The following is a 144179-nucleotide window of genomic DNA, read 5'->3' on the forward strand; positions in this document are numbered from 1 at the left end:
TATCTATATGTGTGTTGTAGATGTATAGTATTGCCAAAAATTAATTCGTAAAAGAGCTCTATTGAATTGACTTAAAGGAAATTAAGCATATATATAAATGCTCAGAAACAGAAAATAATCTGGCCAGAATGAATTCCAGGTTCATGTCATCTGGTATTGAAGGTGGCTTAAGCTTGTTGGTTTAATATAGACATGTCTTTAGTGTCATCAACGTTAAGTATAATACTTCCGTTGAACCTCGGTTTACTAGACCTTATATCTATTGCAAATTTGTCAGCAAGAAAAATAACTCAATGTGGAAAAAACAAAAGTTAAGATGCGTGTTTTCAGTAAAAGGTGTGAGGAATGAAAAAAATACTGAAGAGTTATATATGCACGATCAGGGTTTTCTAAGATTGGATTGAATTTAGTTGCGTAAATGGATTTTGTTGGGAGTAAGCTAAGACTTGGATTTGGTTTTTCTTTCTGTTAAGAGAACAAAGTTTTCTTGGAATGTTGTTTTTGGTAACAGATTGTCTTTAAGTGATCTGTATTTGTTTTTGAGATCTCTTGTAACTTTGGTTAAGAAATTAGTATTGTCTCACAGAGACCGATGATCTTACCTGATCAAGTGTTTTAATTAAAACTTTTTGACAAACTTCCCAAGTTCAAATTTTAATCAAAGTTCTTTTGACTTTCAGCTAACTTTGGGATGCTTTAGAGGGCTCCTGAGGCATCGCAGAGAGAAATATTTAACTAGGATTATTTATTTTACTTTCAAAAAAATATTGATTGATTTGGCTGCGTCGGGTCTTAGTTGAGGTACGTGGGATCTTTCGTTGTAGCGCAGGCTTCTTTCTAGTTGTGTTGGGTGGGCTCCAGGGTGCACAGGCTCAGTAGGTGCAATGCGCAGGCTTAGTTGCCCCGCGGCATGTGGGATCTTAGTTCCCGACCAGGGATCGAGCCCATGTCCCTTGCGTTGGAAGGCAGATTCTTAACCGCTGGATTACCAGGGAAGTCCCAAACTAGTATTATTTAGTATGCTGAATTACATAGAAAGCATTATCACACGAGCCATAAAGCTACTTAAAAATATACTGTATGGATGAATGTTATTAATATAGACATTCTAAAAATTGTATAAAGTTTCTAAAATGTTGGTATGTCCTGGTATAAGGCTATAGAGTTCTAGTTGTTACCTTAAAATGTTATGTCACAACAATAACCAAGCCTCTTTATCAATTACACTGTAACCAGATGTTTATGCCTTTTAAGTCTTTTGTTGTTGCTGTTGTTAATATTTATTTATTTATTTGGTTGAGCCGGGTCTTTGTTGTGTCAGGTGGGCTCCTTAGTTGCGGCATGTGTGTGGGATGTAGTTCCCTGACCAGGGATCGAACGTGGGCCCCCTGCACTGGGAGCACGGAGTCTTAACCACTGTGTCACCAGGGAAGTCCCGCCTTTTAAGTCTTTTGTCGTTTACAGACAGTTACTATACCTTGATGCTGTTACAAAAGTGCTTCAGCTTCAAGAAGATTCATAGAAAGGCTGGGGAAGCAGTTACAACAGTTCCACATCAAGATGATGGCTATGCGAGGATTCCAGCCCATACCAACTCAAAGCAAGAAGCTTCCCCCTGTCCCCCCACCCCTGGGACCCCCTAGATCAGGCATCTAGAGATTTTTACTCCCTGACAGGCAGGGTCAATGACCCTACTCAGCCCTGAAGCAGCTACAGAAGGCAGACCATCGCCCATCTGCTTCCCATAAGATTATGGGAGTAAAATCTCTGAGGGGGGAATGAGACAGGAAGGGGGCCAGACACAACCTTTAAAAGAATGACACAGCCCGAGGACACGACATAAACCGATTAGAACCAAACTGGCCCAAGATGGCGGAAGAGTCAATTTCCACTAGACCCTGAGCTTCCGTATACAACTCATTGAAACACATCAGGAAGGTAAATGACACACCTACAGGTGCCATGACAGTTCCATAGAGGTAAAAAAGTGGGCAGTGGCCCAATTCCTGGAAATCCCCACCCCCTCCTAAAATAGCTGGAATACTCCTCCCACTCGTTGACCTGTGAAATCACCCACCACTATAAAAACTGATGGCCCGGTACCCTGGTGCCTCTTTCACCTTTCGAGATGGCCCACACTCTGTCTATGGAGTACTTATCTCCCTGAATAAACCTCTCCTCTCTTTTAAGCAAACAAGCACAGCCAGGAAGGACCTCAGCCCTCACCCGTCCTTCTCCTTCTCCTTGTCCCCTTCGTGCAATTGTTTCACTGTGAATCTCCAGGGAACACTGGCTGTGGGGTCCGACTTTGGGTTTTTCCCCATTCATCCCACCTCACCCAAACTGGGCTGCTCCTGTTTCTGGTACGTGTGGTCTGTGTTAATATCGATACATGCCCAGGTTACTACAGGAGTACACCATTTAGCAAATAAACAAAACTATCAAATTTTCACTGGAGTGAAAAGTCTAGTTTTGTCAATACTTTTGAACCACCAACTGCCCAACACATTAAGTAGCGTTACAATTTCAAAAAAAAATAAAGGTGCTCCATATTCATCCATACTTGAAATCGTCGACTCTGCTTGACAGGGGCCACGTGGGCTGCGCACCAGCAGTCACGGTACCAGTGCCTGTCTCGGAGAGGAGATGCTGTGAGCAGAGGTCGGGGCCAGAGGTCCCGCCTCCTCCTCCTTCCTCGAGAACAGAAAGGAGGGTCCAGATGCTGATGGCGTTCCTCTATTCCCCAGCATCAAAGACATAGGATAACATGCCTTTGCTTTTCCAGTCCCGTTCCAGTGTTTTGGTTCAATTCATTAATGCTGTGATACTGGGAAACTCAACCCAGCAAAAAGGCCCTGCACACCGAGTGAGGTCAAGACAAGAGGATGTCCAGCACAGCCTTTCAGGGTAACAGGAACTCCCACCCTCTACCCACAGGCTAAGTCGGTATGTGACAAGCCATGAGACAAGCCCATGCCAAGCCTCCAGAGCTCAAAGAAGGAGGGGAGAGGACCAGAGACACAAAGAGAAGCCAGGTGGGCTGAGGGTGAGAACACTGAAGACTGGGGGCAGCAGGTGACAGCTGAGCTGGGTGCTGAAGGACAAGCAGAGACTGGCCTGGGGACCCGAGCCAAGGAGGGACCAGCAGAGCAGCCCCCAGGCGGCACAGTGCATTCAGGGAATGGGGTGGTCTGGGGCTGGAGGAGCAGCCCACAGCTCTGGTGTTGGGACACGGCTCTCAGGGGCACCCTCTACCAAAGGACTCCTGCTGCCACGCTAAGGAACACGACCGCATATGCTCCTACCTCCCAGCTTATCTCCACGCAGAACACGCTCGCCTTGAGAAAGGATTCGCACCTCCCCACGCCTGCTGGCAGCTCCCTCCTGAGAGGAAGGGCAAGTCAGTGCAGACGTCGCTCTGGAAAGAGCTGGTGAGCCAGGTGTCCCACACTAGGATGCTTCCTCTCTGGTCCCCGGGACCCGGCTTCCCAGGGCAGCAGGGTCTCATTTGGTCTGGCAGAACTCTCCCCCGAAGCCTGCCACGTCACTGCCTAAGGAAGTGTTGGCCCTAAGTCCCCTTAACAGAACAGAGGTGCATTGTCGGAGACGTGCTTTATTGGGATGGCGACAAGAAAGCCTGTCCAGCGGCACGCCGGGCCCACCGCTGCCCTTACACATGTCCCGAGCAGGAGATGGGATGGGTCCTCCGTGCCTGCCTTTGTACACGCTACGCCCTCCCCTTCCCTGAGCAGACTTGGGGGGCTTCAGGCCATACCTGTCATCTCTACATGCCTCCTCCACCCAGACTGGGCTTCCTGCTTGGCCCCGAGCCCTGGTGTTCCTTCAGGCAGCACTGGCCATACCAGGTTTCAAGGCTGTGTCTGTGTACCTCTTCCTGTGAGAACGTGCTTCTAGGGGACACAGGTTTTGCCTTATTTTTGGATCCCCAGAGCTCAGCACAGGGCCCTCCAGAGTAGCTGTCCCACCTTAAACCCCCCCAAGTATGAATGTCAATGAAGGAATATATGAACATAAAAACAATGATAGAAAGTCTTCACATCTTGTCCTGAAACATCTGAAAAGAACTGGGGCAGTTTAACTTAGAGAAGCAAAATTCAGGGAGGGAATACAGTTTTTATCTTCAAATACTTGAGCCTTGACTAGTTAAAGGCTAGTCAAGGAGAGTAGGAGAGACTCCCAGAGTGGTGCAGGAAGCTGCTGTGCATCCGGAATATGCAGAACCAGCCCGAACTCCTCGCAGCCCTCTGGCACTGGCGGCGCCCAGCAGAAGCCAGAGAAGTTCCCGATGAGCAACTGCAGACTTCCCTTCTGCGTGAGGGACGATTCTGGCTTAAAATAACACTCAGAGATGGCTTAAGTGGGTGGGATGTAGAGGGAGCAGGAACGTGCAAATGGCACAGGGGAAGAGCCGCGGTATGACCGGTCGTCTCTTTTCTTGGTGACACCCCCAGGAAGGCCTCTACTTATCACCATAACTAGAAACCACAAGAATGAATATCCAGGGAGGTGGGAGAGGATGTGAGAACCTCAGAATGTGCAAGCACTCAGCCCCATCACACAAACCACCACAAAAAACAAAATAAATCAGCAAGGCGACCAAACCAACGCCGATGGCACCAGAAGTGCCCGACACCGCCCCCAGTCTCCCCTGCCCCCACACCAAGAGATCCAGGTCGTCTTGGCAAGCGTGGTCTGGCCTCCACCCCAAGGTGACCCTGCTCTGTGGGAGGCTCCTGCTCATGACAAAGCAGTCAGAGCGGGGGCCACTGTTAACACGCAAGCGAATCTGACGGAGCGCCTGACTGAACACAGCTCACGTGCACTGCCGACCCTCAGGTCGCTACTCTTTCAGCAGTCTGAAATCCAAACGCTCCACTGACCGAGCGCGTCTCTGTGGCGTGGGACAGAGTACGGCGCTAAGCCAAGCATTTCAACTTGCAGTCTCACGTCTGATGGCAGATGTCAGGCGATGCAGGGCCTCCTCCTCTACGTCCCCAGGAACGTGCACGGTCTGAGCCCCACTTGAGCTGAATGACACCACACGGGCATCGGTTATCCAGGCATCTGGGTGAGGAGAATACTCCACCGGTCACCTGGACTGTGGGCTCCATCCTCATCCCACCTCTGGGTCTCGTCTGTAAAACAGGAAAGGCTCGGAGAGCTGCTGGACACCAAGTAGGATGGGCCTTGTACAGACCAAACATGGCTTCCCACAGCTGCTGCCCGTTTCAGCCTGGGCCGTGGGGGAGAGGCAGCTACAGGGGAGACTCACGAACAGCCGCCTCGCGCTTTCCAGATCTCTCCTGCGTGCGCTCCATCATCACCCTGATCGTCATGGCTCAATGAATACTTATTTTGTGCTGTGTACCAGGCACTACTCTAGGTACTTGGGTTACATGAAAAAAAGGGCTTACATTCTAATAAGGGCAGGAGATGAGAGACAGAATAAATCTGTAAATGACGCTGAGGGTCAGGGCAGCGGGAGCAGCAGACTGTGAGAAGACAGGGTTGGGCAAGCAGGCCTGGAGAGGCCAGGGCAGGCCTCGGTGGAGGCGGCGCCATCGGCTTCCTGTCTGCACGCTCACACCAGGCCTGCTGCTTCTCCCTGTCCTCTGGGGACACTGGCAAAGGCTTGGGGCCAGGAAGGTGGTGGCACAGGCCTGTCAAGTTTCCTAACAGCGGGTTCTGAGCCCAGAACTCTACACTTTAGACACTGGGGGAATGTTCTTATGAAGTCTATGCTGGCAGGGCAGTGTCCCCTCAGAGCCAGAGTGTGCTGTTCAAGGACTTCTGCGCCTTGGGCAAGCCGGGAAGAAAGAATAGAGGACTGGCTGGTGTTCTTCTTTAAAAAGACTTGTGCTTGTGTGCGCTGCTGTCTTCCAGACACCTGCCAGGCGCCCTGCTCTGTACTGGCAGTCTGGTGGACCCTGCCAACAACCCAGAGTGAGATACTCTTACGACATGCTGACTTTCTGAGGAGGAAACCTGAGGTTCAGAAGCTGGAATCTGGACACCAGGCTGCCCAGGTCAAGGGCGTACATCTCTAGGCCACGCTGCCCAATTCACTTTTAAACAGGGCTCTGAGTCTGTCTGGAGGGAATCCCGAGGTCCTGCTTCGGAATCCGCCATGCCCCGGCCTTCCTGGCCGCGCAGGCCCTGCTGCAGCAACTACCAGGGACAGGCTCAGCGCCCCCGCTGTGGCCAGGGGCTCCCCTACTGGCAGAGGACTTTCTTATTTTGAGTTCACAAAGGCCTCCTCGCAATGCCCACCCTGCTATCTGTTCTGGGCCCTAAAGCCACCCCTGAGAGTCTGGCCCAAACACAAAGAAAGGTCTCAGACTCTCCCACCACAACCCATTTTCCACACACATCTCCTCCTCACCAGGTGAGCTCCCTTCCCTGGGGACATAAGTCTGGCCCAGATGTCCTGCTTGTGTTTTTTGTTTTTTTTTCCCTGCCATTGCCACACAGCTTGGGAGATCTTGGTTCCCCAACCAGGGACTGAACCCGGGTCCTCGGCAGTGAGAGTGTGGAGTCCTAACCACTGGACCGCCGGGGAAGCCCCACTTTCTGACTTCTGAGGGTTGCGATGCTGCTCTGTCACATATCCCCCAATCTCACCAGTGGCCCGGCAGCCACACTGGGATGCCACCGCACCACGCGGCGAGCACTGCCTGTGAGGAAGCGTCACCTCCGGCTGGGTTCTGGTCTCTCCACGTGGCAAACCAAGACCAACTCACGAAGCTGTTGGATTCTGGCCTCCTCGATGACTGGCAAGGACACCCGGGGTCTGCGCTCGGGAACAGTCACACCTGGACTCACCCTGTGCACTGTCAGGACACCTGCAAGGCATGTCACCCTCTTTACATCCCTCCCTTCAAAAGCAACCATTTCCCTCCCCATTCAAAAGTGGCTGCTGAGCCGTCTAAAGGATCCCATGGCAAATTAGTAATAAAAAACAAAAAACAGCCCAACAACAAAAACCAAAAAAAGCAAAGTTTGGACCCTCTGATCCAAGCCCTCCCTCATTTCTGCTGCCGCTCTTGCCTGGGCCAGACCCGAAGACACAGCACTTCACAGACACGCCTCCCACGTCCCTGTGACTCCCTGCTGCTGCTCACGGAAGCCGCAATCGCTCCATGGATCCCACGGTCACCAAGCATCACTCACTGAGCAAGAACTGCCGGGAGAGGGTATTCTAGGGACAGTTTCCATGGCAACGGTAACTCGTTCATACCGCACACGGAGGGAGATTTTTCTTTTAAACATCATCGTTCTCTAGACTTTTGGAGAAACATATGCTGTGGAAGTGATCACAGTTGTGCTTCTGAAAGCTAGTCATGTTTCTTAACAGTTTTCTGCATGGGTCTTCACTTTTAGAAACGGAAGGACAGCCTGAGAACAAGGCACGTCATTAAGAAACATTGTCTTGGTTCCTCTGATCTGCGTGATCTAGATGAAAGTCGAGCTAACTTGAAGATAAGCCTTATTTTCAAGAGTAAGACAACACTCTGATTGTCAGGTAAATAAAACCAGTAGTACTGCCTCGCCAGGTACCTTACCTCACTTCTGAGGGATTCCAGGGAAGTAAATGAGGAAAAAAGTGTGGCTTTGTCTCAAGTAATCAAAGTACTCTAGAATATTCCCTTTCAAAATTCACCATACGGGACTTCCCTGGTGGTCCAGTGGTTAAGAATCTGCCTTCCAATGCAGGGAACGTGGGTTCGATCCCTGGTTGAGGAACTAAGATCCCACATGCCGTGGGGCAACTAAGCCCACGTGCCACAACTACTGAGCCCGTGTGCCTCAAGGAGAGAGCCCACGTGCTCTGGAGCCTGCACGCCACAACTACTGAGCCCGTGAGCTCTGAATCCCGCGGGCCACACTAGAGAGCCCATGCTCTGGAGCACGTGTGCAGCTAGAGAGCCCATGTGCCACAACTACTGAGCCTATGTGGTTTGAAGCCCGTGTGCCACAACTACTGAGCCTGTGTGGTTTGAAGCCCACGTGCCACAAGTGGAGAGAAGCCCACGTGCTGCAAAGAGCCTGTGTGCTGCAACAAAAGATCCCGCGTGCTGCAGCTAAGACCCAACGCAGCCAAATAAATAAAGTAAAAAAAATTCACTGTATGAAGAATAAAAATGCCATATCCTGAGGACGTAGTATCTCAAGGAAGGATGTGGGCCCTCAGTAATGGATGAGATCTCAAGTTTTAACCTCAGTAAAGGTAACGCTACCTATGCTGCCACTAAACTCAAACCTTCATCAATAGTCTTTTACATACAACCAGCTCAGATGACTTCTGCAGGTGAATATTGGTACTACACACACACACAATTTCTCATTGGATCCGTAACATATTAAGATGCAGATGTGGCTTATGACAAATAAGCAATCAAAAATAATATGAACATTTGTGTCTGTATAAAGAGTGGCCATTTCATTAGGGCACGTGGTAAACTAATTTCTCCTAAAGGAGTTTAACTTCTAGTATTCCATTTGTCCTTGAAAACAATTTAAAACATGTCCAAGGCAACAGGATCAGAAGAAACTCGGCTGCAGCCACACCTTTGCCTGGCAGAGCTCCGCTTCACCCCCGCAGCTCCTGCAGGGCCATCTTGCACAGGAAGCCCTGCACACTGTGCTCTCGGAGAAGTGCTGAAAGGGGATGGGTCTGGAGGAGAAAGGAGAATGCCTCAAGTGAAAAAATGAGGGGACTTGTTTTTTTCCCCCATAATCACAAAGGTTTGAAAGTACCAGTACGGTGAAAATGACCAGCTCTATTGTTAGGTCAAAGGGTACTGACCCCTCCAGCCTTCCCTGACCCTGGCTGGGGACCACAGGCCTGGCGCTCCTCCCACCGCAAGGCTCTCCCGCCAGGCCCACCTCTTCTCCCTGGCCTCCCCAGGCACTGTCTCTGGGGCTCAGCACTGGTCCTCTCCTCGGCTCTGATGAGCTTCTCTCACTTGCCGAGGGCTCCTGGGGTCTCTCCCCAGTCTCCACCTGTGTGTAAAGGTACCTCAAACTCGATGTGTCCAAACCTGTTCTCCCACCCCCGAACTTTCCCACAACCCGTCCTGTTTCATGGGCAGAAACCCTCTCCTTTCTGCTGCTCTGGCCAAAAACTAGACAGTCATCCTTGGCTTCTTCTCACTTACCCTTTTCTAATCCAGGAGTAAACGCAGTTGACTCTTATTTCAAAACATACCCAGAATCCAACCAGTCTCACCAGGGCAGCATCACCTCTTACCTAATTACGGCCGACAGCCTCCAAATGGCGTTTCTGGCTTCTCCTCATGCCCTGGGATGAATTCACAACACAGCTGCCAGAACACGGGTTTGAAAGCCTGAGGCCACTCTCCATCTTCTGTTTGAACCCCCCAGCTGCTCCCATCTCAGAGTAAAAACACATCTGCATCACCTCTGTGGCCCAGTTGGCACCCTGACCAAATGCCCTCCACTCTGCTCCAGCTCGCTGCTGCGCTCTGGCCTCGGCCAGATACTCTTCCAGGAGACGTGCGCGGATGCCTCCCTCGCAGCCACGCCGCTGCTCAAGCACCCCATCCCCACCCGAGCCCCAGGACCTCTGGAACGCCTGACCCTGCCCTGTGACGTTTTTCATGCCACTTACCGCTTTGTTCCATACTAGATACTGTACTATTGTTTACTGACTGCTCTCCTATTAGGACATATGCTTTAAGAGGCTAAGGATGTATCCCAAATACCCAAAACGGTGCTCTGCCCGTGGTAGACAGGAAGTATTTGTGACTGAGTGACCAGACTTTCATACTTGGACCACCACCGACAAACCCAGAACCCAAACAGCACACCAATTAATGTGATAATATCCCCGTGAGATTAAAGCATCAAACTGACTGATGAGTTCATTACCCTCTTTATGTAACCATGTAGGTGTTGGGAAACGGCTGTGAGTCTAATTCATGTACTGAATCACAAAGAACAAGAGAGGAAAATTACATACTTCATGGAGAACAAACCCAGAACTGCCAAGGCCTGGCGTTTCTCCACACGGGGGCGCGCCGGGGCTCCCGAGGCTGAGGCTGACGGCCACTCCCAACTCCCATCCTGCTCAGGTCAGCAGGGGGGCCATCTTCTCCCTTTATTGCCTCTGGGGAAAAAAGATGCTAGAAATCACAAAATGTTGGGATTCACGCTAAGGAAAAAGTGGCCCGGCCTTTGCACACTTTCCATTTGCTTTTGTTCAACTTGGTGGTGGAGGCAAAAACACATACTTTTAAGTTACTGCCTTAATCTGAATCTTAAATACAGTATTAGGAGACAATGCAAGATTTTACTCAGAAAAAGTGAATTTTTAATTATCTTGTGAATCTACTTAGAAAAACACACACAAGCAATGTTCACAACTATAAATTTAAACCTTTTGCACTAAAAAAAAACACGAAACAACAAACACAAAACCACAGGCATGAACTGTAAACCTGCATTAATTACCAACTAGTCTTAAAGTTAATTCTTAGTAGTAATTCAGTATTTTCCTCCTTGGCAATTTTAATGTTTTAGCACCAAATAATCTCCCACAGAGGTACTCGTAACAACTCTGGTTGCCAGTGTAAGGAGATGCTTCCGTAGCACTACTTCACACACACACCGTCCACTCTCACACCCGCACAGACAGGAGGCACGTGGAGATGGATGTCACACGCTGACTTTCAGGGCAATGGAAATAAGACAGAGGGCACACGTGTCACACGTCTTTAATGTAGTGCATTCGTAGAAAAAAGGCCAGCTTTCGCTCCCAGGCGTGCTCTCGTCCTTATATTTTAATATCATGATTTAGAAGATGCAGACGTTATTGCCTAAATATTATTCTATACATTTCCATCAGTGTTCAGGAAAACACTTTAAACTGCTACTTAATTTACACCATAATTACTGGGTTACAGCTTTAGCTCATTGGCAATTTTGGAAGCGATATTTTTGAAAGCTATGGACGTCCCTGATATCCGCTTAAACCGGACCCCGTTCAGAGACAGTCTTGGCAGCTTGCACACTTCCATCTCCCACTGCACGAGGCTCTCCGCGTGCCCGTCGCCGTGGACACAGAAGAGTAAGAAGCGCTCTCTCTGCTCGTAGTCACAGTTATTGGCGTCCAGCACTTTGCGGATTTCCCGCATCATGTCATTGGGATCCATGGAACTAGTGGTTTTCATGCTCCAGGTAAAGCGCAGGGAACGAGGTTTTGCTTCTTTGTTTTCCTCCTTTTGCTCAGCAGATACGTTGCGACTGAAAGGCACAGTGCAGGTTTACTCTTAATTGCACAAGAAAACTCACCTTTTCTACTCTACCCAGCTCATGACCAACGTCTTCAATACAGCATAATAAATGACTTCCACGTTTTTCCCGCATAGGCTCATGGTTGGTAGTCTGTTCCTTTGCTAAGAAGTACTCACCTATTTCTCCACAACCCCCTTCCCGTCCCAATCATAAGCCACAGATGTAAAAAATCTACCTGGCCGAAAAATCTCCACCAGTCATCCGGTGAAAATTAAGATAGTAATTTGTTAAACAGAACCCTTGGGAGGAGGCAAAGTGGAGAGCGAACTGAGCACATCTCCAGAGCCCAGCCCTTGCCATCCAGGCTGGCTGCCGGCGGCAAGGTGCCGGCAGGGCCCTTCACAGGCCAGCTCAGGGAGGTGGCGGCAGCAGCCCAGCCACCAGGTCTGCTCGGCCTGGCTGCTTCTCCTACCACAATTGTTAAAGATTCAATTCATCATAACCTCCACTGTAACTGTTACTCAGGATAACCAGTGGCTCAACACAGTTGAAAATCGCTTTCCCGGCAAACGGCCCCAGATGCTAAGCACAGCTAGGTAAGAGAGTGGGCCATTCTCTCAGTCCCCTACCACCACCTTAGCATTTTTCCTTCTACTGTGCTAATTTAAACTTCCGATTTCACAGTTAAAAAGAATTCTTAGATGACACTACCTTACTACTGAAATAGGAAAATGAAATGTTGAGGCTTACTCGCTGCTGAGCACTGAAATGACCAATTTGAATGCAAACTGTACAGACTCACAAGGTGCAGGCTGTGGTCCCAGGCACGGCTCTCTCAGGAACTCCAACAGGCACCTACCATCTCACCGCTCTGCGGTATTTAATCATTACTGCCACAAACCGTTACCGACATTCTCGATTAGGAGGGTGAACACCTAACACGCTTGTGCATCAAAAACTCACAGTGGGGGCTTCCCTGGTGGTGCAGTGGTTGAGAATCTGCCTGCTAATGCAGGGAACACGGGTTCGAGCCCTGGTCGGGGAGTATCCCGCATGCCGCAGAGCAGCTGGGCCCGTGAGCCACAACTACTGAGCCTGCGCATCTGGAGCCTGTGCTCCGCAACAAGACAGGCCACAATAGTGAGAGGCCCGCGCACCGTGATGAAGAGTGGCCCCCACTTGCCACAACTGGCGAAAGCCCTCGCGCAGAAACGAAGACCCAACGCAGCCAAAAATAAATAAATAATTAATTAAAAAAAAAAAAAAAATTAAAAAAAAAAAAAAAAAAAAAACTCACAGTGTATGTATGTTCAATACACTCAATCCTATGGCAAATTCACCAGAGCTGAGAGTGGACCGTAGGGTTTACTGTGTATGTAACTCTCCCTGTCAGCCACCTGCTAACAGAATATTCAGTTTGGTTCACACCTACCAAAACTGTTTGAAAGCTTCCTAAGTATAAAATGCGACTAAATAGGTTACAAAAAAAAGCAAAAGCTCTCTAAGCTGGGGTCAGGGGGGGAAAGACTAAAACACAAGGAAACAGCAATAGCACAGGTAAGTCACGGGCCGTCAGCTAGAGTCCCAGAGAGGTGGAGCCCGCCTGACGGGAGGACCGCAAGAGAAGGGAGGAGTGGAGCAGAGGGAAAGGCTGGGGGGGGGGGGGGGGGGAGGGAGGGGAGGGGGGGCGGCGGACGACGCGGGGCGGGGCTGGCAATGGCATCTGAGAAGAGCTACAAAGGCACCATGGGATTTCAACATGATGGAGGCGGGAGAAAGTCTGTCTAGGGCAGAGGAAATCTCTTAAGTGAAGGCAAGGAGGTATGGAAAGCACAGAATGTGTTGAGGGCAAAATCAAAGGTACCCACGGACTGGAGCTGAGGGCACAGTGTCACCCCCCACAGACAGCCGCTGGCATTTACTGAGCCCTTGATCCTCAGCACACCAAGAGGTGGGTTCTGTTAGTCCCTCCCAACTATGGCTGGGGAGACAAACTCAGGGCAGCTAGACTTGCTCAAGGGCAGGCGGGGGGATGCTGCCTGACTCTCACCCTGAACTTCTGCCTCAACTGAGGGATTTGTGCCTGGGGGAAACTGGGGCTGCTGAGGCCACACAGGGCCTCATATGGACATGGTCGGCCAGGCGATGGGGCCACTGCAGGTTTTCATTCAGGGTAGTCATGATCAGAGCTGTGTTTTAGAAAGACCAGGAAGAGAGGAAATGGGCTAACAAGGACCTGAAACAGCATGGTGGCGACTGGCATAAAAAAGGGCACAAGTGGAAGAAATCTCGAGTCCTGAGCCCATCTGGTGACTCCCCCTGCCGCCAGATCCATGCAATGACAGGTACAGAAAATTTAAAAGCAAAACACTCAACTACATAATCATTCTTTTTTTTTGGCCGCACTGCACGGCTTGTGGGATCTTAGTTTCCCGATCAGGGGCTGAACCTGGGACCTAGTGAAAGTACAGAGTCCTAACCACTTAATTCCCTACATAATCATTCTTAAAAAAAAAAAAAAAAGACATCTAATTTGAAATATGAAAATTCTCCTAGGGAATTTCCTAGAGGTCCAGTGCTTAGGACTCGGAGCTTTCACTGTCAGGGCAGGGGTACAATCCCTGGTCTGGGAACTAAGATCCCACAAGCCACATGGCGTGGCCAAAAAAGAAAAAAAAAATTCTCCTAAATATTCTGCTTTCATTCCTTGAGACTAGAACTATGCCAGGAGTTCTCACCAGGTCGACAATGCTCCAGACTCCCAGACCTCACCTCAGGTCAGGAGAGCTCGGGCAGGAGGAATGCGTTTTTTTTTTTAATTACAAAAGGAAATTTATTTCAAAAGCATAAGGGAACACTTACATTTGAACAAGGGGATATACAGGAGTCTCGCAAAAGAAAACTAATCCATGGCATGAAGTTTTTCGTTCAAATTTTTGAAACAGAAATAACCTAAGTAGTGCACTATTGCCTTAGGAAAGGGAAGGGGAACAATGAGGTGGTAAAGGAAGGAACACAGTCAACTTAATATCAAACCTTAGAAAGTAAAGTCACTTCTGCTCAGCTTTGAGTTTACAAACATTAAAAAGAAAAAGAGGAAAAATTACACTTAATGTTCAAATTTATATAACTGTAGTTCCAAAACAGCATCTATACTTGAAATGGCTTTAGGCCACTGGCTGATCTGCCGCTGAGGTCCAGGCTACCTGGTCACAGTTTTCAAATGGCAATTCCACGTTCCTATGCCTAGGAATGCGTATTTTAACACCCAAACACCAGTGAGAACCCAGGTGGGGCTGGGACCCGAGGCTCCCACCAGCAGGTGGTTGCAGCACTCCAGCGCCCTCACGTGGCTGCCAGGTGCCGGCGGCAGCAGCAATGCTTCCTGACCACATACTGCTGGTGGCACTAAGCAATTCCACTTGGAGCAGGGACAGATGCAGAACGTTCAGAAAAGGGGTGTTGCCTCTGCCGCAGAAATGAGGTAAATACCTATAAAATATTTTAAGTAAAAATCGTTTCCCTCACCTTGAGCCCTCATATCTCCCGTTCCTCTCATATTCAGTTGGAAGCCTCAATGAATAGAATGTAGAAGCACAGAGAAGTGGGAAAGAGAAAAGATATCTTACACACCAGTACACGAGCAACCCAAATATAAACACAGACATTATAAAATGAACAAATCCAAAGCACTTTTTGGTCACCAGCTGAGCTTATTAAAACTCCTACTCTTGTAGGTGTGACTCTGCCAGAGGCCATCCCCATGTGTTCATGAAGGCCGTGCAGGAGGCTGGCTACACACCTGCTTCACATACACAACAGGTATTCCTGCCCAGCTCTGGAATCTGCGCACATTCACGGCCTTCAACTGGAGGTATTCTTTTTAATCACTACCCAAAGTATAGTGGGTTTCCAATTAAATAATCATGGAGTGGAGTTTCCCACAGGAAGAAAGCACTCTTCCCACGGTTTCTGATAAAGAGCTCACGTGAACAAAGACTCTCCATGACCCACTGGTGGCCTCCACATAAAAACCCATAACCTGGCCCGCTGGTGAGCTGAGAGGAGCAGGCACGATGTGGCTGCAGTGGCAGCTTTTCCCTCAAGGGTGTGTGCATCCCGAGACAGTGAGCAACGCTTCTGGTCTTTTGAGTGTCATCATCAAAAAACTATCTACCTAGTTAAGAATAACATTTACTACAGTGCTTTAAGTAAAAATGAGACATACTTTCTTCAGAGGTTGGTGGAAAGTGCCTTTTAGATACAATACTATTCACTCTTCAACTCTTAGAAAATATTAAAATATTTCTGCTATACAGTTGCCCACGTCTTAATTTCTGAAAAACCCCAACAAATGAGGTTGTAGGTGTGAGTTTTACATTTATTTCCAGTATCAGGATATTAGCTGATTTATCTGTCATTTTAAAGCCTTTTGCTAATGCAATCCTTCATGAAATAAAAAACGACAGCTAGCACAATTACCACTTACCGTTTGCACGCTTGGGGCTAATCACGAATGGCACATTGTTACTGAACATCTCACTCTTCAAACAGAAGCATGCTAAGTGTTATTAGTATGAAGACAGAATTATTTGGATGCTAAATAATTCTACCAAAGGAAGAAAATGTACAGAGCATGCGTAGGCCTCTTGTTACATGGGTGCCACAGTCCCTTTAAAAATGCCTGACAGAGTTAATCTCTTTCTTTCCAGCTTCCTTTCAAAGAAGTATTTAGTTCTCAGCAGAAAGTTTAGTGTTTAAGGAAAAAAAACAAGGCTAGAAAGCCAAACCTGATGTTAATTGCAGGAGCCATTTCAGGGTGAGGATTGAAAAAAAAATGTGTATATATAAATCCTACCTTTTGATAAACCTGAATGACATGTTTCTAAAAGAAATTAAGCCAAAAAAAAAAAAAATTAACAAAAATGAGTTGCACAAGTTAAATAGTCAATTACAGCTAGAACAAAAAACAGCAAGTAAAACAGGGCTCCTCTCCTGTCCAATGAACAATGAAACAGCGACATTTGATGAAAAAGTAAAATTATCACAAATAATTGAGTATGTGATCTTTTAAACAGAAATATAAAAAATCTGTACTTGTAAGAAAAAACTTAGCAGTAAACATTGACATTAACTATAACTAAATGTTTTAAGGTTCTTCAGATGGGTATACCTTAAGATAATAAAATTCAACATTTTGTGTTAAAGTCATTTGCAATGTACTAGAAATAAAATAACATTCCTCAACTTTCTTCAGAATATCTGATGAACAAAAATACCACCTTATACAGAAACCTTAAAAATTTCATTATAAAAATATTTATCCATGAAGAGAATCGTTACTTACTTCAGGAAGATGATTTAGACATTAACAGAATGTCTGTTACAGTGGTTTCGTATAAATCACTTTTTAAGGAAAAAAGTCGTTGGAGGTGAGGTTTTTCCCTTCCAGTTCTGATATAACTGACATACAGCACTGTAATAAGTTACTGGGAGTTTAAAATGAAGCAGACCTTTTAGAGCTTTAGATATCAAAATGAACGAAAATTAAATGACAAGACAACAGTGGGGGGTTCATTTTTATGTTTTACGTAATAAACGGAAAGAGCTGTATTTAAAAGAAGTGACTCTGCTCATTAAAAAGAAATTTAAGGAGATGCTTGGGTTGTGCTGAACAGAATTTGACAAAAGAAATTTCAAACTGGCTCAGGCTTGTATGATCATGCAATAAGCATTCCTGGGTGAGTGTGAGCTGGGCTTGTCAAGCTATTTCTAAATCTCAGTTCTGAGACAGAGCACAGGAGGCACTCAAATGTATCTGAGGACTGACTGAATTAATAACTTCCTTCGTTGTTTTTTTTCCTAATTTGGGATGACTTTTGCATTGCTTCAGATACCTACCAATTTTAAAAGTATCTAACTACTGGAGATAACCGCCCACCACTCCATAATCAGATCAAAAGTAGTATACAGCAGGATTACACACAGCAAGGAAAGATCATGCATGTGAAAACTGATTAAAAGGCCTTTAAAACGTATTTTCATTTCCGAATTTTCTACCTGAGAAAAGTCAAGGGGACTGCTCAGGTACCATAGGACTGATTTTCTTAACTTTTCCTCCCTTAAATCCCTTGAGGTATAAAGAGGAGGAAGCTGCAGGACTAAGGCTCTCACACTCCGCCCGGGACCACGTGGATGGCTCCCAGGAGCACAGAGGCACCTGCGCTTGTGCCCGGGCTGTCCTGCCTGCAGAGTATGGGTGACTCTGAGTGCCCTGAGCCCACAGCTCTCTAAAGCACCCACAACATCCAGGGCACAGCCAGGAGCAGAGGGCGAGTTTTCTGATGCCAGTCCCACCACGTCACAGCAGGTCTCCTTGCGGCATCTACATGCCAACACGTGAGCCTTTCCTGCACTAGAACTTTAACCCTCACAATTACTGTTAGGAGAGGGTAAGAAGCTGATGCTGCGGCAGCAAGGACTCTGTTTTTAAGAATGAACTGACTACAACTGAAGTACAGCACCAAGGGAGGCTACAGGTCTCAGTCTGCAAACTAACAGAAGACTTTCTGTAAAAATTTTGGGGTGGAAATTATATAATCAGATGACCCCCTCTAGAATATTTTTAACAAGAAGCCTCAGCCTTCAATTTCAATTCAAATACATGAAATAAATTTAATTCTAAAATGTGGGAAAAGGACTCACGTCTGTAACCGTGCTTTACCGTTTTCTGCCAGGGACACTACATAGTGGGTTCAAGGCTCTTCTGGAGCCACGGATCTGACTCAGCACTCTTCTGCTGTAGGATCTTGAACATGTGCCTTAATCTCTCTGAACCTTGCCTCCAGTTTCTTCTATGAAACTGGGACAATGTCTATTCCATGGGGTAGATTATGGAGATCAAATGAGTATGTGAGAGAGAACGCATGTGTGTGCATACACACATACTTATTTATGTATATAAAACGAGTATTCCTGGGCTTCCCAGGTGGCGCAGTGGTTGAGAGTCCGCCTGCCGATGCAGGGGACACGGGATCGTGCCCCGGTCCAGGAAGATCCCACATGCCGCGGAGTGGCTAGGCCCGTGGGCTATGGCCGCTGAGCCTGCGTGTCCGGAGCCTGTGCTCCGCGGCAGGAGAGGCCACAGCAGTAAGAGGCCCGCGTACCGCAAAAAAAAAAAAGAGTATTCCTATATCTATAAATCTACAGACATCTCTTTAGCTTAGCACGTAGGAAGCATTCAGTATACTGTGGCTGATGTTATTTTTATCAATGATAGTATTAAGATGACCCCAAAAAACCCACGAAGGAGGCAAACAAATAAATTCAAGGATTTTAATGATGTGCAAGGCCTTATTTAAAGAGCCCATTACTGACCAATGTGTAAGGACACAAAGCTGACTGTCCTGTGACTGGAGCTTAGACAGACCTGACTGCCACACATCCCTTCTGTGCTCGGGGACCAGAGGGCAAAGTATCAGTTGACATTAAGCAGCCTAGGCTCCGAGGAAGGAGCTAAGGCACAGACAGGGAGGCTAGGGACAGCACCTGGGATGACCCTGAAAGGAAGCAATGCGTTATTTTGGGGGTCATCAGACTCTTCTTGAGTTGAACTCATTGCCTCTTGCTGGCCACAAATGGGTGCCCCAAATCTGGCAAGGCCCTTCAGACCATTCTGCTCTTCTGCCCAGCCCGGAATGGGATGTCTCAGCAAAGGGGCTCAGAGAATAATAGGGTAGACCAGAAACTCTGGACTCCTCTGACCTCTAGTCAATGCTATCTAGTGGATATCAGAAGTTCTCCCTAATCTGGTACTTGACATCCTGACAATGAACAGATCATCTGGGGAAAGACAGTTTAATGTGACTTGTCTAAGTTTTAGATGACTGATTTAAAATAAAATTACTGGGGGAGACTGAAAAGTGGTATTTAGCTTACAGGTTAAATCAAGAAGACGGCACGGAACAGATCAGTAGGCTAACGGGCCACAGGGAGTCAGAGAAGAGAGGAGGAGGGCGTGTATCATTTTAGACTCTGGGAAGAGCCCACTGTTGTTCTGTGAAGAAGACACAAGAGATGAACCAGAGGGTCTGTAACAGGCAAAACCTGCAGGACACCTCGGACAGACTAATCCACAGAGAGGCTTAGGTTCAAAGAATTTCCTCTGGGTGTCCTGGAACCGCAGGGGCTCTCAGGTTTCCTGGGTGTGGTCCTGGCTAAAGGTGCCTTTGCTTATAATGCAGAGTGGTATCTTTTCTTTTTCCTCTTACAGTGGCCAATGTTTCTAGGCTTTGCAACCTCTAGATGAAGATTCTGGAAATAAAGTTAAAAGTACCTCAAGGGACCTTTAGAGATTTCCCAAGGCCCCAACTGACAGTCTACTGGACATACAAAAGATTTTATACATGACCAGATACTAGCTTCTTCCTAAGAACAAGGCAAGGATTTTATCTCCAAAACTATTCAATAAAGAATGTTACCTTGTTCTCATTATAACTCAGGCCAACAGAGAGAACAATTTCAAGATTGAAGCTCTAAGAAACTTAGTGCTCCTCAACGACACTGGAATGCAACGAGAGAAGAGGAAATGTCTCTCTCCTCCGTGTCTAGGGACGCTTACACCATACACGTCTTCCTCGGTGGCTACTGATGGGGCGCCAGCCCCCGGACTACACTGGATCTGGGCTTTCACTAAACTGAAGTGCACATGCCATGTAGAGGGATGTGAGAGTAAAAGGCAAGTAATTAAACAACACCACCTCCCAAGCGCTAGATAATTTTTGGTGTTGTGAAAGGACTCTGAGCTCTATAACTCCTCTTCTGAAAGGTTTTGAAAGTACAGCGTTAGAAAAATGTGAGCTAAAGACAAACTGAAAAGCATCTGGGCAGTGGCTTCACACGAGGGAGACGGCACTTCTCCCTCTGCCCTTGTGTTTGCTCCAACCAACAGCACCACCTAGGCACTTACCTCCTCGTGAGTTTGGAAGTTAATTTACTAAAAAGATTAGTGGAGCCTCGGCTTCGAGTCTGCGACAATGGTGTGGCTTCATGGGACAGGCTGGGTGAAGCAGGCGGGCCGTTATACGTGGCAGTGCGCCGCTCCCGGGGCTGGCCGTGGAAAGTGCTACGACTGGCAGTGCCTCTTGGGAAGCGGGTTCGATCTGGGGTGGTGGCGCTGCTAATACTGTGTGTTGAAGCAACTGGAGCCCTCTGGTCAGGAATAGTGCTTTGAGATCAGAAAATGACAGATTCTTAGATCTCTGTTCACAAAACCCTGGCTTTGTAGCAAACATGGCACACAAACATTTACGATCACAATATACCTTTGATATAGAGTGGAGGAAACCAGTTATATAAATCCAGATCCAAGGGGTATTTTATAGGACTTAGGAGCAAAAGGTAAGTTAAATGGCAAAGGGTACCACAGGAATAGTACATAATCAAACAAAACCTCATGGAGTTTAAGGGAACAGTACACACATATTTTCAAGGACAAGATTAATGCAGGGAAATTCTAGAACAAAGAACAGCTAACTCAAGCTTTTTTTTCCTTTGCTTCCCTCTCCAATTGCTTACATGCAGAGAAACTTGCCAATACAAAAGAAATAAAGGCTATGCAGGTAAAACTGAAGAATAGGCAACTAAAAAGTTTTGGAAGCACAAAAATGGCATAAGTACTGTAAAATTCCACATGCTGAAAGCAGCTTGGAAGAAGGGGGCGTTTCTTACACCCTCTGTAGTATGCAAAGGCATGAAGACACAAAGATGACCAGGGACACCATGAGACAGGATGTGCTTAACTAAAACCACACACAGGAAGGACACTTTGTAGACAACTGGAACAAAATCTTGGACTATAAAATCCACAGCACAAAATTAAGAAGCAGTGGGTACACATTAGTTTCACAAGGAATGTGCATTTTTCTTACATAGCCTTGAAGTTATCTCCTTCACTGTCTATTGGAGGTAACATCATCTTGGGGCGCCCAGAGCCTGACATGGACATCGACTTGTGATGTCGCAGCCGACAGGTGGAAGATGTCTTACAAACAGAGGCAGGGCTAGCTGCGTAAGCGAACATTTCCATCAGGCTGGGAGGGGGTTTGGGTTCAGGCAGAGGCAGAAACAACAGTATGATGGACTAGTGACAAAAAGAGCAACTCTTGTTCAAAGCATATAACCTTCCTCCCCAAACCATCTCATCTTTGTCAAGGAACAAAAATCTCTTAAACCTGTTTTGGGGATTCTGGAGCAACTGCTAATCTGTATCTGCTTTTTTTAAAACAGCAATTTAAAAAGTTTATTAGCTTTAAAGAAAATAAAATAACACCATACATGTTTGAATATTTACGTGAGAGGGACGATCTCTTCCGAGCTATGTATAAAATTAAGCCTACCCTAAAAGAGATGCCTCCATTCATATCAAAGTGAATCAATAATATGAGCCCACTATGCTCTTGACCTGTTCCCAAAGCACACTGTCATATTTTAAATGGACTAGTAAAATCACAGGTATAGCAGTAACTAGTTCTATTTATCAAAGTATCCTATGTTGTTTAAATATCCTATGTTGTTTGTATTTATCAAAGTATCCTATGTTGGGCTTCCCTAGTGGCGCTAGTGGTTAGGAATCCGCCTGCCAATGCAGAGGACACGGGTTCGAGCCCTGGTCCGGGAAGATCCCACATGCCGCGGAGCAACTAAGCCCGTGCGTCACAACTACTGAGCCTGCGCTCTAGAGCCCGCGAGCCACAACTACTGAGCCCCTGCGCCACAAACTACTGAAGCTCAAGCGCCCAGAGCCCGTGCTCTGCAACAAGAGAAGGCACCACAGTGAGAAGCCCACGCACTGCACAAACAAAGAGTAGCCCCCGCTCGCTGCAACTAGAGAAAGCCCGTGCGCAGCAATGAAGACCCAATGCAGCCAAAAATAAAATAAATAAATTTATTTAAAAAAAGTATCCTGTTAAAACCTTCCTACTCAAAGGACTTTCACTTCTTTATAAACAACACTCAGAATTCCTAAGGGGTCAACAGAGCCCCATTTTTCAAGGTGGGAAAACTAATAAAGCGAATTAACTGTTTATAGACAGAAAAAGAGTAACAGAAGTGGCTACATGTCTGCAGTTTCACCTGGCACAGACAGCTATGGGACAAAACTACCTAAGGGAGTTTCCCCATCCTTAATTCCAGCTCAGTCATCATGTCCTTGGAATTTCAAAGGGGCAGTTTCTTTCCTTCAAAAGATAATCAGGGATTTAGAATTCTGACCATACTCTTTCCGTGACTTTCTACAGAAATCCTTTCAAAGCCTGAAACCTAGAAACATCAGGTTCTTTCCCTCATGCCCCACATCCAGAGCAACTGGGACATCTTGTTGGTGCCAACTTCCTGACAGCACCTCAACGAGCCGGGCCTCCCCACCTCTACTCTGAGGGTCTTCGTGCAGCGCTTCACCTCTCCCTCAGGCCCAATCCTAAGTCATCTGTCTTTACCGGTCTCCAATTTCACACTTTCCAATCTGTCCACCGTACAGCTGTGAACTTTCTAAAGCGCAAGCCTGATGCTGTCACTCATCTGCTTTTAACCATGCAAAAGCACACCGCGTCTTCAGGATGAAGTCCAAACTCCGCTGGCATCCAAGTAGCACCCCCAGGTGCCACAGCTCGGCCCTGCCACCTCGCCAGGCTTGGCCTTTCACTGCTGCCTCCCGGGACTAGACTTCCGGGCCCACCTGATGATGTGCGGTCGCTTGGTCGTGCACCAGGTCAAAGAACTCTTGCAGGAGCTATTCTCCGTGTCTGGAGAGCTGGCATCTTTCTATTTTCATCAAAATTCAACCCAGAGGTCATCCCCTCCGCGAAGGCTCCACCGGTGCCCTCTCCCATCAGGAGTGACTCATTCCGCTCTATGTACTCAGTGCAGGCACCTGCTACCGCACACCACACTGTACCGCAGTGACTCCTGTCTGCTCATGCGCCCTGGAAGCACGGCCTGCAATCTCATCGTGTCCCCGGGGTCTCCTAACTGAAAAGGTACATTAATGAAATGAGCCACTGGAATTCTAACAGTCCCAATATGAAGGAGACAGGTCTTTGTAATAAACTGCTCAAGAAGATCTGCTTGTCCCTGCGTTTCTGTTTGACAATCCTGCCCTCTCACTTGGGGGAGTGGCTTATAAAGATTAAACATAGATTCACTTTTGTGTTTTTCACAGTCCTTTCCTTTGGCAAAAACACCTGAATTCTGTTTTGGTAGAAATAGGTTTTTGGTCTCTCGATGTCGTTGACTCCACCCCAGACTTTCCCAGCTACCCTGGCCGGTGACGGATTAAGAGATGGGCACATGGCCAGAGCCAGACCAACAGGGCCCCAGAAGACAGCCCCAGGGCTTCTGCTTGAGCAGAGCTGAGTGTGGGAAGATGTCAGGGCGGATGCTGCTGAGCCCATCAAGGAAATCCTGCAGAAGAAGCAGAACTATGAGATGAACCCTGACTCTATCCCTGGACTTTTTTAAGTTATAGGAATTCATAGATGCCCTTTTTAATTTAAACTTGTTTGGACTGGGTTTCTGTCACCTGCAACACAGAGAGTCCTAAGTGATTCAACTATCTGAAGAAATGCTTTGTTGTTTCCAATATGCACGTACAGACATACATACACATAGACACATATAATTTTACTTTAGTAAGTTACAGATAAATACAACTGTCTTTTGTGCTCTATTACCTGTTCCGAGCAGGTCAAGAGTCGTCAAACACACTTTATGCCCCTGCCCAGCTGCTGATGTTCTCTTGCCCAAATTAGGAGCTAAGATCAATAGATGCATTAAAAAAAAAAAGCAGGGGAAGAAGAGGAGGCAGGGGTTATTTGGCATCTTCCCTGGAGAATATAAATGGTCCCAAAGACTCTGGATAAGGAAATGGCTTTCCTTATCCAGAGCAGGGAGATGCTCAGTCTATCCCCCGTGAGGCCATTGCTCCCTGGCTGGACAGTGAAGGCAAGACTGCGTGGACAGACACTTTACAACAAAAAACTGACCCTCCTTAGAGTCAGAGACCTTCTTAAAAAGGAAGTGTAAATTGATATATTCATTACAAATTATTAAATTTTTACAAAATCTTAAAGGCAATTAAATGAATTATTTCTTTAGAAATTTAATCATGTCACATTACGAGTTCCACAAAGCAAGCAACAAAACAGATGTGGTTTTTTTGACTTCTAAAGTAGGCCTAGCACCTCAATTTAGGAAACTGTAAACTCAATAAATGTTTGCCGAATGTCAAGTCTGTACAAACTCACAAAAATTCTATTTACAACATACAATCCCAACATCACAATGGGCTGCATCAAACTGGACAAAATTTCTCCCCCAGAAAAGTGGCACAAATGATGGTTATAGTTCATAGACCACCCCACAAGAATCTACATAAACAAAACAGTAACTGCGTTATATTTTTAGTAGTTCTGGGTACAAGGAAAAATCATTTTTTAAACCTTAACTTACAGAAATAGTATGATTTCTTAAAATTCAAATCGTGTGACGTTCCTGTTAATCTTCTGGTTTTATATCTATGCCTGATAATTTTTTAAAATTCTAATCCACTTACTGTTATTAAAGGAAAGGTATTTTCAATTTGTTTGATATGACATCTATCCTATATCAGAACATTCTGATATGAAATTGGTTGCTGACTCAAAGCATACTCAGTGATTGGGCAAAAGCAAAATTAAAAATATAACCCAAAGATACATGTGATAAAACCTTCTTTGCTCATTTAGTTTTCATCAGCCACAATCATTCTCTTGTTGGAATTCTGTAAAAACACTCACATGTATAAGAAAAAAGTCCAACATATTGAAGGCTAAAATGGGAATTAATGTCCTTCTTTCAGAAGTTAACATAGATCCAGGCATCCGGTACCTTACTAGTATTGTAGTCAAGGAATAAGATATATATATGGGAGAGGAAAAAGCAACGATCTGCTAAAGAAGTCATCTGCACACAGAGAAGGCTCAGTGCATAATTTATGACTCAAGCATCTATTTTAAGGGTGAGAAAGTTGTCACATTTAATGCCTTCCTTAACTGGAAGTAAAAAATATGACCACCAGTTTGGCACTCAAACCTCCAATATTTTCCCACAATTTTTCAATTCATTTGTAAGACAGAAAAAGAAAATCCAGATATTATGAAAATCATGGGCCCCAGCTTGTGTGGTTGGAGGCTCTGTCTGACTGAATATAAAGACAACACTTTCAGAAGCAAAGCATTTAAAGAGCTGATGCTAACAGATGCCATATGGCCCAGGTTGGTATAAGGAGGAGGCAGCCTCACTGAGGAAGGCGTCTGCAGGTAGAACACAGACAGGTAATGACTCCAAAGAAATCAGAGTATTCCTAAAACTATTTCCAAAGAGTGAACTGAATAACTGTAGGGAAGGAGAATTAGAGGAGTAGATGCACACACAGAAACACAAATCAAGGGAGCAGCAGACCTAGATCTTGGTCTTAACAGCCTTTTAAATAAAAGTCTGACTCTGTACCTCAGAGAATTGTATATTCTAAAGTTCAAAAGGAATCTGATAGAATAATTCAACAATTTAGAAGAATCTGTAAAAATAAAGGTCATGAAACAGCATTTTTCTAGTTCTATAGACTAATATCCATAACATATTAGAAACTTTTGGGAACTCCCTGGCGGTCCAGTGGTTCGGACTCAGTCAGCACTTTCACTGTGGGGAACCCAGGTTCAATCCCTGGTCAGGGAACTAAGATCCCATGAGTCCAAAAAAAAAAAAGAAGAAAGAAACTTCTAAGTCTTCTACTGATATCTCCTATTCAATCACTTCAAACTAGAAGAAATTCGATAGATTTGACAAAGTAACGGTAAGAAAAGAAAACTTACCAAAGAATAGACCACTGTTAAAAAATAAATATACCAATCACTAATTTATAAGCTATCTAGCCCAGCTGCTCTACTCAAATTATTAATAGTTCTTAATCATAGGAAAAAGACAATGTTAAAACAAGCACACACATAGGAATCAGAATATCAGGATGTAAATATTTCTAAAAATTCACTGAAAAATGAATGTAATCTCACATAGTAAGCTTTGACCTTCATGTCAATTCAAACATAAGTGGTCTGTGGAAGAGGGGAATGATAAAATAGTCTGGTTTTAAGGATTAAAGAGGATAGAATTTTTGCTTAGGTTGTTACAGAAGTTACTGATCAAACATTTCATTTGACTGATGAGATCTAAAGGAAACAGAAATCTTATAATGCAATTTCAGAAAGTAAATGTCAGAAAAAGAGGAAAAACAATTTTGATGCTACACATGAGAATGTGATATGACCAAGCAATGTTCAGAGAGGCCAGGGGACAATGAAAGATGATGTGAATTTATTTTATGGATTTCTACTCCAGAACTTTATCTGCTCACTTTGACCATATCTCACCATTTTGAATTTAGTTTTATACTACTTTTCCAAAAAGAAAGAAGGAAAATCATGCCCATTTGGGAAATTTGTTCTATATACAATATATTTCACTACTCTACCAATCCAACTCCTCCCACCCACTTTTCCCTCTGCCCAAACTTAGCTCTACTCCATGGTTTCTGGATGTACTTAATCCCACTTTTCTGACTCTATTTCTTATTTTGAAACCCCAAGAAAACTGTTTGCATGATCTAACTCCTTACTGATATATTACTTTGTTAGTATTTTAAATCACGCTTATCCAGTGTATGACTGCCTCTCGACCAGATTAAAATCATTCAGAAGATTGCACTCTGCATTCCTCTGGGATACTCAGTGTGTCTCCTTTAAGGGGAAGACTGTGTTACTGCTTGTCCGCCATGCTCCTCTGACACACTGCTGACCTATGACTGAAGGCTCACCCGCCCCATCAGGTGCTGCACATCTTCCTGAGGTGTGGCTCCCCGTCTCAGGTCCTCACCCTTCCCCCTTCCAGCCCTGGTTCAAGTTATTCATGTGCACAAAATAATCTCCATTTCCCTGTTCATAATTCTACAATTAAACCATAGCTTACCATCTATTTCCTCTGGGAGAGCTCCCTGCTTTAACTCAACCCTTCCAATCATCATACACAGCTGGCCAGGAGGATAAGCTCTGGACAATGAGAGGAATTTGGAATTCTAGGATCTCACTAAAACTCTGCGTTCGAATTTAACTTACCATTAGCGAATACTTACCACTAGTATTTGAATTTTGATTATAAAAACTGAGAAGCAAATATCATTCTTCCATTTCTCTTGGGAAAAACAAATTTTCTTGCAAACAGGTAAAATTTCATACCTGTTTTCTTTGCCATTATGAATTACTGAATGTCTATCAGCTGTAGTTCTTTCACTGCAAACATAAGTATTCCGCCGCGTCATTCCACCAGATGCTGTATTACTCTATTAAAAAAAAGGGCATTTTGGTCTTAAACTATTTAGTAAGTATAGTACAATAGGAAAAAACCCCCACCTAATTTAAATAAACGTGAATACTCTTTAAATAAACCTACACTAAAATATCAACAGTACTGGCCACTAGATCAGAGAAGAGGATGAAGGCAGCAGCCTCCACCCTCCTTCCTAGCCTCCAATGTCTCTGCAATAATGAAAAATGGCTATGGTAAAGTGACTCTGAAAAGCTGGCTATAATAATCTACAGAGTAATAACTCATGGATTATTTAAAACAAAGCAGACAGAGAGATCCACTATTTTTAAAAGGTAATACTTTCAAAGTAAAAAATTAAAAAGCAAGGATTATAAATATAAGGTAAATATACAAATAAAATAAAAAATAAAAATTAGGGTTAAAACTGTAAAACTATTAGAAAAAAACGGGTAAATCTACATGACCTTGGATTTGACGAGAGATTCAGATAAGACACACACACAAAAATATGAGTAACAAAAAGAAAAAAATAAACTGGACTTTATCAAAATTAGAAACTTTTGTGCATCAAAGAACACGATCAAGGATGTGAAAAGAGAACCTACAGAATAGGAGAAAATATTTGCAAATCCTGTATTTGGTAAAGGTTTAATATCCAGAATATATAACGAACCCTTACAACTCAACCACAAGATGACAAACAACCCAATTTAAAAATGGGCAAAGGACTTGAATAGACATTTTTCCAAAGAAGGCATACAAATGGCCAATAAACACATGAAAAGATGCTCAACATCACTGGTCATTTAGGAAACGCAAATCAAAACCACAATGAGGAACCACTTCACACACACCAGGATAGCTATAATTAAAAAAAAACAGAAAATAACAAGTATTGGCAAGGATGTGGAGAAACAGAGACTCAAATACGGCAGGTGCGGTACACAAACTTGTACACAAATGCTTACAGCAACATTATTTATAATAACCAAAAGATAGGAGCAATCTAAATGTCCATGAACGAATAAGAAGGTAAACTGTGGCATATAAAAAGGAGTGAGTTCACCCAACAACTTGGATGAACCATGAAAATATTACGGTGAGTGAAACAAGGCAGACACAAGAGGCTTGTATAAGTCCATTTACATGAAATCTCCAGAATAGGCAAACCTACTGGGAGAGAAAGCAGATTACTGGTTGCCGGGGGCTGGGGAAGAGAGCACTGGAGAGAGTGACTGCTTAACGAGCACAGGGTGTTCTGAACTAGAGACAGGCAGAGGCTGCACAACACTGGGAATGTGCCACACGTGCCACTGAACAGTGCGCTTCAAATGGCTAATTACATGTCATGTGAATTTCACATCAATTTGTAAAAAGCTAATACTTTCAAAATTAAAAAGCAAGGAACAGAAGTCACAAGTAAAAACTTTTATCAGGTAACAATTTTAAAACAAAGATAAAAGCAGCCACCTTTAATACAACATGAGCAGATCATGTATAGGGAAGCAGAAGACAAGTGGGAGAAAATTATAACAATACACTTCTTTCCTTTATAAATAATCATATATGAGTGGCTAATAATGCTTGGGATATACTTTCAAAAGGGGGGTGTGCAGATGAATAGAGTGAAGGAATGGAAGTTATGAAGGCAGGGAACAAAGTCTTTTTCTTCTTCTGGTAACTGTCAACAAAAATTAGAGGCTGCATTTAAATCGCAGGGCTATGGAATGACGATCCAATTTTACTGCATTAGGAAGCCAAATAAAAAACCTTTCCACACAGCGTTTACTCTGATAAAGCACAATGTCAAAGGATGGAACACACAAAACCTTCTGGGTTCCTTTACAAGCCCCTCCCCAAGAAATGGCCAAAGGGAGCAGCACAGATTCCATGTGGGATCCTCAGTTTGGGGTTTCTTTAGGGTAGAGGAAAGGCTTTGTCACCGCTAACTTTTAGGGGAAAATGTGGTTACAGAATATCCTTAAAATTGTTCATTCTCTGAAAATTCTCTTTAAAATTACTTTTTGAGTCTTCCAGTTATAAAATAACTAAGTCCTGGGGATGCAATGTGCAGCATGGTGACTCTAGTGAACAATACTGTAGTGCATATTTGGAAGTTGCCAAGAGGGTAAATCTAAGAAGTTCACATCACAAGAAAAAAATTCTGTAACTGTGTATGGTGACGGATGTTAATTAGAGACCATTTCACAATAAATACAAACATCAAATCATTAAAAAAATTACTTTTGGAGTGCTAAGAATAATAATCACTATGTTAGGTCAGAGGGAACACATTTCAATTCACAAAGAAGTTGTTGAAACTGAATAGATTCAATTTAACAAATACTACCTACTTCCTAGGGAGATTTTGTTCAGGGCAGGGATTAAGAGACGGATTCGGTTTAGCAGTATAATTTTAGACAATTACCTAACTTTTCTTCAATTTCTTCACCTTAACATTTAGCTCATGCATGAAAAAGCATTCAGCATGGTCCCTGGCACATGGTAAGGACTCAGTCAACACTCTGTATCAGTAGAGCCCTTTGAGATGCAGGGCAAACACCAAATCCCTGGCAGTCAGAGCTCACAGTGCCCTGTACAGACTCCATCAGGTTGCTGTTCGCCATCACCTGTCTGCACTGGCCCCATTTGGTCTTATTCATTTCCTCTGTTAGATTATGACGTCTTTCCATATCTCAGCACCTGATACAGTCTGAAGTTTAGCAGATGTTTATGGAATAACTAAAAACAGCCCTTGACCTAAAGGATCTGATCACTCATCCAGTGGGATACGGCTCAACAAGAAACACGCGCAACAGAGCAAGTGCTCCTTACAGGCTGAGACTGTGCCCGGCGGCCCAGTGGGTAGGGCTTTGTAGGCAGATGAACACCCAGGAGCAAAGTGTCTTATCATCTCAGTCCTACAACCCTAGCCTGTCCTAGTCCGACAATACTTACACCAGGGACGGTGGAGCTCTTCTTGCGTTCAGGAATATCTGCCTTGTTGGGATTACTTGCACTCCCAAGCATGGGACTGGCTGGAGCAACTCCCTTTCCTCCAGCAGCACTGCCGCCTGGTTTCCGGGAGGGAACTCCATCTTCTCTGAGGTCGCCGTCTGCAGTGCTGGTCTGACTCCTTTTCGGATACGCCACAACTGAAGGAATAGCTGGTCCAGCTAAAATACAGAGTTCACTTTTTAAAAGTCAGAATATAGTTTTATGTTTTATCCCGTGAAAATGAACACTTTATAAGATGACCCAAGATTTCTATTCATCTAAGAGAATACAAGACAGTAAAAATCTTCTAAGATGCTTCCCATTCATGTATAATGTCTTCCCTATGCAATGAATTCAATTTTATTTTATTTTTTTAAATTACCTAACCACTTTTCAAAAAAAAAAAAAAATTTATTTATTTTTGGCTGTGTTGACTCGTCATTGCTGCACGTGGGCTTTCTCTAGTTGTGGCGAGCGGGGGCTGCTCTTCGTTGCGGTGTGTGGGCTTCTCATTGCGGTGGCTTGTCTTGCTGTGCAGTACGGCCTCTAGGTGCACGGACTTCAGTAGTTGTGGCTCACGAGCTCTGGAGCGCAGGCTCAGTACTTGTGCCGCATGGGCTTAGTTGCTCTGTGGCATGTGGGATCTTCCCAAACCCGTGTCCCCTGCATTGGCTGGCAGATTCTTTTTTGTTGTTGTTTTTGATTCCTTTTTGCAGGCAGATTCTTAACTACTGTACCACCAGGGAAGTCCTGAATTCAATATTAAAATTTCACTTATTAGTCCCTAACATTCTACTTTTTTAAAGTTTTTTTTTTTTTTTTAACTAATAAGCTTATATAGTTGTCTTTCTGAAACATGTTTATGGGGTGTTACTGGACAGATAAATAATCAAACTAACTTGATGCCTACACATCATGCAAAATGAACTGGTTCACCTGGTATCTATACATCTGAGTGAATTTCATCCTTTTTGTATAAGAGATGCCGTCACCTTTTGGAAAAGAACAGTACAGATTTACAGGCTCTTTCTTTTGAAGTTTTACCTTGCATCTTTTTTAAAGCACTCATAATCTTCTAGGTAAACAGGAATTTGAGTAGACAAGGAGAGGCAGTATAAGCAAAAGAAAGCATGTTTCAAAAAAAAAAAAAAAGAAAGCATGTTTCTCATGGAAGTGACAGGGAGGACATGGGTGGATGTTCCCGGTCAGACCCCCTCCCAGAAGGAGGATGCCTAGGGACACCCCAGGTGGGCAATTAACTGATGTCCTGCAGTAAATCACCTAGAGACTCTGATGACACAGGACATTCAGAGTTCAAAGAATTATGGAAATGAACGAGATAACTAGTATATTCATTATATATGACGTCCAGTGGTAATCTTAAGGAACAGCACCAAATGCTAATCATTTATGGTAGAAAAGCCTTTATATTTTAGGTCTATTAAAAGATGGATGGGAGGAGGAAGAGGGAAGGGGAGGGAGGGACTGGGAGCTTGGGGTTAGTAGATGCAAACTATTACATATAGAATGGATAAACAACCAGGTCTCACTGTATAGTACAGGGAATTATATTCAATATCCTGAGATAAACCATAATGGAAAAGAATATGAAAAAGAATGTATATATGTGTATAACTGAGTCACTCTGCTGTACAACAGAAATTAAGACAACACTGTAAATCAACTATACTTCAACAGAAAAATAAATTATTAAAAAAAAATGGATGGGGTGGGGTACAGAAAAGCTACTTCTAGGACAAAAATCCAAATGGTAAATCTAGGGAATTCCCTGGTGGTCCAGTCGTTAGGACCCTGTGCTTTCACTGCTGAGGGCCCAGGTTCGATCCCTGGTTGGGGAGCTAAGATCCCACAAGCTGCGTGGTGTGGTAAATAAATAAATAATGGTAATTCTATTTGGAACGGAATTAAAAGTAAACAAAGATTTGATTTATGGGAGAACAATCAAGTTCTCGGTTTGGCAATTTTAACATATAAAACAAAGAATCAACCAAGCATAGCGTGATACTACCCTTAATACTTCTCTTTCCTCTCAATATCATGATACATCTAATGACATTCTGAATCTTTAGGGTTACTACCAATTTGTTCTGAAACATTTATTATTGTTATTTAGAAAATTAAAAGATTTTTTTTCATTTTAGGATTTGAGACTGTGCATGGAACAGCTATTGATACAACCCGCTGACCTCATTCATTCAGACTTCTCCTGTTTTACTTGCACTGTGTGTTATGTGCATGTGTATTCAGCTCTACACACTTTTATCACATGTGCAGATTCATGGGATCACCACCAGTCAAGACGAAGAACAGTTCTATCTCAAGGACCTTGTGGGCGACCCTAACACAGCCACAGCCACCTATCTTCCACCTCAAGTCCCTTCCCTAAATCCTGGCAACCGCCAGTCTGTTCTCATCTCTGTAATTCTGTCATTTCAAGAATGTTATGTAAAAAAAAAAAAAAAAAAAAAAAAAAAAGAATGTTATGTGAATGGAGTCAATGTAACCTTTTGAGATTGTCTCCCCCCACTCAGCATAATTCCCTTGAGATCCATCCAAATTGTTGTATTTATCAATAATTTGTTCCTTTTTTTTTTTTTTTGTGGTACGTGGGCCTCTCACTGCCACGACCTCTCCCGCTGTGGAGCACAGGCTCTGGACGCGCAGGCCCAGCGGCCATGGCCCACGGGCCCAGCCGCTCTGCGGCACACGGCACCCTCCCGGACCGGGGCACGAACCCGCGTCCCCTGCATCGGCAGGCGGACTCTCAACCACTGCGCCACCAGGGAAGCCCAATTTGTTCCTTTTTATTGCTGAGTAGTGCTCCGTAGTGTGGATATATCACGCAAAAATGTGATTCTTCTTCTTCTTTTTTTACTTTTGGGCCATACCGCACAGCTTGCAGGATCTTAGTTCCCTGACCAGGGAGTGAACCCAGGCCACGACAGTGAAAGTGCCTAGAGTCCTAATTAACCACTGGACTGCCGGGGAATTCCCCAAAATATGATTTTTAAAAAAATAATTTTTATTTAATTAATTAATATATTTTGTATTTTATTTTAGGCTGCATTGGGTCTTAGTTGTGGCTCGTGGGATCTTCGTTACAGCATGCAGGATCTTTTGTTGCGGCGTGCGGGCTGCAGAGCACGTTGGCACGCAGGCACAAGCGCACTCTAGTTGAGGCACGTGGGCTCAGTTGTTGTAGCATGCGGGCTTACTTGCCCTGCAGCGTGTGGGATCTTAGTTCCCAGACCAGGGATCAAACCCGAGTCCCCTGCACTGGAAGGCAGATTCTTTACTGCTGGACCACCAGGGAAGTCCCAGTTTCTTTTTTTTATATTTACACCTTTATTCCAATTGGAATCCAACCTTGTATAAGATGTGAGAAATGGATGCAAATTTATTTTTTTTCCTGATCACTACCAACCTCCCCAATACAGAACAGTGATTCTTCACTCTCTTTTCTTTTTCTTTTTTTTTTTTTTTGCAGTATGTGGGCCTCTCACTGCTGTGGCCTCTCCCGCTGCGGAGCACAGGCTCCGGACGCGCAGGCCCAGCGGCCATGGCCCACGGGCCCAGCCGCTCCGCGGCACGTGGGATCCTCCCGGACCGGGGCACGAACCCGCGTCCCCCGCATCGGCAGGCGGACTCTCAACCACTGCGCCACCAGGGAAGCCCCTCTTTTTCTTTTTTTAAATAAAAGAACCCCTTGAAAATCTGATGAAGATCACCCTTCCTAGAAAAAAATGTACATACATACAGGGGGGTTCATACATGGGACCGAAATTAAGAAACACAAATAAAAATTAAGTTATGATTTTACAGAAGCAGGCAGATAAAAATCATTGGCATCCAGAGGTAGGGAACAAGAGGAGAGATGAGATGGGGTGGGAGGGCAAGCTAAAAGTTGGTTTGTCTACAGGCTTGTCTGCCTTCACTTGGTACCAAGTGGATGTGCTTTACTAGATTTCATTATTTGGAACCTATCTCATTTTCAGCACTTAAATGAACAGTGCCAGAGGCATAATCAAATCTTTTTTTTTTTGCTGACCACTATCTTCATCCTCAAAGAATGTGGAATTGGGTCAGTGATTTTCTATATACAGAATTTCTGGAAATATTCTTTTGTGAACTTCTTTTTAGTATCAGAGGCTCCAAGAAAGAAAGATGATTATTATTATAAAAGCACTACTATAAGAGGTAATGGGCGGGTTAGTGGACACAGCCATAGGACCAGGGGCCAGGAATCCTGGGTCTGTCTCAGGCGTTCCCACTTCTATTTAACCTCAGAAGACCTGGTGAGCTCTCTTGCCCTATTTCCTTATTGCTAATATGGGGGTTTGGTGACCTCTTTTTATCTCTAAAATTTTCTGAGCTGGGGAAAGGGACATGAGAAAACTCCACCACCAGGTTTCTTCCAGGATCTAGGAACAATTCCCTTTAAACTGGCTGATTTAGAGCAACACGTAGGCATTTTGCTAATTGCTCTGCAGTACACGGAAACCTCCTTGTAAGCAACTAATATGAACGCGAGAGACAGAGACCCAGATCAACACTTGGTTTACAAATGCCACCTGCACAAATCCTGGCATCAGACAGGTTCTGAGCTCTCAGTTACACCGTAGAAAATAGCAGACATATAGACAGTTTACTGACAGTGTCAGTCCAATGTGCTGCTTTGGCCCAAACTACAGAGAGAGGCAGCAGCAGCAGGGAGAGAAATGGAAACCCAAGTGTCATCACTTTCGGTACAAAACCAAAGCTACAGACACCTGGAATACTCTGCAATTCTAAGTGCCACATCTCAAGGTGAAAGAATGGAGGTGGACAAAGTCCAGAGAAGGGAAATGAACTGAACAAAGAGATGAACGGGTGTTCCATGTGAGGATGTATTTTTAAAAGTTAGGACCAGGCCAACATAAATTCGGTTCCTGCACGCTGGAATTAAAGGAAATAATAATATGTGAATAAGCACACACCTACTAGAGTCTCTGGATTCCAACAAACGGGGCTGGCTTGAAGGTAGAGTAACTGTCAGATGTGGTAAGCATGTCCTTTAGGGTCTTAAGTCTCATGAATACTCACTCTATGGTGAAAGCTTTAAGAGTGAGGGTGGTTAGACACAACAACAGCTAGAGCGTGGCTGAGAAAGACACAGGTCAAAAATTTAAACCAATTAAGGCAAAACTGGGATACTATACGTTTTCCAGAGCTGTGCTGTCCAATGTGGTAGCCACTGGCTGCACAGGGCTTTATAAATTTAACTGAGACAAAACTGAAAATCATTTCCACAGTTCAAGTGCTCAACGGTCACATGTGGCTCAGGCTTCTACCCAGCCAGGCCTTACCCAATAAAAGCCTACTGAGGGGCTTCCCCGGTGGCGCAGTGGTTAAGAGTCCGCCTGCCAATGCAGCGGACATGGTTTCTGGAAAGATCCCACATGCTGCGGAGCAACTAAACCCGTGCGCCGTAAGTACTGAGCCTGTGCCCTACAGCCTGCGAGCCACAACTACAGAAGCTCGTGCTCCTAGAGCCCGTGCTCCGCAACAAAGAGAAGCCCCCACTCGATGCAACTAGACAAAGCCCGCGTGCAACAACAAAGACCCAATGCAGCCATAAATAAATTAATTAATTAAAAAAACGAACAACAACAAAAAAAACACAGCTTACTGAGTGTACCAAGGAGATCAGAGCCTTGGGATAAATATGCCAGAACCTGCAGGACTGCTTTGAAAGAAATGTCAAGAAGGGAAATCAAGCAAATCCAACCCCAGTAGTCCATAAGCAAAAGGATGCTTCCCAGTGTTAGGAGGCCTCTTGGTTAATGGGAGACTCTGAGAGAACACACTGGAATGGTCTCAAACTTACCATGGTCGCTGTACCGCCTCTGCTTCTGGCTTGAAGAAACACTTCTCTGGACTTTGTGGTGAGGAGACTGGCCAGTACTGTTGTTGAGGTCACTGCTTGGCCTAACCTTAGCAAGTGAAAGATTGCTGCTAGAACTGGAATCACTAGCATCCAGCTAAGAGAAAATGAGAAAAACAGAGCAAACCACAACACGAGCCCAAATGGTTTATTATGAAACTAAACTTACAATACACAAACCTCTCATAAGTAGTTCACTGAGAGAGAAGAATCAGTGTACCAAGATGACAACCCTAAACTCAGGCAAAAGTATTTTTCTGACTGCTGGAAAAACTCACACGAGGATAAATATTTATGTTCTTCTTTCCAGGCTTTTTCAAAAAACTTAAAACGGTCTATTTATTTCATCTGATACTTTACATTATTTAAAAACTACTAATGACTATAGGTTAACCTAATGGAAGCCAAATTATTAAAGGTTATCTTAAAGTTAAAATAGCATCTCATAATAGTCATAGGACTTAGATAAGTTATTTGAAGGTAAATTAAAAGATATTATCAAATGTTATACACACTAAAAAAAAACTAAGTTTACATGAGCTAATAATTCACAAAAAGGATATTGTAGGTTTTTATCTGATTATTCTTACCTCTGAAGATTTTCTCCCCAACAACAAGTAGGTAGCTGTGATTTCATCATATTTCATCTTACTAAGAGATTCTTGAATTTCGTCTTGTGAATATCCCATTCCCACCATAATATCTAAAAGAAGGGTATAATATAGTTTATGTGTTTCGTTTGGTTAAGAAATCATTATGTTACAGGGTAAAATAATTTCCTTTATTTGACCCAAAAGATCACACATTTTCTAACATAAACGGGCAGTTGGCTTATTTCTGAGTTACTGAGTGCTATTACAGGAAACTGCAGATAAGTTCTAAATATGACAAAACATATAAGCTGATTCATGTAACTTATACTTAACTTCCCATTATCCCCATTTTAGGCATACACATATGAATCAAAACAGAAATATGTTACTTGTACACACACCAACATGCAGGCACAGAATAATTACCTATTCTTTTCTGGTCTGAGATGTCCAGTTCTGGTTCAACAAATGGTTTTAGTTCATCTTCCTCATGCCCTGCATTGATCCACCTGTCCTTCATGATTTGCTGAAAGGTGAACTGTTCATTAGCAGCATAAAATGAAACATTCTGATAATCACAATACTTAGGAAAGTTTATTTTCAACATTTCATCGATTATGGCTCAAAGGATAACTTTTAAAAAATGTCTCAATGTTACTTAAAAAACCCCAGGATAGTATTCAATACGTCATACAAACCAAGCAAAGTTCTAAAAATACTTTAAAGACGCTCCAAAGTTGTTCCTTATGAGATTACCTCTAGAGTGCCTCGTTTTATTGGATTTAGCACCAGGAAACGTTTGAGAAGGTTTTCACAGTCTGTGGACATGTAGAAAGGGATTCTGTATTTCCCTCTTAATACTCTCTCTCTCAGTTCCTTTGGGGAGGTAGAGAGGAAAGAAAACTAGTGAGTCAACTTTTAGGTTAAAAAAGAACTCAAAGAACCCCACTGAAACAACAGTAACACATTAACTCTTATCATTTTATAAAATCCTTTTAGCTTTCTGAAGAACGTGGATGCAACCACTTCTTATACCTTTAGGTTCTGTCCATCAAAGGGGAGTGACCCGCTGACTAGAGTGTAAAGAATGACGCCGAGGCTCCACACGTCCACTTCCGGCCCATCGTATTTCTTGCCCTGGAAGAGCTCTGGGGCTGCATACGGAGGACTGCCACAAAACGTATCCAGTTTACTGCCAACAGTAAATTCATTGCTAAAACCAAAGTCAGCTATTTTAATGTTCATATCAGCATCTAACAATAGATTTTCAGCCTAGAGGGAAAACACCAAGACAAAAATGAAATTTAACCAAAATAGAATCAGAACTGTGATAGAATCAGGCATTTCACAAAAGCTTTTTGTAATGATGTAAAGTTAATATATCCTAATGAATAAGAGAACATTCTTTCTAGAGAAAAAAAATAGGAGCTAAATCAGAATTCCTCATTTTTCAGCATTAATAACCGGTAACAGATATGAGGTGTAGTCATCCCTCAGTCTTCTTAGGGGACTGGTTCTAGGACCCCCTGTGGATACCATAATCCATCATCATACAAAACAGTATAGTACAGCCAGCCCTCCTTAGCCACAGATGCAGAACCCGGGATATGGAGGCCCGACTGTAAAGACTGATTCTAGCACTAATTATATAGCAAATGTCCACGATCAATAAAATCTTTAAAGAGCTTTTTAAGAATAAGGGGCTTTTAAAAAATAGATACTTGCTTTAGGTGGAGAGCCACATTTCATAAACACTGCTAAGTAAGCTGCATAATGGCTATCATTGAGGAGGGAGCATCCTAAACTTCATTCAAGATAGAGATCACAGTCTTTTCCACTTGTTTCAACAAACATTTACCATGTGGCAATTACACACCAGGTGTTGTATTAGTGTCTGGATATATAGACAGACAGGGTCCTGCCCTCAAAAAGCTGACAATTTAGAAAAATAAGCAGCTACACTCTTGGTCCTAACTGCTGTGACAGAGAAGTGGGGAGTCATGGGCCCAGCACTGAAAGGTATGGTACGGCTTCCTAGAGGGGGTGAAACTAAAACCGCTGCCTGGAAGATTAGTTGATAGTAGTGGGCGTGTTAACCGGAGGTATTTCAAGCAGAATAAACAGTGTGAAAACCCTGCTGAGACAAAACACGTTTTCCTCAAGAAACTGAAAGGCAGTGTGTGGTAGAGAGATGCAGAGAGACACAGCTGGGGATGTGGCCATGTCTGAATTACAAAGGGCCAGCCAAGTGACTTGTAGTCAAGAAGTTTGGGTTTGTAACCTAAGGGCAACAGGAAGCCACTGAAAAAGTCATTCAAGCGGGAAATGACAATCCGCGGGCCTCTCACTGTTGTGGCCTCTCCCATTGTGGAGCACAGCCTCCGGACGCGCAGGCTCAGCGGCCTTGGCTCACAGGCCCAGCCGCTCCGCGGCATGTGGGATCTTCCTGGACCGGGGCACGAACCCGTGTGCCCTGCATCGGCAGGCGTACTCTCAACCACTGAGCCACCAGGGAAGCCCGGGAAACGACAATCTTATTTGTGTTTTTAAAGGACCATTCTGGTTACAATGTAGGAAACAGACATGGAAGAAAGAGGCAAAATTGGAAGCAGGGAAGACCAGGCAAGAGGCTAGTGCAGTAATCAGGTACGAGATATGCTGGTGGTCTGGACTAGGAGAGTGTGAGTGGGGACAGAAAAGAGTGAACTCAAGTGATACTCAGGAAACAGCAGCAAAAAGACCTGGGGTCTGAGTGGACGGCAGAGTAACGGAGAGAGAGGCACCTGAAGGACAGTCACCACAATGAGAAATAAAAATTCAAGTTTAGGAAGGAGGAGTTTAGGTGTTGAACTTGCTGAACCCAAGCTACCTGAGGGATGCTGATGTGAAGGTGTCCTTTTGTCAGCTGGACACTAAATCCTAGAAGAGAGCTCTGGCTGCAGGAATGGATCTGGGGGTCATCAGCATATAGGTGGCCACTGCAGCTACTGGAGTGGATGTGAATGCAGCAAGGGTGGGTGAACAGAGAACAAGCAAACTGATAACAGTTATGTGAGGAGAGAGAATAAGTGAATATCAAGTTAAGAGAGAATCTAAACAATGTTTAGAGAAATACAGCTGTGAAGGTGAAGAGGAAAAAAAGGGTGTACCAGGAAGGGGAATCGGGGTGGGGAGGTTTTTTGGTAAAAGAGGGTATAAACTTGAGCATGTTTTTATACATGCTGCTAGTGACACGCCAGCAGAGAGAGAGGGCAGATGAAGAAGGGAGAGATGGGAGGAAAGAGAGTGAAGCAGCCTCTGGAGGGACACAGGACCCAGAACACAGAGGGAGGGACAGCAGAGGCACCCCACTGTCCTGTAACAAGAGGGAAATCCTGAAGGGTTAAGGGTGGATGCAGGTGCAGCTGGGAAAGGAGTCTCTGCCTGGTGTTTCTATTTTCTCTGTGAAATAGGAAACCTTACCCTATGCCAGGAGTGTGGGCAGAGGTGGAGAACCGTGAAGTAGGTCTCATTTAAATAACGCTGCTGTTAACAGGAGAGAATGCTGACTAGAAAAACAGAAAAGGATGCCAGGCAGCACTGAGGACACTGTGCAGGTGAGAGCGTGCATTTCTGGAGGCCCCCATCTGTTTGGTGGTAGGATGATTCTTCTCCAGAGACCAACTATGAGCTGCCTTAACTGAAATGTAAAATATATCTTAGGATTTTTTTTTAAATTTAATAACACAGTCTAATCTATGCCTCCTTTGTGTCACGAGCACTGGGAGAACTGAGCACACACAAGGAAAGTGTACAATAGTAAGAGCACTATGACTCACCTTGAGGTCTCTGTGGACGATCCGCTTTTGGTGGCAGTACTGGACTGCAGACACTATCTGGACAGGAGAGATGCAAGGTTATTAGTCATCGCTGGTGCAGACTACTCAGTGAGCACTCACTTCAATGTCTGTGTGGATCTCTAAATATAATTTTCTCATGCTTTGAACTTTTCAATTTGGAGAGATTGAGAGTGAGTGCAAGAAGAGCTAAGTGAGGCTGTTCTTCTCTTCTTTCTAATTTTAACTAGGAAGTCTCTTCTTGAGCCCTGCCCCGAATCAGAAGGCTCTGGTGCAACTTCTGCATGCCCACGTTGTCAACTCAAAACCAAGCCGGCAGTTACGGACTATCCGTGCTGGGTGTTTATCCAGGTTGGTTCTCCCCAGCCAGTCCCTACGACACTCTCTTCCTTTTGGCTAATGCAGGTTCAAGAACAGCAAAAATGACTTCACTTCTCTGAGGACCAGTTTCCTCTTCCTTAAAATGGAAGGATGAATGTTGTAGTGTATGTGAACTACAAACTATGGAAACTATTATGTGCTTTATCAGTAAGAATCCCTCCTACTCTCAGCAAATGATATGCTTTCATTTAGTCAACTTTTGACTACTCCTGGGATTAGCGCTGTTATTATTATTATTTTTTTGGCTGTGCTGTGCAGCTTGTGGGATCTTAGTTCCCCAAGCAGGGATTGAATCTGGGCCCTCAGCAGTGAAAGTGCAGAGTCCCAAACACAGGACTGCCAGGGAATTCCCTGATTGGCACTGTTAAATAACTGCTCTACTGAAATTTCACACTTACTAGCAATTTTTAAGTCTCCTTGTCTAATTATAAAACTTTTATATCCTTATTATAAAAACTTTAGGAAATACAGAAAAGTACATACAAGAATATGCTTTTAAAACCAGCAAATAGAGATGACATCTTCTGTTATTCTGGTGCATTTGTCTCTAGTCTCTACTTTGGTATTACATATGTGTATTTAAATATATATGATTACACATCTACAAAACTGGTGTTATAATGAAAATACTGCTTGTTTCTCCAAATCATCATCAACTTTGTTGTAAGCAACATGCATGTAACTGCACTGGACACAAAAACTCAGAGAGGGCTGTTCTATTGGTCGCCATTTTGGTTCAGAATAAGCAGCAAGGATAAGTTGGGCTGGGGTTAGGGTGGGAATGATGCCAAAATCAAGGCTTCACTAAGCAACTTCATACTTTATGAAGTGCATATGCAGAAGACCAGCCCACTCATAATCAACTAAAGGTACACAAATTCCAATGCCAAAGTATCAGTTTTAAGAGCATCTGTTAACAATTACGCCGTTCTATATTGTCAGCATGAAAACTGGGAAAGTGAAATAGCGATAGATTTGTTTCCCTCAAAGTAACAGGTTTATTGCCTAGGAAGGACATAGGTAAATTTTATCTTACTTCTGCCTGATCAAATTTTCCCTGTTCCCCGCAACCCAGCCCCCATATTGAGATTTCTCTCATAGGTTATTTTCAAATTCTGCTTCCGAACCAGATTTGACAATGTCCTACCCTTTCTCAAAGAGAATTTCTCTTCTTTTACCTCCAAACAGCTCAAAGCTAACCTGATGCCACAATAATCTGAAAGTACTCAACTTTCAATTATTGCTTTTTTGCTTTCTGCTTTTAAGGTAAAAGCAGTTATTTCCAAAGAAGGCTGACAACCCAGATGTCTCCCAGGTGAAATAAGAATGCACGCCTAATTCACTTCCAGCAACACATGAAAGAACAGAGGCAGCAAGACCAGTAACCCACCCAGAAAGAGCTGAGGAAAGAAGACGGAGCCAGGAATCGCTTCCCTCTCTTTGAAAAGAATGAGAGCTCAGCCAGCATAAATTAAAACAGCATAAACAGTAACAAGGATGAGAGTGGGGAAGGAAATGGGAAGAGGGAAAGCCATCTGCTGATGAATATGGAAAGAAGGGCCTATTTTTGACAGAAAACAGATCAAGCATAGTGTACACTCTTGTGTGTGGCATACCTTTCTCTCTGTAATAAATAGGAAAACGTTTTATTTCATCAGAGTAATAATGACATAAACTTTTGGAAGGCATGGCAATTAGAAACAGAGAAAAGTGGAAGCACCAGTATGCCTGATCCTTCCAGGCTTAGTAAGTGGACTTACGGAAATACTATGGCAGGAGAAAAGATTACATTAACTGTGAGCACTGTGAATCAAGCCAGCAATTGTACAAGTGCATAAACTCTCTCCTGGACCAACTAACAGGTCCCTCAAATAATGCTTCAGAACTTCTGCAGGAAATTAAGAAGATGTGTGATAAATGTCCAAGTATCCCTGACAAGTCAGACCCCACCTGGGGGATGGGCAGAGATGGAAGAAGAGAGGACAGGTCTAAGCACTGAACTGCTTCCCTGGAGAAAGTCCAGGCTCAAACCTGCTGCTGCCGGCTGGCAAGAGCCTTTTCCTCACAGTCAATAAATCATATTTGCATAAACATTTGCAAGTCAGATAGATTCATCCGAGTGGGAAGGAATTTCAGTTTTATGAGGCAAGAAAATCTTGACTTTTAGGTGGCCAATTTATAAAAATTAAGAGTACAGTTATGGAAAGGGCCAAACAGACTTGTTTTGTAATAAAGAGAAATTTGAGCTTCCTTCTGTAGACCACAGGATAAAATGATATCAGAACTGGAAAGGATTTCAGAATTAATCAAGTATAACTTCCTCTTTTTATAGCTAGAAAAACTGAGGATCAGAGAATTTAAATGATGGCCAAAGTCAATTTCAGCTTTGATATTTAACAGGCTTTAATTCAAAGTACCATTGGTACTTTTAAATCAAATTAAATTTAAGCAACAGCAAAAGTTAAGAAATTAATTTTAAGTGGTTAACTGTAAACACTAGACTAAGCAAGTCAAAAGAGGCAACTGCTAGGAGAAATCTTGAAGATTGGTTAAACTTGCCTTTCTAAATACTGTGAAACCCTTAAAGACTCCTGTCTATACTTCTACTTTAACAACCTTAAATGTAAATAAAACAAACATTTAAAGGTTCTGAGAGAAATGAGGCTATACCGCCATTTAAATACAGAACTTAAAACTATGGGAGGACAGCGTTAATTTAGAATAAAGTACCTGCTCCTTCCTTTATCTAAATCAGGGGTGGGTAAATTATGGTCTGTAGGCTCAATCTGGCCCACCATCTGTTTTTGCAAATAAAGTATCGTTGGGACACAATCATATGAGTGTATTTATTCACATATTGTCTAAGCTGCTTCTGTGCTACTACAGCAGAGTTAAATAGCTGCAACAGACTGTATGGCCTACAAAGCCTAAAATATTTACTATCTGGCACTTTACAGAAAGAGTTTGCTGATTCCTAATCTAAGTAAGACCACATCATAATGATTAAGAATTTTAGACCTGTCTCTGACTCAGTGGTAGGTTTCCTACTTGCCAGTCATCAAATTTTGGGCAAATTATTTAGTCTTCCTGTGCCTCAGTTTCCTTATCTTTAGCAAATGGGCATAATACTCTTTACTCACAAGGCTGCTCCAAGATTTACATTAATGTAGGCAAAACACTTATCCCAATATTTAGCAGGTAATGATCATTCAATAAATAGTAATTGTTATTAGAGTTAAGTCACCTTTATGCTTAAAACCTATTTATTAAAATGAGTGTCTCTTTAAGGCCATGGGGTAAAGCAAGCAAAAAGGTAAGCCATTAATTCACAGGTTAAGTTCTGTTTGTTTTTGGCTTATATAAGACAAAACTAATAATGAATTTTGGGATTGTGCCACTTCTTGCTAAAACTTGGGAATGGTTTTCTTTAATGCAATCTCAAGTGTTTGCAAGGCTCTTGTTTTTTAAGGCTCAACTGTCAAAAAACTAAGGTTAAGAGTGGGACTAAAAAAACCCACAAGAGTGGGACTAAAATTTCAATTACAAAGCTAGAACCAGAACCCATGGTTGCCTCTAGCACAGTGCCTTAGGCATGAGAGCACTTAATATATTTTTGTTGTGTTGAACTGAATGGCCAAACCCTGATCCATTCTATAGGCCTTCTGACATTTATAGAGACAAACACTTGTTTGCTTTAGGGTTTAAGCAAGAAAACATATTAAATCAATAAATTAAAGGTGCAGCAATCCATACCTGTCTAAATTTAGCTCTTGCTTCTTTTTCCTTCATTCTTCCATGTGCAACCAAATAGTCAAACACTTCACCTATAATTGAGAGAAATAAAAGTAAGCAGAAGTCCTACTTCTGAGCATTAACCTTCCCATAAACTGAAAATGTTTCACTTTTAGCAATGCTCTAATTTTAATTTTTAAAATTTTATTTATTTATTTTGCGGTACGCGGGCCTCTCACTGTTGTGGCCTCTCCCGCTGCGGAGCACAGGCTCCGGACGCGCAGGCTCAGCGACCACAGCTCACGGGCCCAGCCGCTCCATGGCATGTGGGATCTTCCCGGACTGGGGCACGAACCCGGTCCCCTGCATCGGCAGGCTGACTCTCAACCACTGAGCCACCAGGGAAGCCCGCTCTAATTTTAATTTTTAAAATATAGGTATGAAAATAAACAGAAATATGTGGAATCTGAACTTAGCCTTAACAATAGGCAAAGTTTATAGATAAAATCTTTTAAGCTAAAGATAAACCTTAACATTAAATTCTCATGTTTAAATTATAAAACTTTTATTTTAAAGGTTATATTTCCAGTATGCTTTAATAAAAACTTGGCAATGAAAAGTGAAAGTTAAAATGGTTAAGTGATTTGTATTAAAAGAAGATGTCTTCACTATAGGACCATGACAAAAAAGCATTTCCTGAATATACTCATTCATTCAACAAATAATTATTGAGTGTCTACTAACTGCTGAGAACCGTTCTAGGCTCTGGGGAAACATAGCAGTGAACAAAGCAAAGTCCTTTTCCTCATGGAGTTTACATTCTAGGAGGGGGTAGACAGATAATAAACAAACAAATGAATATACAGTATATAAGATGATAAAAAGTACTGTGGAGAAAAGTCAGGGGAAAGAAACAGGAAGTGTGTTTGTGTGTGTAAGCATTGTGCTGACTACTGTGAGGGAGTGGACACTAGTTATCTGGGAGAAAGATTCTAGACAGAGACAAGAGCAAGGAGGCCACGAGGCTGGAGAAGCGTGAACAAGGGAAAAGGGAGGTAGTGAACAAGCACAGAGATGGTAGGAGAAGCGAGAACAAGAAGAGTCCTGTGGGTGCTGTTCCAAGTGAGAGGAGAAGCAGAGGAGAATATGAAATGACTGGCTTCTGGCTGCTAGAGGGAGAAGAGGGTTAGGGCTGAGGAAGGGACCGGGAAACCGACTGGGATGAGCGCAATATTCAGGACAAGAGAGAGGGTGGCCGGGCCTAGAGTGGGAAATGGCAGTGGTGCTGACAAGTGGGGAGATTCAGGACACAGTGTAAAGGAAAAGCCAACAGAACTCACTGGTGGACGTCTAGGTGGTAGTTTACACAGTATTAATTCCTCAGGGAAGAGAAGTGACATTTCAAGGAACCTATCAGTACTGCCAATTGCTTATCAATTTGGAGTAAAGAAACACCTCTGAAATCAACAAAGAGTACTAATTTAGCAAACTGGATATAAAATGTGTTTGGGAAAAAAATCACATTTACTTCATACAAATAAAGAATATTTCCATCAGCTTAGTGACAACAGTTAACTAAAATATTTTGATACTTAAAAAACGCTTAGTTTCAGGACTTAAATATTGTTGAGGAAAAGGTTATTCTGAACTGTACATTAATATCTCTGACTTAAACTTTTAGCCCTAACTTTGAATAAATTTTAAAATAATAAATGGGTATAAATATTTTCAAGTTATCACTGACTGCCTAATGATCTTTTAAAAGGAATTACCTATTGTTAATTTACATTACACAATTCATTTAACTATGATGAATTATAAAATTAAATGTCAGCTCAGTAAAATGTCAGTATTTTCTATGAGAATGACCTTTCTATTTGCAGAATAATATACTATGTCAAAACAAGTGGTTAAAAAGTGAAAACAAAGATGCGTGCATAACATATGGAACAGTTTTGACTTTTTAGAAAAATGTAATGGATTAAACCCAGTAGTTGTAGAGTCACACAGATAAAGTCCAAGTCTGTCAATATAATTTTAAGATATTTTAAAATTCAAATGCAATATAAATCTGTTAAGAGATTTTGGAACCATAAACTCACAGTCACTAAGTTATAAACCAGAAATACAACCCAGATTGCTTATTTTTCCCCTTATTAAGAATGCATTAACACTCAGATTAAGCAGCTGAATTGAAAACCTCTCAAGGCTATTATTTATTAGGAGAAAAAATTGCAAACAGTGGCCCTCCCTGCCCAGGTCACGGCCCATGTGGTTGATGAAAGGACACTGGACAGGACAGTTCAGAAAGCCCTTGGTTTTAGTTCAGGTCCTGCCACTATAACCAGTGATGAAACCACCGGCATAGAAAAACCATTCAGAGCTTTAGGTTCATCTGTAAAAATTAGGCAATTGCCCTGGATGACTTCTAAGATTCCTTCCAATTCTAAAATTCCATGATTGTACCAAATTGAAAAATACGAGGCTGGGGAGGAGTAGGTAACCATTTTTTAAAAAAATTTTTATTTATTTATTTAGGCTGCATGGGGTCTTAGTTGCAGCATGCGGGCTTCTTGGTCGTGGCATGCAGACTCTTAGTTGCGGCATGCGAACTCTCAGCTGCGGCATGCATGTGGGATCTAGTTCCCCGACCAGGGATGGAACCTGGGCCCCCTGCATTGGGAGCACGGAGTCTTACCCACTGGACCACCAGGGAAGTCCCTAGGTAGCCAATTTAATGAAACGTTTGTTGTTCAAAATGGCAAACGTATCACCAATAAAACAGCTGCCCTGGAGATGGTGCTTTGCTGAGCTGATTAAAACAAATGGCCCAAGCCAATAAACCATCACCACCACCAATCAGTGCTGTTATAATGCTGAGCAACGGCACTGAGCCCTCAAAGGAGGGCTGTGCTCCCGTGCCCAGTAAGAAGCTCAGAGACATGTAACTTATGAGGTCACACTGCCAATGACAGGCACTGGCTGGATCGACTCCATGTCTGTCTTTTCTGGAGTCCATCCTCCTCCTGGATGGACACTTCTCAGATTCTCAGATGTTTCTGACTCCTCCTACACAGAGCAATCTCTAGTACCTAAAATAGATGGGAACGGAAAGCCATGACTGACTGACCAATCAGTAGAGGCTATATGGTGTTGGAAGGCTGGGCTCCAGGCCTGGCAACATGACCACAGTGAGATTTCCCAGCCTCCAATTCCTCAAGGGTAAAAGCCCATCGCTCACTGCCTGGCCACATCACCGAGGCATTCGAAAGTCAAAGGAGACCAGGTAAGAGGAAAAAGCACTTGTACACTGCAGTGGCTACACAAATGAAAAGATTAAGAACCGTAGATGAGTAGACAGCACTCGAACTCCGTACAGCTTACGGTTCTACAGTTAACCTTCAGCTCTTCCTACTGCCCAACTGCGAAAATCCCAACTAGATTCTCAAAGCACACCTTTAAAAGATGGAGCACACAACTAATTAGGAATTAGGAGCATGAAAAAGTGGTGCCAGGGGTGTGCCTGCTCTGCCCACAACAGGTTTACAATCTTTTATTTAATGGTTAACTCACCACAGTGAGGCTGTGATTCAACTTTCTGTCTCCAGGTTCTGCATCCTGGATCAAAGTGCTAACAAAACAAAACTCTACTATAATCAAAACAATTTAATCTATACTGTAGAGTTAAATAGAGTATGTCTCCAGTAGTTTATAATTTCATTAATTCAGTTCAATTCTTATTTGCTGAGTATCTGCTATGTGCCAGGCACTATGCTAGAGACAGGGAACATACAAAGACAAACAAGAAAGCTTCTGCCTTTCACAAACAATGAAAACTCACACAGTCCAAAAACTACAAGCATAGCCCAACAATAACCCTAAAATAAAAATCTTTGTAAAAGATAACAGCGATATACATTCATTTCATAAAAATGTCTACATGTATACAACCTTATAGGCAAATAATTACCAGCCCTTAATCTTTATTTTAGGGAAGTCTAACCATAAACATGGTGAACACCATTTCTGGCCTTGGGAAATGATGGACACCAATGACATAAAAATCTGATAAAGACATCCATCCAACATGCAGTACACATTTATTTCAAATAGGCTAATGCACTGATAGTTTTGAAAATTCAAGTACTGGAACAAACAAAATGTGCTATATATACACAATGGAATATTATTCAACCTCGATAAAGAAAGAAATTCTGACACAGGCTACTAAATGGATGAACCTTAAGGACATTACGCTAAGTGAAACAGGAAGTCACAAAAGGACAAATACTGTATGATCCCACTCATATGAGGTCCCTAGAGTAGTCAAATTCATACAGAAAGAAAGCAGAATGGTGGTTGCCAGGGGCTGGGTGGAGGGAGGATGGGGAGTTACTGTTTAATGGAGACAGGGTTTCATTTTGGGAAAATGAAAAAGTTCTGAAGATGGATGACGATAATGGTTAACAATGTGAATGTACTTAATGCCACAGAACTATACACTTGAAATGGTTAAAACAGTAAATTTTATGTTATACCATAATAAGAAAAATCCAAGTATTTGCATATTATCAATTAATGATGCTAATAATGAAACACTTAATAGCAACCCACAGAACTGCTAGGAATCAGCCTTCCTGATTCTCATTCTAGTGTATTATGATTCTGAATATTAAGTGAAACTTTAACCATTATCCGTGTGGGCTGTGTGGTTGTGTATTCTTCTAAAAGGGAAGAAAGAAAGAAAAACAATTTATAAGTTTCTTACCTCCACTGGCATACTCCATGATTAGGTAGAGTGTTTTGTCAGTTTCAATGACTTCGAATAACTTCACTAGGGGAGGGGAGAAGATACAGGAGAAAAAGAAACAAATGTCCATATGCACAGTACTATGTACATATAAACTATAACTACAAAAAGTAACTTTTTCCTGTTAAAGATTTTAATAGCTGGCCCTCTAAAAAATTCTTTTAGGAAAATTTATAATATATTACAACAGCAGAAAATATTTTATAAAAACATGGAATTCCATAAAAATAAACATAGTTTCTGGGTGCTCAAACGGTGTAACTTCAGGGTGCACTCAGCAGTCTAGTGAAGTGTATCTGCTCTCATTTCATCCTCCTGTATTACGTCTATATCTGTTCTATTCCTAAAAGTGCAAGTCCATTCACTTGTCATTATGGCTTTAAGGATACATATAATTCCACTTGAGACTTCTGTTGCTTGGGAAACATCACAATTCTCAGAGAACAAGGTCCTTTTGTTTCTTTTCTTTTTCTTAAAGATGTATTTTATTTTATTTATTTATTTATTTTGGCTGTGCCATGCAGGATCTTAAGCTCCCCGACCAGGGATCCAACCTGAGCCCCTGTCAGTGAGAGTGTGGAGTCCTAACCACTGGACTGCCAGGGAATTCCTAAGGAGGTTCTTTTGTTTCTATTCTAAAGCCAGAGTTGGCAAAGTAGAAGGGATTATACTATACATAATTGAAAAGAACTTTTCAAAAAGAATTATTTTCAATGGGTCAGTGTGACTACTATAGCAGTCTCTTGTTACAGATACAAATAATATTTCTATTACTGCTAATTCATAAAACCATAACAAATCAATCAGAAATATAAAAATTTTAAATGAAACTGAAGTTACACTCTCAAGCTATCAAATCACTATCTCCTGTATCTACTTTGGTAATACATACTTTACAATTAAATTTAGCAAAAAAGGGAGCAGGGAGGGAGAATGCTAATCTCTTATATTGTGGGTTATTTTCTGATGCTTTAACACAGAGTATTAGATCAAATAAAGTACCTTACACAGTATTGGATGTGTTTGTCGAACTGGTGAATAAAAGTACCATATCATTTTTAAGATGATATATGTTCAGGCTGTTAAGAAAAATTATTTAAAGAAATTTGAGGCATATATGCTGGTAAACCATCAACATATAAATAACAGCTTTCTAAAATTCCAATGCAAGGGGAATTCCCTGGCAGTCCAGTGGTTAGGACTCCTAGCTTCCACTGCAGGGGGCTGGGGTTCGAGCCCTGGTCAGGGAACTAAGATCCTACAAACCACGTGGCCCGGCCAAAAAATAAATAAATAAATAAAATAAAATAAAATAAAATTCCAATGCAAATACTGGCTCTTCTGTGTAAACTATTTTAATCCAATGGGAATTTAAATTTTTAGAAATTTATATTTTCAAAGATGTCATTTAGTAGTAAGTATAGAGAACTCTAATCAGGGTACAACGTAAGTAATTAAAAAACAAAACAAAAAGGTTTAAGTTAGCTAGTTCTTGGCAGTATTTTTTTGGTGGGAAGTTGGAATTTGAAATCCAGAGTTGGCTAGCTAGTTCCCTATTGCTTTTAAAATATGATTCAATATACCAGTATTTTCTTAGGAACACAGCTAGAGCAGAAGGTTTTACACCTTTGAAAATCGTAACTCTAACTTACTATAATTCCCTCTTCTCTATCTATAAATTAAGTACAATTATGACATTTTCTAATATATTAAAAATTAGAAAATTATAATCTGATTACATATGTTTCTACTGAATTAAAGCTTTACATTAATCTTTTAACCTATCTTTAGTAATTTCAAAAAGTTAACAAAAGTGATCAATATATATATACATATATATTCTAAAAGTGTACCTGGGCTGGGAGAAGGGAAGAAATCTCCTGTCACTCCTGGAATATATGTTTAGCTTTATGACATACTTTCAAGAATGCATTTAGACCCAAAAGTATTTAAGAAAGCAGAAAGTACCTATGTTTGGATGATTTAAAATCTTCATTATTCTTACTTCTCTGAAGAGCTAAAAAACAAACACACACACAATTCCCCCAATACAGGTTATTAAACATTATATTTAATGAAGATATATTTATATTCCATGGTTGCAATATAAATTTTCTCTTAGATAATTGATTCACTGATAATGTTTAGTAGTCCACATCTAAGAAATGGAAATCCAGGGTAATTATCAAGTAGTTTTGTTACCTAATACTAAATACTTTAATTTTATCTTACGAAAAAAGCAGAGGTCCCAGAAGAGGATGATATTTTGCTATTGTGAATTATACTCTGAATTATATTTTGCTATCTTGAACACAGAAATCAGATTTAAACAGGAATAGTTTGTGATTAGACTTAGTGTGATTCAGTAACTACCTAGGGGTTCTAATTCTGCAAATCAAAACTTGTATAGTCACAATGAACTGCATCGTGATAATTCCAAGTAATTCTATAAGAAGATTTTGAATAAAACCACTTCAAGCTGACTACCCATCACACAGAATAAGGGGAAATAGTAAATTGTTGCACAAACACCTGCTGTGAGTTCAGAAGCAGGTCACAGCATTAGGGCCTGGGCTAATATGAGATTTCAGAAAATAACAGAATTTTACAGGTCATCTTATACAACCCTCCTGCAAACAAATGGAAACCAGAAAAAGAGAGGAAAAGATCTTCCAAGGTCCTACTATCTTTCCATGGGGAATATGGCCAGAACTAGTCTCCCAGCACCCAGTATACTATACAGCCTACAGGAGGCAAGGCTGGAACGTGGTTTGGGAAACGAGCAGCAGCTCGCTATGGGAAAAGGAAGTTGGGGCTCTCCCTGCGTTTGTCCTTGTCCACCAGGTCTGATCTAGAACTGAATCAGCAGCTAACAGCTGAAAGGCATGGTATCTGACCCACAGACAGCTCAGAGCTAAAAACATGTAATCAAGATGAAGAGCCTTCCTGTCTAGAATACTGGATCATCCCTAAAGGCAGGAGCACTTTTATCCCCAACATAAATACTTCCTATTGCTGTTGTGGTCATTCCCACATTTTCTGTTCTGAGATGAGAAGATAGCCTCCCTGACAACCTTTCAGGCTTGAGTTCTTTCTTAATTTCCCTCTGTCAAGCTAACACAGGAATCTCGTTTTTCCAATCCATCATAGTTGGACTTGTAGCTATAATTTGAACCCCCCAGTTATTTCTACAAATGCTAAATCAGAAGAGCGCCAAGTTGGATATCATACTAACACAGCTTAGGACACTGCATTTAGAATGAAACCCTGACCACGGCCATGGCAGCCTCTGCCTACCCTCCAACCTCAGCTCCAGCCACCCTGATTTCTCTCAGATATTAGAACATACTAAGCTCTTTCCTTCCTTAGAGTCTTTTTTCCTTTTCATCCTTCAAGACTCAGGCAGATTCTCTAAAAAGCTCATCTAAGTAGGTCTCCTTTGTTTTACATCATCGCAATCTTTACTTCCTTCCTAGACTGTCTTTCAAGTTGTGATAATACATTTCTGTTTACCAGTTCACTGTTGTGTCTGTCCTCATCCACAGTGAGCACGTCTGTCTCCCTTCACTACTGCATCCTTGAAACCAAGCCTGGCCCACAACAGGAACTCATTTGTTTGACAAATGCCTGCAGGAAAGTACTAACTACCAAGAAGTGTGGTCTGAGCCAGGCTCCTCAGCATTCTAATGACCACACTGCTTTGAAATCCTGAGCAGCAGAATGCCTATCACAGGGTTGTCGTAGTTCTGCTGGCAAGAGAGGTCAAATGAAAGCGATTGTTTTTTAAATCCCTACTAGCAGTGCAGCACTAAAACATCAGAGCTAAAGTGATTAGAACCAAAGAGCAGGAAAAAAAAATGTAATACTATCGGGATTCAAGGGAGGGAGAGCTCACTTATGTCTGGGGTAGTGGGCACCATGGAGGTAACTGGATTTATGCAGTTGAAAATGGGCTGGCTATGTGTGCTCCATATATGTGAGCAAAGACAGGGAGGTGCAACCAATTAAGACTATTTAAAGCAGACCAACCCATCACTAGATCTGAAATAGGCCTTGAGAATCTCACCTTTCAGCCACCACCCCAGGTGTGGTGGTTTTCAAACAGGTCCACAAATCCTTTGACAATCCTCCCCTCAAAAGGCAGAACTTAATACCCCTCCCTTTGTGTGTGGGCTGCACTGAGTGACTTGCTTCTAATGAACAGAGTAAGGCAGAGGCAATGGTGAGGGGACTTCAGAGACTGACTAGGTCGTAAAAGGCACTGGGACTCCCTCCTTGCTCTCACAGATCACTTCCTTGCATGTCGTGAGTACACTGAGCACCTCAATGGACAGGCCCAGATGGCAAGGAAATGAGGACTCATACCCACAGCTGGTGAGGAACTGCAGGCCCTAGACAAAAGCCAAGGGAGAGGGCCTTTTGGAAGGGGATACACCAGCCCCAATCAAATCTTTGGATGCTGCATCTGTGGCTCTCACCCAAAATCTCTTGAGAGCACCTAAGCCAGAACCATCCAACTAAGTCACTCCCAAACACATGACTCACAGAAACTGTGAGATGACACATGGTTCTCAGTTGCTAAGTTCTGGAGTAATTTTTAGAGAGTAGTAGTACACTACCGGTAACACACTGAAGTTTGAAACCCCCTGAGTTACATACAGCAGAGGTCACACCAAGGGCTGCGTTGTGAAAACAGAGGAAAGGTGAGTGGCACCAGATAGAAGGATGAATAGTACAAGCTTACGCTGTAGAAAGAATAGCCAAAGGTTCCCTAGCAGGGTAGTGTCAGGGTATTACCAAAATAACTTTACATATCTGCCTCTATCAGAATTATACATCAGGTAGAAATGAGTTCATAAACTCTATACCAAGTTAATCAAAGGGGGTGGGGAGAGGAAGCAAAAAGCTAATAGTGATCAAGTGTCACCTCTGTCTGAAGCTCAGCACTAGATGCTTCACGTCTATGATCCTCTCTGACTTAATTTTCACAACTCTGTCAGGTGACTACGGTCATCTCCAATGTACAGGAGAGGAGGACTAAGAAAGTTAAGAAACTCGATCAGAACGGTTCTCTCAGCTAACACGTGCCAGAGTCCAGAGTCTGAGGTGTCTGACTCCAGAGTCCACACTCATCTCACGAGTCCAAGCAGCCACCTTTGAAATGTACAAGTAAAACAACTGACAGATTACAAGCTGGCAATACAGAGAATCCAGAGCAACAGGTGGGTATTGGCACAGAATTGTTTTAAAAGTTGACAATTTGCATATATGGTTAAAATGCCAGAGATTTCATTTATTTATCAACTGTGAACCTGATGGCTGAAGATAAATTTGGATATAAATAATTTATTGAAAAGAAAACATGAACTTTAAGCAAAGTCCCTACTAGGATTGTACAACATATTTTTAAGTTTTGCTACTATAAAAGGACATTTAAGTAAGACGTTCACCTATTTCTACTATCTTATTTCTCTACATTCCCTTTCAACCTTACGCAGATGCTAGTTGTAAAAAATAAAATGAAATAACACAGAAATGTGTAAAGTGAAAGAGTTCTCTCCTCATCGACTAATCTCCACCCTCTACACATCTTCCCATTTTTATGTCCTTTAGGAACTGGTAGACAGGAGTAGAACAAACATCTCTAAAGGCAAAGACGTGGACCCTGGTGACGAGACACTAAACACACGCACCTACAGTACCACAGAGTAAAGCAGTGTCCCCAAAGCCTGCAATGAGGGTGCACAGGAATTATCCTTGGGAAAAAACAATTTTACCAATTGATATAAAAATAAGATGAGCATATAAGAGACAGCATAGGGTAGGGTGAGATGTTACCATAGTCATCAAACTGTGATCTAAATCATCACGACCAAAGTGTTCAGACTTGCTTCTCCAGATATATAGGTATGAGACAGAATGAACAGGCCGAAGGTTGAGAGCCTGTGCTTTTCATGGCAGCTGAGTGACACGCTGGATGACAACTCGTGTATTAGAAATAATGGACAGGAATATAATCGCCAACCTTTTCTTTACTAGGAAAGAGGTGAACTGTAAATCAAGATTGTGAGTAATTATTAGCTGCCTTGGATGAAGAGAAGGAGATACAGGTAAGAAGCATTCAGGGGGTGAGGGCGAGGGAGGCAGAGTTGAAGCTGACACCCAAGTTTGTGAATCTGGGTGCCACTCTGAGAGAGAGAAGACTCAAGCTGCAGCGAAGAAGGTGAGCCTGGCTTTGGACATGCCACGTAAGGGGCAGTTAAGTGAGGATACTGAAAGCATAGCATGGTAGTTGGTATTTGGGTCTGAAGCTCAGGAAAGAAATCTGGGCTAGAAATAAATTCTGTAGAATTATTAGCATAGGGATAGTAACCTTGGAAGGAAATGACACCGCCTAACTGTAAAATGAAAAAAGCAGAATCATCAACAAGCAAGCGTTTCAGAGAGAAGAGAGCTGAGGCCCACAGCGGAGACTCGGAAGAGGCAGCCAGAGTGACAGAATGAAATCCAGACACTAGACTCTAACGCCTACCACAGACAAACCTCTGTTTGTAACCAGCTCCCCAGACCCTGGAACGTCTCTGGGGCACTTCATGAAGGAAAGAGAGAAGGATGGTGTACCTGCTTTTTCCTCATTATGTCTCACCTACCACACTGATCACAGCGCCTCTGCTGAACAAAACAAAGACCCTCTCAGACAAAACTGAGGGAGAGAGCCTGGCAAAAGCCCAAAGAGTTTGTGGAGAAGGAACTGTCAAAATGCTCTGATGTGAAAAAGAAAGAAAAAAAAAAATGTCTTTGCTTCTCTATAAACAGAATACCTCTAGAAGGACAAATAGAAACTGATGCCACTGGCGGTCCCAGGGCAGGGACCTGGATGGATGCAAGTCAAGGGGTAGATAAAGACTTTGCCTTCTATACTTTTATCTGTCCTTTGAACTCTGAATCACAACTGTAGTATCTATCTCCTCTCTTCCAATTAATTTGAATTTTAAGAAAAAGATGGAGAATGAACAAAGAAAAGTGTTTTTTGACAAAAGGGGAATTCCTGAAAAAGAAAACTGCTGTATTCTGAGGACTGTTAACAAGAAGAGTTTACTATTCCTCTTCATAGTCTGGGCCAAGGCTGCTGATGGGTGAAAGGCAGACAAGTCTTCCAGGGAATATCTCTAAAGTCCAGCAAATATGACAGCCAGCACAGTAAGGCAAAACTTAAGGAGCTTAAAGAGAGTTTAGTTACTCTCAGAACCACCTTAACATTAAAATAAACAACAGAATAGGAAAGTTAATAAATAACAGAGAAGATAAGAGCACTATTAAAGACCATTTGTTTAACACTAGGCAAAGGCAGTGACCTATCTCCTACCCAGGAAGAGCTGTCTATAGATGGGGGGAGATATATATGTGTGGGTGTACTACAGTGTAATTAACCAGAATTTTACTGATATCATGTAGGTTATCCCTAACTTTTTGCTGTTGTAACATTACAATGAGCATCCTTGTATATATATATCCTCATACACTTATGCAAATATATTGGCAGAGTAGACTGGGGGGCCAAAGGGCATACATGCTTTTAAAATTTTGTTAGTGCTATATTACTCTCTAAATATATATTAATTTAAACTATGTCAGCAATAACAGAGCTCCTGATTCTCTACACTCTTGCCAACAATATGTATTATCAGTTTTTTGCAAATCTGGTGAAAATATGTTATCTTTTCAGATGTTAAACATTTTTTACTTGAATATTGACCATCTGTCCTACTAATTGCCTGAGTGTATCTTTTGACTATTTTCTATTAGGTTATATACTCCTGTTTCTCCTAGATTTGCAAGACCTTTTATATAGTATGGAAATAAGACCTTTGTCTGCCAGAGCAGAAAATGCTGGGTCCTTACTCAAATTCACCCTCTTTCCTTTGCTGACTTTCATAAGCAATCCTTCCAACTTTTTAAGCTATTTCATCTATTGTTTACTGCATATTTCTAAAATGCCAGATTATATTGCTTCCTTGATTTTCCATTTTAGACACTGTCTTGTGACTCCCACTTTGGATTTAACTTTTGTAAACCCTTCCAAACACAGACTTATGCTTCCCCTCTCCATCCTCTTCATGAGGTTCTATTACAGTTTTGGCTAAATAAATATTATGTTTAATTTTTATTGCTAAAAGCAGTACATATAGTTTTAAAAGTTGAACTGTGTAATGTAATATATCTCTCCACCCTCAACCCTTGTTCATAATGTCAAGCACTTTCAACTCAGGTATTTGCTGCCTTTCTTTCTCTTTTTTTAATATATATATATTTTTTGACATGGACAATTTTAAAGTCTTTATTGAATTTGTTACAATATTGCTTCTGTTTCATGTTTTGGTTTATTGGCCACAAGGTATGTGGGATCTTAGCTCCCCGACCAGGGATCGAACACGCACCCCCTGCATTGCAAGGCAAAGTCTTAACCACTGGACCGCCAGGGAAGTCCCTGCTACCTTACTTCTGAATAGCATGCTTGTGCTGTTATTCTATGATTTCTTAGCCCCTCCCCCTGATATTAGCTATTTTCTTAGTATTGGCAGTGAAGATTTAGCTCTCTTACATCCTGTCCCCCACCCCACATCCCTTCCCACCTTCCTCCTGATCAGTTACCATAATATTTGGCTAAAGTATTCAGTTTACATTATATAAATATTCTTTATAGCCACACTTGGAATGCATTTCCATTCTTTTTATTTATCAAAAATGTTTCTGATTTCCTCTGAGCTAATGACTGTCTCGGTTATTTTGTTCACTTAGGTTTTCTATGTATCTCTCACTTTACTAATTCATCCTTAAACTTTGTAACAGAAGTGTATATCTCCTCTCAAATACTTGCAAATAGTCACGTTTTCTTCCCCCCCCCCCCCCCCGGAAATATCCATATTCTGGAAGCCTCTGTCCTGCTCTCAAGGCCTGCTGTGTTGGATTTCCTGTTCTAGACCCTATGCTCTTCTCTTTTTTAGTACTGTCCCCCGTTGTGGTGAAATATCCCACCAATAGCTCCTGAGGAAGGATAAGTGTATGATTAAAACCTTGCAAGAATGTTCTGATTCTATCTTCACGTTTGATTGACATTTTGGCTGGGTAAAGAATTCTAGGTCAGGACTTCCCTGTTGGCACAGTGGTTAAGAATCCACCTGCCAACACAGGGGACATGGGTTCGAGCCCTGGTCCGGGAAGATCCCACATGCCACGGAGCAACCAAGCCCGTGCGCCACAACTACTGGGCCTTTACTCTAGAGCTTGCAAGCCACAACTATTGAGCCCACGTGCCACAACTACTGAAGCCCACGCGCCTAGAGCCTGTGCTCTGCAACAAGAGAAACCACCACAATGAGAAGCCAGCGCACCGCAACGAAGAGTAGCCTCCGCTCACCGCAAGCAGAGAAAGCCTGCACACAGCAACAAAGACCCAAAAGCAGCCAAAAATAAACCAAAAAAAAAAAAAAAAAAAAAGAATTCTAGGTCATAATTGTTTTCTCAGAAATGCGCCCCCCCGTTTTAAAGAGATATAATTGACATAGAATACTGTGTAAGTCTAAGGTTGTACAATGTGATGATTTGATACACATATATATTGTGAAATCTTTACCACAGTAAAGTTAGCTAACACATCCCTCACCTCACATAATTACCATTTTGTTGTTGTTTTCATTGTGGTGAGAACATTTAAGGTCCACTCTCACAGCAACTTTCAAGTACACAGTACTTGCTAACTATAGTCACCACGCTGTACAATAGATCCCTGGAACTTTCCATCTTGTAACTGGAAGTTTGTACCCTTTACCAACATCTCCCCATTCCCTCAACACCCCCATCCCCTGGCAACCACCATCTACTCTCTGTTTTTATAAGTTCAATTTTTTTTAAAGATTCCACATATAACTGATATCACAGAGTATTTATCTGATTTAACTTAGCATAATGCCCTCAAGGTCCATCCACGTTGTCACAAAGAGCAGGATTTCCATTTTTACAGCTGAATAATATTACTATAGGTTAGAATATATAATAATAATACTCCTCACACTTTCTTTACCCATTCATCTGTCAATGAACGCTAGGTTGTTTCCCTAGCTTGGCTATTAGAGTATACAATGCAACAAACATGGGATCTCAGATATCTCTCTGAGATAGTAACTGCATTTCCTGTGGATATATACCCAGAAGTGAAACTGCTGAATCATATGGTAGCTCTAATTTTAGTTTTTTGAGAAACTTCCATACTGTTTTCCAAAGTAGTTGTACCAATCTACATTCCTACCAACAGTACACAAGGTTTCCCATTTCTCTACACCTTTGTCAGCATTTATCTCTTGTCTTTTTGATAACCATTCTAACAGGTTGAGGTGATATCTCACTGCAGTTTCGATTTGCACTCCCTTGATGGTTAGTGATGTTGAACACCTTTTCATGTACTTGTTGGCTATTTGAATGTCTTCGCTGGAAAAATGTCTATTCAGATCCTTTGTTGCTTTTTAAATTGGATTATTTGGGGTTTTATTTGCTACTGGTTGTAGGGGTTCCTTTTCTCCAATTTTGTAGGCTGCCTTTTCATTTTGTTGACTGTTGTTTGTTTGTTTTTTTTGCTGTGAAGTTTTTTGTAGTCCCACTTTTTTGGCTTGTGATTTTGGTGTCTTATTAAAAAAAAAAGTCATTGCTAAGAACAATGTCAAGGAGCTTTCCCCACTGTTTTCTTCCACGAGCTTTATGGTTTCATATCTTCCATTTAAATCCTTAATCCATGAGTTAGTTTTTGCTCATGGTATAAGACAGGGGTCCAGTTTCATTCTTGTACACATGAATATCCAGTTCTCTCAGAATTTTTAAGGCCTCGATCCATTTCCTTCCAGCTTACAGTGGTGTGGAATGGTATGATGACATTCTGCTACAATTCTTTGTGACCTATTTTTTCCTTTTCCTTCTCTTTAATTTTGATGTGTTTAAATTTTAATATACCACAGATTCAGTCTCTGTGGTACATTAGCATTCAGTCCAGATATATTGTGGGTCTTTTGTCATTTACTGCATTGGGCACTGAGCCTTTCAATCTGGAAATTCAGGTCCTACAGTTCTGGGAAATTACCTTCTGTTAGTCTTTGATAATCTCCCCTCCTATCCCCAGTTCTTTTTACAACACCTCTTTACCAGAAACTAGACCTCCTAGATAGGTACCTCAATTTCACATGGTATCTTTCTTAATTTTCATCTCTATCAACTTCTGTAATACTTTGAGAGCTTTCCTTGACTTTATTTTCCAACCCCTTTATTGAATTTCTTTCCAATACCATAAATTACCCTCTCCCCAACAGTCCTTTCTCAATGCACCATGTTCTTTCATGAATATAATGGTCATTATTGCATTCTGTCTCCATCTTTTTTAAATCTTTGAAAACATAATTATAGTGTTGTTGTTTTTTAAAGTAGCTGAGTTTCCTTTCCAGTGTTCCTTTCTCTTTCTTATTCTTGTTTGTTTTAGTTTCAGGTTATCCTCAAATATCTGGAGATTCTTGGTTGTCCTCCCATATTAAGAGAGGCACCAAAATGCTGGACTAAACGTTATATATATAAAAGCTGGACCATAGGATGACCGGGCAAAGATTAAGTAGATTCACTGAAAGACAATAATGTCTCTATCTATATTTTCATTTAACTCAATTTTCCTGGAGAAGAATCCTCCAATCTCCTTTTCAGGCAACACATGAAGGGCTAGAGAGTTCTGGGAAGCAAGCAAGGAGGGGGAAGACAGAAAGAGTATCTCACCACTCAGTGGGCCCCTGTTTTTAGTATGGTGTCCCCAAGTCTAGATGCTCTTCAATTCCACCTCTTCAGAAAATAAACTGCCCAATTTCTACTGGGGCAGAGAAGGGCGGGTTGCCTGAAGGTGATATGAGGCCCAGTTACACATTTTAAGCCAATCCTGTTTCCAGTTCTACATGTACCTCCACCCACAAAAGAAGCTAACAGAACTCATCCTTAAACTTTCTGAATTCTGTGGCATGACTCAGCATGATTTTTGCTGGCACCAGCCTACCTATTCCCACCCCGAAGTGCTCCCCTTACGGATTGGTTTCAGTTCACTATGATTTGCTAAGTCTATTACATGAAAATATATATATAATAGTGTACACACACACACACACACACACACACACAACTATTCATCCATCTGCTTTCCATCTGGCAAACTAGGTTTAATTCTTTGTCTGCCAGTCTTCTCTATTTTTGACACTCCTTTTTAATTCCTTTACTACTATTTAGCAAGTGGGAGGAAGGAGCAAAGATAAATGTACTAATGTTTAACTGGAAGTCCTATATGCTAATACTTTAATTCCGAATTTTTGAATGGATGTTATAAGTGAGATTGAACTATAGTTTTCTTCCCTGTTTCTAATACATTTTGATAGCCATGTATGTGAATTACAGAGAAGAATTTGGAAGCTTCCCTTCAAGATCTATTCACTGAAGGTTTCAAAGAAGCCAATCATGAAATTCTGCATATGGCAATCTGAGGTGGCAGCTGGCCTTTTTACCACTATTCAATTTCTTCTGTAGTTACTGATGCATTTAGATTCTTTTGTAGAGTTAATTCTGATAAGTTATGTTTTCCTAGAAAGTTATCCATTTTTTAGGTGTTCTAGTTTATTTGCACAAAAGGTTCTCTCATAATAATTTTAATTCTTCTCTATCTGGTCTTTTCCCTGCCCCTCATTTCATACTCATACTTTGTGTTGTCTCTCCCTATCCCCTGGATTAAGTAACTAGTGGTTTATCTATTTTACTGCCTCCCTTATCATCCCTCTCTCAAAAAAAAAAAAAAAAAAAAAAAAAGCTCTAGATCATTTTGATTGTTTTTCCAATTCACTAATTTCTGCCCTTTATAAGTTCCTTATTCTTCGTTCCTGAGATTTATTTTGTTCCCTTCTCTAACTTATTAGTTGAATATTTAATGTATTGTCATTTTTTGTTTAATAATGTGTTTAAGGTTTCAAATTTACTTGAACACCAAAAGCAGTATTCTACAGGTTCGGATACACAGTGTTACTTTCTAGATGCACTGCAATTCTGGTTTGCATTTTCTCTTTGACCCCATGAATTCAAAGAGTGTTTTCAAGTCCCACATGCTTGTACTTTTTGTTTGTTTCTATTTTTATTGGTTTCTATTTTTATTGCTTGTTCAGAAAATGTAGCCTGGAAAGATCTCTTAGTCAGGCTTATTAATCATATTAACTGTTTATAGCTGTGTAAGTTATGCATTGCCCAACAGTGAGGAAATCATTTACGCTGCAATCATCATAGATTTGACTGGCACAGAGCTGTAATGTATCCTAAGAAAGGGATGCTTTTAAAAAAAAAATGCACAAATGTGTGGGATTTCCCTGGCAGTCCAGTGGTTAAGACTCCGCGCTTCCACTGCAGGGGGCACGGGTTTGGTCCCTGGTCAGGGGAACTAAGATCCAGCATGCCACATGGTGTCGCCAAAAATAAAATAAATTAATTAAATTAAAAATGCGCAATTTGTAATATGGGCTAGTGGAGGGGCTCTATATTAAGATCTGTATCTTTTTTTCCTCTACTTAATGTGTCATACATAGCCTGAGAGAGGATAAATCTATTTTGTCACTCTTGTGCTTCTATAAATTTAGCTCAGATTTTTCCTGTCATATATTTTGGGATTCTGTTTATTATCTGCCATTCTACTATTTTAAAAATAAATTTATTTATTTCTGGCCGCGTTGGGTTTTTGTTGCCAGGCGCAGGCTTTCTCTAGTTGCGGCGAGCAGGGTCTACTCTTCATTGCAGTGTGCAGGTTTTTCACTGCAGTGGCTTCTCCAGTTGCGGAGCACGGGCTCTAGGCGCACAGGCTTCAGTAGTTGTGGCTCGTGGGCTCTAGAGTGCAGGTTCAGTAGTTGTGGCTCACAGGCTTAGCTGCTCCGCGGCATGTGGGATCTTCCCGGACCAGGGCTCGAACTGGTGTTCCCTGTGTTGGCAGGCAGATTCTTAACCAATGCGCCACAAGGGAAGCCCTGCCATTCTACTACCGAAAATAAAAATTTTAAATGAAAATAAATGTAAAAAAACTGCCTTCAAAATAGCAATTGTGAAGTGAACCAGAATAACCACTTTGGAAGAACACAGTATGTGTGTGTAGAGGTAGGTACGGAAACTCTGTATTGCAGAAGAGTGGGGAAAGGAGAGATGAGGCAATAAGTTGTAACACGTATGAAAAAACATAATTGGATTGCTACTTCACAATATGCACAACTTCAAGGTGGATTAAAGATTATAAACCTTTGAGACAACAGAGAAAAATATCTTTATGGCCCCAGGCAGGGAAGAATTTCTTAAAGAACACAGAAAAGGGGCTTCCCTGGTGGCGCAGTGGTTGAGAGTCCGCCTGCCGATGCAGGGGACATGGGTTCGTGCCCCAGTCTGGGAAGATCCCACATGCTGCGGAGCAGCTGGGCCTGTGAGCCATGGCCGCTGAGACTGCGCGTCCAGAGCCTGTGCTCCGCAACGGGAGAGGCCACAACAGTGAGAGACCCGTGTACCGCAAAAAAAAAAAAAAAAAAAAAACACAGAAAATGTACAAACCATGTAAGAAAAGAATGACAATTCAGGTGTGTTAAAATTACGAAATTCTGCTGTTCATCAAAAGACAACATCCAGAGAATGAAAAGATATACCATCAAACAGAAGAAGATATCTGCCACATGTCAGTATCCAGAATACATAATCTCTAAAATGATATTACTTGAACTGTCTTATATGCTAGTGGGAATATAAATTAACACAACTGCTTTGGATGAATGAGGATGTACATACCCTGTGAACCAATAAGTCTACTACTGGACACATATCCTTAAGAAACATAAACAACTTCACCAGGACACATACGGAACAATCCATAGCAGTGTCTGTGATACAAATAGCTATAAGCAATCCAAATGTCTCTGAATCAGACAGAAAATAGATAAAATAAATCATGAAATATTCATATAATAGGATACTATATAACCATGAAAATAAGCATAGCAGTGAAAGTAAATTACATCTAAATACATCAACATGGAACACAATTTGGGCAAAATAAAGCAAATAGGAGGACACAAATAACATGATTCCGTTTATATAATATTTAAAATCTTCACACTATACTGATGAGGGACCCTTATGTGGTAAAATTATAAAAACAATCAAGAAAATAGTAACACAGGGACTTCCCTGGTGGCACAGTGGTTAAGAATCCGCCTGCCAATGCAAGGGACACGGGTTTGATTCCTGGTCAGGGAAGATCCCATATGTCGTGGATCAACTAAGCCTGTGCGCCACAACTATTGAGCTTACACTTTAGAGTGTGCGAGCCACAACTACTGAGCCCACGTGCTGCAACTACCGAAGCCCACATGCTTAAAGCCCGTGCTCCGTAGCAAGAGAAGCCACTGCAATGAGAATCCTGTGCACTACAATGAAGAGTAGCCCTCGCTTGCTGCAACCAGAAAAAGCCCGCATGCAGCAATGAAGACTCAATGCCGCCAAAATAAAGAAATAAATTAATATATAAAAATAAATTAATTTTAAAAAGAAAGAAAATAGTAACACAAAATTTTTGTTAGTGGTTACCTTGTAAGGTGGGAAACAAAGGAGGTCACGTTGGGGAAGGTTACAACATGACTGATTTAAAGTATTGTTGCTGATCCATTTCTTGAATCAAATACCCTAAACATATTTATATGGCAAATATGTAACATTCTTCTGTATGTAAAGCATTTCATTCATTCATTCATTCATTCATTTTGGGCTGCATTGGGTCTTCACTGCTGAGCGCAGGCTTTCTCTAGTTGCAGTGAGCGGGGGCTACTCTTCGTTGTGGTGTGTGGGCTTCTCTTGTCGCGGAGCACGGGCTCTAGGTGCATGGGCTTTAGTAGCTGTGGCACGTGGGCTCAGTAGTTGTGGCTCATGGGCTCTGGAGCAAGCACAGGCTCAGTAGTTGTGGCGCACAGGCTTAGTTGCTCCATGGCATGTGGGATCTTCCCGGACCAGGGCTTGAACCCATGTCCCCTGCATTGGCAGCCGGATTCTTAACCACTGCGCCACCAGGGAAACCCAATGTGCATTTTTATGATCAAGTATTTCAAAGACAAAGAAATTTTCCTACCACCTCAAAACCTAAGGTTCTGGTGGTCAAGATTCCTGGAATTAGGGCAATATGAGAAAAATATTAATTTAGTATTAAAATAAATTTGGTACTTATAAAATAATGAACAGATATTATTGGGTATCTACCACACGCAAGGTGAAGGAGCTTCAGTAAGCTCCATTGTATGCTTCCCATATGGAAGGTGCTGGGCCTGATTCCTTCCAAGGGGACATGTTGGGAAAAGGCTATGTGAAGTTAGGGCTTTAAGTTCTAATGTTAGTTCAGTCAGTGTGTCAGTTAGTGCACAGTCATTAAGAATTTGAACTCTGGAGCCCACTATCTGTCCCCACCTGGGGATCTACCACTGACTGACTGAATCTAGGTGGCTTGACCTCTCTGGGCCTCTGGTACCCCCAGGGATAAAGGAACTTGACATGTTGTTGAGATCTTGGAACAGTGCGTGGCACACAATAAGCAATATACGGCTGTGATTCTGGTTGTTGTTGCTAGGATTCTTTCCCAAAGGTCTAGTTTTTGCCCAACTTTCAATTTTCCACAAATGGGTCCATGCTAAGCTCTAAGTTTAACCCATTTAAAATACCTGGTTCTTGGGACTTCCCTGGTGGTCCAGGGGTTAAGAATCCACCTCCCAATGCAGGGGATGTGGGTTTGATCCTTGGTCGGGGAAATAAGATCCCACATGCCACGGGACAACTAAGCCCAAGCGCCACAACTACTGAGCTTGTGCGCTCTGGAGCCCGCACACCACAACTAGTGAGAGGCCCACGTGCTGCAACAAAGAGCCTGCACGCCACAACGAAAGATCCTGCATGCTGTGAGGAAGATCTGTGTGCCGCAACTGAGACCCGATACAGCAAAATAAAATAAAATAAAATAGTTGGTTCTTCAGTGGCTTTTCTAAAATAGCACAATGAACAATTGGTACAATTAAAAATAAATTCTAATATTCTCAATTCACAATCTGTACTCTAAATTTGCTGCCAAAGTGAAAATGTCTGGCAATAAATTAAAAATTTCCCCATAAAGCAGCAGTAACACTGAAGCTATATTTTCTTACACTCCTATTACTATTTTTGAAATGTAACAATATACATATATTTTTATTCTCAATATTTTAAACATGTAAAATGAAGAGGGTCTGACTTAGATTTCATTTACCATATCCTGTTTGTAAAAGTTTACCTAATTCATTACACTGATCTGAATGCAGATGCAGGATTGAAATTAATAGTCAGGACTCTAGGTATTTTTTAATATCCTCTTTGATTCCTTTAGTGATCCACTGGTCTAGTGATCCATATTGTTTAGCCTCCATGTGTTTGTGTTTTTCACAGCTTTTTTTCTTGTGGTTGATTTCTACTCTCACAGTGTTGTGGTCAGAAAAGACAATTGATATGACTTACAGCTTCTTAAGTTTGCCAAGGCTTGTTTTGTGGCCTAGCATGTGATCTATCCTGGAGAATGTTCCATGTATACTTGATGAAAATGTGTATTCTGCTGCTTTCAGATGGAGTGCACTAAAGAATCAATATTGTTAAAATGTCCATACTAACCAAGGCAATCTACAGATTCAATGCAATCTCTATTAAAATACCAATGGCATTTTTCACAGAACTAGAACAAATAATTTTAAAATTTGTATGGAAACACAAAAGACCCCATATAACCAAAACAATCTTGAGAAAGAAGAACAGAGATGGAGGAATCATACTCCCTGACTTCAGACTAAACTACAAAGCTACAGTAGTCAACACAGTATGGTACTGGCACAAAAAGAGACACATAGATAAATGGAACAAGATACAGAGCCCAGAAACAAACCCACACACTTATGGTCAATTAATGTATGACAAGGGGGGCAAGAATATACAATGAAGCAAAGACAGTCCCTTCAGTAAGTGGTGTTGGGAAAACTGGACAGCTACATGTAAAAGAATGAAATGAGAACATTCTCTAACACTATATACAAAAATAAACTCAAAATGGATTAAAGACCTAAATGTAAGACTGGATACTATAAAACTCCTGGAGAAAAATATAGGCAGAACACTCTTTGACATAAATTGTAGCAATATTTTTTTGGATCCATCTCCTAAAGTAAAGGAAATAAAAGCAAAAATAAACAAATGGGACCTAATTAAACTTAAAAGCTTTTGCACAGCAAAGGCAACCACTGACAAAATGAAAAGGCAACCTACTGAATGGGAGAAAATATTTTCAAATGATATGACTGATAAGGAATTAGTATCCAACATATATGAAAGAAGCAGACTCCCAGATACAGAGAAGAAACCAGCGGTTACCAGTGGGGAGAGGGAAGTGGGGAGGGGCAATATAGGGTAGGGGAGTAAGAGATACAAACTATTAGGTAAAAAGCTGCAAGGATATACTGTACAACACAGGGAACATAACCAATATTTTATAATGACTATAAATGGAGTATAATCTTTAAAAATTGTGAATCACCACTATATTGTACACCTGTAACTTATATAATATTGTACAACAACTATACTTCAATTTAAAAAAATTTACAAAAAAGGATTCTAACAACCACTTTTGTTAATGGCCTGAGCTGTTTAGTCTCCTACAGGTCAATATGGAAAGAGGAAGGTATTAAGAAAGGAAAAGATCAACAGTGCTCATCAATGAAAAAGATCCCAACAATGATTTGTGCTTCACCAGATGGGTAAGGAGAAGGAAAGAAGTCCAGAAATTGGGTCAGGAAGAGTTTGAGAGACGGGGGAGATATTTGGCAGCTGCAGGGGCAGCAGTCTATAAGACTTAAAACACTGGAGGAGGGGGTCATCTTTAAAACAGGTTACCTTTAGAAAGAGAATAGAAATTAAGGGTTTTTTTCAAAACTACACAGATGATCCTACTGCACAACAAGGGTTAAAAAAGACTGCCCTAAGGAGGCTGAAGCAAAAGTACCCCAAATAACTCAGTGGTGGTAACAGTAAGAGTACATTACATTGTAGACCATAAGAAAAGCATGAGCGGGTTCTCTCTGCTTCCAAATATACAGTTCCCTGGCTTGTCCCACAACTGAGATTCCCTGGGGTGCCAAAAAAAGGTCACTGCTATTACAGAGCTCTAACCATTAACAGTGGCTCCAAAATAAACACCAACTTTAAAAAGAAACCAGACTTGAGTGAGTGTAAGTAAAATTTCCCACAAAGACCCTGATAAAAGGAGCCTACAGCCAATAACACTTCCATAATCATTCAGCAATCTGCTGTATATACTTCTTTTTTTGGCCACAGTGCACGGCTATGTCGGATCTTAGTTCCCCGACCAGGGATCGAACCCGTGCCCCCTGGAGTGGAAGTGTGGAGTCCTAACCACTGGACCTCCAGGGAATTCCCATATTTTGCACATACTTGAATTTATGCACATACTTAAATTTAAAATCATTCTTTTTTTTTTCTTAGTAATTTTGATTTTTTTTTTAACACAGGGATTTCTGTTTCTCTCTTACTAAAAGTCTGGATTTAAGAATGGCGCTTGAATATTACTCAAAAATTGCTTGACGAGTCAGCAGAACCAACTAAAGGGTGGATTCTCCAATGAGGTGCTTTGTCCCTACCTTGTCGGATATTTTAATTGGATGAAAACATCCTTGTCCAATGTATACAGCACCAAACTAGAAGTGATAGCTAATACAAAAGACTCATTTTTCAAAAATACACTAAACAGACTGGAATTATGGTAGGAAACCATCTAAATGGTCTTCAGCAAGAATGAAATAAATTCAGTTAAGAAAAAAATCAATTACAGATGTGGAATAAACTAGCCCTGTGTTGAGGGCAAGTCCTGTAGCTGGCCCAAGAGGCTGAGTATTTACTCTGGAGAAGGGACCAAGAAGACCCAAGATAGTTGGTTATGTTGGATTGGTAGGGGTTATTTTTGTGGATTGGTAGATTTAACCTCCAAAGCTCCAAATGAAAGAACAGAGAACAGTATTGTACATGTTTCTAGAAGACAGATGCTAGTGTAAACTATGAAAGAAAAAAACCTGTTTAGGGACTTCCCTGGTGGCGCAGTAGTTAAGAACCCGCCTGCCAATGCAGGGGACACAGGTTCGATCCCTGGTCCGGGAGGATCCCACATGCTGCGGCAACTAAGCCCGTGCACCACAACTACTGAGCCTGCGCTCTAGAGCCGTGCTCCGCAACAAGAGAAGCCATTGCAGTGAGAAGCCCGTGCACCACAATGAAGAATAGTCCCTGCTCACCACAACTAGAGAAAGCCTGCGTGCGGCAATGAAGACCCAACACAACCATAAATAAATTAATTAAGAAAAAAAAAAAACCTGTATAATAACTAGAGTCGTCCAACACTGGAACAAGATGGCATAGGAAGGAGTGTGCCTCCATCCCTATACATGTTTAAAGCTAGCAAACCAGCTATCATAAACACATATTTTAAAAAATCAATTATTTCACTACATTCACACATTTGTTTTTAACTAATGGTTCCAGTTTAAGAAAAAGAGATTACTGTTTAAATTGACTATGTCACATATGGTGACAATTAAAGTTTCTGCCACCGAGAAGACTGAATATTTCTAAGATAACAAAATCTTAGTCAGAAGAACCCAGGGGAAAGTTAGGGAATTACTGAAAAGTTTATTACACAGAGATGATTGTTCCTTAAAGAGCCGGGGCATTCAAGGCTCCCAGTTCGGCCTGATGTAACCGCCAGCTCAGGGCCTTGCACTGCCCTGCATACTCGCAGGCCTCGGCAGCCCACCGCTGCTGCAGTTGCTGCTCCTCAAGCTGTGTGTGCAATCCTCCCACGAACACTTAGTGAGGACCTCCATGTCAACGCTGCAAGAAGGACCGCAAAGGTCTTTCCATTCTTTATCACTTGGTAAAAAACATGTAGATCTTAAAGGCCTAAGTAAACTTTTACTGCAAACCAAATGGGTTCACCCAGAGTCTGTTGTACTTATCTGACTCTTCTTATCACAACGCTTGGCTCAGGAGAACAAGAATGTTTCTTAAACGAATTACTAAGAGGGCACCCCTACTTTTCACTTGAAATCTACACATTCCTCGCATACTATCTCCTCACCCTGTGTTTTTGTTTTTTTAATTAATTTATTTATTTTTGGCTGCATTGGGTCTTCGTTGTTGCACATGCGGGCTTTCTCTAGTTGCAGTGAGTGGGGGCTACTCTTCATTGCGGTGCATGCGCTTCTCACGGCAGTGGCTTCTCTTGTTGCAGAGCATGGGCTCTAGGCATGCAGGCTTCAGTAGTTGTGGCACGCAGGCTCAGTAGTTGTGGCTCACGGGCTCTAGAGCGCAGGCTCAGTAGTTGTGGCGCACAGGCTTAGTTGCTCCACAGCATGTGGGATCTTCCCAGACCAGGGCTTGAACCCATGGTCCCCTGCATTGACAGGCGGATTCTTAACCACTATGCCACCAGGGAAGTCCCCACCCTGTGTTTTAAAATGTAGGTTCTATTATTATTCAGGTATGGTGAGCCAAGAGATCAGGAGAAGAGTGCCATTAAAATGATGGTCTGTTACTTATAGTTCCCAAAAGAAGGGGGCACACAGTGCCATGCAGGGCCATGTGAGGAAGCACCAGGATGGGTTAGAAGGCCGATGGAGCAAGGGGAAAGCATGGGGAAGAGTTTTTATTCTGGTTTCCACAGGAAAGGTAAGTCCAGGCAGGGTAAGCAGGCTGAGGACTGGTTCATTGGGATAATTTCAGCAGGTTCTTGAGTATAAGTACGGTCTCTAGGCGTCCGATACCAGCTGTGCAATGATTAGGGCAGGGAAATATTGCCTCTTGGAGTTTAAGAGCCAGATGGGGAGGTGGTTCAGGGTATGGGCTCTGCTCTAGTTAGTCTGCATCTGAACAGTGTACTCACAGGGGAGCTGCTTACTTTCCAGAACTAGCTAGCCCTGGGGCGTAGTCTATCTCAGGTCAGCAAGGCCCCAGATGCCAGAGCATCAAGAATACAAAAAATAAGAAAATACAGTCAATACATCTTGCTTTATTTTTCTTCATGGCACTGACATGACATTATATATCTGTTTATTGCTGCTCTCCCACTATGATATCAATTCCATGAAAGTAGGAACTTCATTCATTTGGTTCAACGTTGTACCCTCAGTGCTCTGAACAGTGCCTGGCACACAGCAGGTATTTACTAGTAAGTGTTTGTTAAGTGAAGGAGTGAATCAACAAATTTGCATAAAAATATGACTTATGCAAAGTTTGGAAGGGGAGGTGGGGTACAAGGCCTACTTCTCTTTCGTACTTGAAATATTGGGTTCGCCAAAAGGTTTGCTTGGTTTTTTCTGTAAGATGGCTCTAGTAGCACTTAGTTGTCTTTAACTTCATTTGAAACAATTTTGTTAGATTGTGTGTGACAGCTGTCATATCAGAGTGCATTAAAAAAAAGGCTTAACAAAATTGGTGAATTTTTGTGTAGCCATTTTAATATTGAAGATGGAAGAAAAAAACATTTTCGGCATATTATGCTTTATTATTTCAAGAAAGGTAAAAACGCAATTGAAATGCAAAAACAGATTTGCTCAGTGTATGGAGAAGGTGCTGTGACTGAACATGTCAAAAGTGGTTTGTCGGGGCTTCCCTGGTGGCGCAGTGGTGGAGAGTCCGCCTGCCGATGCAGGGGACACAGGTTCGTGCCCCGGTCCGGGAAGATGTCACATGCCGTGGAGCGGCTGGGCCCATGAGCCATGGCCGCTGAGCCTGCGTGTCCGGAGCCTGTACTCCACAACGGGAGAGGCCCCAATAGTGAGAGGCCCGTGTACAGCAAAAAAAAAAAAAGTGGTTTGTGAAGTTTCATGCCGGAGATTTCTCGCTGGACAATGCTCCACGGTTGGATAGACCAGTTGAAGTTGATAGTGATCAAATTGAGACACTGAGAACAATCAACGTTATACCACGTGGGAGATGGCTGACATACTCAAAATATCCAAATCAAGCTATGAAAATCATTTGCACCAGCTTGGTTATGTTCATCACTTTGATGTATGGGTTCCACATAAGTAAAGCGAAAAAGACGTTCTTGACCATATTTCCTCATGCGATTCTCTACTGAAACATAATGAAAACGTTCCGTTTTTAAAACAAATCGTGACAGGCGATGAAAAGTGGATACTGTACAATAATGTGGAACAGAAGAGAGCGTGGGGCAAGCGAAATGAACCACCACCAACCACACCAAAGGCCGGTCTTCATCCTAAAAAGGTGATGTTCTGTATATGGTGGGATTGGAAGGGAGTCCTCTATTATGAGCTCCTTCTGGAAAACCAAATGATTAATTCCAACGAGTACTGCTCCCAATTAGACTAACTGAAGGCAGCACTTGACAAAAAGCGTTCAGAATTAGTCAACCGAGAACACATAATCTTCCATCAGGATACTGCAAGACCGCATGTTTCTTTGATGACCAGGCAAAAACTGTTACAGCTTGGCTGGGAAGTTCTGATTCATCCGCCGTATTCACCAGACATTGCAACTTCAGATTTCCATTTATTTCGGTCTTTACAAAATTCTCTTAATGGAAAAAATATCAATTCCCTGGGAGACTGTAAAAGGCACCTGGAACAGTTCTTTGCTCAAAAACAGAAAAAGTTTTGGGAAGATGGAACTATGAAGTTGCCTGAAAAATGGCAGAAGGTAGTGGAACAAAATGGTGAATACATTATTCAATAAAGTTCTTCATGAAAATGAAAAATGTGTCTTTTATTTTTACTTTAAAACTGAAGGCACTTTTTGGCCAACCCAATATTTCCTCAACCTTGAAACTATTTACTAACTTCTTCATAGCTACTACAAAGAAAGCCTCAGGTTAGTTCCCATCTCAGTTAGGGAAATTTAATTACAGGAGGGGGCCATAATGAAGTGGAAATAGTCCATGCTTTGGAGTCAGACTAAGATTTACATCTTTGTTCCATCACTTACGAACTGGAGAGTCTGACTATACCAACTTCTCAGACTCTGTCTCCTCAATGGAAAATCAAGATGGTAGTAATACTCACCTAACAGAGTATGAAGGTGAAAAGATATCTATCAGACTAGCTACTGTGAGAACACCTATATGTGTAAGAACATGGGAAGCACATGCTCTAGTATCTAATGACAATGAATTCCTATCCAGCTAATATACCTGGGACATTGCTTACAGCAAATGCTCTATTGTCTAAACTGTGGTAAACGCTTTCATTCAGAGTTCATTAATGCTCGACTCAATGATGACTACACCTATCATAAAATGACTGCCCGAGCATCTATCACTTATTAGTTAGGGGACCTTGGGCAGATTACTTTATCTCCCTGGCCTCTCTTTCCTAATAACAGAACTTACTTCATGAAGTTGTCCCACAATGTGATATTTGGAGATGGGGCATTTGGGAATTAAGTTGGTTTAGATGAGGTCATGAGGGTGGGTCCTTATGATGGGATTAAGTACCCTTATAAGTAGAGACATCAAACAGCATGCTCATGTACCCTCCCCCTACTTTGCTATGAAGACACAGTGAGACGGCAGCCCTCTGTAAGCCAAAAAGAGAGCTCGCACCAGAACCCGACCATGCTGGCAACCCTGATTTTGGACTTCCCAGCCTCTACAACTGTGTGAAATAAATGTCTGTTGTTTAAGACACCCAGTCTACAGAATTTTGTTATAGTGGCTCGAGCAAACTAATACAGTACTCCATATATACTAAATGCGCAAATATTAGCCGTGATCAGAAGTAGTCTACTGCAAATAAGTCCTATGAGACCTAAAGCCAGAACCTACCATTCAATTCTTAAGCTTTACTTATTTCCTGAGAGGGTAAAATTTAAAAAGCAAACAAAAAATATCTCCTGGGAAAAGAATCTTAAAAAAAAAAAGGAGTGGATATATGTATATGTATAACTGATTCACTCTGCTGTACACCTGAAACTAACACAACATTGTAAATCAACTATACGCCAATAAAAGTTAAAAAAAAAAAAAATCTCCCACTCTCCCTCAAAACCAATATTCAGCAGGACACACAGTAACAGCAAACACTCGGTCTTACCATGTGCTAGGAACTACACTCAGCTCTTCTAAGGGCTTTTATTTTATTATTATTTTTTAACATCTTTATTGGAGTGTAATTGCTTTACAATGGTGTGTTAGTTTCTGCTTTATAACAAAGGGAATCAGCTATACATAAACATATATCCCCATATCTTCTCCCTCTTGCGTCTCCCTCCCACCCTCCCTATCCCACCCTTCTAGGTGGTCACAAAGCACCAAGCTGATCTCCCTGTGCTAAGGGCTTTTAAATGTTAACTTATTTAATTCTCACCACAGCCCTAGAGGTACTGTTATTATTTCCATTTTACAAACAGGGAAACTAAGATCCAGGAAGGTGACTTGTCACACAGCTAGGCTGGGTTGAAGCTGAGATTTGAATCCATGTAGGCTGGCTTAACTGTGTTCCTAACCATTACTCTATAATCCCTCTTTACATTAACAGACTACTCCAAGATGAGAAAAGAAAATAACTTTAGATGGGTTACACTTAGTGTACTTGCATGGGTTTTTTTTTTCTTTTATAAATTTATTTATTTTTGGCTGCGTTGGGTCTTCGTTGCTTCACATGGGCTTCTCACTGCGGTGGCTTCTCCTGTTGCAGAGCACAGGCTCTAGGCACGCGGGCTTCAGTAGTTGTGGCTCGCTGGCTTCAGTAGTTGTGACTCGCGGGCTCTAGAGTGCAGGCTCAGTAGTTGTGCCACACGGGCTTAGTTGCTCCGCAGCACGTGGGATCTTCCCGGACCACGGATCGAACCCATGTCCCCTGCACTGGCAGGCAGGTTCTTAACCACTGGGCAACCAGGGAAGCCCCTACTTGCATGTCTTAATAAATTCATAACTTACTTCTTAATGACAAACTTGAATTTAATAAAACAAGACTATCTGTAACCAAATCAAAGCTAAAAATGGGGCTTCCCTGGTGGCGCAGTGGTTTAGAGTCCGCCTGCCGATGCACGGGACACGGGTTCGTGCCCTGGTCCGGGAGGATCCCACATGCTACGGAGCGGTTGGGCCCGTGAGCCATGGCCGCTGAGCCTGCGCGTCTGGAGCCTGTGCTCCGCAACGGGAGACGCCACAACAGTGAGAGGCCCGTGTACCCCCCACCCAAAAAAAAAAAAAAAAAAAAAAAGCTCAAAGTGACTTTGTAAAACCAGGAGGAAGACTAACATTTTTTTTCACTCCTGTTGTTTTCAAAATCATTAAAGGTACACAACATTACAGAGTTCTTTAACGGCTGACCTAAAAGACATTTATGGACAGAAAATGTCTCAGGGATAGTACTCAGAAATTGAGATGTACAAAAACAATGGAGAAAAATATATCTTACTAGAATCTAACATTTATTCACTCAGTGGCTGGAAAAATTAAAAGGAAAAGTGAAGAACCTGTCAGTGAAAATAACATCAGCTTACTAATATGCAATCAACTCAGGTTTGCTTAAATGCGTTTATCAGATGTACATGATTCAACGTGTAAGCCAGAATACTGTGAACATTTTGAAATGACACTATTTTAAACGCCTGTGTTCAAACACTGCCTGAATGAGCCAGTCCACATTTTTTGGTAGTGGCAGTACAAAAGGATCGCATATTGTTGATGGCAGAATGTTGTTAGCTCCTAAGGCCACACACCAAGCTCCAGAGTTTAAAATCACAATGTACAGAGATCTGAGTGAGCAGGTGTGATACAACTGTGAGTGGTGCTGAGGAAGAAAACAAGCTGCAAGCACCACTATTACAAGGGCAAAAGATGCCAGGTATACACCACTCTGCTGCCACCTTTCCATGGAAAAGGAACTCAGCGAAAAAGAATGTGAAGGAATTATTTATAGAATGCTTCTAATTTATAAGAACACAAACACATGATTTATGATTTAAAACAATGTCCTACAAACTGAAAACATTACACTTATCAAATTATTTAACTTGGACGGATCTGCCTTTAGTATAAATTTTTTGTGGATGGTTCATACTTGAGCTATACCAAACAAATCTTAAAGTCTTATTATTTATATGCCAAAATTAATGCTGATAAAAATCTGCATCACACCATCAAGCTAAACAGACAGCCTACCAGGTACTAAACTGATAATGATGTGACAAACAGTAATTTGGAATAATAACAAAAAAGAACAGTGGTAATTAAAAACTATGACCAAAAATAATGAAAAAAAGCAAGCAAGAAAAATCACAACCAACTCAAGACAATACTATGATAAAATTCTTCCTAGAAAACTGCTAGAATTCCAGTTATCTGCAAGTACACATGAAGAGGGGAAGATCTGCAACATCAGAATACGGAATTAGAATCCTTAGCAAACTTCTCTACATGCTACTTTTAGTTCTGAATACCAAGTTTTAGTAACCCCTAACTTATTAATTACTACCAAGTCCTTAGATACATGAAGAAATGAGTTTAAGGAAATGGATACAATTTCATGTTCAGAATAAAGGACTGGAAATTTTGGATCCTTCCAAGGCCACCCTGAGAACCCTTAAGGCCCACTATGCCCTGCAGAGCCACTTGTTTAAATAACATTTTCAGTGCAAGATAAAATCTGTCTCCCTCTCCACCTTAATCCCACACACACACGGACAGAGTCTCAAAATTATGATGATATAAATACAAAATAACCATCAGAACTAGAACTACATTAGAAATGTAGATAGGGCGTGACTACCCTTAAAATGTCTTACGCACTGCTTTGCAGTTTACAAAACTCTTTGACATGTATTATTTCATTAATATAATCCATCATGAGAAGATTAAATCTCCATTTAATTAGTTATTTTTATTATTATTTTCAACTGAAGTATAGTTGACATACAATATTATGTTAGTTTCAGGTGTACAACACAGTGATGTGACAATCAAATACATTATGAAATCATCACCATGATAAGTCCAATAACCATCTGTCACCATACAAAATTATTACAGCATTATTGACTACATTCCTTATGCTGTATATTATATCCCCATGACTTGTTTACTTTATAACTAAAAGTTTACATCTGTTAATCCCCTTTACCTATTTCACTCAGCTCCCCTCTGGCAACCAACAGTTTCGCTCTCTGTAAGCCTGTTTCTGTTTTATTTTGTTTGTCTATTTGTTTTATTTTTTAGATTCCACATATAAATGAGATCATATGGTACCTGTCTTTCTGTCTGACTTATTTCACTTAGTGAAATTATCTTCATTTTTAAAGATGAGAAGCCCAACGTCCAGAAAGTTAAGTGACTTGCTCAAGGTCAAGTTACACATTCAGCTAAGTGGCAGAGGACTGCCTGTTCTTTTTTTTTTTTTTACGGTACGCGGGCCTCTCACCGTTGTGGCCTCTCCCATTGCGGAGCACAGGCTCTGGACGCGCAGGCCCAGCGGCCATGGCCCACGGGCGCAGCCGCTCTGTGGCATGTGGGATCCTCCCGGACCGGGGCACGAACCCGCGTCCCCTGCATCGGCAGGCGGACTCCCAACCACTGCGCCACCGGGGAAGCCCGACTTCCTGTTCTTATTTCGAGGTCTCTGTATCCCCCAGCTACCATAGGCCAAGTCTAGAAATCAAATGAAGTATGTAAAAAGGCTCTGCAAAACCAAAAGGAACTAGAAGGATCTTATTATGAAGATCATTAATCATTCACTGATGCACCAGTGAAATACCTATGACCAGGCCCTACCTGGGCAATTAAATCTCCCTATGGGCCAGTCAACAGGATTTTGAAAAGCGGCCCAGGTGATTTTAACATGTACCAGGTTAAGAACTCCCGATCTACATTAGATAATACAAATGGCAATAGCTCATTAACAAACATGTTTTCAACTATCAATTTAGTTTTACTTTTATATTTTCCTTTTATATCAATTAATCATCACTCCTTGCTTAGACATATTGTGGTAGTTTAAGAAAGCCAAAGTGCTGACTTTAGAGATCTCAGTATTAGCTGTAAGAAAGATGTGTAACTCTGCTTAAGACTAATTACATGAAACTATGTTGTTCTGTCTTTTTTATAACTCTATTCTAGTCAATATTTAGAATATTCAAAGTACAGCCTTCAGTTTGTGTTATTAAGAACATTTAAAAATCATTATCTTCAACTGAAGGAAAAAAATACAACAATACTACATTTAAACCATATTAAATTTAAGTTGCATTCATTTGAGGAAGAGGAAGCTTTACTGTGTACTAAATACAATAAATAAAAATAATAGTAGAGGTAATTAATGGACAAATTAGATGATAATTAGCACTGAAAATCATTAAAAAAAAAAGCTGGATACTGGACCAATCTTACCTTTTGTAGACTTGTTGGATTCAACTGAGTTTTGTCAATTATTTTTATTGCGACCTAGAAAAAAATTAATATTTATGGATTTTAACAATTTGGTCATTATAGACTAATTAGTAATAGTTTTGTAAATGCCCAGACATGTAGCATTGTTAAATAGCAAGCAAGTAAGCAAACCTCAGAAACCTAAAACTCAACCAGTTACAATTATATTTTACACTATAAATATTTTATAATTGACAAGAGGGGCTTCATGCAAATAAGGGTATTTTATAACATTTTACATTTAAGTTACCTATAGACACAGGGAAAAAAAGTCTCCCAGAAACCACCTCCTAACCCCTCCCAAAAGGGGAGAGAGATTATACAATGAAAACAATTCTAAAAATATGGCAACGTAGCAAATCTATTCATTACTTTCTGACACTTTAATTTTATCTGACTCGGATACAAGGGCAGGAACTATAGCTTTTATAGGTTTATACAGCCCAAAATGCTTTCTAGAGTATCCGGCACAAAGTGGGAGCTGGTTAATTGAGTAAATATACGAACAAATAAGTTGGTGTTGAATCTGAAAACTTTAAAAACATCTTATTTCAATAAAAAAAGCTCTTTAGAGAAGAGGAAGAGGCACTAGCTCTTCGAGAAGGAAAAGGCACTCTCAGAGAAGGAAAAGGCCCTAGCTTCAGATCAATCAACAAGCTAACCAAATGAGTAGGTACAGAGGCAACAAATGGGTCCCCTAGTAGTCTTTGTTCAAAAAGGGGTGAGGCAGTCTAAAAATAAGCCACTAAGATGTAGGAAGAAAGAGCTACAGCTTCTAATTATATGCACTTACCTTAAAAAAAATAAAAAAAATTAAGTTGTACTAACCCTGCACCGACATCCTCACCTAGTCAGTCTGTCTTTTCTTGCTTAAAAATGAACTACGTGCACTGTGGTAACCTAAATGGGAGGGGAGTCCAAAAGGAAGGGGATATCTGTATGTGTATGGCTGATTCATTTTGTTGTGCAGTGGAGGCTAACACAACATTGTAAAGCAACCATACTCCAATAAAAATTAATTAAAAGAAAAAAAGTGAACTACGGCTAACCAGAACTAGGAACTATGGATACCGAGAAGGGGGGATGGGGTGATGACAGGGGACGGAAGGAAACGTACATGAAGACAGAGGCTTTGCCATGAATTAGGGAACATAATTAACCCAGCTTTGCACCTGAGGTCCAGAACAACAAATGATCTCACCCCATGTCAATGAGGCTGTGTTCCTACTATGTGTCCCTCAGAACACAGATCCAATAAGAAGCACCACTGAAGAAAGGGACTATAGTCAAAGTCTGGGGAAAGTGTTCAAAGATTCTTTGTCAACGGTTCTAGAACTTTTTGGTCCCCTTTATATTCTTAAAGATTATGCTGGACTTCCCTGGTGGCACAGTGGTTAAGAATCCACCTGCCAATGCAGGGGACGTGGGTTCGACACTGGTCTGGGAAGATCCCACATGACACAGAGCAACTAAGCCCGTGAGCCACAACTACTGGGCCTGTGCTCTAGAGCCCACAAGCCACAACTACTGAGCCCACGTGTCACAACTACTGAAGCCCGTGTGCCTAGAGCCCGTGCTCCGTAACAAGAGAAGCCACCGCAGTGAGAAGCCCCCGCTCGCCACAACTAGAGAAAGCCCGTGCGCAGCAATGAAGACCCAATGTAGCCAAAAATAAATAAATAAAATAATTAAAAAAAAAATTTTTTTAAGAAAAATAAATTAAAAATAAGTGCTGGGGCTTCCCTGGTGGTGCAGTGGCTGAGAGTCCACCTGCCGATGCAGGGGACACGGGTTCGTGCCCCGGTCCGGGAAGATCCCACATGCCGTGGAGCAACTAAGTCGGTGAGCCACAACTACTGAGCCTGCGCTCTAGAGCCTGTGAGCCACAACTACTGAAGCCCACGCGCCTAGAGCCCGTGCTCCGCGACAAAAGAAGCCACTGCAGTGAGAAGCCTGTGCACTGCAACAAACAGTAGTCACTGCTCGCCACAACTAGAGAAAGCCCACACACAGCAACAAAGACCCAACGCAGCCAAAAATAATAAATAAAATTTAAAAATTAAAAAAAAGACGGTGCTGGGGAAATGATATCCACATGCAAAAGAATGAAGTTATCAGACTCTTAACCTAACATCAAATACAAAAATTAGCTCAGTGTGGATCAAAGACCTAAATCTACGACCTATAAAACTATCAAATTCTTAGAAGAAAACATAGGGCAAAGCTTCATGACATTTCAAATTTTATGCATCAAAAGACGTTATCAACAGAGTAAAAAGGCAACCCACAGAATGGGAAATAATATTTGCAAATTACATATGTGATAAGGGATTAATATCCAGAATATACAGAGAACTCTGAAAACTCGACAAACACCTGATTTAAAAATGGGCAAAGGGGCTTCCCTGGTGGCACAGTGGTTGAGAGTCTGCCTGCCGATGCAGGGGACACGGGTTTGTGCCCCGGTCTGGGAAGATCCCACATGCTGCGGAGCAGCTGGGCCTGTGAGCCATGGCTGCTGAGCCTGCATCTGGAGCCTGTGCTCCTCAACGGGAGAGGCCACAACAGTGAGAAGCCTGCGTACAGCCAAAAAAAAAAAAAAAGGCAAAGGACTTGAGATGTTTCTCCAAAGAAGATATACAAATGGTCAATGAGCACATAAAAAAGACGCTCAACATCCGTCATCATTAGAAAAATGCAAATCAAAACTAGGAAACACCACTCCACACCCATCAGGATGGCTTACTGCCAAAAACCCCCAGAAAATAATAAGCCTTTGTGAGGATGTGGAGAAACTGGAACCCTTGTGCACTGTTGGTAGGATTGTATAAAATGGTACAGCCACTGTTTAAAAAAAAAAAAAAAATAGTACAGAGTTCCTCAAAAAATTAAAAACAGAATTACCAGATGATCCAGCAGTTCCACTTCCGGTATGTACCCAGAACTGAAAGCAAGGATGGACGGACGGATAGATTGATTGACTGACTGATTTTTGGCTGTGTTGGGTCTTCGTTGCTGCGCCGCAGGCCTTCTCTAGTTGTGGTGACTGGGGGCTACTCTTCGTTGCGGTGCGTGGGCTTCTTTCTCACAGCGGTGGCTTCTCTTGTGGTGGAGCACAGGCTCTAGGCGTGCAGGCTTCAGTAGTTGTGGCATGCGGGCTCAGTAGTTGTGGCTCGCAGGCTCTAGAGCACAGGCTCAGTAGTTGTGGCCCATGGGCTTAGTTGCTCCGCGGCACGTGGGATCTTCCCCTACCAGGGCTCAAACCCGTGTCCCCCCCTGCACTGGCAGGTGGATTCTTAACCACTGCGCCACCAGGTAAGCCCGAAAGCAAGGATTTAAAAAGCTATTTGTGCACCCATGTTCATAGCAGCATTATGCATAGTAGCTAAGATGTGGAAGCAACTCAAGAGATCATCAAGGGGGACTTCCCTGGAGGTCCAGTGGCTAGGACTCCACACTTCCACTGCAGGGAGCACAGGTTCAATTTCTGGTCAGGGAACTAATATCCCACAAGCCACGTAGCATGGCCAAATAAAAAAGTTCATCAAGGGATTAATGGAAAAGCTTAACGAGGCACATCCATAAGATGGAATATTATTCAGTCTTACAAAGGAAGGAAATTCTGGCACCTGCTACAACATGGATGAACCTTGAGGACACTATGCTAAGTGAAATAAAACAGTCACAAAAATACAAATACTGCATGCTTCCACTCTTATGAAGTCCCTAGAGTATTCAAAAGCATAGCGACAGAAAGGAGAATGGTGGTTGCCAGGGGCTGGGGGGAGGGGGGAGGGGGGATTTAATGGGCGTAGAGTTTCAGTTTTATAAGATGCAGAGTTCTAGAGATGAATGGTGGTGGTGGCTGCACAGCATTATGGATGTATTTAATACCACTGAAATATACACTTAAAACAGTTAAGATAATACATTTTATATGTATTTTATCACAATAAAAAAATTGGGAAAAAAAGTCTATTAGTGTTAATATAAATAACATTTTAATGAAATTCTCAAATGTCCTCCTGTAGTCAATCTGTTATGATATCACACGTCACATACTTCTGGAAAATTCTACTGTACGCTCGTGAGAAAGAATGGAAGAAGCAAATAATGTCTTAAATAGTATTACCAAAACAGTTTTGATTTTGCAGACCCCCTAAAATGGTCTCAGAAAACTTCCAGAGGTCCACATCCCTACTTCAAGAACTGCTGCACTAGTCACATTAAAGCTTTTTTTTTTTTTTAACTGATTAACTTGGTTTAAAGCCTCCATCTGCCCATGCCATTTGATTACTTCCTATGAACCTATTAACCTCCTAAGGAGCTAAAGAAAGGGAAAGACTGCAGCAAGGCATCCAGTGAGTCTGACCCTGAAGTACAAGGAACCCACCACCCCTTCACCCCTGACTGGGGAAGGCAAAAAATCAGAATTGGTGGAGGAGGGAGAGTTAATGAGTGTGTGTGCTTGCAAAAAGCAAAGTCAAAATTCTGATTCTATATTTTGAAAATATAAGTCTTGATGGAAACTACAGTAAACAAATCTAAAGGAAATACTGGCTGCTGGAATATGCAAACAATGACCACCTTGTGCATAACTCAATGGGGAGAAGACATCCTGTTATAGCCCTAGAGCACTACCTGTACACAAGAAGCATTCAATAAACGCTTACTGCGGTGATCTGAGGCCTTCAATACTCGCATTAGTAACCACACATACATCAGAGATGGAGATAGAACAGTGAAGAAACAGGGTTTCTGGTGCTTTAACAAATACCAATGTGTGCTCTTCTGGTTTTTTTTGCGGTACGCGGGCCTCTCACTGTTGTGGCCTCTCCCGTTGCAGAGCACAGGCTCTGGACGTGCAGGCTCAGCGGCCATGGCTCATGGGCCCAGCCGCTCCACGGCATGTGGGATCTTCCCGGACCGGGGCACGAACCTGTGTCCCCTGCATCGGCAGGCGGACTCTCCACCACTGCGCCACCTGGGAAGCCCACCAATGTGGTTTTAAAATTCCATTATTTTAAAGCTGAGGGAACTCCCTGGCAGTCCAGTGGTTAGGACTCTGCATTTCCACTGGACGGTGCACAGGTTCGATTCCTGGTCAGGGAACTAAGATCCTGCAAGCTGTGTGTCGTGGCCAAAAAAGAAAAAAATAATTTAAAGTTGAATGAATGAATTTTCTTCAAACTTTACTTTCATATGTAATTTTATGTGGTATACTTGGATCTCCAAAAGATCCAAGGGATTTCCATCTCCCAAAGGGATTTCCGAAGAAACCCCTTCAATAACACTGTTCTGGCCACAATTCTGTTTTCTTCCTCATTCTCATGGCCAAATCCATCAAAAATGCTGCCTTTCCAGTTCCTCTTTCTTCTGATCTTCTGAGACTTTGTTTCTATTCTCGTGACAGGCCCCTTGATCACTAGTTTCTTCCGGTTCTGCTCAATATCCACCTTCTAAAGATTCTATTCTGATTTTGTTACTATACATTTTCATTTTCAAGTACTGCTGTTCAAAAAGTATCTAAAGTAAAAACAGAAAAAAAAATGTGTTGCATTCAGCTATATCAAACTGTAGAAGAGAGTCATTTTATCAAAAGCAAGTGTCCTCAGAGTGAAACATTATCATTTAACATGATGTGTGTATGTGTCAACGAAAACTGAGGGGGAAGCTCCTAATCCCCTCTTCCTTCCAGTTCCCTTGCTGGGATGACTCACTACCAAAATAACCTTGGCCCAGAGCTGGAGCCTGGAGAAGAGCTCAGACCTCGAGGTCACCAAAAGAGGAGGCAACTGTGGGGCATCACTTAGGTGCCTCAGAAAGATGCAGACTGGAGAGAAGACCACTGACTCATTCCCAAGGTTGTGGAGGGGGTGTGTGTGTGTGCGCGTGCATGCACGCACAGCAAAAGCCAAGGGAATTCACTAGGCAAGGAAACAGGAGTGTCCCTGGCACTTGTGTAAAGTTCTGGGAAATTCCATTTATTCACTCTGACGCCTAAAGCAAAGTGGAAAATTACAAAATAGGGATAAAGAGAGCTCACACATGAGAAGGGCTTCCCCCCCCCAACCCCGCCGCCCAACATTCCTCAAATCAAGAGTCCAACAAACCGGCAGCAAATACTCACTGGAGGAAAAATCCGTATCTTCCACTTCCTGTCAATTAACCACTGGTCAAAAGATCCTTACACCCTGCTCCTGACTGGTGTTAAAGCATCTACAACCACCAGCATCTACAAGAGCAGGCAGAAAAAAGATCCCAAGTCCTTTAAGAGGACAAAATAATCCAGAAGAATGGTATATTAGCTCAGGCTGTCAAAACAAAAAATACCACAGACTGGGCAGCTTAAAGAGCAGAAATTTATTTTCTCACAGTTGGAAGCTGGAAGTCAGAGATCGGGGTGCCAGCATGGGCAGTTCCTCTTGGCTTGCAGATGACCACCTTCTCACTGTGTCCTTACAAGTGGAAGAAAGCAAGCAAGCTCTCTGGTGTCTCTTTTTATAAGGACACTAATCCTATCAGATCAGGGGCCTACCCTTATGACCTAATTTAACCTAATTATTTCCACAAAGGCCCTACCTCCAAACAGGCTTTAACATCTAAATTCTGGGGGACACAATTCAGTCTACAGCAACGGAGAACAAGCCTATCAACTATAACAGCTCCCTACAAAATAAAACTTCAAATCAAAACCTAACAATACAAACAAAATGGGTGAATGGCACAAGCACAGGGTGGAGTAAAAGAGGCAGACACAAAATAATAAATACTGTATGACTCCATTAGTAAAATTTTAAGAGAAAAAACCAGAATATGGTGTTTTAGAAGTCAGGATAGTGGTTATCTTGGGAGGGAAGGACAGTGAAATGATTAGAAGGAGGTACAAAGGAGGACTTCTGGGGTTCAGGTCATGGTATATTTTTGCCCTGGGTCATGGGTGGTTAAGCAAATGTTTACACTTTTTCTGGATGTGTGCTATATACCAATAAGGAGTTAATTTTTAAAAGTCAGTGATGACTTTAAAAGATTATAGTGAAGTCAATAGATAATGATGCCTAAAACTGAAAAAATAATTAAGAATAAAACATGCTATTAAAATATATGAAAGTAAAACATAAAGAATCAGTTTGAAAGACTGAAAGTGGCCATCTTAGGAGATTAGGAAATTGTGGGAGGGGGCAGGGAACACATTAAAAAAAAAACCTTGACTCTTTAAACTGTATAATATATAATTAACTTGAATAAAAATAACAATGAAAAGCTCCTTCATACCCATAATGAGGACATTCAGTTAAAGATGGCATACTAATCACATGCATTCTCTCTTCTTCCACCTGACCGTCCAATTAAACAATAAAGACAAAATGACAAAGAATGGCAAAGAGAATGGGAGAGGTGGCATCAGCAGACAAGTGACTTTAAATAATTTCTGGAGGACAAAAATCAGAGGCACCCAGAGCAGGGCACATACAAGCCTAGAGTATGCTCTAAGAAGGGTGCAATCCAGGAAAAACTTAGTAATGACCAGAGAAAATAACTCAGTGCCTTGAATACGGAAGGTCCCAGCGAAAGGCCAACTTTCCTCCCAGCCACCGTGAAGCCAAGCCAGGCACCTGAGCAGCACCTTCCACACACCTCATGTACAGAGCTCTCAATGTGCTTCTTATTTCTCCGCTCTTAAAAACGTTTTCAAAAGTCAGACATCTGAGGAAAGCCCATACCCTTTTCTAATACCCCTTCCCATATATCTGTTGTTAGGGGAAAATACCAGTAACAATTAACCCTCCTCCTTCAGAAAAAAAAGGACAGTTGATTCACGTTATTCACGGTAATTACATTCTATGAAGTCACTCTGAACACTGAACTAGTGAATACTGAACCACTGTTCCTAAGGGGAAAGAGTTAAGACTCCTGTGAGCCCCTGGTCATAACATTTTCATCAACTGATCAATACATAATCTTGTTTTATGTGTGTTTCTGCTTAAGGATACCTCATTTACTATACATTATTGATTCATTAACACTGAACAGCACTATCTAACTCATGCCTGAATGAAGCTTACCTAACAAATGTATTTTCTCTGTAAGGCACGTCAAAGCCTTGCACTTAGGAACACTGGCTAATACCTCAGCCCTACAGTTGGGGGCCATTTGAAACAATAAAATCACCAACAAAATGCACAAAGATGTGGAAAATGTGTACTAAATAACCACAAAAAGGGCATCTGTTTATAGTATGAAGGCTGAAAGGCAGAGTGTCACCTTGCTGGGCCTCGGCTGGGGACACGCACTTAAGCAATTGAAACTCTGCTGCTCTGTGCGTGTCTGCAAAAGACTGCAAAAGCACAGCAAGTACTGATTCTGGGATTACAAATAAGTTGCAGTGTGTGAATTTGCAAGTATGGAATTTGTGAATAAGGGGACTGACTGTATCCGTTCCCAAGATGGATAGTGATGGTTGCAGACACTGCAAATGTACTTAATGCCATTGAGCTGCACTTAGAAACGGCTACAATGGTAAATGTTACACATATTTTACCACAATAAAAAAAAGTGTCACAACTAGGTAATTAAGTGATTTTTAATTTGTGGGAACTGGGTTTACGTGAATACTCCACAATGAACCATGATGATCACCTTTACCATTTTCAGCTGTATCTGTTATCAGACTTACACTAAGGCTATCTTTACCGTCCTGCTTGCTCACTTCCAAAACAAATAGTTATTGAGTATTTAGAGGCCAAGGATAAATGAGGTTCAAGACTGAATCTTTTTCCCTCTGGCCTCTCTCTGGTTTCTCCTTTAGTGTAGGAGAGAGGACACAGATTGACAATAAAAGCATACAGCCACAAGAGCACAATAACAAGCTGAGAAGACAACAGTGGGAAAGCTATTTCAATAACTTTCTGAAAGAGAGAGAAGAGACAACAGAGGAAAGGACACTATAACCAGAAACAGTGTGATTTCCCCAGCATGACTTGGAAAGGGCTCCAGACTTGGAGGTCCCAGGGGACCAAAGGCGACAGGGGAGCTGCTAGGCTAATTCCAAAGTCAAAAGTCTGTATAAAGAATGCTGCTGCTCCCCAACCAAACGAATGACCACCGGTTCTTAAGGGACTGTAAACTTATTCTGCGGAGAAGACAACGGGGCTCTGGACTCAAGGTCAACAGGCCCAGGAGAGGGCAGGAGTGAGGCATGGAGATGAAAAGGGGCGGGGGGGCGGAGATTAAGTGTCAGACTGCTGCTGAGGGGTGGGACCATGGCTCCTCTCGGGCAGAACAGAAGATTCTTAACCTAGAGAACAGAATGGTCCCAGAGAAGAGATCTAAAGACAGAGATATCTGGGTACTCCAATAAAAGCACTGGATGACTCCCAAAGGAAAGCTCTGTGGTCAAACATATCCTATACATGCAAACCAGCTTCTGATCAGCTTCTTAGGGTTCCACCTTAAACAGACACAGACAACCAGGGGTTACCAGATTCCAAAGAAAGTCTCTGTATGAAAGACAGACACCAAGAAAGAATCCCAGAGAAAAGAGAAACAATGTAGGGAGCAAAAAATCTACTTAAAAAAAAAAAAAGAAGAAGAAAGCTTTTACTATCCTCAGAGAGTTAACAGAAGAAACAGTATTGATACCAGAACTGGATACTACAAAGACAAATAAAGAAAAGGAAAGAGCTAGGAGGAGGACACATGCAGGGACTCAAACAAATTTAACAGAAAGATTGGAAGATAAAGTTAAAGACATCACTCAGAAAGTAAAATAGAAACAGAGACAGAAAACCAAGACAGATAGATAGATAGATAAATAAGTAAATAGGTAAATAAAATAAATAATCAAGGCTCTTGGGAATTCCCTGGCAGTCCAGTGGTTAGGACTCGGCACTTTCACTGCTAGGGCCCAGGTTCAATCCCTAGTCAGGAACTAGGATGCTGTAAACCACATGACACAGCCAAAAAAAAAAAAGGAATTCTAGAATGACGATTTTTAAATAATAAAATGAGACAATTCTCCAGAACTGAAAGACAAGAATGTTTACATTGAAAGGGTTCAATGAGCACCAGGAACAAAGAATGAAGACCAACTCCTTGGCACTTCACTGTGAAATTTCTCAACAGCATGGATAAATGAGAATCTCGAGTCTAAAAAGCTGCTAGAAAGGTGGGGGGAAAAGCCATTTACACTGTTTTACTCTAGACTTTGTAACTACCAATATCGGAAAACCCACTACGATCTTAATCTTGAGTTTCCCACTCTCTAACCACCTCCTCCTAACTTCCCCACCCACCCACTCTGGAATCCCAATAACTATCTGAACTCACCTGGATCCACAGCCATTGATCCCACCATCTTCTTATGGTCTGCCTTCTCCCTCAAGTACTTACTTCCTACTTAAATCTATTGTCTTTAATTGAAATCACTCCCTTGGGTATTCCAAATCAATGCCCTTGCTCTGTTTCCATTTCACTACTTACTATAATAAAATCCCAACCATGTACAAATGCTATGCCTGTGTCTGGTTAACTGAATGTTGCTGGACAGTAAATTACATCCAGGCTGTCTATTCCCGATTTAAATCCATGATCAGTAACCTCAGGGAAGTGTTAAGGCTGCTATATTTCAGTCCATTCACTCTCCTACTAACCTGTTAATTACTGTAACTTCCTCAGATCTCTAATATCGCCTATCTCCTTGACAGTCACATTCTTAGTTGGTAATCTTGCTTTCTATTTTACTGAAAAAAGAGCTGCAATGAGAAGAAAACTTCTCAAGCTCCCACCCTCATATAGAACCACTCACCTGCAGAATATTGGCATAGTACCCTCTACTTTCCTCCTACTTCTAAGGACTGTCCACGTTATCCAAAGACAATACCTCTACCACCCCCTCTCACCCATTCCAGCACGTCTCCTCAAAGCACCATTTTTACCCTTTCCCTTAAATTATTCCCATTAGCAGACAAACGTGTTGGTATTTTGCCCCCCCTCCCTTTTTTTTTTTTTTTGCGGTACATGGGCCTCTCACCGTTGTGGCCTCTCCCATTGCGGAGCACAGGCTCCGGACGCGCAGGCTCAGCGGCCACGGCTCACGGGCCCAGCCACTCCGCGGCACGTGGGATCTTCCCGAACCGGGGCACGAACCCGTGTCCCCTGCATCGGCAGGCGGACTCTCAACCACTGCTCCACCAGGGAAGCCCTTGCCCATCTTTTAAAAAATATCTTGGCCTGACATCTCCCTGTAGCCACTACCCCATTCATCTGTGCCTTGAAAGCGCTATCTTGCTGTTTTTAACCTCTACCCACCTATTCTCTCTTGAACTAATATGTTACATCATATGCATCGGTACTGCAAGGTATTTGAAAGATATGTTGGATCAATTTGCAGAAAATACATAGAACCATGAGAAAGTTGAAAAAAACCCCACAAAACTTGAGGCAACTATTAATTCTAGACAAAATAAAAAATTATATAAGAAAATAAATTATTGTGGTCCAACACTGAACAACATTTACATAGCTTAAGTTAAAAAAATCTAACTTTAACCAAATATATCATTGCAATAGAATGGCTGAGGAAAGGAAAGTAGATGTGGAAGTGAATCATAAGAAAGCTATATCCATCTTCCATAAGGAGAAAAGTCAGTGATGTCTACAATTATAAATCAGGAGATAACCAAAAGACTATCAGAAAAAAGAGCCTAGAAAATTGAAAGCAGGAGCCTTCGGTTAATGGTACTGAATGATAAAGAGGAGGCAAAGAAAGTCTGATTTTAGTTAGAAGCTTTTTAGTATTATTTGACTTTTTAAGCTATACGCATGTATTACTTTGGAAAATAATTTTTTAAGGCAGTAAAAAAACAGTCTCAATTAAGTACCAAATGACAGATACAAGTGAGTTCTTCTGCAGTTCATGTTAGGGGAGAGATCCCTAGGGGCCTATGAAAATAACTATGGGGAAAAATGAACTTGAAAGAAAAACTTGACTTGAAAGAAAACTGTAATATTAAAACAAACAATTATTTCAAAAACCAAAATAATCTTCAGCTGTGAAAAGCTAGCCAAAACCAAGACAGAAGATGGAACTAACATCCCCAAATCCCAAATATGGGATAGCTGCTTCTATGACAATAGGTAGCATTTTCATCAAAGAGTTAAATCAGATGAATTTTAAGACTGGTGCCTGTATTTTTAAATATATATAAAATAAGGATTTTGGTGTTTTTCTGGTCTAAAAATTAAGAACCATCCTAGAGAGACAGGTCTCATCTACAGTGGACTTCTACCACAATCATTCTATTTAAAGACTTGATTAGAAACTGTTCACTAGATGTAAGACATTCTCTTGGTCATAATTCATTAATCTAATTTGTCTGTTCACAGGAGTTCCCTGGCGGTCCAGTGGTTAGGATGCGGCGCTCTCACTGCCAAGGGCCTGGATTCAATCCCTGGATCGGGAACTAAGATCCCAAAAAGTCATGCGGTGCGCACCCCACCCCCCACAAAACAGACAAATAAAACAGAAAAAAAACACAAAAACTAATTTGTCTATTCAGTAAAAATGCCATTCTTCCATCACATAAATTTTCTTGAGTATCTTTTATGTTCACAATGTCCTTGTGACGTAAGTGCATGATATAGATTATCCCCACTCTCTTCTTTCAGGGAATTCTTTCCACTATATAATTCTACTACATTGCTAGTCTTATCCCAATGACAGCAATTAAAACTGTCTCTTTAACATATAGTAACTCCTTATCTCCTACTGACTCAGAATGAATTAAGTCTCTGAATCACCAACACCACTTTCTGGTGCACTCCGGGTTTCCATTAGTGCTCTTACTACCTCAATAGGAAAGATACATCCCATTCCCATAAAAGGGCAAGAGAATGCTGATGGAAAAGCTTTAGTTTCTAGTGGGCTGAGAACAGTACCAAGTGATAAAAATAATAACTAGACTAGAGTTTTAAGTTTCTTTAGGAATATTATACTATAATAAACCTGTAATAAAACCAACTTTCTAGAAAAGCTTCAGTTTTTTACCATATGACCCAGCAATCCCACTCCTGGGTTATCTTAGAGAAATAAAAATTTATGTTCACACAGAAACCTGTACAGGAATGTTTATAGCAGTTCTATTCATAATTGCCAAACGTGAAAACAACTCAAATGTCCTTTAGTGTAGGAGTGGATACGAACTGTGGTCCAGTCATACAATGGAATACTACTCAGCAATAAAAAAGAACACACTGGGCTTCCCTGGTGGCGCAGTGGTTGAGAGTCCGCCTGCTGATGCAGGGGACGCGGGTTCGTGCTCCGGTCCGGGAAGATCCCACGTGCCGCGGAGTGGCTGGGCCCGTGGGCCATGGCCGCTGGGCCTGCGCTCCGCAGTAGGAGAGGCCACGACAGTGAGAGGCCCGCGTACCGCAAAAAAAAAAAAAGAACAAACTAAGAATACTATATGCAACAACCTGGATCAATCTCAAAGGCATTAGAGAAGATATACTGTATGATCTCATTTACTTGACAGACTTGAAACAAACAAAATTATGAGGATGAAGAATAGACAGGTGGTTGCAGGAGGTTATGATGGGGGAGGGAGCAACCATAAAGGGACCACGAGGGAATTTTCTGAGGTAATGGGACTGTTCTGTATCTTGATTACGGTACTGGTAACATCAATCTATAAATGTGTTAAAATTCATAGAACTGTACATCAAAATAAAAAATGATGTATAATTTAAAAAATAACATCAACTTGCTTAATTCTGATATCCAAAATAAGAGCAAGTTCAAAAGGTGCTCAGACACAAGAAGTTATGCAAATTTGGTAGCCTTCCCATATATGCACAAACCCCATTCACAACAGCAACAAAAATTATAAAACACTTTGGAATGAACATAACAAGAACTATGCAAAATCCAGATGAAGAAAATTATGAACCTTAAAAACAAAATCGAGACACACTTCATAAGCCTGGATAGAAACACTTGGTATCATTAAAATAGCAAATTGCCTCCCAAATCAGTTTATAAATTCAATTAACTTCATCAAAATTAATCCAATCAAAATTCCAGTAAGGCTGTTTTTAGAACATGGCAACCTATTTCTAAAATTAATCTGACCGGGTGTTCCCTGGAGGTCCAGTGGTTACCACTCAGCACTGTCACTGCCATGGCCTGGGTTCAATCCCTGGTCGGTGAAGTATGATCCCACAAGCTGTATGGTGCCACCAAAATAATGAAATGGAATGAAATGAAATGAAATAAAATTCATCTGACAGAGTAAATTGCAAAAAAGAGCAATGAAATTTTCTAAAAATAAGAATAATCAGCAGGGGACTTAACCTACTCCAAAAAAATCAAAACGTACAATCAAAAGGTGCAGTAATAAAAACACCATGATATGGGTACAAAACTAAATAAATGAAATCAGAGAAACAAAAGGGGATTTAATAAACGGGGGGAGAGAACAGATGATCTGGGACAAGCAGTAATGCACATAGGGGAAAAAAAATTAGAGCCCTACACCTCATACTAATCCCCCAAAATACATACCAAATGAATTAAACATTCAGTTGCCAGCCACAGGAGTATTTGAAGAAAAAACAGAATCAATTTAAAAAATCCTGGAAGTAAACCTTTCTCACCAAGACATGAAACCCAGACAGATCAGACTGATCAGACTGACGTCTGAAACACATAAAATGTTTAAATCGCTAAGATTTAAAAGAGAAAAAGAAAAATGGATAAAAAAGGATATACAACAGGAAACATTTTAAAAAGAAAATGACACAAATATACGAAAATATCATCAATGTAAGTAGTTATCAGGAAAAAGCAATCTTTTTTTAAAACTAGATTTATTGCTCATCTGATAGACAAAAATTATCTACAATGTTAGTAACGGTGTAGAAAAATGGCCACTCTCATTCATTCCAGTAGGGCTAATAAAATAGTAAAACGTTCTCTCAAAACCAATTTAGCAGTACCTATTACAGTATCAAATATTCATCCCCTCTGACCCAGGACCTCCACACTTCTAGGAATTTATCCTACAGAAACACTCTTAACGAGAGCACAGAAAGTTATGTTAAAGAACGTTCACTGCAGATATTTGTGATAGCAAAAAAATCAGAAACTACCCAATGCCCACCAACGGGGGTGAACTACGGTGCCAGCACACACTGGAAGATGACGTTCCATTAAACATAATGTCAGATCTATGAGCACTAAGATCCAGATGTGATCAAGTATGTTGCTAAGAAAAATTACCGTTAAGTCCCATGAGTCCCTTTCTGTTAAAATAAACAAAAAGTTACTGTGTATATAAAAAACTGTGGTAATCTACACCAAACTGCTGAAAATGATCCTCTTTGAGGAGAGAAAGTTTAAGGAATTTTACTTTCTACATAACGAATTTCTATAATGTTTACATTTTATATGATTCTGGTTAAGACCTACAATAGGGGAAAAAAAAGAATAAAATTGTTTATTTCAAATTTTAAAAAAAGTGTTTTAATTTACGCACTATCTAGTCAGATTCAAGCCATTTCTGGAGAGAGAACCTACTAGATATAAACATGGTAAGCCACACTCCAGCACACATGTTATGTAAAGGGGAGAGGGTCTGTCTGTTCCACTCCTTTTTTTTTTTTTTTTTTTTTTCCGGTACGCGGGCCTCTCACTGTTGTGGCCTCTCCCGTTGCGGAGCACAGGCTCCGGACGCGCAGGCCCCGGACGCGCAGGCCCAGCGGCCATGGCTCACGGGCTCAGCCGCTCCGCGGCACGTGGGATCTTCCCAGACCGGGGCACGAACCCATGTCCCCTGCATCGGCAGGCGGACTCTCAACCACTGCGCCACCAGGGAAGCCCCTGTCCCACTCCTCTTTTAACCCACCATCTCTACCTATGTAAGGAAACTGGCCAAGCAACCACTCGAGATTGGTGGGGGAAATAAACTCAGAGGTTTTGTTCCTTATTTCAAAAATTTTTGATCAAGGGCAGCAAAGAAGCCTGCACCCATTCATGCTATTTACTGATTCCAAAAGCAATCCAGGCATCTCTACAACCAGGAGTCTTAACCAGGGAACTGTCACTAAAATTGAGATGAAATGTGAAGAGGCAAATTTTTAGTTACAGTCTTTACTTAAGACTCCAGTTAGCATAGACCAATGCTCCCCAACCTTCTTCAGGTCCCAGCACACACAGAAAATCAGAATATTCGTAGGGCAATTTGTAGCAAACCCAGGGTGGGTCCTGCTCCAGCAGCCCTCAGCATGGTGGGCTGCAGGCATCAGTACCATGGCACATCTGTAATACCACCTTGGCACACATATCAGGAGGCTTTGGTACATGGGCAGCATTTCTTTATAAAGCTTCCTTCAAAAGTAACATGAGATTCATTCAATAAATATTTATAAGTACCTAATATGTGCCAAGCATGATAAAGTACTGATGTCTACCCTATAGACTAGAGGGGGAAGACAGGTTAATAAGCAATTCCAACATAATTGTAATTGTAATAGTAAAACATAATTGTTTATGTAATTTTAATAGTAAAACATGCTATCTAAGGAAAGTATCAGAATTTTTAACATGAATCCCATGCCTGGGGAAAGGGAGTCTGTCAATGACTACTTTCCAGAAGAAGTGACTCCTGTACAAAAGGGTGAAGTATATTTTAGGCAAAGGAATTGCAGGTACAAAGATCCAAATGCAATAAACTATGTCAAAAATAAAGAAAAAGGCAGAACAGTTCTCTACTGCATAAGTAGAATGTGAGGAGGGAGTCAGTTTAGTAGCAGTTTCGTAAAAAAATATTTATTTATTAATTATTATTATTTTTGGCTGCGTTGGGTCTTAGTTGCTGCACTAAGACCTTTCCCTAGTTGCGGCAAGCAGAGGCTACTCTTCGTTGCAGTGAGTGGGCTTCTCATTGTGGTGGCTTCTCTTGTTGCAGAGCACAGGCTCTAGGCGCCCAGGCTTCAGTGGTTGTGGCACGTGGGCTCAGCAGTTGTGGCTCGCGGGCTCTAGAGCACAGGCTCAGTAGCTGTGGAGCATGGGCTTAGTTGCTCCGTGGCATGTGGGGTCTTCCCGGACCTGGGATCAAACCCGTGTCCCCTTGCATTGGCAGGCGGATTCTTAACCACTGCACCACCAGGGAAGTCCCGATTAATTATTTTATTATCTATTTATTTTGGCTGTGCCAGGTCTTAGGTGAAGCAGGCAGGATCTTCACTGCAGCATGTGGGATCCTTTAGTTGCATCATGCAGACTCTTAATGCGGCATGCATGCAGTATCTAGTTCCCCGACCAGGGACTGAACCCAGGCCCCCTGCACTGGGAGAGCGGAGCCTTACCCACTGGACCACCAGGGAAGTCCCTAGTAGCAGTTTTTTGTTTTTAATTAACTTATTTTTAAATTTTTGGCTGCGTTGGGTCTTCGTTGCTGTGCGCGGGCTTTATCTAGTTGCAGTGAGCGGGGGCTACTCTTCATTGTGGTGTGCAGGCCTCTGATTGCGGTGGCTTCTCTTTTTTTTTTTTTTTTTTTTTGCGGTGGCTTCTCTTGCTGCTGAGCACCGGCTCTAGGCACATGGGCTTCAGTACTTGTGGCCCGTGGGCTCCACAGAGCAGGCTCAGTAGTTGTGGCCCACAGGCTTAGTTGCTCCGCAGCATGTGGTATCTTCCTGAACCAGGAATCGAACCCGTTTCCCCTGCATTGGCAGGCATATTCTCAACCACTGGACCACCAGGAAAGTCCCCCTAGTAGCAGTTTTAATGGAAGTGTTTTTAATAAATACAGCATGTGGTTGAGTAGAAAGCCAATATCACAAAAATTAGGAAAGCATGTGCCTTCCTGCGAAATAACCTATCAGACATAAGCTATGAGAAAAATATTTGGGGAGATGAAGAAACTTCTTGAGTATAAGTCTATAAAAACAGACAACACTATTGATTTTTTCAAGCACCATGAGCTTATAATGAAGTTAAAAATTTTTACTGTGGTGGTATACATTTACCACTGAAAAAGAACACTACCTCTTTTTAAATGCAGAAGATTATTCAAACTCAATATAATCTTTATAACATTTAAAGAAATGAGAAAGCAAAAGAACTCCCACATAATTAATACATAAGCTTCTTGTTCTTAAAAAAATGTTTAATTAGCCCAAATATATACATTCTTTTTCTTTCTCTCACATGGAACTAAACAGAGCAAGTGTACTAAACAGAAATCAAGCATAATTTGCATTACCTCTCTGCCTGTAAGGATGTGTCTTGCCAATTTCACTTTTGCAAAATTCCCCTTGCCGATTGTTTTCAACAGTCTGTAGTTTCCAATGTGAGGCTGTTCATCTGCACAGGAAGCTACAGAGTTTCTACATCGTGCTCCGGAGCGCCCAGTGCGAGAGGTAACTTCTTGCCGCCCGTCTCCATGTGACGTGTGCTACAATAAAACATACAACAAACATTAGGAAATGAGAGACCCACGGTACTTGACAAGTTTTAAGAGCCTCTAGATGAAGAAACAAAACATCACTGCTTTAATTTTAATCCCAATACATGTGGCACTTCAAAGGGATTTGCCCACCTGATATAAAGTGAGGAAAACAAGAAAATGCTAAGAGAAATACCAAGTGTTGAAATTCAACTGGGTGTTCAGAAAGAAAGGAGGTATTTTCTATATGTGGCTGTAACATAAAATAAGATAAACAGGACTGCCTTACAGTCGTAAAGAGCTTAATGTTTCCATTGTAAAACAACTATACTCCAATAAAAATTTTTTAAAAAAGAACCTGACTTTTTCATATGCTATTAAATGTATCAGCATATATTATCTTTAACACACCCTGTGATGCAGGCAGAACAGCTAATATCACCATTCACCAGATGAGGATACCCTGAGATGTATTCACTGCCACATCACTAGTGAGAAATTCAAAGAGAACCTAGATTCCCAACTTCTTTCTAAACTATGCTGCTAACAATAATTTAAAACAATGTGTTTAAAGACACAGCCAGACTCTGTAGTCCCTGACAAATATTTGTTGAAGAGATGAATACAGTACTCAATATACTCCATAAAGGTAAAACAAATCACATATGCCTCTGACCATATTAAATATAAAGGTACGAGAGATACAAATGCCTCATGTGTACAATTCTGTACGTAGAAGCAGCCAGCTGCCTAGTGCTTCCTCTTCCCCCTAGTGCCCAAAGGATGCCATGCCCCACTGCCTACTCTTCATGGCTGCTAACTCCTTCCTGCTCAAGGAAGGCCTCTCACTCTCACGACACTCTACAAAGACACTTTCAACCTCTTTCATTCTTTTCTCTTTTCCAACTTTTTGTCCAGGAAAATGTCCCTTGTTTATCGTGCTCTCTCTCGCTCTACCTATAGGTCAAAACAAGCCTGATTCTAGGTGATAAACCTAAGAAACTACACTTTGTAACACACTCGTATCAAGGAAAACAGAAAAACAAGTATTTTACAGTAAAAGCTTAAGAATTTGTGCCATCAACTTAAGTCCTCAAAAGATGTCCTTTTCAGAATGTCCACGTTAATTTCTATCTACTTTTTCATATTCCTCTAAGTAAATCTCTGTTCCTCATGTACCAGGTTTTGGGATAGGTTCTCTTCTGTTTTATTGAATTATCACATAATACTGCATTGCAAACAACAATTTCTATGTTTTTTTACTGTAAATGTATATTTTAGGTTAAACAGACTTTTACGAACTGGTTACAAATCTAAACAACTCTGTTCCTATAACAAAAAGATTCTAATTTCCAAATTATAAAACAGCCTATTATAGGGTCTCCCCTGGTGGTTCAATGGTTACAAATCCGCCTGCCAATGTGGGGGACACGGGTTCGAGCCCTGGTCCAGGAAGATCCCACATGCCGCGGAGCAACTATGCCCGGGTGCCACAACTACTGAGCCTGCGCTCTAGACCCCGCGAGCCACAACTACTGAGCCTGCGTGCCACAACTACTGAAGGCCATGCGCCTAGAGCCTGTGCTCCACAACAAGAGAAGCCACCACAACGAGAAGCCTGCATGCCACAACAAAGAACAGCCTCCACTCGCTGCAACTAGAGAAAGCCCGTGCACAGCAACAAAGACCCAATGCAGTCAAAAATAATTTTAAAAAATTATTTAAAAAATAGCCTATTATAAATGAGGACTTGATTAAAGAAAAAACTAAAATAACAACTAAGTTATTACACTAAGGCTTTACGCAAAATAGGTATATTGTAATGCAAATTTTTATAGATCAGCTGGAGTACAGTTTTAAAAAAATTTTGATAACCATTATGTTTATTTCCAAACTAGATGTAAGTTTCATAAAAACAGGGACAGTAATTTATTGTTCCTTAGATCTTAGCAGTTGGCATATAACAGGTACTTAATAAATATTGGAATGACTAAATAAATGATATCAAAATACTGATCACTGTAACATTCACATGGTTAAATTACGGGAAATTTTTAACCTCCCAAATTTCTTTATTCTATTCATTCATTCAAATATTTATCAAATGATAATGTATAATAGATTTTTAAAAATAAATTTATTTATTTTATTTATTTTTATTTTTGGCTTATTGGGTCTTTGTTGCTGCACGTGGGCTTTTCTCTGGTTGCAGCGAGTGGCGGCTACTCTTTGTTGTGCTGCGCAGGCTTCTCAATGCAGTGGCTTCTCTTGTTGCAGAGCACAGGCTTTAGGTGCGTGGGCTTCAGTAGTTGTGGCACACGGACTCAGTAGTTGTGGCACACAGGCTTAGTCGCTCCGCAGCATATGGGATCTTCCCAGACCAGGGCTCGAACCCATGTCCCCTGCACTGGCAGGCAGATTCTTAACCACTGCACCAGGGAAGCCCTGTATAATAGATGTTATATAAATATGAGCTGGGCACTGTTTTGAGTGTTAGAAACAGCAGTGCATAAAACAAAGTCCCTGTTCCCATGAGGTATATGTCAAGTGGTTTTACTATTTACGCAATGAAAATATAGTTTTAAAAATTACACTGCTATCCAAAATTTTGGTCAAAAAAGCTCTTTAAATGCAAACATACACTTTCTAATTTATATGTTTTATAAATTCAGCCCTCCATGTATTAAGTTTTATAGAGTAAGGTACAGTTAAACAGACAAAATATTAGCTTTTATGCAAATCAACTGTCTTCTGCATGTAAAATAGAAATATCAGAAACTTAAAATTCATAGGCATCTAGTTTATACCTCTGCATACTCTCTGATGTACTTATAATAAAAACTAACTCCTTAGCACTACATCCACTAGCATGTAACCTGCAGGATAACACAGAGATCTTTGCCTGTTTTGCTCCTTATCAGATATTCCCAGAAATTGGAACAGTGCCTGGCACATAGTAGCTGTGCAATACATTGTTGCTGAATGAATGCTAAATGAATTCAAGGCCCTCTGTGATGTAATCCATGCCTCCTCTCCCGCTACATCATCCACTATTCTTTAGCATGATCCTCCCTCAGTTTGAGTGCCCTTTCTTCTCTTCAAACCTAAGAAAATCCTACTCATTCCCTTATGTTTGAGTCATTTGTCACCATCTTTATGAAGCCTTCCATGACTCTCCCTGCATCCCATCAGAATTTCTTTTCCTTTGGGCTCTGGATGTACTCTGCTTGTATCTATCTCTATTTGGCTACTTTGTGGTAGACAATTATCCACCACAATACACTGACTTCCCAGAGAAACTCACACCCCTCACTTGAGGTTCCCAATAGCCATGTGCCTAAGATTGGCCAATGAGATATGAGTGAAAGTGACATGTCATTTCCATGCTGAAGCATTTATTGCCAGGGCTTGACTCCAGCCCTGTGGTCTTCTCTCCTGAACCCAGAGCACTGTCCAAAGATGGAGGGTCACAGGACCAAATGGCCTGGAAATGGAGATCACTCTTCATGGAGTCAATGAAGTTGACAGTTTTTTTAAACTGTGTTAAGACACTAAGATTTTGGTCATGTATGTTACCTCAGCATAACCTAGCCTAACCTAATACACCCTTATGAAAATAAATAATCATAATACAAACCCAAAAGAAACCCGTACTTCCTCTTAAGAGTGTAAACTCATATAACAGATTGAAATATCTGATGTTTGTTAAATTCCAATAGTTATTGAACTCAGTATATTTAGTTTGATACATAAAGTCCTGAAATTTTAAAATCTAATGTGTTTAACTAAAGAATTCTCTCAGGGCTTCCCTGGCGGTACAGTGGTTGGGAGTCCGCCTGCCGATGCGGGAGATGCGGGTTTGTGCCCCGGTCCGGGAGGATCCCACGTGCCGCGAAGCGGCTACACCCGTGGGCCATGGCCGCTGAGCCTGCGCGTCCGGAGCCTATGCTCCGCAGCAGGAGGGGCCGCAGCAGTGAGAGGCCTGTGTACTGCCAAAAAAAAAAAAAAAAAAAAAATCTCTCAAACAGAAGCAAATTAAATTGCCTTTTCTTGGCCTTCATTTTATTTTTCCCATGCATCCATCAGTGGCCCTAAAGAAGAAAAAATTTCCTAGCACTTTAACAAATAATTTTGAATTCTTGTACTATTAGCCAATTACTTCATGCTTGAATTTTTTTCTCCCTAAGGTGACAATAAACGGAAGGCCAAAAAAAAAAAAAAGTTACATAATAGTAGCCACTTTTTGTGGCAGCACTAAACACACAACAGGCACTCAGAGCTGTTTAATCTCAAAGATTAAAGGAGTCCAGGGACTTCCCTGGTGGTGCAGTGGTTAAAAATCCACCTGACAATGCAGGGGACACAGGTGTGAGCCCTGGTGCAGGAATATCCCACATGCCGCGGAGCAACTAAGCCCGCATGCCACAACTACTGAAGCCGCGCGCCTAGAGTCCGTGCTCCGTAATAAGAGAAGCCACCGCAATGAGAAGGCTGTGCACTGCAACCAAGAGCAGCCCCTGCTCGCCGCAACTAGACTAACCCTGCGCATAACAACAAAGACCCAAGGCAGCCACGAAACAAAAAAAGATTAAAGGAGTCCTGATCCTTCTCCTTCTCAAGGAATTGACCTGGACCACTTTATCCACCATGAAAACTAGAATATGGGCAGTGCTACTAAAAATTAGGCAGAATCAAGTCAAAGAGAGAACACTGTTAACAAATCCATAAAGTGTTCATTTTCAAACTAAAACTTCCGTTTAATGCAATACATTTAAGTTGCCAGGTAATATTAAGGAATGGAGCAAATACTGTAGGTATCTACTCAATATCCATTCCTCCCTTCTTCATTTCTAAGAGAAGCCAGATGTGTATTTCGGGAGGCAATATGGCCAGTGAAATTCCTGTTTTCCCAAATTTCCCTGGTAGCTGGAGGTAGCATATGGCTTAGTTCTGGTCAGTTCTCATTAGGGAAAGTCTACTGGGGGGTCCTTGGAAAACTTTTTGTTTCTCATAAAGGGATACAGGTACACCAGCACAGCCCCTTCCCCCCTTCTCCTGCCTTGAATGCAACGGTAACAACTAGAGCTATATAAGTTACCCTGTAGCCGTTAAGGTCTCAAATGTGAGAGAAAAGACAAAAGTATTTTTAAAAACCACCAGCTCCACTATTACTGAACTGCTGAACCAAAGCTAGAAGCTGTCCAGACTTCTTTTGTGAGAAAAATAAACCCTTATTTGGTTAAGCCATCGTATAAGGTTTAGTTACTTTCAGCCAAAGCACTACTAAACTGTTACAGGGGCCATATCAATACTAATGTAAGAGGCAGTAAGAAAAGTGAATGGGGAATGCACTCCATTTTATGTTATACATATTAGTTCTTCTTTAAAAATGTGTCTATATATATTTGTGTGTGTGTGTATATATATATATAAATAAATATATATATATATATAAAGCAGAAACTAACACACCACTGTAAAGCAATTATATTCCAATAAAGATGTTAAAAAAAAAGTGTGTATATAAGAAAGAGCCATAGAACTACAAAAAGGCATCACCTCACACCGGTCAGAATGGGCATCACCAAAAAATCTACAAACAATAAATGCTGGAGAGGGTGTGGAGAAAGGGAACCCTCTTGCACTGTTGGTGGGAATGTAGATTGGTACAGCCACTATGGAGAACAGTATGGAGGTTCCCTAGAAAACTAAAAACAGAGCTACTATATGATCCAGCAATCCTAATCCTGGGCGTATATCCGGAGAAAACCACAATTCGGAAAGATTCCTGTACCCCAATGTTCATTGCAGAGCTGTTTACAATAGCCAGAACATGGAAGCAACCTAAATCGACGGAGGAATGGATAAAGAAGATGTGGTATATATATACCACATAGGACTTCCCTGGTGGTGCAATGGTCAAGAATCCGCCTGCCAATGCAAGGGACATGGGTTCTACCCCTGGTCCAGGAAGATCCCACATGCCACGGAGCAGTGAAGTCCATGCGCCACAACTACTGAGCCTGTGCTCTAGAGCCCACGAGCCACAACTACTGAGCCCATGCACCGCAACTATTGAAGGCTGTGCGCCTAGAACCTGTGCTCTGCAACAAGAGAAGCCACTGCAGTAAGAAGCCCGCGCACCGCAACAAAGAGTAGCCCTCGCTTGCCACAACTAGAGAAAGCCCGCGCACAGCAATGAAGACCCAATGCAGCCAAAAATAAAATAGATAAATTAAAAAAAAAAACAACCAAAAAACTCGGAGAGAAAAAAGTGTCATTATCTGTAGATGATATGATCTAACTGCAAACCAAAAGAATTGGAAATACCACTAGAACTCAAGAGAGAGCTTGGCAAGGTGCAAGATCAACCTATAACTACAGTTCCTTATACCAGTAGTAACCTACCACAAAATTTAACTAAAAATAAGTATTCATCATAGCAATAAAAACTAAAAAGTAGGTAGAAAGTAACTTATTTAAGAATACATAAGAACTCTCTGGAGAAAGCTTTAAATTTTTAATAAAAGGTCCTCTGAATAAAGGGGAATTCCATACTCTTAGATAGATATTATACAATCTACCCAAATTAATCAATAAGTTCAATGCAATATGAATTAAAATTTCCAGCCAGTAATTTATGAGTAATCTTAAACTTACTCTAAAGTGTACATGGACGAATATTTCATGGCTGCCAGGTCAGCCTTGAAAAAAAAGTTAAAAAAAAAAAAGTTCAGAAATGAAAAGTGATCAAGGTTAAAACCAGTAACAAGATGTATCTCTTTCACTGCACCCTCTAAAAGCATGCACTGAGAGGGACATAACATCTTTTCTGTGGCATTCTTGCCAAAAATATATAACCTTAATCTAATTTTGAGAAAACATTAGACAAATTTAAATTGTGGGATCTTTGATTGGAACTTAGAACAGAAAAAGAACGCTGGAGAAAAACTGGTGACAATTCAAATTAGTTCTGCAGTCATCATTAACGGTATCAGACCAATGTTAACTTTCTGGTTTTCGTAACTGCACCATGGTTATCTAAGTGTTAACATCAGGGGAACCTGAGTGAAAAGTATACATGAACTCTGTACTAATCTTGCAATTTTAAGTCTAAAATTATTTTAAAATAAAAAGTTCAATAGACACATATAAAGGTACGTAGATTACATATATTACAAAGCCACGGTAATTTTTTAAAGAAAAGAAAACCTGTAGGGTATCGGCACAACAGAAAAACAGATCAATGCAACAAAATACAAAGCTAAAAAACATGAATGTATGGGAACACAAGATACAATGAAAGCAGTCCTATAAACCAGTGGGGAAAGGATGGACCACTGAGTGGACAGCAGTGGGAAAACTGGTTCACGGTATCAGTCTACAGAGAAAAATAAAACTAGATCCCTACCTAAGTCCATACACAAAAGGCAGGCTCCCTTTTAATCTAGAGGGATTAAAAAATCTACGTGTGAAAAGTAAAATGATAAAGGGTTAATGTGAAATGTGAGAGAATATATCTTTGTGAGCCAGGCATTTAAGCAAAACTTCAAAAGCACAAACATAAGGCAAACGTTGGTTACACCAAAATTAAGAATTTCTGTCCAATAAGGGTCTTATAGAAAGATGACAGAAGATATATGCAATGTCTAAAACCTACATCAGATTAATATCTTGAAAATCAAGGAACACCTAAGAATCTACAAGAAATAAACAACAACCAAACAGAAAAAGGGACAAAGGAAAAGCAGCAATTTACAGAAGGCCCCCAGAGCCAAGGAATATATAGACATACTAAAAACCATAGAGAAACGCAAGTTAATAATGAAGCAGCACATTAAACTACTTTAGTAGGCTGGCAAAAAAAATTAGAAAGCTGGATAATTCTAAATGTTGGAGGAACCAAGGAGACAAAAACCCCTATGCACTACTGGCGGGAGGGTGGGCTGACAGAGCCATCCAGAAGAGCAACCTGGCACTATCTGACATTTCCTGTGACCCAGGAGGTCCACTCCTAGCTACACATCCCCAAGAAATTCTTACACAGCTCCACAAGGGGACATGTATGAAGATATTCATTGTTGCATTGTATGGGGGGAAGGGGGAGGCGGCAGGTAGTCTACCCCAGAAAGTAGGTAAAATGTGGTAGGACTCATACCACAGAGTGCTACGCAGCAGTTAGAAGCAACAGATTCGATGCATAGATGAGACTATGCAATATTTACACAAAGTACAAAACATACACTTCTAAGAACACATACATGTAAACGCATGACAATATATTAAAATGTTAGAACAGTAACCTGTTGGAAGGATAAGGAAAATGACATACAGGGATTAACAGGAACAAATAAGCAAGAGAACAGCCTCACACTGTTCAGATCAAAGATACGACTTTTGCAGCTGAGTTTATGAAAACGTTTCCAAAAATATGAATAATAGGGAAGGGGAACTATTCTTGTTCATATGCTTAAATTCAAATTGGTCTCACTTGTAATAAAACACTTATTACTGGCATAGCAAGTGAACTATCATAATAATGAAATAAACTGAAAACTAATTTACTTGACCAATCCTCAGAAGAATAAGGCACAAATAAATTGTGCCTAAAGAAAACTTTGACTTGGTAGCTTTTGACCAGTTAATTATATGCTAAGCACTTACTAAGTAGCAGGCACTATAACGGGATAAAAGAAATAGAAAAGTATGGTGTCAAACTTTTAACACTCATAATCTAGCTGGGGAGCTAACGCGGGGAACAGTAACTGAAACAAGGGGCAATCTCCGCCCCATGAGAAAATCAGAGAGTCAATACTCCAAGCTCCATGCAACAGATTTGTGAGCTATGCATGAAATTTGCAATTTTCTAGTAGCAACATTAAAAAAACATAAAAAGGGCTTCCCTGGTGGTGCACTGGTTAAGAATCCGCCTGCCAGGCTTCCCTGGTGGCGCAGTGGTTGAGAGTCCGCCTGCCAGTGCAGGGGACACGGGTTTGTGCCCCGGTCCGGGAAGATCCCACGTGCCGCGGAGCGGCTGGGCCCGTGAGCCATGGCCGCTGAGCCTGCGCGTCCGGAGCCTGTGCTCCGCAACGGGAGAGGCACAACAGTGAGAGGCTCGTATACCGCAAAAAAAAAAAAAAAAGAATCCGCCTGCCAATGCAGGGGACACGGGTTCGAGCCCTGGTCCGGGAAGATCCCACATGCTGCAGAGCAACTAAGCCTGTGTGCCACAACTACTGAGCCTGCGCTCTAGAGCCCACGAGCCACAACTACTGAAGCCCATGCGCCTAGAGCCCATGCTCTGCAACGAGAAGCCACCGCAATGAGAAGCCCGCGCCCCGCAACGAAGAGTAGCCCCTGCTCGCCACAACTAGAGGAAAGCCCGCACGCAGCAATGAAGACCCAACGCAGCCAAAAATAAAATTAAAAATAACATAAATTTTAAAAAAAACATGAAAATAGGTTAATTTTGATAATAGTTTATTTAACCCAATATATTCCCAAATGTTTCAACACATAATATAAAAAGAGTAAGATTTACATCCCTTTTTTCATACTGTCTTTGAAATCTAGTATATATTTTATACTCACAAGACATCTTAATTCAGACTAGCCACATTTCAAGTGCTCAGTAGCCACGTGTGCTGGACAATGCAGCTCTAAGCACTCAGAGGGTATGATCACATTTGGGCGAGATGAAGGAAAAAAAGGGATGGAGACTTTGATGGACAAGTAGTAGAGTTCTAATGAAAGATGAAGGCCATTTCAAGCCAGGCACCAGCACAAGGAAAGCTTAAAAAGCTTGGGGGATTGGGGGGGGGGGGGGCGGGGAACCTCCCTTAACCTTCAAGTCTAGCCAGTTTCATCTCTCACAACTCTTTCATATGCCACTAACACTGAAAAACAAAATGGCTTTAGCTCCTTGACATCATGATTGCTGGCAATTTCTTACCTTTATGTTCTTGACTAGGCTGGTACTTCTCTGTCTTGCATCCCCTTGCTTAGCTTAGTTAATTCCTACACTAAAGTACTTGACAATGAGCTCCTTGAGGGTAAGAATTATCTAATCTCTGTATTCTTAGTACACAGGACCTGGCAACCAGCAGCTGTGAAACTGCTAGATGAAAAGACAGCCAAGGAGAATTGTTTGGCTGTAGTGTTAAGTTTATATAGGTGAACAGTCAAAACAAAAAAAAAAGCTAGAGAAGTGGGTCAAGAACTTTTAATACTAAACCAAAGAGTTTAGATTATCCAGTTTTCTAGAATAACACTACAAAAGCTATCTCAAGAGGGAATTAACATTTGAAGAACCCCCATTATATGGAGTAGACTGGGCCAAGCTCTTTATACGTGTTAGTTTCTTCAATCACAACAACCCTGAATAGATGGTGTTATTCTCTTTTGTTAAATAAAAAAGATGTAATATACAGCATGGTGACCATAGTTAGTAATACTGTATTATATATTTGAAAGTTGCTAAGAGAGATTTTTAAATTCTCATGAACAGAAAAAAAAAAGCCTGTAATTATATGTGGAGATGGATGTTAACTGTTAACTAGACTTATTGTGGAGATCATTTCACAAAATATACAAATATCAAATCATTATGTTGCACACCTGAAACTAATACAATGTAATACGTTGATTATATCAATTAAAGTTTTTAATTATTAAAATATTTTAAATGAAGCACAGACAAGTAATTAACTTGCCCATAGTTAAGTGACTTGTATTTGAAGACCGGTTTCAAATGCAAACCTGTAACTCCAAATCCCAATTTCTCTCATGTTTCGTTGCTCCTACTTTTTGGATCCTCACCTGGTCCACTATTCCTCAGAAGTGTCTTCAGAATCTCTCCCTCAACCACAGTCCTAGGCTCCCACTTTATCTCTCACTTCTAAGCCCAGACTCTTTCCATCCAGCCTCCCTTTAAGAAAGCTGTCTGAGGTTTTAAGAAAGGAGAAAGAAGATGAATTCATTGGAACTACTGAGGGAAGAGGCTGAAGATACAGGACACTAGAAATGAGAGAAATGACAACATAGAGATGAGAGATGAAAAGACCAGTAAACAAACCACTAATGATGGCTAACATTTAGCTATTACTTATTATGAATCAGGCACCATTCTAAATGCTTTACACATATTGTCTCATTTAATCACTAATTCGACCAATATTTATTTACTCTTCACCTGTAATAAATGACCAGCATGTTCTAGGTATTTGAAATAGTATTAATAAAACAAATATTCCTGCTCTCAGGGAGCTTTCAGTATACCAGAGGAAACTGACAAAATACAATAAACATAAGAAATATGCAAATTATATAATATGTTAAAGGTAACAATGCAATGGAAAAAAAAAAAAAAAACAGATCAGGATTAGGGAGGTTGGGAGGGCCACAGATGGTCAGAGTAAGACTCACTGAGCTGATGTTTGAAAAGAGGAGAAGGTGAGACAGTTAGCCATGTGGATATCTGGAAAAAAAGTGTTCAAAGAGAAGAGCCAATGTCAAGGCACTGAGGTTGGAGTGTCCCTGGTGTGTTCAAAGAACAGCAAGAAGACACCTGGGTCTATGAATGTAGTGGGTGCGGAGAGGTAGGAGATGAGGACAAAGAGGTAAGGGAGGCCACAGCATGGAAGACCTTATTCTTATAACAGCCCTATGAGGTCATTACTACTACCAATCCCACTTTATAGATGAGGTTAACTGGGGCATGAAGAAGTTAAATAACTTGTCCAAGGTCACACAAAAAATGCTAGGTCAGATTATAAACCCAAAGAGTTACTATTATAGTGGCTGGAAAACATGAGCCCAAAGCCTTTGACATACCTCCCATTACAGGGAAAGGTCTATGTCCCTTCCACTTGAATCTGGGTGCCCATGACTGCTCTAATGTTTTAAGAATAAATGGCAGAAGTGATACTACGTGACTTCTGAGGCAAGGTCATAAAAGGCAAGCAGCTTCTGTCTTGTCTGCTGAAACACCGAGCCACCTCATGTGTCCGATCACACTGGCGTCTCCATGCTGGAGAGGCCCATGTAGCCACTCTGGCCAAGTCCCAGCTGAGCCCAGCCTTTTAACAATACCTGCCAAGGTGCCAGATATGTGAGTGAAGAAGCGGTCTTAGGATGTGGATCTTCCAGCCCAGCTACTCAAATCCCCCAGCCTTTCGTTATTCCCCCAAACTGAAGTCCCAGCCATAAACCATTCCCGTCTGAATTCCTCACACAAAATCTGTGAGCATAATGAAACACTTGTTGTCTTACACTACTAAGTTGTGGACTGGCTAGTTCCACAGCAGTAATAAGTAGGACAACTATACAATAAGCAGGATATAAATGTTAAGCCCCTGGCCTAAATTAACAGAAATGGAAAAAGCAACTAGAATACATTACCATGGTATGTAGAAGGTTCTTTATCATTGAATATCCTTAATGTCTAGAAGGCAACCTTCTTTTAAGAAAAGAAAATATAGGTTCCTTTAATCCATTCCACTAGTAAAGCTAACGCGTGCCTATGAATACCAAGGCAGGCCTAGGGTAGGCAAGGGCTACACAAGGGAAGGAAGACAAGGAAAGAGGTGGAGACAGTACATGAACAGAATGCCATCAAAAACACCTCAAGTACCTTGAACAACAAAAGCTGCTTGCCCAGCTTAAATTATTCTTCTGGACAAAGAATGGCAAGGCTAAGGGCAAAAGGCTGTGCTAGGAAATGGTTCTAGGTCTGCTCCTCTCCAGGACCCTCATTCTAGTCTGCTACTGTACTCAATGAAGTCATAAGGGACTGACTACAGAAAGAATGGAGTTATATAAAATTCTGGAATAAAACCTTTGGTTCAGCTTACTTGAACTTCATGTTTAGTTCTTCCAATACAGATTTTCATGTAAAATGTCCATAATACAAACCCCACAATATTTCAACTCCACCTCCAAGCAACACCTAACTATTAGCAAGAAATACAAACAAAACATCTCAAGCTTTATTCAAGCTTCAACTCTGAACACCAAGATCCCAGGTAACCCACAGAAACAATGCCTTATCTAGTCTGCATAAGACTGTATAAGACGAACCACAGCCAAGCAGCTCAGGTGACTAAAGTGCAGTGCTAAAGAACTCTAGCTTGAAGAAAAAGTTGGACTCCCCCCAAAAACGTCATTTTCTTGCAGTGCCAACTTCTGCCCTCTCAGTTACTGTTCAGGCAGGTGCATGTGGGTCAGCACAACCTCCTTATTACTACTTGCAGACCAACTCCAAGCACATTCTTTAAATTCCTTCGTAAGACAACATTAAAGCTGGGAGATTGCCAGGGAAGAGATTTGTTTTCTCCTTGTTTATTTTGAAAGTTTAAAATGGATGTGAGACAAGTGAATTTCTGCTTCAGTCCTCCCAATGGTGATCAGAAGCGGCTGTACTCCCTGACTCTTACTTCCAGCTTGGAAACAAATTCCAGGGATAAAATTTGGCTATGGGGACTTCCCCGGTGGTCCAGTGGCTAAGACTCTGTGCTCCCAACGCAGGGGGCTCGGGTTCAATCCCTGGTCAGGGAACTAGATCCCACATGTCGCAACTAAAAGATCCCGCATGCCGCAACTAAGACCCGGCACAGACAGGAAAAAAAAAAATTGGCTACATTTTAGAATCCAGAACAATCCTCTCTGAAATTAAAGATAACAGGGAGTATCAGGACTTCCCTGGTGGGTCAGTGGTTAAGAATCCACCTGCCAACACAGGGGACACGGGTTGAAGCCCTGGTCGAGGAAGATCCCACATGCTGCAGAGCAACTAAGCCCGTGCACCACAACTACTGAGCCTGCGCTCTAGAGCCCGTGAGCCACAACTACTGAGCCCACGAGCCCCTGCTACTGAAGCCTGCACGCCTAGAGCCCATGATCCACGACAAGAGAAGCCACAGCAATGAGAAGCCCGCGCACCACAACCGAGAGTAGCCCCAGCTCACGGCAACTAGAGAAAGCCCATGCGCAGCAACAAAGACCCAACGCAGGCAAAAAAAGAAAGAAAGAAAAAAAGATAACAGGGACTATTAATTTATATTAAACTGTTTATGAGTCGTTTATAAGTAATTACAATATACTCATGCACTACACAATCAAAACGACCAATATTCTACTCATGGAAAATTTCCATAAAAAAGAAATGAAAACAACTCTGTAATTGAATAAGACCTTTTCCCAAACACTTTGACCCAATAAAAAATATTCTTCAGAGATCAACTTTTTTTTTTAAAAACGCCCAAACACCTTGATTTAATAGATAGTTGTGCTTGGAAGTTAGGAAGATTAAATGAAATCATATTACTTATTTTTTTTTTTAAGATTTTTTTGATGTTGGCCATTTTTAAAGTCTTTACTGAATTTATTACAATATTGTTTCTGTTTTATGTTTTGGTTTTTTGGCACGAGGCATGTGGGATCTTAGCTCCCCGACCAGGGATCGAACCCACACCCCCACCTGCATTGGAAGGCGAAGTCTTAACTGCTGGACCGCCAGGGAAGTCCCCATATTACATATTTTAAATGAAATATTATATAAAGTACTTAGTATTGTTGCCTGATATTATAGTTAGTGATCAAAAATGGTAACTATTTTTATTCTCCATAACCACACTTCCCTACAAAGAACCAACTTTAAAAACTCAAGGAGGGCTTCCCTGGTGGCACAGTGGTTAAGAATCCGCCTGCCAATGCAGGGGACACAGGTTCGAACCCTGGTCCGGGAAGATCCCACATGCCGCGGAGCAACTAAGCCCATGCACCACAACTACTGAGCCTGCGCTCTAGAGCCCGTGAGCCACAACTACTGAGCCCTCACGCTACAACTACTGAAGCCTGTGTGCCTAGACCCCATGCTCCGCAACAAGAGAAGCCACCGCAACGAGAAGCCCGCGCACCGCAACAAAGAGTAGTCCCTGCTTGCCGCAACTAGAGAAAGCCTGCGCGCAGCAAGACCCAATGCAGTCACACACACACAAAAAACTCAAACTGAAAATGTTATTGAAACCATTGAAATCTCTTTTCTTTAGTCATAATACAATCTAAAGGAACACTGTTTAGTCAGCAAGTCTTCACTGAATACTAAGATAGCAATTCTTTAAAGTGTGGTTCCTGGACCTGCAGCATCAACATCACCTGGTAACTTGTTAGAAATGTAAACTCTAGGGCCCGGAAGGTAGAATCAAGGTCTGGGGGTGAGGCCCAGCAATCAGTGCTTTCACAAGCCCTCCAGGTGACTGTGGTGTTTGTTCCAGTTTACAGACTAGTTTCACAGAGCTCAGGGTGCTTTGTTCTGCAGGGACTAGGAAGTCCTAAGGCAGGGGAGTGATATGGTTCCTAGGTATATCCTCTACGGCGCCTAGCACAGTGTCATACACATGGCAGGCAGTCAGATCTTAACAGGTTAATAGTCTCATACAACCAACAGCTGGCTAGACAATAACACCATCAGTTTATTTATTTCACAGAGATAAGGAATTCTGATGACTGTCTGCATTAACTAATAATAAGTACATGGTGTGCACACACACCAGGAGCTACTACATTGGCAAAGCCCTCCAGGACCTCTGGTACCTTTGGCAAATAACCCAGGCTTACTTACAAAATGTCATATGCTTTGAAATGGAAGTGAAAAATACATTTCTAATTCTGCCAGTACACAAACAGGATTTGTCCATGACCTCTATACAAGTCAACTGTAGAACATAAACTAAAATGCAAACTTTTTTGTTGCCTTTAAAAAAAAAGCATCTTGGGGGACTTCCCTGATGGTCCAGTGGTAGATAATCCACCTTGCAATGCAGGGAATGCAGGTCGGGAAACTAGGATCCCACATGCGGTGGGGCAGCCGGGCCCCGCACCACAAGTACTGAGTTCGCGCGCCTCAACAAGAGAGCCCGTGTGCGGCAAACTACAGAGCCCAAGCGCCCTGGAGCCCGAGCACCAAAACTGGAGAAGAGAAAACCCGCACACCACAACTACAAAAGAAGCCTGCCCACCACAACGAAGAGCCCACGCACCACAAGGAAAGATCTCGCATGCAGCAACTAAGACCCAACTCAGCCAAAAAAAAAAAAAAAAAAAAAAGCATCTTGGGGACTTCCCTGGTGGTCCACTGGCTAAGGCTCCGCACTTCCAATGCCCGGGTTCAATCCCTGGTCAGGGAACTAGATCCCACATGCATGCCGCAACTAAGACCCGGTGCAACTAAATATATGTTTTACTTAAAAAAAGACTCATCTGTGAAGGATTTAAAAAATAAATTTAAAAAAGCATCTTGTTTCACATATTAGCCATCTATAATATATGGAAGCAAGATTTATTCTAATTTGAACAAAGTGTTTTTTAAAAAAAGACAACTGAGGAAACAAGCACTGATTGGATATTTGATATTAAAAAATTATGATAAAGGGATTAAGGTTACATTTTTTAAAGAAGGTTTATCTCTTCTAAAAGCTTTGGAGATGAAATGATATGATGTATTGAGCTTGCTTCTTGGGGAGAGAACAAATAAAAGAAGTCTGGTCATTAAACTGTTGAGTACATGGGGGGGCTAACTAGATACCAGGGTTTCCCAACCCTGGCACTCTTGACATTTTGGGCCAAATATTTCTTTGTTGAGGGGCCAGGGGGCACTGTCCTATGTACTGTAAAATGTTTAACTGCATTTCTGGTCAGTAGCAACGCTCTTCAGTTGTGACAACCAACAATGTCTCCAGACATTGTCAAATGTCCACTGGGGGGGGGGGAGGCGTGGCAAAATTGTCCCCAGTTGAGAACCATTGATAAATACTTATTAAATTCTCTTTATTTGTTTGAAATTTTCCATAGCAAAACATTTAAAAAAGTCTAATTATACTCTGTGTATTGGTACAACTATATCTCCCTAGTTGAATAATTAGTACATAGCTTTTGAGAAACAGCCTGCTACACAAAAAAGCAGAGAGGATTGAGATGGAGACCTGAGGTCTAGTACAGGCTCTGCTGTTAAACAGTGAGTAGTCACAAGCAGCTCCTGTCATCTCTCCGAGCCTCAACATCCTCATTAGGTCTGACTGTTTGACTAGTCCTTCTGAGTTTTAAAATGATCTGATAACAGTTTTATCTTTTTTTTTTTTTTTTTTCCCCGGTACGCAGGCCTCTCACTGTTGTGGCCTCTCCCGTTGCGGAGCACAGGCTCCAGACGCGCAGGCTCAGCGGTCATGGCTCACGGGCCCAACCACTCCGCGGCATGCGGGATCTTCCCGGACCGGGGCACGAACCCGTGTCCCCTGCATCGGCAGGCGGACTCTCAACCACTGCGCCACCAGGGAAGCCCCAGTTTATCTTTTTATATACCTATCAGCTAAAGGTGAATACTCACATCTGGAAATCAAACAAATGAAAATAGAGTAGTGTACTAGCATGAAGATAATATTCTTCTTGCAAATTATTTGCCTTTTATTATTCCTGATCTATAAGCAAAATTCTTACTACAATTATATTTACTTAAAATTTAAATAAGATTCCTAGGGTAAGCAAAATGGAGAGTCTTTTTACAAAATATAAAGACAAAGCTATTTGTCCTATCAGCCAAAATGTCCATCAACTGGTGAATGGATTTTAAAAAACCGGTACATCCAAACAATGAGTTCCTTACTACTCAGCAATAACAAGGAGTGAACTACTGATACACACACAAACATGAATAAATCTCAAAAGCATTACGCCAAGTGAAAGATGCTACACACAAGATTACATGCTCTCTGACTCCATTTAAATAACGTTCTAGAAAAGGTAAAACTATAGAGACAGATAACAGATCAGTAGTTGCCAGGGGCTGGGGGAAGGGAGGGGGGATTGACTGTAAAGAGACACAAGGGACCTTCTTAGGCAATGGAAACGTCCTCTAACTTGGCCGTGATAGTGATTACGTGATTATACATTTGTCAAAACTCATCAAACTGTACACTTAAAAAGAGTGAATGTTCTACCTCAATACACCCAACTTTAACAAAAGAGATGCCCAACAGACTGAGAACTCCCATTCATTCTTGAACCCTCATCACTCGACTGGCAGGAAGTCTAACACTTAGCAGTTCAGTAGTGGCAGGTAAAGAATATGGTATATGCCAGATGTGTAACACTGGCACAAGGGCACCACACTGTAAAAGATACACAACTGCTTCCAGAACATGTCAATGCCGGAGTTAAAAACAGGGCATGGTGAATTAATGCAATGATGTGCTACAAACCTCTATTTTAGCACTGTCAAAAGTTCAATTTTAAATACGTTCCATGAGAATAAAGGCATACTCCATACCCTACATTGTTTTTAAAGTTAGTAATTCCTAACGACACTAAAAGACTACACCATAATTCAACAGAGAACAAGGTAAAGACCCATTTGGTGTAAATCCTTCATTTTAACAAACCTGCTATGATTGTTTCTGGCTTCAGTTTATTCAGTAAGTATGGAGCTCCTGCTCTGGTTCAAGGTAAGATTTTGCAATGGAAGTCAATGATCAAAGCTAATCAACTCACTGTTTTGCTTGCTCCGCCCTACAGGGTAGTCAAAGAACAACAAAATGATGAAGAATTAGGTTCTTCAAAGGGTCTATGAGAAAATGAGTTCACTGACTCACCTAGTCTAGATTTTCTACTACTTTTTATGTAACTTTCTAATCCATCTCAGGTAAAGGAACATACACCACTGTACTACTTATTTACCAGGTTAAAGAGCATTAAACACCACACCTTAAAATACTGAAGGGATGCCTTAGACCAAGGTTTACATAAACAGATTAAATCACCTGACAGCTATCCAGCAAACAAGTGGCATTCTGAAGATTAAAATGAAGGCATTTGATACCACTAGGCCACAAGGTCTCAGGACGTAACTGAAAGCATGAAAACAGAGCCAGGAAGCTTTTCCTAAGTGATAGCATTTTCTTGCCAGGAATTACCTCATAACACTTAAAATAAAAGGCCAGTGAAGTTTCTTTACGAGTTATTTTTTAGATATTTTTGTTTTTAACAGAAGACACCTCACAGGTAGCTTGGAACAGTCCTGAAGCCAGTGCTAGAGAAGAGTTCAGAATGCACTTGGACAGAGTCAACACTTCTCCAGTGGAATTTCTACTACAAGCTGTCAGGCCCTAAAACTGCTTGCTGTTCCTGGCCTTCTGAAAAGGTTTACGTGAACAAAATCAAAGGTTCCCTGTACAGAATCACAGAATGTGAGTGCCAGAATGGACCTAAGAGCTCATCTAAGCCACCTTCTTTTGGGGAAGGAGGAAAGTTAAGCCCAGACTGGGTGGCCCTCCGCTAGGCAGTGGGTGGCAGGGCTGCTTGACTACACATCCTCCTCTGAAATGTGCTTAACCAGCTCCTTCAACAGATTCGCAAGGAAACGGGGCTACTCCTCGACAAAGTCTTAGCTCTCTCCAAGAACTTCTGAACAGCTTCGGAGTTGCATCGAAGGCGGCCGAGAAGATTCCTCAGTGCGCACCTAGTTTTAGTGACTGTCACTAAATTTAGTTCGAGACAACTTAAAGAACGAGGCATGACGGACAGTCCACTCGATCCAATCAATTGCGTTTAATCAACACCACAAACGTGTTTTTAACCCGACAGCCTCTCATGAGCTGCCTACCTAATTTAAAAGGTGAATTTAGTGGAAATAAGCCCTGTACACTGCGGGGACCCGACACACGCTCGGAGAGACCACCGCGCGGCCACCGGCCGGCCACGCTGCAGCCCTCAGGGCTCGCTACGAAGCGAGCCCCCGGCGTAATCGCGGATGCACTTCCCCGGCCCGCGCGCTCGGGAAACGGGCCGCCGAGGCCGCCTCCCGGGGCCCATGGCTGTCCACCGGGCCCAGAGCGCCGCGGCCTGGGGGCCCGCCGGCGGCGAGGCGAGGGCTGCGGCCGCGCTCCCGGGGACGGCGCGCGCAGACCTGGCCCGGGGCAGTCGCCTAGGTTACTCACGTTCTCAGTGTCCCGTTCATTCACCGTCGGCAGCGGGGTCCTAGTGGACATTTTACTTCACTTCACTTCTGCACAACGCGAGGGTGAAACAAAACAGCGCGGTCCCGGGGGCCGGAGAAGCGGCGTCGAGGGCCCGGCGGTTCCGGAGCGGCGCCGCGGCAGGGCGGCTCCCCTCCCCCACGGCCGTCTAGATCCCGGGTCGGGCCCGGGCCGTCCCCCGGCGGGTCGCGGGGCTCATGCTCCCCCGGCCCCGGCGGCCGCGCCGAGGAGCCCCGCGGGCGGCGGTGGCGGGGCCGGGCCGGCGGCGGCGGGCTGCGGGTCGGCCCACTGGCGTCCCCGCGCCTCCGGGCGCCCCGCGGGCCCGGACCCCCTCGCCTCCTCCTCCGCCCCCGCCCGTCGCGCCGCGGATTTCAGCGCCGGAGCCTCCACACAGCGCCGCCGGCGGCCCCTGAAGAAGAGGAGGATGTGGAGGAGGTGGAGTGCAAGACAGGTCCCCGCGGGCTGCGGGCGCCGACCATGGATGGGGCTGCGGAGGCGGCGCCTACACCCGGCTGTTCTTCTCCCTCCGGCTCGCTTTCCGCCTCAGCCTCCGCCCAGTGGCCACCGACACCGCCGCCCCCAGCACCTCCGAGCCTCACGGACCCAAGATGGCCGCCCCTCGGCTTCCTTTGCTGCCTCCGGATGCCGGAAGTGACGGCACCGCCGCCTCCCGGAGTCCAGCCAATTAGCGCGGCCCGAGGAAGCTGGCCCGGCTGCTGTTGCTAGGGACGACTCGGCCTGGTCTAGAGCCGAGGGGGCGGCGCCCAAGGCTGGGCAGGGCTGGCGGGTCCCGGCGGGCAGCGGGGGCGGCGGGTTCCCAGCGTCCAGAGCACGCGGCATCCGTGAAAGAGCCGGCAAACGGCCCTGGGCGGCGGCCTGAGCTTGACTGCCGGATTGATACTTATAGTGTTGATCGAGGTCCTGCTGTATGCAAAAGCTGAGGTAGCGTCCCTCAAAAGCTGGGACCGCGCTGCCCCAAATCGAGATATAACAGCAATTATAGGGCCGGGGCTGTGGGGAGGAGCCGAGTTCCTGCATCGTTAACGGTGACCCGGGAGACGAGGACACAAATCACCCTTCCTGCCTCCGGCTCTGAGCAGCCGGGGCTGGGCTCAGCATCCCGAAGGCGGCAGACGCGTCCTGCCCTCAAGGAGCTCGCGGTCAGGAGGGAGATGGACCCGGACCCAGCTAAAAGCCTTTCGTAAGGAAGAGTGCTAGAAGGTGGCGGGGAGCCCTAGAAGCCTCCTGGGACCACCGCCTAAATGCTTGTAGGGGATTTATAACCAGACTTCATCCCCGGGTCGGATGCTCAGATGCTCAGTGGACGGATGCTCCACCTTGGGGTGGAGCTCGGTGGACGCTTGCAGACTGGGACGTTGGAAATGGAACCTCCCCTAGAAGCCTTCCTTGCTCTGGAGCCTCTGAATGTCTCCCGAGGACCTGCCTAGAGCCGAGCCAGCGTTGGATGGAATGCTTTGGTGCAGGGTTCTGAGGAGGAAGAGCGGAATGGGCTGGAGTAACATGAACTGTTACTGAGAGTCTACCTGGTGGGTGCATTACATTTGTTACCTCATTTAAGCCTCAGAGTAACCCTGTAAGATGGACAGACACACCTTGTGATCCCAAGTCTAAACAGGTTACAGTGACTTGACCAAAGTACCCAAGTTGGTTAGCCGCAAAGCTGGGATTTGAACCCATATCCTAAAACTTCCATAAGAGATAAGCCCTTGTAATGGGTATGTCTTGCTTTTCTTTTTCTATTTTTAATGTTTTCTCTTTTGGTCCCCCAGGATGTGACTCCTCTTGGCTATGTCTGGGACATTTCCTGCTCTGTGAGACATATACGTCTTTAAACACCAGAATCATTCCCATGTGAGGACTAGGATGCAGTCAGGGCTTGCATCTCTCCCTCTCAGGAAAGTGTTCACTGGGCCAAGGACAGCCCAGTTTAAAATGTCCTTCTCTTTCTCCCTCTTTGGCCAAGCAGAGGTGATTGAATTCTTGTTAGTTAAATGTGTGTTTCACACAGTTCAAGTGAAATGTGGGTGAGCACAAGATTGTGGGAGTCCCTGTAGGGACACTTAGCCCAACTTGGGGAGTTGGGTCAAGGAAGCTTCCTGGAAGAGTGGTGGTTATGCTGAGTCTAGAAGCATGAGTCGAGTTAGCTAGGTGAGGATGGGTGGAAAGGGATGCCAAGCAGGATGGCCTGTACAGATGAGGAACAGCATGGTGGGTTTAGGTCAATGTCAAGAGGTGAGAGGTGAGACTGGAGGGGTAGGCAGGGGCCAGGCCAGGTTTAGACACAGCATGGCACTCCTGATGACAGGAATGTCAACTAGGTCAGCTGGGAAAACACGCAGAGGACCCACAAAAGGGTTTCAGCCTTGGGCAGGAGCTGAGAGAAAGGGTTTGGATGATTCAGAACATTCCACATTGGCCAGAGAAGTGGTTGGGGGTGAGGTTTCCACCTTGATGCTTTTTTCACTGAAGCCACACATTAAATAATGAGTCAGTGAATGCCAAGAGGTAGGAAGTGATACTGACAGTACTTAACTCAAGATGCTTCTGGTTTTCATAAAGGCTAGAATTAAAGAAACACTTTGAACTTTTCATAGCACTTATGTCAAATGATATCATGGTACCATAAGGAGCTGGAATGGGAGACAAGGCGTACATGTTATGTGAAAACTGGAGAGGAGAAGGAGGAGAAAAAAGAAAAAAGAAAAAACAACACATTATTCTGTCTGAAGGACCCTCTGTAGCCTGAAATATGTACTTCTGTGGATCTATGGTCTGGAAGGAATGGAAGCACAGGATCTGGAAGTTTTCCTGGAATCCCTTCTTCTGTCCTTTTTCATATTCTTGTTTCCTATCATCATATTAAAATAGTTTCTATTTCAGCCTCCTTAAACTGAAAAGAAATAACTAAATATACCAAGTTGTGTATGTGCTTAGGTAGTGCCTACTTTCATGTCAAGGAGTATGGTCATCCTGAGAGGTAAGAAACTGAAGATAATCTAGTCCTACCCTTGCTGCTTTAGGACAAAGGAGAAACTGAGCCTCAAAGAGGTGAAGTGACTTGTCTGAAGTTGACAGCTGGTTAGCAGCAGAGCCAGAATGGGGCCCAGATTTCAGAAGCCCCAGACCTATGTCCTCGCTCCACAGCTACTATGGGCATGTGGTGGGGAGATCTGGTTAGCACCCACCCCATCCCAGCACCAGAAAGAACGAGTAACTGCACTAGTCCTGAAATTGCTCTCCTCTGGACTTCTTATGCAAGAAAAATAAGTCCCCATTTGTTTAAGCCATGAGAGTTTAGGCTGTCTGTTACTTGCAGCCCAGTGCATTCCTAACCAAGACTATCATGTCAAGTGGTCAGATCTCCTGACCCCTGGGCCTGTGTTCTCTGCACCACACCTAGTTTGGACAGAGGTGGAGAGGCCTGCTTCTGCCTGGCCATCACACCACAGCACTCACAAGCACAACTCCCCTTTGAGAAGGTGTGGGAACTGCTGGGATCCAGGATCCATTCCTCAGCATGTGTGTGCATGTGTGTGTTGTTGTTGTGTAATTGATAGGGAGCAGAGAGCTGAGCGCTGAGAATAAATAAAGCCAAGAAGAGAAGGAGTGTGATAATTGTGGGACATCTGGGGTCATCATGCCTGGAGGCAGGGACAGGTGTGCCCCCAAACAGGCCACAGATGCTTAGAGGCCGCCACCCAGGGAAATATAAAGTCCACTCCAGACTCCACCCTCCCCAGGTTCCCCAAGCTGCTCCCCAACATATCGGGGGTCAGAGCAGACGTGCTGCTATTCTTTTAATTCACTGCTCTGGTCTCCTTCACCCCATTGGGGCCATTGTGTTCCTCTGTGAGGGCCAGCAGGCAGTTTAGGAATTCTCACATCCAAGACTTGTCCCTGCTGTTCTGCCTGGGATGGCTTCTGGTCTAGTTGAATCTTCCCTATTGTTACAAGGCCCTGTCATCTTACTTCTTCTATGGGACCTTCTCAGACTAGCTCCCAGTGAACATTCCCCCACTCCCAGAATCCCTGATTTTTGCTGCCTGAGGTCGTAGTACGTTTGCTGAGTTCCATTTTGAGTACATTTACCGTGCTCCAGCTCTATTGGCAATGCACCAAGCACCTATGGTAAGACCACTAACTGCACCAGCCCGGTGAGGGAGGTGTCAGCCAGTGCTCAGACAGAGGCTGTAACTTGTCCCACGTCGCCACAGTTCACAGAACAGCCATGATCGGACTCCAAAGCTGTGCTCTTCCCTCCAGTTGTCTAGTGGTGATTGGTTCCTTTTGTTCTGGGTAAGTGGAGGGCATTCTAGTCCGTTTGCTTAGCTCTGAGGAGGGCCCAGTTTGAAACCCAGCATAGATCTGTCAGGGATTCTCCACCCTTCTCTCTTCCACAGTACTGTATCTTTTCAGGATAATTGTGGATGGACTGTTTCTGAGATGGATCACAGACTTCCCAGCCTTCCTAAACCCACTATTCTGAAATTTTCAGCTTTTATGAAGGACTCATAGTCCTTTTATCAGTTCCCATGATGCACTGCAATATTGGGATGGCCTTGGGGGATATGGGGATAGAAAGGGCCATCTGCCCGGGCACTTAGCAGCCCCAGGCTATTGAAATGTTCTATTCTCTCATTTGTTGGAGATTATAGATCCAGATCTAGGTACAGAAGGACACGTATATGACCTTCTGTTGGGTATCATTCCTATATCCTGACAGTGGAGCTCTCTGTGCAGGCCCTTTCCTCCGTCCACTTGGCTCTGAGCTGGGAAAACCCACTGTTTAGAACTGTATCCAAAGGTCTATGGAGACAACAGAGGTGGTAGGAAAGCAAGGGCTCTGGAGTTTCAACCCTGGCTATGACCCTGAATGCTAGGTGACCTTGGCAAATCACTTCGTGTGTTTGAGGCTCAATTGCTTTTTTTGAAATAATTAATTAATTTGGCTGCGCTGGGTCTTAGTTGCAGCATGTGGGATCTTCCTTGCGGCATGCAGAATCTAGTTCCCTGAGCGGGGATTGAACCCTGGCCCCCTGCATTGGGAGCACAGAGTCTTAGCCACTGGACCACCAGGGAAGTCCTAAGGCTCAATTTCTTAATCAGTCAAATGGGAATATTAGAACCTTCCACCCATGGTTGCTGTGGGGATCCATGGAGATAATGCCCAGAGAATAGCCAGCATGTATGTGCAGATTTCACCCTCCCACCGCAGAGAGGACCCTCCTTCCTGGGCAGCTGCACTTCTCCGTTCTCCCCCGGATGAGCACAGGACTTGGAATCTGTAGACATAGGTCAAGGCTTACCAGGCCACACGTGGCTGCGCGTCAGTGTCACTCCTCCTCCCATCCAGTTTCACCTAGCTTACTGGGCACTGAGCTCGTTATAGGAGGTAATGGGTACAGACGAGCTTGGTAAGGGGTGCTGCCATACAAAAGGTGCTGGTGTTTGTATTATTGCCTCTATTTTGCAGACAGGAACATGGAAACTCAGGAAGGGCAGGAGGCGTGCTCAAGCTGCCCAGGGCAGAAAGCAATGCCCTCAGATTCCACTCTGGTGGCTCTGACACCATGCTGGCGGCAAACACAGATGAGCAACAAAAGAATGAAGGAGAAAAAGGATGAGTGGGTAAATAAAACCTGCTCTCTCCTGGAGCGTCATATCTGCCCCTTCCTTTAGGGTTGTCCTAGTAAAGTAAACATCCCCCCAAAATACAAATCTCCCAAATACAAATCATAACTTTTAAGTCTAAGCTCTGTCAGAGGAAAGAATATTTCTTCCAGTATATAGGTTCCTGCCCAACCCTTGGAGCCACGGAACCCCCACAAAAAGCCGTGTTAGCCCTTAAGGGTGGCCCTCTATCCTTCCCCACTCTTTCCTCTGTTCCTTTCTTCCACAGTGTTAGGTGAGCACCTGCCTTATGCAAAGCAGTGGTTGAAGCACTGGGGATATAGCTGTGAACAGAAAAAGTTAAAGTTCTTAAGCGTCACTTAGAGGATACATGTAAAAGAACTCAAAAATAATATAATTTCAAGACAATAATAAAAAATTTAATCAGGGTAAAGTGATAGAAACTAGCTCTTTGTTTAAGTATTTATTTATTTATTTTTGGCTGTGTCGGGTCTTAGTTGCAGCACACGGGCTCTTTTGTTGCGTTGTGTGGGCTCTGTAGTTGCGGCACTCAGGCTCTCTAGTTGTGGCATGCAGGCTTAGTTGCCCCGTGGCATGTGGGATCTTAGTTTCCCGACCAGGGATCGAAGCTGCACCCCCTGCAGTGGAAGCATGGAGTCCTAACCGCTGGAACACCAGGGCGTTCCCTAGCTCTTTTGTTTTAATTCAAATTTTATTCAATTTTTTTCTTTTGGTAATAGATGCACATGGTGCAAAATTTAAAAGTTGCAGAGGAACATACAGTTACAAAAAAGCTCCCCTCCACCCTATAACAATTTCTGTTTCTCAAAATATCAAGAAGATGAAAATACAAACCTCAAATCGAGAGAAGATGTAACTGATAAAGGATTCATATCCATACTCCGTAAAGAATGTCTACAATTGGGACTTCCCTGGTGGCGCAGTGGTTAAGAATCCGCCTGCCGATGCAGGGGACACGGCTTCGAGCCCTGGTCTGGGGAGATCGCCCATGCCGTGGAGCAACTAAGCCCGTGTGCCACAACTACTGAGCCCGCGCTCTAGAGCCCACGAGCCACAACTACTGAGCCCTCGTGCCACAACTACTGAAGCTCGTGTGCCTAGAGCCCATGCTCCGCAACAAGAGAAGCCACTGCAATGAGAAGCCCGCTAACTGCAACGAAGAGTAACCCCTGCTCGCCACAAGTAGAGAAAGCCCGCGCACAGCAACGAAGACCCAATGCAGCCAAAAATAAATAAATAAAGACTTAAAAAAAAAAAAAGAACGTCTACAGTTTAGTAAGATAAATAACATAATATGAATATGGAAGAGACATAAAGGCAGGGGAAAGGCATAAAAGCAGGCACTTCACAGTGGTCAGTAAATGTAAGAACAAATGCTGAAACTGATTTGTTAATGCAAACGCAAACCAAGACCATAATGAGTTACCATGCAACAGCCACCAGAAACAGTCAGACAAAAGCAAGTGTTGCTGAGTATGTGGAGCAAAAGGCACTCTAAGACGCTGCTGGGAGGAGTGGAAATTGATAAAAAAGGCCAGAGCAGAAAATTATGAGTGCAACACATACACCACACAGAGGACCAACAAAGCCAAAAATTGGTTCCTTGGCAAAAATGAATACAATCGACATCTTGGGAAACAATCTGGCATCAGTGAGTATGCTTGAAGTTGTGTATCCCCTGCAACCCAGTGATACCATCCACAGTATTTACCCTAAAGAACCTTCTGACCATGTGCACAGGGGACATGCATAAAAATATCACCACATTGCCATTTGTAATAGGAAAACACTAGAAACAACCTAGTTGTCCACTATCTGTGTGAATAAAGAATACAGCATGTTCACACCAAGAAACAGTACACAGCAGAGAGAACTTTATTGCAACCATGCAGAGTGACGCGAATGAATCACAGTTCTTGAGTACAGAGACAGTTCATATAGACTACATAAAGCATGATGCCATTTACGCAAACTGCAGAAACAAAAACATGTAAAACCAACATATTGTTTAAGGATGCAAACACAGCGGGTAAAACAATTGAAGAAGACGTTAAGGGGGTGATAAACCCCCCAAATCAGGGTACCGGCACAGTGCTTACCTTTAGGGGAGGAAGAGGGACACGAGAAGCAAGTACAGGAGCGTTTGCGTATCACAGCTCCTGACCAGTACTTGAGATGTACCTGTCAATGAAAAAAAATAACTTATTGATGTGAAATTCACAGAACATAAAATTAACAATTTTCAAGTGAACAATTCAGGGGCATTTAGTACACGGGCAAGGCTGTGCAGGCACCATGTCTGTCTAGTTCCAAAACATCTCCATCACCCCACAATAACACCCACACCCTGGTAAGCAGTTTCTCTCACCCCCTCCCCCCAACCCCTGACAGCCACCAATCTGTGTTCTGTCTCTGGATTTGCCTGTTCTGGATATTTCAGATATCAATGGAACCAGACATAATTTGATCCTCTGTGTCTTGCCTCTTTCATTAAGGATAATGTTTTCAAGGTTCATCCACATCGTGGTATGTATCAGTACTTCCTTCTTTTTCGTGGCTGAATGGTAGTCCGTTGTACAGATAGACCACATTGTGTTTATCCGTTCATCCATTCATAGCCATTTGGCTACTTTTTGGCTACTGTGAATAGGGCTGCAATGGCCATGTGTACCCACGTACCCGTGTGAGTACCCGTTTTCAATTCTTTTAGGTATACATCTAGGAGGGGAATTGCAGTTCTATTCAGTTTTTGTTAAAAAATAAAAATCATGAACAAATGTTGGCCAAAAAGAAAATAAAATGACCCTCCGGCGGGTGTGGAGGGGCTGAGAGGGAAGCTGCAGGCCTGGTGAGGAAACTGCTGCACAGCCAGGAGTGAAGAGGGAGCTGGGGCCGGGGCGGTCGTGCCAGGTCAGATTTGGGAGAGCTTATCCCTGTCAGGACTGCAGGACTTGCTGATGGACTAGATGCTTGGGGAGACAGAAAAAGAGGGACTGAGGCTGGCTCCCAGTAGCATTTCCTGAGATGGGGGAGACGTGGTTGACGGAGGGGCGCTGGGGGATGGCAACAGAAATAAATCTGGTTCAGTTTTGGACACGTTACTTCTAAGATCGCTGTCAGACATCAAATGCAATAACCCGGGACCTATTTTGTGTCATAATTTCCATCTAATAAAAATGGAGTGTGGGGAAGAAAGACATAATACCTCTTGCAACATTATTATTATTGTAACTACGTTTTGGTTGGTTGGTTGGTTGGTTGGTTTTTTTTCGGGATCTTAGTTCCCCGACCAGGGACTGAACCCGGGCCCCGGGCAGTGAAAGCACCGAGTCCTAACCACTGGACCGCCAGGGAATTTGTTATTATTGTAACTACATTTATTCAGGAATATAAACTCAGTAGGAGGCATGACTATAAATCTGTTTTTCTCTGCTCCCTGTTTTCAGCAGAGTACTGTTGAATTCCTAACTTTCTGGACATTTTCAGTTGTTGAAAGTCTGGCCCAGTTTAAGGCTGCCAGATCGAACTCGTTGTAAGGGTGGGATTCACCCCACCCCATGCGGCTGGTGAGCCACCAGAGGAGGAAGGGGGTGGCCCCTGGTCTTGGCACACCTCCTCCCCTTTCTGGGTTGGAGCTCCTTGGGCCAGTAGGGGAAGGGCAAATACTGGGGTGAGCCGTGTCTGCCCCAGAGGATACTGAGGGTCAGAGAAGCAGCAACAACCCACCCACCAGCCTGCACCGTACACCTGTTTAATGCCTCATGGCTGGGAGACCTCACAGATCGCCCTGGGCCCTATGGAGGGCCACCTTTTTCTTCTACTTCCCTGCATATCTGGGGAGTCTGGGCTTAAATCCTTCCGGCCCCCTCAAACCTTCCTTGGACCCTCCCTGGATCCTCGGCCCCTCTTTCCTCTGTACCCTCTCCCTCCCTACAGACCCTTCCCCTCAGGCACCAACCGATGCCTTTCTCCATGTTCTAAAACAGGGGACCCTTGGGACTTCCCTGGTGGTCCAGTGGTTAAGACTCCACGCTCCCAATGTAGGGGGTCTCGGTTCGATCCCTGGTTAGGGAACTAGATCCTGCATGCCTCAACTAAGAGCCCACATGCCGCAACTAAAGATCCCGCATGCCGCAATGAAGATCCCACATGCGGCAAAAAATATTTTTAAAATAAAATAAAATAAAACAGGGGACCCTTGTTTGTTCCCTGCCCCCAGCCTTTGGTTCCCTTCTCTTGCATTGTTGCTGAGGTCAGACTGTCCCCACCATCTCCACACAAGGCCCCAGTGACTCCCAGGTTGCCCCATCCTACAGGTATTCCCAACCTCACCCTCCATCAACTGTCTGTGGTATCTGGGAAGGCCCACCAACCTGCCTGCCTTCCCTCTTATCTTCCTGGCCTTTCCTGCAGCGAATGAATTCCCATTTTACAGACGAGGAAACTGATACTCCTAAAGGTGAAGCAGTTTGCCGAGCCCCCCCCAGCTGCTGATACCAGAACTCGACTCCACCTGTGCCCTGGAGTCTGCGTGGGACCTGGAGAGTGTCTGAGCTCACTTGCAGGTGGGTCTCCTGCCCCAGATTACACCCCCAGCAGCAGTCAGCCCTGGGCTCCAGTGGACTTTTACAGACTTAAGGATCTGGGGCCCCTGAATTTGGGCAGTGAGAAAATGAAAATGAAATTGAGTAATGAGTAGTCGACTTATGCATCAGAGCTCAGAGGAAGGAGCCTGAGTTTGCTCGCGTGGTTAACCCCTCAGCGGACCAGGAGGAAGCAGAAGCCAGGGACTCACCAGGGACTCGCCAGGGACTCGCCAGTGAGAGGTGCTGGAGAGATGGCAGCTCTTCTACCTCTGACCTCCCAGGGGCTGCCTGGGGCCCGCCAGGCCTGGGCTCACTCTGGTGCAGGAAGGAGCATCAGCTGGGTCTGGACAGGAGAAAACCCCAGCGGCCCACATCCACCGAGCAGGACAGTGGATTCCCCTGGGGACCAGCGTGCAGCACCCACAGCATCTCCACAGTGCCCCACGTGGCATCCTCCCTGGTCTCCCTGGTCTCGGCATGTCAGTTTCCTATGACCACAGACAGTGGCTTGAAACAACATGCCTTTATTCTCTTACAGTTCTGGAGGCCAGAAGACCCAAATCAAGGTGTTGGCAGGGCCACGCTCCCTCTGGGGGCTTTAGGGGAGAATCTCTTCCTGGCCTCTTCCAGCTTCTGGTGGCGGCTGGCTCCTTGCCTTGTGGATACATCACTTCAGTCTCTAGCCACAGTGCCATCTCCTCTTCTGTGTGTCTAACGTCCCACTGCTTTTCTCTTAAAAGGACACTTGTCACAGCTGAGGCCATGCTAAACTAGGGAGCCCTCAGACAGTCCACATCTGACTGCAGGTGCATGAGTGGACGGACCCAGCTGAGATCAACTAGACCCACCTAGATCAGCAGAGGGACCCAGCTTACCTACGCATCCCTGAGCTAAATAAATGCTTATTATTTGTTTATTTATTTTAACGCTTTTTATATCTGTGTGATTTGAATCTTTAGTATCTTTGTTTCCTTTGTTTTTTTCTTTCTTTCTTTCATTCTTTCTTTCCCTCCCTCCTTCCCTCCCTCCCTTCCTTCCTTCCTTTCTTCTTTCTTTCCTTCTTTCTTTTTTGGCTGTGTCGGGTCTCGGTTGCAGCACGCAGGATCTTCGTTGAGGCACAAGGGATTTTTCGTTGTGGTGCGCGGGCTTCTCTCTAGTTGCAGCATGCGGGTTTTCTCTCTCTGTAGTTGTGGCACGGGCTCCAGGGTGCGTAGGCTCTGTAGTTTGCGGCGCGTGGGCTCTCTCGTTGTGGCGTGGGAGCTCAGTAGTTGTGGCGTGCGGGCTTAGTTGACACCTCCCCTCTCCCCCGCATGTGGGGTCTTAGTTTACCGACCAGGGATCAAACCTGCATCCCCTGCATTGGCAGGCGGATTCTTAACCACTGCACCACCAGGAAAGACCAGGACCTGACATTTTGAGGGCCAGTACTAAGCCTACTGTACTCGGGCTTAGTGGGACTAACTAACTTGCCCAAGGTCACCAACTTGAAGTGACAAAATGACCAAGAAAGTGTGGCTAAAATATGCAGGCAGTTTATATTGACTGTTTTTGTGGTTTTGAAAGAAAGGAAGGTAATTCTTCACTTGCTGGTAATGGATTTAACTTCGTCTTGAAGTCAGTGCACGAGGGCATAATTAATGCTTGACTGACCAACTTTCCGTCCCTCATTATGGATTCGATGTGGGAAGCTGACAGACAGTAGCTGTCACGAGACGAAGTTCACCCCACCCTTGCACCTGACTGGTGAGGGGCCCTGCCTGAGACCCTTCCTGCCCTCCCTCACTTCTGTTTCCCCATCTGCTGATCACAGCGATTCTGACGGTTCATCATATTCCTCAGCCCATGTCAGCTGGGAAAGCAGTTGTCACTATTGCATTTGGAAAATATTTGCCGTCAGTATGATTCCAGGTCAAAAACAAGGGCAGAACTGAAGGAGTGAAACCCTCAAAGGTCTAGCGTTTCATCTTGATAACTCCCTGACTTCACACGGACAGCTCAGGAGCTGGGTATGGCGAGGCAGCTTGGAGCCCGCCAAGCTGTTAGACAAAATTCTGTTCCGGCTCGTGCGACCTCAGACATGAGCTGTCCAGGGCTGGGCTTCTGAGTCAGCCCTGAGTCCCACCTACACGCCCTCCCTGTGGGACCACCAGACTCAAAGCCTCCTTTCACAAAGAGGGCAGAAGCACGGATGACTCGGAGTGTGTAATGTGTCCAAGCTCAGATGAATAATAGATGTGCTTGAATATTAATAAGTAGGAACGGGTTTCTGTGGCCAGGGAAGCCCAAAAAGAGATTCCGTTAAAGTAAACTCTTGAGTCTAGACCTAAGGCAGGCAAACAAACATAAACAACAAAACCCCAAACTTCCTAAAACTCCCCTAAACACAGAAACCTACACACACTTACATACACAGGGATAATTTATAGTTCAAAGAAATCAAGAGAAAACAGTAGAATTGAATGATTATGAAAATTTTACACATCAAGACTTGTGGGATACAACAAAAGAGGCATTTAGAGAGAAAACTGTAGCTTTATATGCTTAAATAAGAAAAGAGGAAGAGCTAAAAATTAATGAGCTATGTGTTAATATTACGTAGTTAGAAAAATAACACAGTATACCCAGAGAAAGTAAAACGATCATAATGAAAAGCAGAAATTACTGAAATAGAGAACAAAGGTAAAATGAAATTGACAAAACCAAGAAATAGTTCTTTGAAAAAACTAGGAAAAAAGGCAAAACTCTAGCCTGGTTAGCTAAGAATAAAGGAGAGAAAGCATGAATAGCACATTAGAAAATATAAAGGAGGATATGACCACGAGTGTTGCACGGATTAAAAAATTAAGGGACTACTGGGACCTGCCTGGTGGTCCAGTGATAAGACTCTGCACTTGCAACGCAGGGGGCCCAGGTCCCATCCCTGGTCAGGGAACTAGATTTCGCATGCATGCCGCAACTGAGTCCACATGCTGTAACTAAAAATCCTGCATGCTGCAGTGAAGATGCCATGTGCTGCAAATAAGACCCGGCACAGCCTAAAAAAAAAAAAAAATAAATACTAAAAGAAATTAAGGGCACACCGCAACAAAGAGTAGCCCCCGCTCACTGCAATTAGAGAAAAGCCAGCGCACAGCAACAAAGACCCAACTCAGCCAAAAATAAATAAATAGGTAGATAAATAAATTTATTTAAAAAAATTAAGGGACCACTATCAACAAATTGTGTCAATAATTCTAAAGCTTATATGAAAGAAATTAATTGCTAGAAAACTAAAACATCATGACTACTGAAGAAGAAAGAGAAAATGAATAGCTCTATAACTATTAAAGAAATTGAAGCAAGCCCAAACAGTTTTACATGTAGGTTGTACCAAATGGTCAAAAGAGCACATTATTTCAGCTTTATATACATTATTTCAGACAAGAAGAAGAAAGACTGAAAATCTATAACCTAAGCAAGCATCTCAAGAAGCTTTAAAAGAAACAGTGAACTAAACTCAAAGAAAGTAGAAGAAAGGAAATAACACAGAGGAGAAAACAAACAATAGAAAGAATGAATGAAGCTACAAGTCTCAGCTCTGGTGAGACTGAACACGGTAAAAGAGAGTAGCACAGATAACAACGTCAAGAGTAAAAAAAGAAGACATTATTAGAGCTCCTTCAAACATTAAAGTGGCAATAAGAGGGTATTATGAACTTTATAACAATACATTTATTTATTTATTTATGTTACAATCTTTATTTGTTTATATATTTTAAAATAAATTTATTTATTTATTTTTGGCTACGTTGGGTTCTCGTTGCTGCACGCGGGCTTTCTCTAGTTGCCGCGAGCGGGGGCTACTCTTCATTGCGGTGTCAGGCTTCTCATTGGGTGGCTTCTCTTGTTGCAGAGCACGGGCTCTAGGCGCTCAGGCTTCAGTAGTTGTGGCGCACGGGCTTAGTTGCTCCACAGCATGTGGGATCTTCCCAGACCAGGGCTTGAACCCGTGTCCCCTGCATTGGCAGGCGGATTCTTAACCGCTGCGCCCCCAGGGAAGTCCCTAAAACAATACATTTAGAAATGGAGAAACTATGGACAAATTTCTAGAAAAATACACCTTACCAAACTGCGTGAGAATAAATAGAGAATCTAAATAGTCCTATAACAAAGAAATTAAACTTGCAACTCAAAACCTTCCCACAAAGAAAATTCTAGGCCCTGATGACTTTACTAGGTGTCCTACCAACTTTTCTTTGTTTTTTGGCCACACCACACGGCTTGCGGGGTCTTAGTTCCCCGACCAGGGATAGAATCCAGGCCCTCAGCAGCAAGAGCGCGGAGTCCTAACCACTTGACCACCATGGAATTCCCTGTCCTACCAAACTTTTGAAAAGAAGTAACACTAATCTCACACAAACTCTTCCAAAGAAAAGAAAGAGAGGATACTGTACAGCAGAAATTAACACAACGTTGTAAATCAACTGTACTTGAGTAAAATAATTTTTTTTTAAAAAGAAAGGAGACACTCACAAGTTTGTTTTAGTTGGACATTGTAGCCTTTTTCCTAAATCTGATGAGGACATTATGAGAAAAGAGAATTACATGCCAATGTTACATTGTTTAGGAACATGGATAAAAGAAATTCTAAATAAAATATTAATAAGCCAAGTCCAGTGATTATTGAAAACATAGTATGTCACAACAAAGTTGGGTTTATTCTAGGAAGGCAAGTTTGGTTTAACATTAAAAAATCAGTCAATGTAATTCACCAAAATAGTAGAATAAAGGAGAAAAATAATCATATGAACATCCCAATACATGCAGAAAAACAATTGTTTAAATATCCCTAGCAAACTAGGAATAGATTGGGACTTCCTTGATCTGTTAAAAATATCTAAACAGAAACTAACACACCATTGTAAGGCAATTATACTCCAATAAAGATGTTAAAAATAAAATAAAATAAGCTAAAAAAAGTCTAAACGAAGATCTGCAGCAAACATTATCATCCCTAAGGTTGAAATGTTCCCAGCTTTACCCTTGTCGTCAAGAAAACACAAGGGCTGCTTTAACTCAAGACTGCATTGGAGCTCCTAGTAAGTGCAGGAAAAATAGAGAAAAAAGAGATAAAAGGATTGGAAAGGGACAAATAAAACTGTCGTTATTTGCAGATGACAGAATATGTACATAGAAAATCTAAAATAATACGTGGGTAAATTATTAGAATTAATAAATGACTTTAGTAAGGCTGCTGGATATAAGATCAAAATATAGGGGCTTCCCTGGTGGTGCAGTGGTTAAGAATCCACCTGCCAATGCAGGGGATATGGATTCGAGCCCTGGTCCGGGAAGATCCTATGTGCCGCGGAGCAACTAAGCCCGTGCACCGCAACTACTGAGTCTGTGCTCTAGAGCCCACGAGCCACAACTACTGAGCCCACGTGCCACAACTACTGAAACCCATGTACCTAGAGCCCTTGCTCTGCAACAAACAAGAGAAGCCACTGCCACGAGAAGCCTGCGCACCACAATGAAGAGTAGCCCCCGCTCGCCGCAACTAGAGAAAGCTTGCGCACAGCAATGAAAACCCAACGTAGCCAAAAATAAATAAAATAATTAATAAAAAAAGATCAAAATATGAAAAGAAATTGTATTTCTATAAAGTAGTCACAAAGAGCTAGAGAATGAATTTTTGTGAAAAGATATACTATTATATAGGGACTTCCCTGGTGGTCCAGTGGTAAAGAATCTGCCTTCCATTGCAGGGCACATGGGTTCGATCGCTGGTCGGGGAACTAAGATCCCACATGCCATGGCACAACTAAGGCTGTGTGCCACAACTACTGAGCTCGCATGCCTCAACTAGAGAGAGAAAAAACCTGCACACCACAACTAAAGCCCACGTGCCACAACAAAGAGCCCGTGCTGCAACTAAGCCCCCATGCAGCCAAAAAATAAGTAAATAAAAAATAAATAGATATACTATTATATAAAGGGTACACAAGGCATCTGCATAGAAAATGAGAGAATTGAGAGAAATTAAAGAATATCTAAATAAAAGGTGGAATAGTACTATTTTTACATATCAGAAGACTCATCATTATAAGCACATTAACTCTTGGATGAAATTAATCTACACATTCAGTGCCATCTCAAAAGACATGCCAGAAAGGTTGTGTGTATGTGTGTGTGTGTGTGTGTACGTGTGTATGTAACTTGGCAAGCTGATTCTAAATTTATATGGAAATGCAAAGGACCAAGAATATCCAAAACGCTTTCAGGTCAGAAGAGCAGGGTAGGAGGATGGTGTCACTGGGGATCAAGGCTTATTATAAGGTCTAGTAATTGAGGCACTGTGGTATTAGTGTATAAATACAAAAATACTTCAGTGGAATAGCAAAGAAAACTCAGCAGCTGACCAACACATAAATGGCCACCTGATTTACAACAAAGTGGGGATTGTAGAGTGGTGGGGGAAGAACAGTCTTTTAAGTAAATGGTTCCGAACAAGTGGATATTCCCATATGAGAAAAACAAAACGAAACATGTGATTCCGCCTTCACACCATACACAAAAATTAATTGTAGGTCTAAATATGAGAGACAAAATATAGTTTGTAGAATACAATATAGATAATATAATATCTTCAGGAATTTCAGGTAGGGAAGACTGATAAATTTGATTACAGTAAAATTAAGAACTTCTGTTCACTAAAGTACATCATTCAAGGAGTAAACAAGCAAAATCAAGCAAATACCTTTGAGAAAATATTTGTAACACATATAACTGACAAAGGCTCATATTCAGAATATATAAAGAACTTCTACAAATCCTTAAGAAATAGCCAAACAACCCAGTAGAAGAATAGGCAAAAGACTTGAAAAGGCACTTCACAAATAGGCTGGCAAATGGGCAGTAAACATACATAAAGATACTTAATTTGGGACTTCTCTGGTGGCGCAGTGGTTAAGAATCCGCCTGCCATTTCAGGGGACAAGGGTTCGAGCCCTGGTTCTGGAAGATCCCGCATGCCACGGAGCAACTAAGCCCGTGCGCCACAACTACTGAGCCCATGTGCCACAACTACTGAAGCCCACGTGCCTAGAGCCCGTGCTCCACAAGAGAAGCCACCACAATGAGAAGCCCGCACACTGCAACGAAGAGTAGCCCCCGCTTGCCTCAACTAGAGAAAGCTCACGTGCAGCAATGAAGACCCAACGCAGCCATAAACAAATAAAATTTATTAAAAAAAAAGATAATTTTGTCAGCAATCAGGAAAATACAAGTTAAATCCACTTTACATTAAAATATCAAGAAAGGGGCTTCCCTGGTGGCGCAGTGGTTGAGAGTCCGCCTGCCGATGCAGGGGACGCGGGTTCGTGCCCCGGTCCGGGAGGATCCCACATGCCGCGGAGCGGCTGAGCCTGCGCATCCGGAGCCTGTGCTCCGCGACGGGAGAGGCCACAGCAGTGAGGGGCCCGAGTACCAAAAAAAAAAAAAAAAAATCAAGAAAGGAAAAGATGTGCTACAAACTTGGAGAAGGTATTTTCATGCACATTATCAACAAAAAGATTAGATCTTGAATACATAAGGGATTCCTGTAAGGCACTAAGCAAACAGTACAATGCAAAATAATAATCCACTGTATGTGTATACCACATTTTATTGATCCATTCATCAGTTGATGGGTATTTGGATGGTTTCCACTTTTTGACTCATGAATAATACTGCTATAATATTCATGGACAAGGTTTTGTGCGAACATGTTTTCATTTCTCTCGAGTTTATACCTGAGCGGAACTGCTAGATCATATGGTAACTCTATATTTTGAGGAACTGCAAGCCTATTTTCCAAAGTTGCTGGACCATTTTACATTCCCACCAGCAGTCCATGTGTGTGAGAGTTCCAATATCTCTACATCCTCACCAACATTTGTTATCTGTCTTTTTTATTATAGCCATCTGCATTTGTGTCCTGGGACTGCCATAACAAATTACCACAAAGTTGGTGGTTTAAAACAACAGACATTTATTTTTTCGCAGTTCTAAAGGCCAGAAGTTTGAAATCAAGGTGTCAGCAGGGCTGTGCTTTCTCTGAAGTTTCTAGTGGAGGTTCTGTTCCTTGTCTCCTCCAGCTTCTGGTGGCTGTTGACATTCCTAGGCTTGTGGCTGCATCATTCCAATCTTTGTTTCTGTCCTTACATATCCTTCTCTATTGTGTGTGTCTCTCTCAAAACTCCCTGTCTCTTTCTTATAAGAATACATGTGATTGCATTTACTGTCAGCTCAAATAATGCAGGGTAAGCTTTCCCTCTCAAGGGAGAGCTTAATCACATCTTTTGCCACATAAGATGGCATTTACAGGTTACAGGGATTTGATACGGCTATCTTTTGAGATGCCATTTTCTGATCTAGCACACCATCCCAGTGGGTGTGACGTTGTATCTTATCGTGGTTTCAATTTGAATTTTCCTGATGGCTAATCGTGCTGAGCATCTTTTCATGTGTTTATTAGCCACTTGTACATTTTCTTTGGAGAAATGTCTATAGAGATCCTTTGCCCAATTTTTAATTGGGATATTTGTCTTTGTGATTTATAAACTGGGTTATTTAATTTTATATAAGAGTTCCTTATATAGCAGTGACATCAGGGAAGATGATGGAGTAGGAAGTGCCAGGAATCTGTCTTCCCACCTAGACAACAATTGTACTGGCAGAATTTGACTGAAGTTAACTATTTTGGAACACTGGAGTCTACAGGAAAGCTTTCAGTTTCCAGGGAGGGCTTAGATGGTAAGTCCTGGTTAATTCCAGGCAATTTATCTCTTAGCATACATGGTAGCAGGTACCCATTCCCCAGTCCCCTCAGCCCAACAGCAGGAAGCTGTGCCCATGTTGCTGGAATGGCTTATGGGAGCCAGGGTAGGTAAGTAAAAAGGACCCAGTTCTCTGAATACCAGGGATCTGTGTACTGATTGCTGATTGCTTCTTCTGATCACAGACCTGCAGATACAGAGGCAGGCAGTCATCATTATAGTCATATTATAGCCACTGGCTGAAGTGGCTTCCAGAGAATCTAAAGAGACAGAGTCTGTTGTCCCCCACCCCCTTTTGTTTTTCCCTTTTCTCCTTTTGAAAGCCAGACAATTAAGAAAGGGAACATTTGATTTTTTTGTGTTGTTTTTTGGCTGTGCCCCACACCTTATGGGATACTAGTTCCCTGACCAGGGATTGAACCCAGGCCCTCGGCAGTGAAAGTGCTGAGTCCTAACCACTGGACCACCAGGGAATTCCTAAGGATGGGGACATTTGAAAGCAACCACATATACAGGGGAATCTAGAAAGTCACTGCACATGCCCAGGAAAAGACATAGTCTCAGAAAAAACCTGAGAAGAGCTTAAGCTTGTACCTCAGGCTGATACCCAGCACAGAGACACCCTGCAACAATTATTTAAAAAGAAAAAGAAAAAGAGAAAAAAAAAAGGAAAGAAGGAGGGAAAGAAGGAAGGAAGGAAGCTCTGGGGAAGGGGGGGTGTCTGATTTTGAGAGTTACCGCATTACAAAACTCAAATGTCTGGTTTTCAACAAAAATAACAAATCATAAGACATATAAAGATACAGGAAAATCTGGCCCATTCAAAGGAAAATATAAACTGACAGAAACTTTGTCTAAGAAAAAGCACATGGTGGAGTTTCTAGAAAAGACTTTAAAACAATTGTCTTTAAAATATTCAAAGAGATAAAGGAAGACAAGGACACAATCAAGAAAATACTACTACTTGAACAAAAGGAAAATATCAATAAAGAGACAGAAAGCATAAAAAGGAACCAAAAGGAAATTCTGTATATGAAAAGTACAATAACTGAAATGAAGAATTCACTAGAGGATTTCAAAAGTGAATTTCAGCAGGCAGCAGAAAAAATCAGCACCCCTGAAGATATGAAAATGGAAATTATTGAGTCTGAGGAACAAAAAGATTGGAGAAGAGTAAATGGAGCCTAAGGGACCAAAATACGCATCGTGGGTGTCTCAGAAGGAAAAAAAGAGAGAAAAGGGGGCAGAGGGATTAATTGAAGAAATAATGGCTGAAAACTTCTCAACTTTGATGACAAACATGATTGGAAACACTCAAGAAGACCCTCACCAAGACATATTATTTTCAAAATTTCCAAACACAAACACAAAAAGAATCTTGAAAGCAGCAAGAGAGGCAAGTCATCACATATAGGAATGCCCACTAAGATTTCTCATCAGAAACCTCAGAAGCCAGAAGGCAGTGGGTTGATATATCCAAAGTGATGAAAGAAAAAAAACCACACAGTCAATGGAGAATCCTGTATCTGGGAAAATTATCCTTCAAAAATGAGGGTGGGGACTTCCCTGGCAGTTCAGTGGTTAAGACTCTGTGCTTCCAATGCAGGGGGCGTGGGTTTGATCTCTGATTGGGGAACAAAGACCCCACATGCTGTGAGGCAAAAAAAAAAAAAAAAAGAGGGCGTTATTAAGATATTCCTAGATAAACAAAAGCTGAAAGAGTTCATCACCACTAGATCAGCCTTCCAAGAAATGTTAAAGGAAGTCCTTCTGGCTGAAATGAAAGGACACTAGACAGTACCTCATAACCATATGAAGAAATAAAGATCTCTGGTAAAGGTAATGCACAGGCAATTATAAAAACATATAGTATTGTTGGAATTTTGGTTTGTAACTCCACTTTTTATCTTCCATGTGATTTTAAAAGCTAATGCACAATTGTTAACCTGTTTTTGGACACACAATGCATAAAGATATAATTTCTAACAGCAGTAATGAAAGGGGTGGTAAAAAAGCTTGATAGGAGTAGAGGATGCTATTGAAATTAAAATGGTATAAATTTGAATGACTTTTTAAACTTTGGGATGCAACCTAAATATCCCTAATTGTTTTGGGTAGTACTTTTTTTTTTTTTTTTTTGTGGTACGCAGGCTTCTCACTGTTGTGGCCTCTCCTGTTGTGGAGCACAGGCTCCAGACGCGCAGGCTCAGCGGCCATGGCTCACGGGCCCAGCCGCTCCGCGGCATGTGGGATCTTCCTGGACCGGGGCACGAACCCATGTCCCCTGCATCGGCAGGTGGACTCTCAACCACTGTGCCACCAGGGAAGCCCAAGTACTGACATTTTAACAACATTAAGTCTTCCAATCCATGAACATGGGATGTTTCCATTTATTCGTGTATTCTTTAATTACTTTCAGCAATGCCTTGTAGTTTTCATTGTACAAGTCTTTCATCTCTTTGGTTAATTCCTAAGTTTGTTTTTTTTGATGATACCGTAAATGGAATTGTTCTTTATTTCCTTTTCAGATTGTTCATTGTTAGTGCATAGAAATGCAACAGATTTTTGTGCTTTGCCTTTGTAGTCTGCTACTTTGCTGAATTCATTTATTAGTTCTAATAGTTTTTTTGTTTTGTTAAAAATTTATTTATTTATTTTTGGCTGTGTTGGGTCTTTGTTGCTGTTCGCGGGCTTTCTCTAGCTGAGGCGAGCAGGGGCTATTCTTCATTGCAGTGAGCAGGCTTCTCATTTCAGTGTCTTGTTGCAGTTGCAGAGCATGGGCTCTAGGTGTGTGGGCTTCAGTAGTTGTGGCATATGGGCTCAGTAGTTGTGGTTCACGGGCTCTAGAGTGCAGGCTCAGTAGTTGTGGCACACGGGCTTAGCTGCTCCATGGCATGTGGGATCTTCCTCAACCAGGGCTTGACCCCATGTCCCCTGCATTGGCAGGCAGATTCTTAACCACTGCACCACCAGGGAAGCCCTTTTGGTTTGTTTTAGTTTTTTGGGTTTTTTTGTGGAATTCTTACGGTTTTCTACATGTAAGATCAGATCATCTGCACAAAGAGATAGTTTTACTTCTTCCTTTCTTATTTGGATACTTTTCTTTTTCTTACCTAAATGCTCTGGCTAGAACTTCCAGTATTATGATGAATAGAAGTGTTGAAAGCAGACTTCCTTGCCTTGCTCACGATCTTTGAGGAAAACCTTTCCATCTTTCCCCATTGAGTATGATGTTCCCTGTGAGCTTTTCATTTACAGCTTTTATTACGTTGAGGTAGTTTCCTTCTATTCCAAGTTGTTTGCATGTTTTTATCATGAAAAAGTACTAAATTTTGTCAAATGCTTTTTCTACATTAGTCAAGATGTATCATGTAGATTTTTCCTTCATTCTGTTAATATCGTATATTACACCGACCAATTTTTGTGTTGATGCATCATTTCATACCAGGAAGAAATCTCACGTAGGCCTGACGTATAATCCTTTCAATATGTTTCTAACTTAGTTTGTTAGTACTTTATTGGGGACTTCAGCTTCAATGTACATAAGGGATAGTTTTCTTATAGTGTCTTTGTCTGCCTTTGGTAGCAGGGTTATGGTGGCCTCATAGAATGAGTTAGGCAGTGTTCCCTCTTCGATATTCTTGGAAAAGTTTGAGAAGAATTGTATTCTTATTTAAATATTTGGTAGTTAACCAGTAGAGCCATCAGGTCTGTGGCTTTTATCGTCTGGAGATTTTATATTTCTGATTCAATCTCCTTACTAGTCATACTAGCTTTTATTTCTTGGTGCCTTGGTCTGGGCAGGGTGTGTTTCTAGGAATGTCCCTTTCATCCAGGTTATCCAATTTGTGGGTGTAGAGTTGTGCATACTGCACTTATGACCCTCTTTATTTCTACGGACTCAATAGTAATCTCCCCATTTTCATTTCTGATTTTAGTAATTTGAGACTTTTTTTTTCTTACTCCATCCAGCTAAAAGTCTGTCAGTTTTGTTGATCTTTTCAAAGAACCAACTTTTGGCTTCATTTATTTTTTCTATTATTTTCCTATTCTCTATTTTGTTTATCTTTGCTCTAGTCTTTGTTATTTCCTCCCTTCCACTAGCTTTTAGTTTGTTCTTTTTATAGTCCCTTAAATTGTTGTTAGGTTGTGTGGTTTTTTTTAACATAAGCATGTATAGCTATAAATTTCCTACTTAGCATTGCTTTTACTGTGTCTCTTAAGTTTTGGTATGTGTGTGGTTTATTTTGGCCACGCCATGCGGCATGCAGGATCTTAGCTCCCCGACCAGGGACCGAACCCATGCCCCCCTGCAGTGAAAGCGCAGAACCCTAACCATTAGACCACCAGGGAATTCCTGTTTTTTTAAATTATTATTCATCTCTAAGCATTTTCTAATTTCCCTTGATTTCTTCTTTGATCCATCAATTGTGTAAGAGCATTTTGCTTAATTTCTACAAGTTTTGCCTCCTAATTTTACATCTGTTGTTGATTTCTAACTTCATTCCATTGTGGTCAGAGAAGATAACTTCCTATGGTATCTTTTTTTTTTTGCGGTTCACGGGCCTCTCACTGTTGTGGCCTCTCCCATTGCGGAGCACAGGCTCCGGACGTGCAGGCTCAGCGGCCATGGCTCACGGGCCCAGCCGCTCCGCGGCATGTGGGATCTTCCCGGACCGGGGCACGAACCCATGTCCCCTGCATCGGCAGGCGGACTCTCAACCACTGCGCCACCAGGGAAGCCCTGTATATCTTTTAAAATATAGTAAGACTTCATTTGTGTCCTAACATATGGTTTACTGGGGAAAATGTTCCATGTGCACTTGAGAAAAATGTGTATAGCTGTTGCTGGGCAGGGTGCTATGTATATTTGTTATACCTCGTTGGTTTATTGTATTAAGTCCTCGATTTCCTTACTTACCTTCCGTCTGGTTGTTTTATCCATTATTGAGAGTGGGGTATTAAAATCTCCAACTACTACAGTAGAACCATCTATTTCTCCTTTCAATTCTGACAGGTTTTCCTTCATATATTTTGCTGGTCTGTTATTAGGTGTGTATATATTTATAATTATCATCTTCTTGATGCATTTAAACTTTTATTAACATATTGTCTTTGTCTCTTGTATGAACTCTTTTGAGTTAAACTCTATTTTGTCTGATATTAGTATAGCCACCCCTATCTCTACTGGTTACTATTTGCATGGAATATCTTTTTCCATCCTTTCACTTTCAATCTATTTGTGTTTGAATCTCAAGTGAGTCTCCTGTAGACAGCTTGTTGTTGGGTCACGTGTTTTTATCCATTCTGCCAATTTCTGTCTTTTGATTGGGCAGTTTAATCCATTTACATTTAAAATATTACTGGCAAGTAGGGACTTCTGTCATTGTGCTGTTTCTTTCCGTATGCCTCATAGGTTTTTGTCTTTCATTTCCCGCATTACTGTTGACTTTCGCATTTAGTGGATTTTTTTTTTGAGGTTAAATGCTTTCATTCTTTCCTCATTTCCATTTAAAAAAAATTTTTTTTGGCCGCATGGTGTGGCATGTGGGATCTTAGTTTCCCGACCAGGGATCGAACCAGTACCCGCTGCGTTGGAAGCATGGAGTCAACCACTGGAATGCCAGGGAAGCCCTCATTTCCTTTTGTATATATTCTAGAGCTGTTTTCTTTGTAGTCATCATGGGCACTGCACTTAACATCCTAAAGTTATAACACTCTGATTTGAACTTATACACTCTCTACTAACATAAGCTCCTTTACAGCTCTATCCCTACCTGTATCTGTTGTCACAGAATTACATCTTTATACAGTGCAGTGCCCCAAAAGATAACACAGAAACTATACTACTAGCTCTTAGATTTTTAATGTATTACTCTCTTAAATCACATAGAAAACTGAGTTACAAACCACTGTTACAATACTACCTTTTATCATTTTCCATGTATTTACCTTTATTGAAATCTTTATTTTTTCTTATGGCTTTGAGTTATTGTCTAGTGTTCATTTCACCCTGCAGGAGTCCCTTGAACATTTCTTGCAGGACCTCCAAGGTTTCTGATGAGAAACCTGCTATGCTATCGGGTCACTGTTATGAGTTGCTTCTCTTGATGATTTCAAGTTCTCTTTACCTTTTGAAAGTTTGATTATGCGTCTCTGGTGGATCTCTTTGTGTTTATTTTACTTGGAACTTGAAGCCTCTTGGATGTTCATGGAGCTTCATTCATTTACTTTGGGACATTTTCAGCCATTATTTCTTCAAATATTCTCCCTGCCCTTTTCTCTCCCTCTCTCTCTCCGAGACTCCCACAATGTATATGTTGTTCCTCTTCATGGTGTTCCACAGGTCACTCAGGTTCTGTTCATTTTTGTTCCATCTGTTTTTCTTGTTCTTCCCTTGTCCTATCTTTAAGTTCACTGATTCTTCTGTGTGCTCAAAGGCTGCCTTTGAATCCCTCTAGTGGATTTTTCATTTGTTATTGTCCTTTTCAACTCCATAATTTTGGGGTTTTTTTTAGGTTTTCTCTTTATTGACATTTACATTTTGTTCAGACATCATCATCTTGACTTTCTCCACATCTTTAGTTCCTTGATGTCCCTTGTGTTATCTATAGCCTGGTAAACACAGTCTGATTTTTCTTTCACACAAAATGCTCCTCTGAGTCTGCATCTGGCTCCACCAGTTGGGTCTCCCTGTGGCCCAGAGGATATTATTTAACTCAGGAACTCGTCCACTCTGCATCCTCCCAGGAAACCTTCACTAACAGCCTTTCACACATATTCTAACCACAACTGTGCAAGGTCACCTCTTTATCAGGTAACCCCCAGTAGCTTCCTGAAGGCAAACTGTGCCTCCCCTATTTGACCCTAAGGTCTCTTCATCAGGGCCCATGTCCTCTCCTCTTGCCTCCCACACAGGGTAACTGAAGTGCTGGGTGCTCACAGAAGAGCAGAGTCCACTTGCTGTTTGACTGCCTGGTTATACAAGGAGGCTGCTGTGCAGATGTCCTTTACACAGGAAATAGGTGCCAGCGAAAACACCCTGTCCTGGATGTTTCCAAGCGCCAGTTTCCCTT

At 42.4% G+C, this 144179-nt stretch overlaps 1 protein-coding gene across 5 annotated transcripts; it reads right to left on the minus strand.

The window, feature by feature from the left end:
- Positions 1–10331: 10331 nt before the first annotated feature.
- MARK3 (microtubule affinity regulating kinase 3) lies at positions 10332–98025 on the minus strand. 5 transcript variants are annotated; one of them, XM_065871701.1, is made up of 17 exons: positions 97840–98025; positions 79538–79591; positions 51952–52000; positions 49942–50007; positions 45195–45265; positions 41043–41099; positions 38260–38496; positions 37981–38100; positions 37651–37750; positions 37222–37334; positions 36575–36728; positions 30649–30866; positions 27600–27703; positions 20246–20503; positions 16136–16162; positions 14806–14850; positions 10941–11286 (listed from the first exon to the last, which is right to left on the minus strand). In XM_065871701.1, exons 3-17 carry the CDS (start codon positions 51977–51979, stop codon positions 10941–10943), a joined length of 1944 nt encoding a protein of 647 aa, XP_065727773.1. In that variant the 5' UTR covers positions 51980–52000; positions 79538–79591; positions 97840–98025. The 5 variants fall into 5 exon arrangements, with proteins under 5 accessions (XP_065727775.1, XP_065727773.1, XP_065727774.1 ...); XM_065871702.1 differs by lacking the exon at positions 16136–16162; XM_065871703.1 differs by lacking the exons at positions 14806–14850; positions 16136–16162 and having other exon boundaries at positions 10332–11286.
- Between the last annotated feature and the right edge of the window lie 46154 nt (positions 98026–144179).

This window comes from Phocoena phocoena, chromosome 2 (genome assembly GCF_963924675.1).
Source record: "Phocoena phocoena chromosome 2, mPhoPho1.1, whole genome shotgun sequence".
Classification (NCBI taxonomy): Eukaryota; Metazoa; Chordata; class Mammalia; order Artiodactyla; family Phocoenidae; genus Phocoena; species Phocoena phocoena.

Excerpts from the sequence above, each read along its gene's own strand:
- MARK3 (XM_065871701.1), bottom strand. The coding sequence starts at position 51,979 with ATGAAGATTTTAAATCATCCAAACATAG. Across the intron at positions 50,008-51,951 it reads TTTAAATCATCCAAACATAG|TGAAGTTATTCGAAGTCATT; the intron begins GTACTTTCTGCT and ends CCCCTCCCCTAG. Across the intron at positions 37,335-37,650 it reads CTCAGACCAGAAAAGAATAG|ATATTATGGTGGGAATGGGA; the intron begins GTAATTATTCTG and ends CCCTTCTTTTAG.